This window comes from Manis javanica, chromosome 11 (assembly GCF_040802235.1).
Source record: "Manis javanica isolate MJ-LG chromosome 11, MJ_LKY, whole genome shotgun sequence".
NCBI classification, from domain to species: Eukaryota; Metazoa; Chordata; class Mammalia; order Pholidota; family Manidae; genus Manis; species Manis javanica.
Window position 1 is genome coordinate 114135479 of NC_133166.1, and position 136079 is coordinate 114271557.

At 57.1% G+C, this 136079-nt stretch overlaps 6 protein-coding genes and 3 long non-coding RNA genes across 26 annotated transcripts; 4 read left to right on the top strand and 5 right to left on the bottom strand.

Moving 5' to 3' along the window:
* Positions 1-10291: 10291 nt before the first annotated feature.
* B4GALNT4 (beta-1,4-N-acetyl-galactosaminyltransferase 4) lies at positions 10292-22590 on the top strand. Of its 4 annotated transcripts, none has more exons than XM_037002475.2 (20): positions 10292-10906; positions 13833-13933; positions 14196-14291; positions 14376-14471; positions 14559-14649; positions 14728-14828; positions 15004-15071; positions 15311-15389; positions 16516-16639; positions 16782-16916; positions 16996-17105; positions 17192-17292; positions 17377-17477; positions 17597-18482; positions 20303-20586; positions 20726-20879; positions 21002-21074; positions 21179-21332; positions 21636-21762; positions 22180-22590. In XM_037002475.2, exons 1-20 carry the CDS (start codon positions 10348-10350, stop codon positions 22301-22303), a joined length of 3564 nt encoding a protein of 1187 aa, XP_036858370.2. In that variant the 5' UTR covers positions 10292-10347; the 3' UTR covers positions 22304-22590. The 4 variants fall into 4 exon arrangements, with proteins under 4 accessions (XP_036858370.2, XP_036858371.2, XP_036858372.2 ...); XM_037002476.2 differs by having other exon boundaries at positions 10293-10906; positions 16573-16639; XM_037002477.2 differs by having other exon boundaries at positions 10710-10841.
* On the bottom strand, positions 18634-21261 carry LOC140844566 (uncharacterized). The gene is made up of 5 exons (XR_012123100.1): positions 21134-21261; positions 20291-20856; positions 19440-19566; positions 19134-19200; positions 18634-19030 (listed from the first exon to the last, which is right to left on the bottom strand). It is a non-coding gene; the product is annotated as an uncharacterized lncRNA (long non-coding RNA).
* A 9540-nt stretch (positions 22591-32130) lies between the features above and the next one.
* PKP3 (plakophilin 3) lies at positions 32131-41085 on the top strand. The gene is made up of 14 exons (XM_017668087.3): positions 32131-32412; positions 33788-33983; positions 35853-35929; positions 36059-36690; positions 36774-36897; positions 37685-37889; positions 38126-38300; positions 38729-38846; positions 38923-39093; positions 39168-39353; positions 39836-39989; positions 40176-40368; positions 40453-40540; positions 40702-41085. Exons 1-14 carry the CDS (start codon positions 32332-32334, stop codon positions 40735-40737), a joined length of 2436 nt encoding a protein of 811 aa, XP_017523576.3. The 5' UTR covers positions 32131-32331; the 3' UTR covers positions 40738-41085.
* A 708-nt stretch (positions 41086-41793) lies between these two features.
* Positions 41794-50248, bottom strand: SIGIRR (single Ig and TIR domain containing). 10 transcript variants are annotated; one of them, XR_012123099.1, is made up of 10 exons: positions 47841-48070; positions 45941-46105; positions 44884-45082; positions 44280-44413; positions 44035-44175; positions 43546-43689; positions 43028-43130; positions 42815-42965; positions 42384-42598; positions 41794-42092 (listed from the first exon to the last, which is right to left on the bottom strand). XR_012123099.1 is itself a non-coding variant. In XM_073217460.1 (10 exons), the coding sequence occupies exons 2-10, from the start codon at positions 45945-45947 to the stop codon at positions 41929-41931; spliced, it is 1233 nt and encodes a 410-aa protein (XP_073073561.1). In that variant the 5' UTR covers positions 45948-46105; positions 50128-50248; the 3' UTR covers positions 41794-41928. The 10 variants fall into 10 exon arrangements, 9 of the variants coding, with proteins under 9 accessions (XP_073073561.1, XP_073073563.1, XP_073073562.1 ...); XM_073217460.1 differs by lacking the exon at positions 47841-48070 and adding an exon at positions 50128-50248 and having other exon boundaries at positions 42384-42573; XM_073217462.1 differs by lacking the exon at positions 47841-48070 and adding an exon at positions 49663-49958 and having other exon boundaries at positions 42384-42573; positions 45941-46102.
* A 407-nt stretch (positions 50249-50655) lies between these two features.
* ANO9 (anoctamin 9) lies at positions 50656-69495 on the bottom strand. Of its 2 annotated transcripts, XM_073217456.1 has the most exons (24): positions 69416-69495; positions 63630-63704; positions 63400-63525; positions 63079-63224; positions 61831-61877; positions 61654-61712; positions 61504-61577; positions 61030-61164; positions 60714-60810; positions 60478-60538; positions 60266-60348; positions 60062-60166; positions 59809-59970; positions 59694-59730; positions 59350-59461; positions 53585-53642; positions 53388-53485; positions 53114-53253; positions 52863-53015; positions 52063-52210; positions 51558-51659; positions 51393-51486; positions 51150-51262; positions 50656-51058 (listed from the first exon to the last, which is right to left on the bottom strand). In XM_073217456.1, exons 1-24 carry the CDS (start codon positions 69419-69421, stop codon positions 51031-51033), a joined length of 2259 nt encoding a protein of 752 aa, XP_073073557.1. In that variant the 5' UTR covers positions 69422-69495; the 3' UTR covers positions 50656-51030. The 2 variants fall into 2 exon arrangements, with proteins under 2 accessions (XP_073073557.1, XP_073073558.1); XM_073217457.1 differs by lacking the exons at positions 63400-63525; positions 63630-63704; positions 69416-69495 and having other exon boundaries at positions 53388-53474; positions 53585-53659; positions 61030-61224; positions 61989-63218.
* A 12148-nt stretch (positions 69496-81643) lies between these two features.
* On the top strand, positions 81644-91170 carry LOC140844567 (anthrax toxin receptor-like). Its single transcript, XM_073217467.1, has 12 exons — positions 81644-81738; positions 81849-81882; positions 82876-82955; positions 83038-83106; positions 83474-83554; positions 83643-83703; positions 84269-84361; positions 85469-85538; positions 86102-86192; positions 87703-87927; positions 89374-89460; positions 90941-91170. Exons 1-12 carry the CDS (start codon positions 81718-81720, stop codon positions 91157-91159), a joined length of 1131 nt encoding a protein of 376 aa, XP_073073568.1. The 5' UTR covers positions 81644-81717; the 3' UTR covers positions 91160-91170.
* A 27-nt stretch (positions 91171-91197) lies between these two features.
* On the bottom strand, positions 91198-97088 carry LOC118971139 (uncharacterized). Of its 3 annotated transcripts, XR_012123104.1 has the most exons (5): positions 96981-97088; positions 94953-95198; positions 94587-94795; positions 93312-93493; positions 91198-92549 (listed from the first exon to the last, which is right to left on the bottom strand). It is a non-coding gene; the product is annotated as an uncharacterized lncRNA (long non-coding RNA). The 3 variants fall into 3 exon arrangements; XR_012123102.1 differs by having other exon boundaries at positions 91809-93493; XR_012123103.1 differs by having other exon boundaries at positions 92352-93597.
* A 10232-nt stretch (positions 97089-107320) lies between these two features.
* LOC140844568 (anthrax toxin receptor-like) lies at positions 107321-122518 on the top strand. The gene is made up of 15 exons (XM_073217468.1): positions 107321-108605; positions 110568-110636; positions 111348-111419; positions 112578-112659; positions 112770-112803; positions 113797-113876; positions 113959-114027; positions 114395-114475; positions 114564-114624; positions 115194-115286; positions 116394-116463; positions 117027-117117; positions 118628-118852; positions 120299-120385; positions 121866-122518. Exons 1-15 carry the CDS (start codon positions 108421-108423, stop codon positions 122082-122084), a joined length of 1518 nt encoding a protein of 505 aa, XP_073073569.1. The 5' UTR covers positions 107321-108420; the 3' UTR covers positions 122085-122518.
* A 192-nt stretch (positions 122519-122710) lies between these two features.
* On the bottom strand, positions 122711-128013 carry LOC140844569 (uncharacterized). Of its 3 annotated transcripts, XR_012123107.1 has the most exons (5): positions 127906-128013; positions 125878-126123; positions 125512-125720; positions 124237-124418; positions 122711-123474 (listed from the first exon to the last, which is right to left on the bottom strand). It is a non-coding gene; the product is annotated as an uncharacterized lncRNA (long non-coding RNA). The 3 variants fall into 3 exon arrangements; XR_012123105.1 differs by having other exon boundaries at positions 122766-124418; XR_012123106.1 differs by having other exon boundaries at positions 123277-124522.
* Between the last annotated feature and the right edge of the window lie 8066 nt (positions 128014-136079).

Below are 136079 nucleotides of genomic sequence, written 5' to 3' on the forward strand. Positions count from 1 at the left end.
TTAAACTATGAGTAATGGCAACGTAATAAAATATTTGTGAGCAAAGATGAAACAATTGCTTTTTCTCCCTATTGGATCCCTCTAGAATTCAAAAACATTCGAGTACTTTCTCTCATATAGTTATTTGCATAAGTTCAATAATTTTGCTGTGCATGCATATCCCTCCTCCATCCTCAGAGCTAGCTGAACACACAACTAATACTTACTGGCAAAATTTATAGAGACCCTCCAAATACCCTGGCTGCAGGCAAAGCCACCAGTCCTTCTAAATCTCAGATTTACCCCTTTGAAACTCGTAGATTTTCACCCTTTGAAATAGTCCCAGGATGTCCAGTGCACCTGGTCCTGCTTCTTTTGACCCACTGATAAAGGAAAATACATTTCAGTATCCTAAGGGCATACTTGCTGCTACCAAATGGCAGAGCAGTCTGTTCACAGGGCACCCCCAGGAGATGAAAGCCCATTGGAAAATGTCTTTTCCAAAAGATGAAACACCCCACCTTAAAACATGGAGAGGCTATCTCTGGGAAAGATATTTCCAAAAAGAGTTTCTTCAGCCTCGCTGGAAAGGTCCTTGCGAGGAGCTGCTAACCAGCCGCGGCGCCACCACACTCCAGGGAACAGGCTCTTGGGTTCACGCACCATCCCAAGAAAGCACCAAACAAAGCCTGGTGGTGTGAATTCTCTTTGCCGCTGCTCTCTGCTTTTGCTTGTTTCTCTTTTTCTTGGAAAGACAGTGGATCTTACCTGCATTTCCCAATCTATTGCAAAAAGGGAAAACCTTTCTGACTGTTGGATCTGTCACCAGAAATTCCAATCTGCTCACGATGTCAGAGACCGTTGGTCTTACCGGTACTTAATTTCTCTTTAGTTCCAGAGGCCACTGCTGATGACATAGTGGGTTAGGCTGTGACCAGGTGTGCCCTGGCTCCCAGCATAACTGTGCTAGCTCCGCTGATTCCCTCTGTCTTTGCCAACCGTGCTGTCTTTGTTCCCCACATTATTTTCCTTATTTGAGTTGAGCTGTCTGCCTGCGCCCAAGGGAAACACAAATGGGTTTGTACCTCTTTGTGAGGTTTCTAGAAAAGATCCGTCTAGGAAGCGGTAGGCTCTCTCAGAATGTCACCCCGGCTCCTCTGACCACGGCTTGAAAGGGCCAGTCTGGAAATTCCAGCTAGTGAGTCTCCGTAACCAGACCTTAGCTGGAGGCCTCCACACTCCACCTAGTTTCATTTCTGTTTGCAGAGGACAGCATTTCCCAGGGCTGCATGAAATGTTCAGATAGCTGGTGATTCAGACAATGCTTATTGGGACATTTAACTGTGCTGTTAACACCCATAACAAAACATGCCCGCCACTGGTCCACCCCAGTGAGCCTCCATTACTGCCTCCAGCGGGAACTTCCAGGGCGCACCCCTGACCCGGGGTTTGCCTCTGTGGGGAGTGTCTTCCTTCTGTGGGTCAGAATGAGAGCCGAGGAACACATGATCAGAAACCTCCCCTGATGTTAGGCAAGCGGGCAACCCCATAGCTGAAGTAACGTGGCCTCACAACCATCCTTTGACTTGCTGGCTAAAGTAATTTGGGACCATGAACAGCCCATGATGATCTTCTTTCTGAACAAGGAGGTGGTGGTGCTGCCTCCTGTTGGACGTGGATAAATGCCTTTAGATAAGTAGATACTTAATTACACAAGATCAGGGAACAAAAGCACAGGATCTAGCAAATTTCCCGGACACCCTGTGGTCTTTCGATCTGCTCAGCTGGCCGCCTTCAGGCCGGGGCTCCTGGTTTAGGACTATTATACGAACTGGGGTCATTACCCTGCTCCTCACCTACTTGGTGTATCATCACTTTTAAACTTTGTACCTGTTGCCCGTCAAACCTCTGCAGAGGCGAGGCACCACCAGGGTGATGCTGGCTCGGCGCTCGGAGGTGGCCTCCAGTGCTTATGACCTTGGTAAGAGTCCGGGCGGAAGGCCCCTATTGCTCAAAGGTGGCCTTGACGGTTTCCAATCTGTGCACTGTCCCTCCGATGTGGATATGACAGCCAGGAAAGGTCCTTCCTGCCACCAAGAGACAAAACCACTAAATGTAGACAACCTGACTCTTGATCAGCTTTCAGGAAATATCTTGATTGAAAGGGGGGAATGTAAAAGTGAATAAAGGAAACCTCACTTAAGACAGACACCTTGCTGGGCAGCTCTCGCACCCAGTGGGCAGCCTGCATAGCCAGCAGGGACCAGGGAGGTAAGAAGTACCCGTGAATTACCCGACAGGGGAGGACACTTTTCACATAGGAGTTTCCTCTCCTGCTTTTAAGAGAAGGAAGGGCCCTTCCTGCCCAGCAACTGCACACTGACCGCGGCTCCAGCCAGCGAGGAATCACCACCGCCTCCAACTCGTGTTCTCCAGGGAACTCGTGTGCAAAGCCGCCTTCCCCAGTTTCCTCCTAAAATCTGGGCAGAGCTGCCCTTCCTCGGTCTCTCAGGACCTGCGTGCGGGTTGCCACGGCTTGTGTCCGGAATTGCGATTCCTCTGCTGCTCCGGAATAAGCTCGTTCTCCAGTGACCTCGCTGGCCGATGATGTCTGCTGCACGGCACATGCCCCGGATTCAAACCCGCTCCTCACAGCCCTGCTCCTGCACAGCGCTGTCGCTTTAATTACGTTCATCGTGCTTTTATGTTTGGGCCCATCTGGTGTGTTCAGTTCAGAGCTGTTGGCCAACGGGTTGTTTTTCTTGTAGAGTCCGCATCCGCTCTGGCCTGGGGCCACAGCCCTATTTCCTGAGGGACTGGGAGTGATATCTGGGCACTTCAAGCTTGGAGGTGGCCCCCAAGGCTTACGACTAGGATAAGATGCAGACGTTTTTCCTCCAGTTGCGCAGAGGCAGCCACGCACAGTGGGGAGCCTTCCAGGCAACCGGCCTCGGGGGGACTAACAGCCATGCCAGCTTCCTCACCTGAACCCACAGGGGCACCCCCCCCTCTCTGTCCCCTTTCTCCCTCGGATGCCCCAGCCTCTGTGCTGGGGCAGCCCTGGGTGTTCCCTGGGAAGGCCTCTGAGAAGTGGAGAGATCCGTTTTCTAAATCGTGCTGATGTGAAAATCATACCGATCCTAGCAACCCTTGGGCCTGTTTAAAGGAGAGAGGCTCTGAGGGTGCTAATGGTGGCCTAGAGATGAAAGGCCCCGGGGGCGGACGACCCCAGCCCCTTCCGGCTCCAGGCCTCCGACAGAGCAAGTCAAAGACACAGAGAAAGATTTAAAAACAAGCCACCACCTTTTCTAACAATTGAAGCAAAACCTCAGACTGGGTTGTATGCAGGTTTATTTTGGGCGGATTTACAGCAGGAAGCAGCAGAGCACAAAGCCTGGCTCGGGTCTGTCTGGGCAAGTTCTCCGGGCTGGAATCCACGGCCGTCCCCACTGCCCGGAGTCGGCTTCCTGTGGCCAGAGCCGCACCCTGAGAGGCCGGGAAATCACGTGGGCTGGTAATCAGAAACAGCGATCTAGCCTGGCTTTGCATGACTAAATCCTGCTTTTCTCCCTGTCTAGGTTTGTTTTCCTAGAGCTTTTTTGGACCCAAATTGAAGAATTTCAGTCATTTCCTTGAGGCTTAGCTTATTGAGGAAAGTGTTGGGAAGGAAATAAGTTCAGAGATGCAGGGAATGTTAGGTAGAAAGACAGACATGAAGAAACAACAGGTACTGGTGAGGATGCCGAGAGAAGGGAACCTCCTACACTGCTGGTGGGAATGCCAGTTGGTGCAGCCGCTGTGGAAAACAGTGTGGAGGTTCCTCAGAAAGCTAAAATAGAAACGCCATTTGACCCAGTAATTCCACTCCTAGGAATTTACCTGAAGAAAACAGGATCCCTGATTTGAAAACATATGCACCCCTATGTTTATTGCAGCACTATTTGCAATAGCCAAGATATGGAAGCAACTTAAGGGCCCATCCATAGACGAATGGACAAAAAAGATGGACATATACACAATGGAATATTATTCAGCCATAAAAAGAAAAATCCTACAATTTGCAACAATATGGATGGAGCCGGAGAGTATTATGCTCAGTGAAATAAGCCAGGCAGAGAAAGATAAGTACCAAATGATTTCAGTCGTTTGTGGAGTGTAACAGCGAAGCAAAACTGAAGGAACGAAACAGCAGCAGATTCACAGACTCCAAGAAGGGACTAGCGGTTACCAAAGGGGAGGGGTGGGGAGGGTGGGTGAAGGGGGTTAATGGGCACTATAATTCAAAATCACAATGTACGGAAGTTCAACCACTGTGTTGTGTATTTGAAACCATCATAAAATTGTATATCAATGGTACTTTAATAAATAAAAAATAAAAGTTTATATGATAAAAAAAAAAGATAGACATGAGCAGCCAGAAAAGGGGAAGATAAGGTTCAAAGAAGCACCTGCCCCCAAAACTGTGCCCAGGCGGGGTCCCCTGTGGAGACAGAGGCTCCCCAGGCAGATCCCAGAGGGGTGCAGATCAGCCTGGGGAAAGGACGTGCACACTGAAGGGGGTGACTGTACAGACGGACCTGGAAATCGCAGGACCCACCTTGTCAGTCAGAGGCGCCTCCCAGCCAGAATGCAGCGTATGAACCTCCCTCCTATCGGATCCCGTCCTTTGCCTGCCTTGCCTCTGGCCTGCGCCTGCTAGGTGTGCATTCTAATAAAACTTTCCTCTGCTTCGCTATTGTGATTCTGCCTTTCAATTCTTTGTGCGGCCAGGACAGAAGAGAACGAACTCCACCTGTTAACGGTATTACTTTGTTCATGGACCATCTCCCAGGACACTGAGTATCGGGAAAGCGTTGGTGTTGAGATCTGGGCACTTGAATGCTGCTCTTTATGTCAGCCTCAGTGGCTGGATGACGTGGCTGAGGCTAGTTTCGGGGGAATCTGAGCTCAGAATACCACACAATTATCCTAATGAACACTTGCCCTGTGGGATGTGGGGAACTAACCCTCAGGCTGGCTTTTGTCCTGAAAGGGATGCTGGGGGTGGGTCGGGGAGGGGAGTGCTGACAGCAGCAGGTTTCACTGGTTAAGAGAAGTAAGGCTGGAGGGGGTGTCTGCTGGGGGGTTGCAGTAAACCTCTGGGGAGAAAGGGCCCCAAGTTTATCTCTGGAAAATATGGAAGGTTCTTCTGGGTCTCAGACTGCACCTGTTAGGCAGGAAACTAGATGTGAGCGTAGTGGAAAGACAATAAGGCCAGTAAAGTCCACTAGAGGGAACTCTTAAGAGTTAACCAGTTAAAACTAGAGAGCCAGAAAAGACTCAGTTAATGAGTTAATCAGTTGAAGCTCCAAAGGCCAGGAGTAATTTGGAATGTCCAAATATTTCCCAGATAAAGAAAAGTATCTGAGCACAGCCCATGTCTTCATTGTGTCAATTAGATCATGCCATTTTAAGACTTACTTTAGTCTGCTAAAGGCCAAGCCTGTCCTTTAACTTAACCTATATGCTGTTTTTCCTTCTCCAGCCCCTAATCAACTAATCTGCAGATGAGCAACTAACCTGGGCAGATGAGCATCATGATTAATTTAGCAAACAAGCCCAGCTATAAACAGCATAGTAAAAACAGGAGAGATTCCACCTTAAAGCTAAGATTGAATTTTAAAATCCAGGAAGTTAAGAAGTAAGATTCTTAACATACTCCTTAGCAAACAGAAAATAACTCAGCCCATCTGGGGGTGGGGGTGGGGGGCAAAGAAGGCGGCCTTGATTGATATGCTCCCAGACCAGGAAGCTGCTATCCTGGGAAGGAATCAGAGCAGTCAATTTCTTGTGTTAATTTAATTTTGTAGGATTATCTGGAGGACTGATAAGAAAAGAGACTTAATATCTCTCATCAAAGATGAACATTTTGGAACCACTTAACAAGTCTACATCCCTAGCCCCTTGTCACATTCCTGAAAAAATCCTTAAACGGGGGAACCCCCAACCTTTCAGGGTGCTCCTCTCTCTGAGGTCACCTGCACTTTCTCTCTTTAAGTGTGTAACAATAAAACGATAAAACGTTTTCTCTGCTTCACTACTGTGTCTCTGCCCTTCAATTCTTTGCTGCAGCAGGGACAAGGACGGAGAGAAATAAACAAAGCCCCCCTAACACACCCACCCTGTGAGCTGACAGGTGAAGTCAGGGACACAGGGCCGCTCACTTCTCACACTAAGAGTAGCCAGGTGTCACCCACAGAAGGTCTGGAAAGGGCCAGTGACCCCACACAGGCCAGGTTCCTTGGCCGCAGGCAGACATCAAGGTCATTTTGCTGGAGAATTCACAGACCTGCCCCTGCTCCAGAGGCGACACTGCCACTGTCTCCACCTTCTAAGGCTGTTCTCGAGGAAAGCGTCCCCAAAAGGATGATACGGAACCGGGGGCTGGGGAGGCAGTGTCTCCCAGCACCCCCAGCAGCTGGCTCTAGTCTCCAGTGTGGGTCCTGTGTGCCCCCACCCCCAATTCTCACTCCACAGGTCTAGGGGCAAGTTTGAGGGAGCTGTCTTCCAACAGGGGAGGCTGGGGAGCAGTCTCCCCAAGACTCAGACCGCAAGGGAATGTCCCAGCAAGGGTGACAGACTTCACCAGGGGCATCTCCCTGTCCTTGGCTCCCCTTCTTCCCCCTCAGCAGAGGGCAGCGCACCCACAAACCCAGTGCCCACGCCCCCAAACCCAGGCTCTCGGGCCAGGCGGCCAACAGCCGGGCCCAGCAGACCGAGCCTGAGCCCCTCCCACGTTCGGCCCCAGCCACGCCCCCGCCCCCCACCGGCGCCCGCCGGCCCTTCGCGGAAAGGGAGTGGGGAGGTCCGTCCCCCACACCTCCCCGAGCCCCCGCCCGTCCCTCAATCTCTTCGGGCCCCCAGCGTCGAGTCTCCGCCTGTTCCTGCGGCCCGGAGGGGTCCCGGGCCACCCAGCACGCGGGGCTGCCCCCGAACTTTACTGACACCCACTCCCCAGCACCGCGCGCCCAGCCCTCGGGACGAACCAGGAAACGCGCCTCTCCCGCCCTGCACACCACCGAGCCGCTAGCTCGGGCGGCGCAGACCCTCCCACACTCCAGGCAGGGCGCCCAGCTCCCCACCCGACTGTAGATGAGACCCGGCGCCCTGCGTGGGCCTCTGACGCCACCTGGTGGCCTCCGGTAAAAATGCGACCGCAACGTGAGGTGGGGAGACGGGCAGGGACTGGAGAGAGGAGGGGTCGACTCAAAAGGGTCTGTTGCCAGATCCCCCAGTTCCAGAGACAGTCAGGGAGGGGCATCAGACCCCACGGCACCCCACGCTCCTACTGAACCCTAATTCTGATCCTGATTCTCCCCACTGCATTTCTGATCAGACTGAAACCCAAATCAGGACGCTCTTAAAGTAGGGGGCAGTGAGTCTTCAGACCCAAACGTTAGGGTTCCTGTTTCAACTTGGCGCTTGGCTCAGCGCAGAGGGCGTGGGAGGAACGGGTGGGGTCAGGGCCAATGTCTGCTGGAGGGGTCTGCAGAGTTCCCCACCTCCCGGGCGTCCAGGGCTGCTGGGACTTCCCCCCGCCCCCGCCCCAAATTCTCTAATAGCCAAGGGAGAGCAGAGCCGGGTGCAGAGGGCCCGGGGCACGGGGCACAGAGGCACTTAGGGCCCTGGTTTGGCATTCCTCTCTAAGGCCACCCACCCCCAGGAAAGGGAGTAAATCTAAACCTCCCAAGAGCTGGGGACACCCTGGGAGGAAGGACCAGGGGCTGTCCTCATGAAGCTTAAAGTGCGGCTCGAAAAAGACAAACATATAAACGAGGAAAACGAGAGAATTTCAGAATTTGGTTAAGGGCTGGAAAGCATATGGAAGGGGTGTGATGTATAAGTAGGATGAGGGGCAGAAAGAGCCAAGGAATCTCCCAGGAAGAGAGGTCCGCAGGAGCCGAGGATGCAAGGCTAGAGGACAGAGCCGGGGCAAGCATCTGGCCAGGAGACAGCAGGAAGGTCCTGAGGCAGGAAGGGGCTTGTGTTCCTGGAGAGGAGGGTCTCAGAGGGAAGTGGCCAGAGGCCAGGTCTGGATGCAGGGTTGCTCGTGACTCAGGAGGTGGCACGCAGCAGAGGCATGGCCAGCATTTTGCTGGTCCAGTGCTGCCCCAGAGGAGTGTCTAACCTCTGACTTCCCGTGCAGGGGCTTAGCTGCCCGTGACTGTTCAGGCAGAAATGCAGCCTCAGAAGAGGCCTGGAGCACACGGCTCTGCAGGTGCAGGGGGGTGGGGGATGGCTAGCACCCCTCCAGATCACAGCAAAGGGCCTCACACGACAGCACCAGGCCCCTGCCCCCCAAGTCCAGTGACAAGATGGGCCCTATGCACAGTGGATCATATCAGCTGCGGCCACAGGGCCTTGGGGCAAACACACTCTCCAGTCACTCCCCCAGAGCAAGCATTTGGTGGTGGTCACCCCAGTCCCCTTAACTTGCCGAGTGGCATCTATGACAGCTACAGAAACCACTCTGCCTCAGACAGCTGGCCCTGCAGGCTGGCCCTTCGCAAAGATGTGCAGGACTCACGGCTGCCGACTGCCTCTAAGCAGTGCTACCCTCAGCTGCGCCAACTGTCGCAGAGGGGGCCACCCTGTACACGTCAGACAGACACGCTGACGGGCTGGGGTCACACCTCATTTGTCCCAAATGTGCTCGATTAGTCCATGTGCAGGATGAGGTGACCCACAGTGCTGACCTCTGCCGTGCGCCCAGGTCCCTGACTTAGGCTCTGAGTCCCAGAGGGAGTAAAGGTCACATCTCAGGTGACCCTTAGTTTCCTTTCTAAGGGCCTGACAGTGGCACTAACTCAAAACCAGATAGTGACATAAGAAAGGAAAACTACAGGCCCACATCTGTCACGAACAAATCCTCAACAGAATACTGGAAAATCCAATCCAACAATGAATTTACACACCACCAAGTGGGATTTATTCCAGGGGTGCAAGTGTGATTCAACATTTAAAAAATCAATCAGTGTGATCTATCACATATACGTGTAAGGAAAGAAAAATAATAAGCTCTTATGGTTGCAGAAAAAGCATTTGACAAAATCCAACACCCACTCATTAAAACTCAACAATCTGGGAATGGAAGAGGTCAGGATCACCTACCAAAAGCTGAATATTAAACATCACTCAAAATTGTGAAACCCCTCCTCTCATACCTGGGTGGCATATGACAGCATGTGGCAAAGTTGGTATGCGGCGCTTCACCAGGTACTTTGCTCTGCTTGCTGGAGCCCAAAGGCCATCCCCTAGAGTGGCCATATCCAGGTGCTCTGACTGACCATCATGGCTGAACCCAGCCATCCCCACTAAGGCACCCAGGGCCTGCGACAACAGGAGCAGAGAAAGCCTGTCCTGTTGGGCCCTGTCCGTATTCGTGACCCACAGAATCCGTGAACATAATCAGCAGTTGTTTTACACCCCACAACTGGGGATCTGTTACACAGCAATAGAAAAAGCGGAGCAGCTGACAGGAGGGTTAAAGGGGAAAGCTGGGCTGGCAGCTGGGCAGAGGAGGACTGGGGGAGAGAGGCAAGCATGGAACCAATTGGGAAAGTCCATGATGAACCCACACCCCCACACCCAGCTCAGCAACAGCACCACCATGGACCCACTCCGTGGTCTCCCTGCCTCCCACTCTGCCCTCAGTGGGAGCACCTGACCCTCAGAGGCCCCTGTCCACTAGGCAGCCACGTAAGACCTTCTAAGTTAAGGTCCTTTGGTGGCTCCTCACCCCCTTCCGGGTGAAGCCATGTGCTTTGGGACCCTCCTCAGCCTCACCTCCATGGAACCTGTTGATCCCCACACCCTGGCCCCCTGATAGTCTGTGAGTTCTGCCACCTCCATCCCTACACACCCTGGTCCCTGGCCCTCTGTCCACAGTCCTCTGCACCTCTCTCTCTCTCTTGATGTCCCCTCTTTCAAGACCAGACCTCTCCCCATCCATCCTCAGAGCAACCCGAGGTCCCTGTATCCCTATCCCTAAGTCTCTCAGCACCACCCCATCCTTGCGTCCTTCCACCCGTCCTCCTCAACTCCCCATATCCCCCGTCTGGTCCCCAGAACTCCGCATACCCACTAGACCCCTGTCCCCGGTCCTCTGTTCCCCTACACCTCCCTGTGTCCCGTGGACCGCCTAACCTCCATCTCAGCCTTCCCCATCCCCCGCATCTCCAGTCCCCAAGCCGCAGTCCTCTGTCCCCATACCTCCCCGTCCCCGCGCCCTCGCGCTGTAGCTCCCATTCCCCGCCAGCTGCGTCCGCGCATCCCTCGGTGCTTCTGTCTCCGCGTCCCCGCGCTGCGCGGGCCGGCGCGCCCAGGTGGATGCGCGCGCGTTGCGTGGAGACGAGTGGCGGGCACACCCGAACACGCCAGCCGCGCCCCGAGCCGTGGATTGGCTGCCCGGGAGCTGGCCGGGCCCCGATTGGCTGGCGCCTCGGCCCCGGCCCGTTCACGGTGGGTAGCGCCGCAGCGTGGCTCGGCTCGTCCGGCCGCGGCCCCGGGAGCACGGAGCCCGAGCGGCCGGGCGGGGCCGGCGCTGGGCGCCGCCGGGAGCCGCTCGCCGCCCATCCCGGGCCGGGGCCGGGCGCAGCCGGGGTTCGCGGCCGCGCCCGGTGGCCGCGAGCGGTGGACAAAGGCCATGCGGGGCTGGGGGCCGCGGCGCGGGGCGCGCGGGAACAGGGGGCCGTAGCGGCGCCGCTGGGCGCGGCCCGGGCGGGCGGGGCGGCCGCGATGCCGTGGTTCCCGGTGAAGAAGATCCGCAAGCAGATCAAGCTGCTGCTCCTGCTGGTACTCCTCACCTGCGCCGCGTGGCTCACGTACGTGCACCTGAGCCTGGTGCGCCAGGGCCGCGCGCTGCGCCAGCGCCTGGGCTACGGGCGAGGTACGGGAGGCGCGCGCCGGGGCCGGGGGCGGTGAGGGCTCTGAGCAGCGCCGGGCCCTGGCGTGGGCTCAGACTCGCCCAGGGACCCCGGCCGCCCTTCCCGGCTCGCAACTGGGGCAGGGGGCGCGGTTCGGCCGGGCCCGGACGCCCGGTGACGTCAGCGGTGACGCGCGCGACCCTCTCGTGGAGCGTCCCCGAACCTAGGCCGGCCCGGGGATGCGGTCGGGCTCTGGCAGTGACAGGGTAACCGTGGACTCCCGGAGACACCTGTGCCCCCAGGCCTTGCGTGCTGGGATTCCCAAGAGGCCACATCCGGGCTGCGCCTCCACCATCTCCTACCCAGCAGAGCCTCAGTTTCCCCATCTGCTGGGGAGGAGGGGAGGAAGAAGGTTGGGGAGAGCTGATCCACGCTCCGTGGACCGGATGCCTTAGGTAGCCCTGCGATCAAGGACTGAGATGCTTGTGTGTCAGGGGAGCAAGGCATGGTGATGGCGATCCAGCCCGGGGAGCCCTGGACTGTCTGGAGTGAGCCCTCCCAGGCTCCTCCAGTGAGGCCAGTGAACACACACAGCAAATCAGGTCCGGGTGAGCACTGCTGGGAAGGACCAGGGGGGAGCTCCTACCCCTTTGGCTGGGGGGATCCTGGCGGGCCTCTTGGAGGCAGTGACCTTTGACACATTTGAGGGAAAGACAGAAGGACTGATGGAAATCTGGTGAGAGGAGAAGGGTAGAAAGCCATAAGTGGGGGTATGAGAGGGAAACATCTCAGGGCAGGGAAGAGCCCAGCGAGGCTGCCCCTGACTCTTCTCAAGCAAGTGTGGTGCTGGGTGTCCTTGGGATGGGGCGGGGGGAGGATCTGCTTCCCAAAGGCTCAGAGCAATGACAACCACACATCCTGGGCCACTCCGCCAGGGCGACAGACCTCCCTGTTCAGTCCCACTCCTTTCTCCCACTTGCCAAAGTCCCTCTTACCTCTCCTTCCTGTACCTGGACACCTGGCCCCACAGACCACCAGGGCCGGGTCTGGAGCTTGACCCTGCCCTGCCGGAGTCCACACACCTCACAGCCACCACACCCTGGAGAGGCTTCAGCTCTGTTCCATCTCTGAAAGAGGCCCCCCGTCATCAGCAAACAAGGCAGGACCTAGAGTGTGACCCAGTGTCACGGGACAAAGCCAGGCCTCTCAGCTGTCTCTGTGGCTTTCTGAGTGACCACAGTCGTCCCCAACCTCACTTCCTGAGCAGCCAGGGAGTCTAGCTCAGCAACTAGGAGGGGGCAGAGGTGTGGGAACTCTAATTCTGAGGCTCCCTCTGCTCTCAGGCCAGTGAGGAGGCTGGGAGACTAGTCATCCTCCCCTGCCTACTCCTGGGTGAGCAGGAGCTGTTCAGGGTCCTGGGAGACAAAACCGCTTTCTGGCACCTTCCAGGAGCTGCCCTCGCCCAGGGGTCTTGGCTCTGGGCTGCAGCCCCACCTCCTGTTCAGCCACCTGAGCTCCCACATGAGGCCTTCTGAACGGTTGGGGAGCACAGTCATTACTTCTGCCAAGGGGGTGGCATTGGGGCGGGGCAAGAGGGCTACCTTCCCAGTGTCCAGCAGCCTGTATAGGCAGAGATCCCTGAGGGAACGTGAGCCAGAAGACAGGAGGCCTGTCAGCACCGAGCTGTTCTGGGGCTCAGCCCCCGCAGGGCCGTGGGGGCAGCCTGGGCTGGGACCTCACTGCAGGCTCCTGACACCCATGGATTTAGCTTGGTGGTCTGGAAATATCAGGGCCAGGCTGTGGGGATTTGGCTGGGACTCGCCTTCCAGCTGGACAGAGGACTGTGGGGGAAGAACACAAATGAGGAGCAGGACGGTGGCCCTGCAGGGGTCCCACAGGCAGGAGAACATGAGTAGCCCCCCATCCCAAGAAGAGACCCAGGCTTATTGTGTCCATACAGGAATCTCACTCCTGGAGCCTGAATTGAGGGATGGGCATGGATATTGAAGCCCAGGCTTGGCCCTGGAGCAGAGGGGGGACTCCTGGATGGGGTGTCCCTTGGTGGGAGCACCAGGAGGGGCAGAAGTGGGGTACAATGAAGCCTCCTCTTCAGATGCTCAGATCTTGGGATGTAGAACTCCCCAAGGACAGAGTGGGACATTCAGGTGCACAGCTTAGGGAGGTCTGGGAAGTTGAGGGCGTCTGGAGTATGGAGATGGTCTGCCCTGGGCCAGGGGTTTTGGGAGGCACCAAGCTCTGGAGATGTCCACAGACAGTCCTGGGAAGGGTTCCCCAGGGACAGTTCCCTCCAGGGCTGCCCGGCTCCAGGTCCTCCAGCAGCCGGACCACCTATCCCTCCTCTAGCCAGGCTGGTGCCAGGGCTGTTTTGGTCCTGAGCCCCAGCCTCAAGGGCAGAGATGGCTGGTGTGCCATAGGCCGGGGCTGGCTTAGTCACAGACAGTAGCACCAGTTTTCCCAGCAGCAAGCTCCAGCACCAAGCCTTAGCTCTCAGTTCTGATAAGAGAGGCAAGACACAAAAAACAGAGGTCACGGGAGTCCTGGGGGCCTTCCTGGAGGTGGAGCCACTGATGAGGATGGCCAGATAGATGCATGTAAGCACACATGTACTAGCATGTGTTCCCTCACACAAGCCAAGGGTCTGGGGAAAGCCAAGTGGAGGGCTTGGTGGGGGCTGCCCCTCCCCACCGAAGTGGGCTATGGGACAAGGGCCCAGCAGAAAGCACTTGTCAAGCTATAAGGAGGGGCATCCCTAGCGTGAGGCAGCAGAGGCCCCTGTGGGAGACACCACTGGCCTTCCCTCCCTGCTCCAGCCTGTGTGTGCACAATTACCATGTGGATAGGGGGTCCCTGCCCCCAGCTGACCCAGCAGCAGGGCCTGGGGCCTTGGAGACAGCTGAGCCGCAGCCAAGCCCCACGTGCCGCCCACAGACGGTGAGAAGCTGAGCGGTGTGACTGATGGCCGGGGTGTCCAGGCTGCACTGTCCACGCGGAGGGCGGAGGACTCTAGTGAGAGCCGTGAGGAGGAGCAGGTGATAAGCAGGAGGGGGAAGGAGCGCATGTGCAGCCCAGGACACCCCATGACCCAGGGTCTGCTGGGGCCGGTGTGCTGAGGGTCTTCTAGGTGTGTGGCTGGGCTGTGATGGGGCCGCGTGTCATGCTACAAGCCTCTGTGTGTTGTGTCCCGGTGCATATCATGGATCAAGTGCATGTGGCGAGTGTGTGTGTGGTGGTATGACCCCTCCCTGCCCTATATTTCTCAGCTTTGACCCTGGTCCCCTTTCTTTCCTGTAGCCTGAAGGTTGGGACCCAAGCATGCTGTTTCCTGGAGGGGCTGGGAGGCCACCCCCACTGAACCTCACCCATCAGGCACCCCCATGGCAGGAAGAGGTGAGTGCTGCCGGGCAGTGATGGGCTTGGGGAGCGGCCTGGGTTAGGGGTGTGCAGAAGTTAAGGCTCCCTCCCTTCCCACAGTACAAGGGGCAGGCGAACCTGCACGTGTTTGAGGACTGGTGTGGGGGCGCCGTGGGCCAGCTGAGGAGGAACCTGCACTTCCCACTGTTCCCTCATGTGAGTGCTGGGAGCGGGCAGGGCCGGCCCTGCAGGGCAGGCCTGGCGCACAGTGGGCCTTGACAGGAGAGGTCGCCTCCACTCTAGACTCGCACCACTGTGAAGAAGTTGGCTGTGTCCCCCAAGTGGAAGAACTATGGACTTCGGATTTTTGGCTTCATCCACCCAGCAAGAGATGGTGTGCATGTGAGGACGTGCCGGGGAGGGGGTGTGGGCAACAGCCCCACACCCTCTGAACCCCTGTCCTGTGGCCTAGGAGATGTCCAGTTCTCTGTGGCATCAGATGACAACTCTGAGTTCTGGCTGAGCCCAAATGAGAGCCCAGCGGGTGCCCAGCTGGTGGCCTTTGTGGGCAAGGTAACCCCCCAGCAGCCCTGACCCTGGCTCTGGCCCCCACCCCAATCTGTCTGCATGGGGCCTCCTGAGGCCTCTGTCACCTGCGCCCTTCAGCTTCTTAGGGATGGAGACTGGATGGGGCTGGTACCCTCAAGGAGAGGGTGAACCCCCACTACCCTTCTGTGTTGCCCCCCAGACTGGCTTGGAGTGGACGGCACCTGGAGAATTCACCAAGTTCAGCTCCCAGGTGTCCAAGCCCAGGCGGTAAGTGGGAGTGTGCATGAGTATTATCCATATGTGCACAAGTGTGTCCATGTGTGCACACAACTGTGTATCTTTGTATGTCTGAGGGGAACACAATCCATACACAGAACCACTGAACCTGTGCTGTCCTGGCCAAAGCGTCTCCTTTGAGGGGCCAGACCTGATCCCCTCTGGGCTCCACATCTGTTTGGGGTCCCTGGTGTGGGGAGGGCACATCCCCTGACTCCTTGTGTCCCCAGGCTCACAGCCTCCCGGAAGTACTACTTTGAGCTGCTGCACAAACAGGATGACCGAGGCTCTGACCACGTGGAAGTGGGCGTGAGTGTGGCTGGCTTGCCCAGGGCCTTCTGGAGACCCCGCCTCCCCTGCCGTGCCTCTTCCAACCACTCCCCTCAGGACAGTGGTGGGGACCCTGCCCCCAAGGAGCTTCCAGTCTAGTTGCCAAAGCAGGTGCTCAGGGACGGGGCTGCAGTCCACGCTGCTGGCTCGGGGAGGCTTCATGGAGGAGGTCGCCCTTGAGTGGTCTTGGGAGGTCAAAGATATTCACAGAGAGAGCCAGGGCAGAGGGAATTTAGGGTGGGGGTGCATCGGGTGACTTCATCTCAAGAACAGCAGAGGAATAGAACCACCCATTAGTTTTTTGGAACTCCGAGGGGCGTCTGGTGGCCCAGTCAGGTGGGCCCTGCAGTGTCACCCTGGGCAGCTCTGGCTTTGTCCTGGAATCACTGAGACAACTGGATCTGCCTTTCAGGAAAAACCTTCCGGCCACTGTGTGGAAAGATTGGGGTAGGAGGGTGTTGCACCACAGAACAGAGGGCCTGAGCCTGGCTGGGTGTCAGTGGGGACCAGGGCGGGCTGGGAGCTCCCAGCCCTAGCTCTGTGGAATATTGCACATATCTGGTGTGTGGTGGGCATCACCCCAACTCAGCTTGGAGGGTCCTGGCTGGGGACATGGGTTTTGGGGAATCTTATAGAAGCTGAGGGTCTGAGAGGGCCCAAATGAGCTGGGGAGAAAAGCAGGCCTGAGACAGCCCCCAGGAACCCCAACTTGAGTGGGGTAGGGGAGAGACAGAGTCTACAAAGGAGACTAAGAAGGGGCAGCCACAGGAGCGGGGGGTTTGGGGGGAGGTCCAGTGGGACAAGGTGGGGTGCTGGGTGTAGCCCTAGAAGGCTAGCTGTGACTTCCAGGGGAGCAGTGGCTGAGGACCCAGGGAGCCCTAACCAGCAGGCAAGGAACCTCAGGATGTGCAGGCCTGCAGGTAGCATGGGGGAGTCCTTACCTGCCACCAGAGATCCTCGCCTTCTAGGCCTCCCCCAGCTTGCCTGCTGCCCCTTACCCGGACCCCTCCACCACCACCCACCCTCCGATATTCCTGACCCTTGGAGGGGTTGCCCCCATTAGTCCTCCTCCTAGTCATGGAACGCCTACTCCTTGCTGTCTCAGCCGGGTTCCCACCGTGACCCGCCAGTCTTGGCCTTGACCACCATCTCCCTCCCCCAGTGGCGTGCCTTCCTGCCGGGCCTCAAGTTCGAGGTCATAGACTCAGCTCACATCTCCCTGTACACAGGTGCGAACCCCAGTATCTCTTTGGGGAGTGGGGCAGGCTCCTGATGGTGGTCTTTTTGGGATGGTCCCTGGATGTGGGTGGGGAGAATTGGGGAGGGGTCTCTGGGCATTCCTGGGGACTCCACACAGCCTTCTGCCCCCAGATGAGTCGGCCCTGAAGATGGACCATGTGGCCCATGTCCCCCAGTCTCCAGCCAGCCATGTGGTGGGGCGCTTGCCCCAGGAGGAGCCCAGAGCAGACATGCTCCGACCCGACCCCAGAGACACCTTCTTCCTCAGTGAGCAGGGGCCGGTGGGGGTGGGGGTGAGGGCGGGGCGGCGTTCCAGGCGGCCGCAGCGTGAGCACCTCTCCCACAGCTCCCCGCGTGGAGCCTTCGCGTCTGGAGGACGTGCTGGAGCCCTGTGCCTACGCCCCCACCTACGTGGTCAAGGACTTCCCCATCGCGAGATACCAGGGGCTGCAGTTTGTGAGTGCCCCTCCCAGACCTTGCCTGAGCCCCGCCTGCCCCAGGGTGCCCGGAGCCCCTCCGCCCCTGACCCCGCCTGCCCCCAGGTGTACCTGTCCTTCGTCTACCCCAATGACCACACGCGCCTCACCCACATGGAGACCGACAACAAGTGCTTCTACCGCGAGTCCCCGCTGTACCTGGAAAGGTGGGTGGGCAGGGCCACCACACAGGAGGGGGCGGGGCCTCTGCGAGGCGGGAGCTCTGATCCCCCGCCCCCGCCCCGTCCCAGGTTTGGGTTCTACAAATATATGAAGATGGACCGGCAGGAGGGTGAGGGAGGTGACGAGGAGGAGGTGCAGCGTCGAGCCTTCCTCTTCCTCAGTGCGGACGGTGAGTGCCCCCCGCACCGCAGCCTGCGCCCTCCTTGTGGATTCTAAGTGCCCCTATCCTCCAGCGCGCCCCAGCGCGCCCCCCGCTAGGCGTGGCAGGCTCAGCCGTACTCCCCGCAGACTTCCTGGACGACGAGGATGACGCAGAGCTGCTGGACAGTCTGGAGCCCACCGAGGCGCGCCCCCCACGAGGTGGCCTCCCCTTTCCTACCACCGAGGCTGGACCTGCGCGCACCTCTCCGACTCCTCCCAGCCCCCAGGGCCAGGCGACCCCCAGGCGCTCCCGGGCACTGAGCTGGGCCGCCCGGGCCGCGCACCCGCTGCCCCTCTTCTGGGGCCGTGCCCCGCCGCCCCGCGCCGCAGCTGAGCAGCAGTCCCCGAAGGTGTATGTGACGCGGGTACGTCCTGGCCTACGGGCGCTCCCGCGAGCTCTGGCACCGCTCAGGCCACGCGGCCCACCCTGGCCGCCCTTCCCCGGCATCTTCCTGCACCCCAGACCTCTGCGCAGGGTGCAGCTACGGGCACCCCCACGCCTGCCGCAGTCCCGAAGCCGGAAGACTGGCAGTCCCCAGGCCACAGAGCTGAGTTCCACAGGCCGGGCACAGGCCGCCCCCGGGAGCCGGGAGGGCCAAGCACGTGCACCTGGACTCGTGGCACCCACAGTGGACCCAAACTCGTCGTCCGAAGCGCGGCCTGTGACCTCCTTCCTGAGCCTGTCCCAGGTGTCCAGGCCACAGCTACCTGGGGAAGGTGAGGAGGAGGAGGAAGGGGATGACGAGGCCGCCCAGGACAGCGAGGAGGCTGCCGGCCCCGCCCTCGGCCGCTGGCGTGAGGATGCCATTGACTGGCAGCGCACATTCAGCGTGGGCGCCATAGACTTCGAGCTGCTGCGCTCGGACTGGAACGACCTGCGCTGCAACGTGTCCGGGAATCTGCAGCTGCCAGAGGCCGAGGCCGTGGACGTAGTGGCCCAGTATATGGAGCAGCTCCACGCGCGCCATGGCGGGTATAGGGGAGGGGCAAGCAGCGGTAAAGCAGTCCTGGCCTCCATGGGACCCTCAGACCTTCCCCAGGGCCTGAAAGACATTTATCTGGGAGCAGCATGCATGCCCCCTCCCTGGGGAACTGTCTCCTTTCTGGGGCTCCTTACTGCCCAGGGCCCCTGTTAGGAAGCTTACCAGCCCCCACAACCCACCCAGGGCTTAGCCCTTCTGTCCAGCACCTGCCCCGCCCTGTCACCTGGACCCAGGGATCAGCAGCCCAGGTCTGTCCTCCAGATAACACACCCGCAGTTCGAGCTTAGAGCTCCTGCACCCTTCCTCCTCCCCTGGCACAGCGCTGCTGGTCTTCCAAGAGGGCTCTCCTCCAGACTTCAGGGGAGGGCACAGGGTCCCTGCATCATTGCCCCTCTGGTCTCCCCGAGGCTCCAGGAATCCAGTCCCATCTCCACCCCATGCAGGTAGTGGGGTGGAGAGTGGCAGCCCCAGTCTGGCCTCAGGGAAGGCACTGGGGTGTTCTCAAGAGTCATGTTGTGCCTTGAAGGAGGTGCAGAATCTGTAGACAGCAATGACAGGCAAAGGCCAGGGGTCTGGTGAGCAGAGAATGGAGAAGGGACCATCGCAGGTCTTGAAAGCCAGGCTCAGGACTCACTACTCACTTTTCTTGCCTGTGATACAAGGTTTTGAGTAGGACAGGTTCGGGTTGCAGACCGGCATGTGACTGCCCTGGAGGGAAATGCATGGCGTCGGGCTTGGGTGGGACAGGTGGGAGGCCCTTTGTCCAGGGCAGTGAGGTTGGATTTGATTCTAGGTGGCCAGGAGGGCGAGCCTGCTCTTGGCTCTAAGTTTCCTTTGCCTATGAGCACAAGGGGGTCCGTCCAACAGAGTGGTCATGGCTGTGTCCCGTCTCTTCCCAAGCAGTGCAAGGGTGTGGGTAGCCCCAAGGAGCAAGACTGTAGACAGACCCAGAGCGTTTATGGCAGGAAGTCCCTGATGCTCCAGCAGAGCAGGCAGGGGTTGAAGGGAGGAGTCAAGCCCCCTGGAAGGTCACGCGGCGCCCAGGTTGAGGGGTACTGCCTGCAAAGGGAGGGCCTGGGGCGGAAGGAAGAGGCATCCTTAGTCAAGGGCAGGATCCTATTTTCCAAAGATGAGGCGAAGCCTCTGTTGAGGGCAGAGTGGAGGGGAGAAGAAGGTACTCGGCGGGGCCAGAGCAGGGCGGCCAGAGAGGCTCAGGGCAGGCCCTGCAGCTTCTCCCCTCAAGGTCAAGGCAGTCCCTGGGCTTGCCAGGGGAGGCAGAAGGGTGGCTTCCCAGAGGAGCCACCAGGGCCCCAGAGAGGAACCCGGGAGGACTGTGGAGAGTACGCCAGAGGGGAGACCCCAGGAAGAAGTCCGCTTGCCCAGCAGGGGGTGTCTTGAAGGACACAGGGCAGAGCCTGCTTAAGGTCCTAGAATGCCACTAAGACAGCCGAGCCTGTAATAGGCAGTGGGTGGTCTTAAGGGTTTCTGAGTATGTCAGAACCATCACTGCACGTGCCTGGCAGCAAGAAGACCCCAAAAGAGGAAAGGATGGGCCTGGGTGGGGGACAATGCCTTGTGTGGCTGTCCTAGGCAGGAGGTCTCACTGAATGTGGACCTGCCTTCTGGGCACTTCCTGGCAGGGCACGAGGTGTGGTGGGACACACCCGGGAGCCTGGGAGGAAGGGGAAGCACAGCGGCTTCCTCCCTACCCCACTGACCTCCAGTCGGCAGGGTGGCCGACTCGTGTCTGGGTTTGGGGCAGGAGGTGCAGGCTCGAGGCCCAGGAGGGCTGACTTGCCTCACCTCCCAGGCGCTACTCGCTTCTGCGTATCGTGAATGTGGAGAAGCGCAGGGACTCAACCCGCGGGAGCCGCTTTCTCCTCGAGCTGGAGCTGCAGGAGCGCGGAGGCAGCCGCCTGCGCCTGTCCGAGTACGTCTTCCTGCGACTGCCAGGACCCCGAGCCGGGGACGGCGACGGAGAGAGCCCTGAGCCTGCTCCCGCCACCCCCGAGCGCCCCGACGGACATCCAGAGCTCTGCCGGCCACTGCGCCTGGCCTGGCGCCAAGATGTGATGGTTCACTTCATCGTGCCAGGTGCGCGGGAGCTCCGGGGACCTGGGACGGGGTGGAGGGCTCTGGGAGTCCTCATGGGAAAGGGCGGGAGCGCCACTGGCCCCAGACCGGGTACCACAAAGTCAGGTCGGGTGGGCTCAATGGCCCCATCCTCCTCCAGTGAAGAACCAGGCGCGCTGGGTGGCCCAGTTCCTGGCGGACATGGCCGAGCTGCACGCCAGCACAGGAGACTCGCACTTCAGCGTCATCCTGGTGGACTTTGAGAGCGAGGATATGGACGTGGAGCGGGCCCTGCGGGCGGCACGGTTGCCCCGGTAAGGGCGCCCTCCACCCCGCCCCGACCAGGAAGCGCATCTTCCCTCGCAGGAGGTGGGTTTTCCTGTCCCCGAGCCCAGCGATCGGTGCCTGTGACTGCCACCCTCTATTACCCTCACAGGTACCAATACCTGAGGCGAACAGGAAACTTTGAGCGCTCCGCTGGCTTGCAAGCTGGAGTGGACGCGGTGGAGGTGCGTGGGCGAGATGCGCGCGTGGAGAGCGACTGTTCTAGGGCAAGGGAGGAACTCACCTTCGCCAGGAGAGGATGGGATTCAGACCTCCCTCTGGCCTCCAGGACGCCAGCAGCATCGTTTTCCTCTGTGACCTGCACATCCACTTCCCCGCCAATATCCTGGACGGCATCCGCAAGCACTGCGTGGAGGGCAGGCTGGCCTTCGCGCCTGTGGTCATGCGCCTGGGCTGCGGGAGCTCGCCGGGGGACCCGCACGGTAACACCCTACACACCCCCCAGTAATGCCAGGAGGCCCACCAGCGCCAGGGTAAAATCTAGGCCCCCTACAGGCCGCTCTCAACCCCCAAGGTAGACCTGGGACCCGATCAATGCCCCCTGTGATGTGCAGTGCCCCCAGGGTCATGGCCAAACTAGCCACAGTCTCCAGTGCCCACTCAGGCTGACTCAGTGGCCCCTCTGAGAGGCCCCTGGTGATGGGGCTCTGTCAGACCCCCTCCTGAGGTTGAGGAGGAAGGCTGGCAGGACCTGGTGTTTGAAGGGCACCCCTTCCCCACCCCAGGTTACTGGGAGGTGAATGGCTTCGGCCTCTTTGGGATCTACAAGTCTGACTTTGACCGCATTGGAGGCATGAACACTGAGGAGTTCCGGGACCAGTGGGGGGGCGAGGACTGGGAGCTCCTGGACAGGTGATGCCTCCCCACCCTGCAGAGCCCGGGACCCTTCCGGATCCTCCTCTGAGTGGGGAGGGGGGACCCACAGCTGTCACATGCTGAGGGGAGGCTGTCGTCTGTCTCCCAGGATTAGAGCCCACCTCTCTCCCTGAAACCCCTTCCCACCCCCAGGGTCCTGCAGACTCAGGCACCGCCTTTAAACCAATTCTGCCCCACATCCTGGCAGTCTGATGGTGGCCCTGAGTCCCCATCCTCCCACTGGGGTACTACAGCAGTAGAGGCCCTGTCCTGACACCCTGAGCCCCTGGACCAGGGTCCTGACCACTTCCATCCCACCCCACCTGGTTCCCAGGACCTGTAGGCTCAGGACAGCCCCGTTCCACTCACTAAGGCCCTACAGGCCCAGGTTCCTGACACCCCCTCTGCCCCCAGGGTCCTGCAGGCAGGGCTGGAGGTGGAGCGGCTCCGACTGCGTCACTTCTACCATTTCTACCACTCCAAGCGGGGCATGTGGGGCACACGCAGTCAGAAGGGCCCCCGTAAGGAGCGACCCTGAGGACCAGGCGACCCGGCCCTGGCACAGTCCTGTGGTGGTGGCTGGAGGCCAGGGTGCCCGGGGACTCGTGATGGGGCACAGCCACCTCCTGTGCCTGCCCCTCTCTGGCCCTCTGTGCCCCTGCCCAGAGAGGCAGCCTTCACAGTCGGGGCCCAGCTTGGTCCCACACTCTGTGCGATGATTTCTGTGAAATTTTGCAGTAGCGATGACATTGTTTTCAGGATTTCCAAGAGTCTGTCTGTCCCGTTTTTTATTCAGAGTGAAATGAAGTATTTTTTTAGTTCTGACTCACCCTCCGCGTGGTTCTGTTGGGAGGGCAGAGACCAGCCTCGGTGGCCAAAGCATCCGCACTGTGGGTGGCCCTGGCTCTGTCCCTGCGCTTGATGTCCTTTTCCTGCCCTGCAGCTGCAGCCACCATGCTGAGCCCACCCTTCACACCCCACAGCCACATGCCCCTTCTTGCCTGTGCCTTTGAGCCTGTGTTGAGGCCTGGAGGGAAGGCTGCAGACCTGCCTCACCACCCTGTGCCTGTGGCACCCGTAATGGTCAGCGCAGGGCCCCCAACCTGCAAGCAGGCCCCTTCATTTAGAAACTGAACTTGACGTCCATCCCACCTCCTCCTCCTCAAGGGAGAAGGAGCACCCGGCATCCTGGTTGGCAGCATCCTGCACCAGACCGGGAGGCCAGGGGTGTCAGGACTCAGTTGCCAGAGACAGAAAACCCAGCTCGCACTGGGGTAAGCCATGTGGTGAGGGGAGGGTGTCCTTGCTGGACCTGCGCTCGTGTGGCTGCAGGTCAGGGTTAGGAGCCCCCCGGGAGAGCTCTGGCCGGAGGCTGGGTCAGCTCCTCCTTGGGGGTTCCACAGGGGAAGGCTGGTGCCTGCCCGTGTGACCTCTCTGTAGCTGCTGTGACGGATTCCCACAGACATGATGGGATTTGCACGTCTGGAGGACAGAGGTCCTAAAATTAGGGCTTCCACAGGAGGGAGGCTTTTGGACCGGGTCTGCTTCCTTCCTTTTCGAGCTTCTAGAGGCTGCCTGGCTTTCCAGGCTCATGTGTCCTCCTCGGTCTGCAGAGTCAGCTGCTTACCATCTGCATACCCATCTCACCATCTCCCCTCACCCCCCTCTGCCCACCTCTGCTTCCATCGTCACATTTCATCCGTGGCTCTGACTCTCCCACCTGCCTCCTACAAGGAGCCCTGTGATTGCACTGGGCCCCTCCAGACAACCCAGGATAATCTCCCACCTCAGTCAACATCCTTTGCTTGATCACGTTGGCAAAGTCCCTTTTACGTCCCTTTTACATGTAATATGACAGTTGCAGGTTCCAGGGATTAGGGCATGGACATCTCTGGGGCCCTAATTAAGTAATACTCCCTCACTGACATTCACTAGGGAAGCAGTACCTGTGTTCAGCAGCCCAAACTGTCCTCATGAAACTTACCCAAATTGTATCCTCATGTCATACCTCACTATGAACACAGGGCAGCAGGAAGGATTTCAGTTGCAGGATCCAGATGGACAACCTGCCCAAGAAGATTCTAGAAATCTCCCTGCCAGAAGGGATACACAGGGGCATTCGGCTCATGGCTGTTCACCAGATATTCATAGACACTAAGTCACCTGTGACATGTGCACTTCACCATAATTCCTGCTGATCCATAGGGGACAAGGGCCCACAGGGCAGAGGACACAGCTAACCTGCCACATACTACTCAAAAGCCACCAGATGCCCCCAGCTCATACTGCCACTATCTAGCTCATACTTCTCCCTAAGTACCTAGTTCAGATGGAATTGTCTCCATTCACAGGTGTTTCATAATAGGAAAAAAACTAGCGCTGGACTTAAGAACACATTCACATGAAAAAGGCAGGTGAAGCATACACATCAGAAGAATTATTACCTCAGAAAGCAGAAGAAAATTTCAGATAAAATCCCACATAACCTGAACTACATTTATGCCATAACAATATAATTAATCTATTTTAGCAACTATTTATTGAACACCCACTATGTGCCAGGCACAGAGGAAAAAGGCAAACAAAACAAGATCCCTGCCTTTGCAGAACTTATGTTGTAGTGAAGGTTTAGGAGCAGACAACAAGCACAATAAGGAAAATGTTTGGTATGTTAGCTTAGCTGATGGCAGCTGTTGTAAAGAAAGATAAAGCCAGGAAAGAAAGTGAATTTGAGAGAGGCTACACTTACAAAACAGTGGTCAGAAAAAGCAAGTCTGAGAAAACGACGTCCAGGGAAGACCTGAAAGTTTTGGTAAAGGCCACCAAGGATGCAGATGGGGAGGGGGAAGGGAGGAGAAGAGGTAACATTTGAGGAAGTTAAAAAAAATGATGCCTTTTTGTTCTGCTGATGGTGTCCCCCCTTTCAGCTTCATACTGGAAGTCCTAGCTAAATACAATTAAGACAAAAAAAGGAAATAAAAAGCATACAGATTGGCTCCCTGACTTCAAGCACTACTACAAAGCCACAGTAATTAAGACAATTTAGTACTGGCACAAGAACAGACCCATAGACCAATGGAACAGACTACAGAGCCCAGATATAAACCCAACCATATATGGTCAATTAATATATGATAAAGGAGCCATTTTCATACAATGGGGAAATGACAGCCTCTTCATCAGCTGGTGTTGGCAAAACTGGACAGCCACATGGAAAGAGAATGAAGCTGGATTATTGTCTAAGCCCATACACAAAAGTAAACTCAAAATGGATCAAAGACCTGAATGTAAGTCATAAAGCCATAAAACTCTTAGAAGAAAACGTAGGCAAAAATCTCTTGAATATAAACATGAGCAACTTTTTCCAGAATGCATCTCCTCGGGCAAGGGAAACAAAAAATGAACAAATGGGACTACATCATTCTAAAGCTTCTGTACAGCAAAGGACACCATCAGCAGGACAGAAAGGCATCCTAGAGTATGGGAGAGTATATTTGTAAATGATATCTGACAAGGGGTTAACATCCAAAATACATGAAGAACTCACACATCTCAACACCCAAAAAGCAAATAATCCTATTAAAAAATGGGTGGAGGATATGAACAGACACTTCTCCAAAGAAGAAATTCAGATGGCCAACAGGCATATGAAAAGATGCTCCATATTGCTAATGATCAGGGCAATGCAAATTAAAACCACAATGAGATATCACCTCACACCAGTTAGGATGGCCACCATAGAAAACACTAGGAGCAACAAATGCTGGCGAGGATGCAGAGAAAGGGGAACCCTCCTACACTGCTGGTGGGAATGTAAGCTCCTTCAACCATTGTGGAAAGCAGTATGGAGGTTCCTCAAAAAACTAAAGATAGAAATACCATTTGACCCAGGAATTCCACTCCTAGGAATTTACCCTAAGAATGCAGCAGCCCAGTTTCAAAAAGACATATGCACCCCTATGATTATCACAACACTATTTACAATAGCCAAGAAATGCAAGCAACCTAAGTGTCCATCAGTAGATGAATGGATAAAGAAGATGTGGTACATATACACAATGGAATATTATTCAGCCATAAGAAGAAAACAAATCCTACCATTTGCAACAACATGGATGGAGCTAAAGGGTATTATACTCAGTGAAATAAGCCAGGCGGAGAAAGACAAGTATCAAATGATTTCACTCATCTGTGGAGTATAAGAACAAAGCAAAAACTGAGGGAACAAAACAGCAGCAGAATCACAGAACCCAAGAGTGGATTAACAGTTGCCAAAAGGAAAGTGACTTGGAGGGTGGGTGGGAAGGGAGAGAGAAGGGGAATAAGGGGCATTATGATTAGCACACATAATGTGTGTGGGGCCACAGGGAAGGCAGCATAGCACAGAGAAGACAAGTAGTGACTCTATAGCATCTTATTATACTGATGGACAGTGACTGTAATGGGGTATGTGGTGGGGACTTTATAATGGGGGGACTCCAGTAACCACAATGTTGCTCATGTGATTGTATATTAATGATACAAAAAAAAGAATTATCTTTAAAAAAAAAGCATACAGATTGGAGACAAAGAAATAAAACTGTTTGCAGATGACATTATCATCTACGCAGAAAACCCAAAAGAAAGAGAAAAAATAGCCACCACCTCCTGGAACTAGTAAGTATAATAGCAAGATTGCATGATACAAAATTAATATACAAAAGTCAATGGCTTTACAATATTCAATGGGCAACTGGAATTTGAAATTTAAACACAATACCATTTACATTAGCTTAAAAAAATACTAAGGTGTGAATCTAGCAATATACGTACAGGTCTATATGAGGAAAACTACAGAACTCTGATGAACAACATCAACTAACTACATGGAGAGATATCCCATGTATGTGGACAGGAAGATTCAATATTGTCATGGTGTCAGTTCTTCCCAACTTGGTCTATGGATTCAATGCAATCAATCTCAGTCAAAATCACAAGTTCTTTAGGTGATATCAACAAATTGATTCTAAAATTTATATGGAGAGCCAGAAGACCCAGAATAGTCAATGTAATATTGAAGAACAAACTTGGAGGATACTACCCAACTGCAAGGCTGACTATAAACCTACAGTCATCAAGACTATATGGTATTGGTTAAAGAATGGACAAATAGACCAATGGAACAAAGTAGAGAGCCTGGGAAAAGACCCACATAAACATGGTCAACTAATCTCTGACAGGAGCAAAAGCAATATAATGGAGCAAAAATTGTCTTTTCAACAAATGGTGCTGGCACAATGGGACTTCCATGTGCAGAAAAATGGCTCTAGACACAGACCTTACACCCTTTCACAAAAATTAACTCAAAAGGGATCACAGTCCTAATTATAAAATACAAAACTGTAAAACTAGAAGATAATGTAGGAGAAAATCTAAATAACCTTGGATATGGCAGTAACTTTTTGATACAATGCCAAAGCCATGGCCCATAAGGAATTGATAAACAGGACTTCTTAAAAGTAAAACATCAATCTCTTGCAGGTAACAATGAGCAACTTCATGAACATATCCCCCCGGGTAAGAGAAGCAAAAGCAAAGATGAACAAGTGGGACTCTATCAAGCTGAGAAGCTTCTGTACAGCAAAGGACACCACCAATAGAACAAAAAGGTATCCTACAGTATGGGAGAATATATTCATAAATGATGTATCTGATAAAGGATTGAGCCAAAATATATAAAGAGCTCACGCACCTCAACAAAAAGCAAATAATCCAATCAAAAAATGGTCAGAGGAACTGAACAAGCAGTTCTCCAAAGAAGAAATTCAGATGGCCAACAGACACATGAAAAGATGCTCCACATCACTAGTCATCAGAGAAATGCAAATTAAAACCACAATGAGATATCACCTCACACCAGTAAGGATGGCCACCATCCAAAAGACAAACAACAACAAATGTTGGCGAGGTTGTGGAGAAAGGGGAACCCTCCTACACTGCTGGTGGGAATGTAAATTAGTTCAACCATTGTGGAAAGAGGTATGGAGATTCCTCAAAAAATTAAAAATAGAAATACCATTTGACCTAGGAATTCCACTCCTAGGAATTTACTCTAAGAATGCAGTATCTCAGTTTCAAAAAGACAGATGCACCCCTATGTTTATTGCAGCACTATTTACAATAGCCAAGAAATGGAAGCAACCTAAATGTCCATCAGTAGATGAATGGATAAAGAAGGTGTGGTACGTATACACAATGGAATATTATTCAGCCATAAGAAGAAAACAAATCCTACCATTTGCAACAACATGGATGGAGCTAGAGGGCATTGTGCTCAGTGAAATAAGCTAGGTGGAAAAAGACAAGTATCAAATGATTTCACTCATCTGTGGAGTATAAGAACAAAGAAAAAACCTGAAGGAACAAAACAGCAGCAGAATCACAGAACCCAAGAATGGACTAACAGTTACCAAAGGGAAAGGGACTGGGGAGGAGGGGTGGGAAGGGGAGGACATGGGGGGAAAAGAGGCATTACGATTAGCAGACATAATGTGGGGGGGGCACAGGGAGGGCTGTACAACACAGAAGTGATTCTACAACATCTTGCTATGCTGATGGACAGTGACTGTAATGGGGTATGTGGGAGGGACTTGGTGATGATGGAGGGAGTCTAGTAACCATAACGTTGCTCATGTAATTGTAGATTAATGATACCAAAATAAAAAAATAAAATAAAAAAAGAAAGACAAAAAAATAAATAAATAAAATAAAACGTCAGCTCTGTGAAAGACAATGTCAAGAAAATGAGAAGACAAGCCTCAGAGTGGGAGAAAAAATATATGCAAAAGACAAACCTGATAAAGGACTGTTATCCAAAGTATAGAAAAAAATTCTTAAAACTCAACAATAAGAAAACAACCCAATTAAAAAATGGGCCAAAGATATTAACAGACACCCCACTAAAGAAACTCAGATGGCAAAAAAGCACATGAAAAGATTCCCAACATCATGTGTTGTCATGCAAATTAAAACACTCGTGAGATCCCACTACACACCTGAGAGTGGCCAAAATCCAGAACACGGACACCACTGAACGCTGGTGAGGGACCCTCACTCATTGTGGTGGGAATGCAGCACAGTGCAGCTGCTTTGGGAGACGTTTTGGTGTTTCTTACCACGTGATCCATCAATCGTGCTCCCTGGCATTTACCCAAATGAAAGTTTACATACACACAAAAACATGCACACAAGTGTTTACAGCAATGTTATTCATAATTACCCAAACTTGAAACCAACCAAAATGCCCTTCAATAGGTGAGTAGATAAACTGTGGTACATGCAGACAATGAATATTCAGCACTATAGAGAAATGAAAAGATATAGAGTAAACTTAAATCCATATTAGTAAGTGAAAGAAGTCAATCTGAAGAGGCTCCATGCTGTATGATTCCATCTCTAAGACATTCCTGACAAGACAAAACTATGGGGACAGCAAAAAGATGATTGCCATGGGTTATGGAGTGCGGGAGATATGAATAGGCAGATTCTTAAGACAACGAATCTACTCTATATAATGATGGATACAGTCAAAGTCACAAGATAAACAATATGCAACACCAAGACTGAGGCCACAGCGGGGTCTGGGTGATTATGACGTCAATGCAGGCTTATCAGTTGTAGCAATATACCGATCTGCTGTGGGATATGACAATGGGGGAAGCTATGGCTGGGTGGGGGACAAGGAAATCCATGCATTTTCCTCTTCGTTTTGCTGTGAACCTCAAACTGCTCTAAAAAAATGAGTGTTTTTTTTAAATCAATGATAAAAGCAAAAGAAATTAAAATTATCTGACAACACTTGAGGAAAAAAATGGAAGAGGACAATAAAACCTTTACAGAAATAAAAGCCACTTGGAATTTCAAAAAATAGGGGTAGCCATTGTTGAAAACACAGTCAGAAACAGAAGGTTGGAGAAAAGCACACAAAATGAAATGGAAAAGAACAGAACTAAGAGTGATTCATGAGAAACAACAGACTACGAAGTATGGGCGTGCAAGAACACGAGACAGGAAATGGGAGAGAAAAGATGTGACAGAGCACAAGAAATCTCTTCTGAAATAAATACCGGCCAGAATCTAAAGTCAGGAACATTGGTTCCCAAAAATTAGCCAGTACGTGTGCGCATGAAGTCACTGGGCTTCAGAGGTAAAGCCCCCTCTGGGCACCTGGCGTGAGTGATCTCCTCCCTGGGCTAGGCTAGCTCTGGCTCTCCACGGTGCAGAAGCCAGCGAGACACCTGCCAAGTCCGTAGGGAAAGACAGTAAGAGCCCAAGGTCGCACCCAGCCCTCGTGTGGGTCAAGCAAAAGGGCGACTGGAAGTCTCAGAGCAGTCAAAAACTCACAGCCCCTCGCCCTAAGCTGGCTAAGGCGGGTAAGAGCGAGGCCTCCAAGGTGGCAGTGGTCGGCGGAAAGGACTCGCAGCAGCAGGACTCTTTAAATGAACACAGTAAGTGACCCAGACGTAGCTTGAGGACCACTGCAGGCTCAGCCAAGACCACCATCGCACTGCCTGCACTGACCCAAGGCTACTCCTGTCCCGCTGTCGCTCAGGGTGAGACATTTCTCTGCCCTGGCTTGCACTGTAACTTCAGGAAGTTTATTTTGCTTTTGGAGCCTCAGTTTCCCCATTTGTAGAATGGAGGCAGTCCTGTTTGGCCCTCACAGGCTGTGAACAATTTAGACCCCGCCTGAACCCAGGCATCCTTCCAGAATGGTGCCTGGGGTTGGATGTTTTCCCCAGGACCCCTGGCAGGCATCCCGATGGAGGCGACAGAAGCCCTTGCTCCTCCAGGAACAGGGAACTCACTGCCGCTTCTCTCCGCCCCCAACCTGGTCCAGGTGGGGAAGGGGGGACACCAGCCACTGGCTCCCATTTATTCATTCGTACAGACGCTAGCGCCCTTTTGAAACACAAGTCTGATGTCATTCCCCTGAAAATCACTCTTAGGATTCCCCATCCGCGGCCCCACCGATCTCCTAGCGCCCCATCCATCCGCTGGTTCCCGCCAGCTGACGCCTTTTGGGGCCCAGACCTCCGCCCCGAGGTTTGCGAGGGCGGGCGGGTATGCGGCCGGAAGAGCCCGGAGCGCGCAGGGCAGGAGCGGGGCCTCCGGCTGGCGGGCGAGCTGCGTCCCCACACCTGGCGCCCCACACCTGGTCGGCCAAGTCTCGGAGTGCGGCGGCACCCCCACCCCGCGCGGCTGCTGGCTCCGCGCCAGCGCCCTCCCGGTTTGGGGTTGAACGTTGTTTTGCGTTATCATCTCCAAGCTCCTCGCCCAACCGCCTCCTCTGGCTCGAACCGCAGGGCGGGGTTTGCCCTCTGTGCCCCGCCCCATCATTAAGGGGTCTTCCCTCCACCCCTCCCCATCCCCCGCCTCCTGTCTGTCACCCCCAATTCCTCCCTTTGAGACTTTAATAGCGGCAGCCTGGGGGGTCGCAGCTTCCACAGACACCCAGCCCGCCCTCTAGGCGCTGTTGGATGCAGGGGTGCAAATGCTGACCCGCCTGCTCAGGCCCCCATGGCCTTCTGACTCCCCGGCGGAGTGAAGACCCTCCCCCACAGCAGCCGCTTCTCTAGCAAGAGTGACTCTGATCCTTCCAGGCCCTCGGGGTCCAGGTTCTCAAGCCTGAATGTGCACCAACGGTCCCCTGGAGGGGTTAAACACAGATTGCCAGGCCCTGCCACACAGCCAGCCCTGTCACCTCTTCTCTGACATCCTGGGTGAATCCTCCATCTGCCACAGACTCACCTCCTCCAGGAAGCCCATCTTCAAAAGCCCGCCCTGAATCCTCCCTCCTTACGCACTGGCTCCAGGTACAGGGAGACTCAGGCGAGACAGAGCAGGTGGTCCCAGGGTTCAGAGGAGGCCCGTCGGGGTGAAAGCAGATGGGACAGGCTGTGGCCTGTACCTCTGGCCCTGAGGGGTTGGAGAAAGTGTGCCCAGGATCCCAGGCTTTCCAGGGACACTGATCCACCGAAGCAGGAAGTCCTGGTGGGGAGGGGTCCACACGTCTTCAGGGAGACTCCCCACAGCTCTGGGGCACCTCCCTGCCAGGGGGAGGAGGCAGCCCCACAGACCTGGCCCTGAAGGCCCTACCGGCTGTTGAAAACCAGCCATGGGGGTGTCTCCCTCACTCCACCCCCCGCTGGTACCTCCTCTCCCTCTAATGGCCCACCCCCTGTAGCTCCCCGCCACCCCTCGGACCCCTGCCTGCAGCCTGCCCCCCCCACCCGGCTGGATTCCCCTAGCCATGCTGCTGGGCCAGGCCTCTGGGGGGTTCTAAGCCGGCCCCAGGCGGACCCCAGTGGAGGGCGGGCCCCAGGCCTGTGCCAGACGTGCGCCTCCAGGCGCGCTCAGCGCCGCACAAACTTGTCTCCCAGGATTTTTCCACACAAAACACGTCTCCCAGGGAAGCAACCGGTCTGATGAGCTGGGCATGCAGGCGTTCCCACCCCGCCCTCCTGGTGCCCCCACAGTTCTGTCCTGCAGTGAGAGGCTGCCCCAGACAGATGCACCTGGCTGAGGATGGAGCCCAGGACCCCTCAGCTGGCAGCAATGGACTCCGGGATGCGCCACAGGGCCTGCAGTATCCTGACCGCAAGCAGGGTAGGTCTCCTTCCCCGGCACCCCATGCCCCACCCCAGATTTCAGCCTACCTTTCTGGGGGTCTTTCCTTTCCCCCTCACTGCCACACTGGGTCCCCCACAGGGCTGCCTCCTCCTCAGCTCCAGGCCACTGCCCCCCAGCCACCATCCCCAGGACTGATTGCAGATTAAGGCAAATGTGTTCAGGGGCCAGGGCCCGGGTGAGGGCCTCTCACGGACAGAGGAAACTGTTAGGGTGGGCCCCACGGTGACTTGGCCAGGGAGGCCCAGGAAGTACATGAGGCCACTAGCTCCCATCTGTCCAGCCCTCCTGGGCTCACCCCGCACCCCCAGTCCACAAGGGGCCTGTCCTCTAGGTCTGGGCCTTTACTCCCCGGCCCTGGCACCAATCCTCCTGGCCCCTGATCCCCTGGGCTTCTGGGTTCTTCCTGCACACCCCAGCTCCTGTCCCTCCAGCCCTGCAGAAAGGCCCCTCTGAATCAACCCTGCCCTACAGAGCCCTGAATCACTGTTGGGAAGGTCTTCCACCCCTACAGCCCAGGGGCAGGAGCCCAGGAAGCGTGCCAGGGAGAGCCAAGCCAGCCCTGTGGAGGCCTCTGCAGAGGGGGGGGCCTGGAACTAACTCTCAGGGTATACAGGATAGAGGTCTGGAGAGTCCGGACCCAAAGGTGGCCTCTCTATCCACATGCTTCTGGTGTCTCCCGGGACCAAAGGCTAGGGCAGGGGCTCCATAAGGAACCCCTCCACCCTAAAGCTCCACCCAAGCCCTTTATCTTCAACCCTGCCCCTGACCCTGGGCTCTCAGAGTGACTCGATGCCAGCCCTCGCTTGTGCCTCACCCAGTCTCATGGTTGGGCTGCCTGGTCCCTGGGGCTCCCTAGAGCCCCCAGCCCGGCAGAAATCCCTCCCCTTCAGACTGCAGAGGCGGCCGCCGTGGCCCTTTCCTAACACTCGGGACAGCAGAGCCTGGCTAGCCCACCCCCACACCAAGCCCTGTGGCCTTTACAGGCTGGGAACAAAGCCAGGACCCGATACCCCTGCCTAGTTCTGGCTAGCGTGGAAGGCAGGCCAGCCCAGGACCTGGGCCACACAGTGCCTGTTCTTCCGCCCGAACTCCACCTTAAGCAGGCAGTGGCCCCTCCCTCCCACCTAGCCCAGGTGTCCCCGCCCAGAGCTGAGCTCGGCTGGGCGGGCGTCGGATCCTAGGCTGGTTCTGGGCGAGGCCAGCGGGGAGGGGACTTTAGGACAGGGCCGCCCAGGACAAGACAGTGAAGACAGCGCAGGCTGGAGGTGGCTGCCTCGGCGCGGCCTGGGGAACCCAGCTCCGCGCGCCTGCCGCCATGCAGGACGGTAACTTCCTGCTGTCGGCCCTGCAGCCTGAGACCGGTGTGTGCTCCCTGGCACTGCCCTCTGACCTGCAGCTGGACCGCAGGGGCGCAGAAGGGCCTGCAGCTGAGCGGTGGCGCGCAGCCCGTGTCCAGGAGCAGGTCCGCGCCCGCCTCCTGCAGCTGGGCCAGCAGCCACGGCACAATGGAGCGGGGGAGACCAGCAGGGCCGCGGAGGCAGCCAGAGGTAGGGGACAGCAGGGGGTGGGCGCCGGGTGAGCAGGGGTAGCCTGGGGAGGGTGTGGTGGTGGGAGGGCCAGAGGCCACTGTGAAGCTGGCTCTGGGGTTCAACTGCCTGACTCACTGAGGCCTTGCACTGAGTCACCTGCCCCGCCCCACCGGGCCTGGGAGAAGCCATGGGTGGGGCCTCCCACCACCCAGCAGGGACCCCAAGGTTCCTCTCACGGAGCCTGGCTAGGCCCCACCTGGCCCACTGGCCAAGCCCCACCATGGGGTCAACGGGCAAATCAGCACACGGCGGTCCCACATCTGTCAGTAAACCCAGAACATGCACACGTCATGCGCCATGTAACACTGGCACACACATGGTCTCAGATGCATCCAGACACGTCAGTCCCACAGATACATAGACGCCCAGACTCCAGCGTCCCTGCCCCGCCCCCAGGGAGGAAGCAGACCAGTGTGAGGAACGGGTCTGGGGAGGCTGGTCAAGACCCACCGGCCTGTCTGGACCAGGGTCTCTCTGCGGAATTGTGGGGAGCCCACCAGAGCAACCCCCCCGGTGCCAGGCAGATTCCCCAGCCTAGCAGAAAGCCTGGCCCCCATGTGTGAGTGTGAATGTGAGTGCATGTTAGTGCGTTTATGTGCACACATGAGAGTTAAAGACCCCACACTTGGCAAGTTCAGGACATTTGTTCTAGAAACATCTCTCCTTTGCCTGCTACAGCAACAGAGACCAAGGGAGACAAAAAGAAGGATCCCCACCCGGGTGCTGAGACCAGTCACAGTGGTTCACATGATGACTAGAGGGCCCTTCCCTGCAACTGGCCTCTGGGGCAGCCTGGATGCCAGGGTCCTCCCTCCCTGGGCCTCAGAGCTGGGTGCCCAGGGATCATGGGGTGCAGGAGGGACAGAGAGGGGTTAATTGCCACCCTGGTTACCCTGCCAATTAGGGGAGGAGGATAATTTGGGGGTGGGGTGAGGTCCCCAGGCTGAGCCTCACTGGCATCAAAGGGTTAATAGCCCTGCCCAGCAGCCCCATTAACCAGGGCAGGTCTAGGGAATGTACTGGCAGGGGGAACCCCCAGACCACCCAGCTCCACAGAGGCTGGGGGTGGGGGGAACCGAGGCCACCTTCCCTTGACCTCCATGAGAGCCCTCAGCAGCTCTCTGCCCTGGGCCCCAGGGAGGGACAACTCTTCTCCCCAAGGCAAGGCCCACCTGGGCCCCTGACAAAAGCTGAGCCCCAAGGCACCCCATCTGGGCATCTCCCAGGCACCCACCCGCCGCAGACCATTCCCACTGCTGTGCCTCAGTTTGGCCATCACCCAGCCCTTCTCGGTGTTTTCCAGTTCTTGTTAGGCAGCCATCATCTGTCCTTCTGTCCATCCCTCCATCCTCTGGCTTAGCTCTCTCTACCCACCGGGCTGCCTGTCCCTCCAACCCCCATCCTTCAAACAATCTGAGCAGCCGCACACACCCACCTCTCTGTCCACTTACCAGTCTGGCTGGCACCAGTGCCCTCACTTTCTGTGTGGCTGGATGGGGTGCGTGTGGCTTTGCAGGTGGGACGCTGTCCTCGGCAAGTGCAGTCACTCCTGTGTGACCACAGTGCAGGATGGGCGCACAGGAGGTCAGTGTGGCTCCCTGGAGCAGGGGGCTGAGTGTTGGGCCCTGGAAGGGACTGAAGAGCACGTTGCCCAGGCAGCCAGGAGGCCAGCTGGGTGAGTCAAGGGGCAGGGGCCACGGGCTGAAGCCTAACCCTAGCCCAAGTCCACCGGCCACCCAGTCCTGGGTCCCAGGATCACAGAGAAGAGACAGGAGGCCAGTGCTGCACCACCTGGCATGGCCAGACTGCCACTGTCCCTGTCTACAGGCTCATCCCAGGGTCAGTACCACACCCTGCAGGCTGGCTTCAGCTCCCGCTCCCAGGGCCTGAGTGGGGACGCGTCGGTGAGTGACACCCTCTGCATCCCCTGGAGAGTCTGGGCTCCACAGTCATATGGGGAGGCTCTGGGGGAGGCTGGGGACGCCAGGCGAGCCCCTGCAGGCCCTCAGCGCCCTCCCCTCCCCACCCTACAGACCTTCCGGCCCATCGCCAAGCCTGCCTATAGCCCCACCTCCTGGTCCTCCCGCTCTGCTGTGGACCTGAGCTCCCGTCGGAGGCTGAGCACTGCCCACAACGGGGACGGTGCCTTTGGGGCTGGGGGATTCGGGGGAGCCCAGCCTGCTGCCCCCATGCCTGCCCGGCCCTTGTCCTTCCATGAGCGTGGTGGGATGGGGAGCCGGGGCGACTATGACACCTTGTCCCTGCGCTCGCTGAGGCTGGGTGCCGGGGGCCTGGACGACCGCTACAGCGTGGTGTCTGAGCAGCTGGAGCCCCCTGCCACCTCCGCCTACAGGGCTTTTGCCTATGAGCGGCAGGCCAGCTCCAGTTCCAGCCGTGCTGGGGCCCTGGAGTGGCCGGAGACCACCGAGGGGCCACCCAGCCGGACCATCCGGGCCCCAGCCATGCGCACCCTGCAGCGATTCCAGAGCAGCCACCGCAGCCGGGGCGGGTCTGGCGGGGGGCCAGTGGGGATCCTGGAGCCCGTGACCCGAGCACCCTCTGTGCGCAGCCTCAGCCTGAGCATGGCCGACGCCAGCCACCTGCCTGACGTGCGTGGCCTGGACGGCTATGACAGCCGCCGCACTCTGCAGAGGCTCAGCAGTGGGTGAGCTGGGCCTGGCTCAGGGAGAAGCCTCTGCCCCTGGCCTGTCCCTGAGGTCAGCCTGACCCCTGACCCCATCTCTGCAGCTTCGATGACATTGATCTGCCCTCAGCAGTTAAGTACCTCATGGCCTCGGACCCCAACCTGCAGGTGCTGGGAGCAGCCTACATCCAGCACAAGTGCTATAGTGATGTGACGGCCAAGAAGCAGGTAGCCTGCTGCCCTGTGGACACCCCTACTGCCCACCTCCCTGGTGATCCCCAAGCTGACTTGGCACACCCCATCTTGCCCAGAGCCTTCTCAGCAGAGAATGGGTGGGAGGGGAGGATGTGCACACACCTGCACACTTCTGCCCACACCTGTGTACACCTGCCCACCTCTGCACACACCTGCATATACCTGCACACTTCTGCATACACCTGCACACATATATATCATCTGTGCACACCTTCACACATGTGCATACATCTGTACACACTTGCATCATCTGCATAGACCAGCACCATGTACAGATATCTACATATGTTTGCACATACCTGTTATATATTTGCATTCATTTGCATGTATCTGCTTACATATGTGTGCATCTGCCTGGATCTGCAACACATCACCTTTACAGGTTTTCATATACTTGAATACATCTACCTACCCCTGTATCATCTGCACACACCTGCACACACCTGCAGGTACACACACAAGCACTAACACCCACATAAACATATAGGTTTGGTCCCAGCCTTTTTATTAATTTTCAATAGAATTACACATACAAGTATCCACCCCCCAGTGAAAATGCCCTTCAAGTTATTACAGGACCAAAAGGAGCTGGTGTCAAGCATGCCAATAAGGCAGCAAATAACACCTTGCTAAGCCACACCCCCACGGGAAACAGCAGTGATAAAAATTAAGCCATAAACGAAAGTTTGACTTAGCCATATTGTACCGGGTTGGTAAATTTCGTGCCAGCCACCGTGGTCATACGATTAATGACCCACAGGCCCGCAGTCTTCATGCTGTGCCCAGGCTGGTGAAGCTCTTCAACCATGCCAACCAGGAGGTTCAGCGCCATGCCACGGGTGCCATGCGCAACCTCATCTATGACAACGCCGACAACAAGCTGGCCCTGGTGGAGGAGAACGGCATCTTTGAGCTGCTGCGGACGCTGCGTGAGCAGGACGATGAACTTCGCAAAAATGTCACAGGTGGCCCAGCCCCACCAACCTGTTCCGTCTTTCCTTGGTCCCCATGGCTGTTCTTATGTCTCTGGAGCCAGCCCCCGGCCCACAGGCCCATGTCCCCAGGGGTCCTCTGCTCTGCTGCAGCCCGTGATCCTGCAGGTCACACTCAGTCTGTCCCTGGTGGGGCTCCTGGGTGAGGTGCACATGCTAGGTAGGACCTGGGAGCTGTTGCTGACCACGGCCTCCACCCCACCTGCCAGGGACCCTGTGGAACCTATCCTCCAGCGACCACCTGAAGGACCGCCTGGCCCGAGACACACTGGAGCAGCTCACAGACCTGGTGCTGAGCCCCCTCTCTGGGGCAGGAGGGCCACCCCTCATCCAACAGAATGCCTCTGAGGCAGAGATCTTCTACAATGCCACGGGCTTCCTCAGGTACACGGGACAATGGTAGTGGGCTGGGAGAGGCTGAGGTGGTGGCCATGGGGAGGCTGGAGAAGGGGCATTAAATCCAAGGTCTGGATAACAAGGTGGAACCAGCCACGGGGCAGGTGACATGGCCAAACCAAGCAACACTAGAGGCTGGAGGGAAGCAGGCCACCAGGTGCAGCCACCCAGTGGAAGTCAGCACTCCAGTGGCTGCAAGCTCAGGTTTCACTAAACCAGAGACTCAGTCTGACATTCATAACCCACCCTGGGCACTTCGAGGAGTCAAGGGCAGGTGGGCGTGCAGAGGGACCGGGGCTAGGGGCAGGACTTGCTGGGGGCAGGGCCCAGTCACAGGGAGGAGGGGACCAGCACTCAGGATCTCAGCCCTTGCGTTTGGGTTCCTGTGGGGGTCTCTGATCTACCTCCACCCCCAGGAACCTCAGCTCAGCCTCCCAGGCCACCCGCCAGAAGATGCGTGAGTGCCACGGGCTGGTGGACGCCCTGGTCACCTACATCAACCATGCCCTGGATGTGGGCAAGTGCGAAGACAAGGTGAGGAGAGGGGGTAAGACAGTTACCAAAGGGGCCTGGGGCTTCCTGGCCTGCTCTGAGCACGTCCGCCCTCCAGAGCGTGGAGAATGCTGTGTGTGTACTGAGAAACCTGTCCTACCGCCTGTACGATGAGATGCCACCGTCAGCCCTGCAGCGGCTGGAGGGCCGGGGCCGAAGAGATGTGGACGGGGCACCACCCGGCGAGGTGGTCGGCTGCTTTACTCCCCAGAGCCGGCGGCTCCGAGAGGTGGGTGACAGCCTGGGTGGGTGGGAGCAGGGGTCGCAGCCTGACCCGGGCTGACCTCAGCACTCTCCCGCCAGCTGCCTCTCGCCACTGACGCACTCACCTTCGCCGAGGTGTCTAAGGACCCCAAGGGCCTAGAGTGGCTGTGGAGCCCCCAGATCGTGGGGCTGTATCACCGGCTGCTGCAGCGCTGTGAGCTCAATCGGCACACAACCGAGGCAGCCGCTGGGGCGCTGCAGAACATCACCGCAGGCGACCGTAGGGTGAGGGCGGCCCTGGGCACCACGGAGCAAGTGCCCCACCTGACAGGACCCACACCTGACCATGTGCTGGGAACAGAGGGTGCCCAGGGGATGGGAGCCTGATCTCCAGCTCACAGCCAGCTGGGGAGGGTCAGGGAACTCATGCAGACACGCGGTGGAGCCAGGAGAGAGGCAGAGAAGGCAGGGCGTGCAACTGAGGTGGTGGCTATGAGCAGGGCCGGAGGAACAAGAAGGCGGGCGTCCGAGGGCTGACCAAGAGAGTGAAGTCAGCTTCCTGGACAGGACAGACCTCCGGGACCCCTGAGGACAGGTTTAAGGGCAGGTGCCTGGGAGGTCTGTGGTGTGCAGGCAGAAGCAGGGATGCCCAGCAGGTAAGAGGCAGAGGCCAGCCCTGCCTCAGAACGCTGTAAGGACCGAGGGAGGAGGCCCAGCCTGGAATGCTGTGGGCGTCACGCTCTCCCCGGCCCCTCTCCGACCTGCAGTGGGCGGGCGTGCTGAGCCGCCTGGCTCTGGAGCAGGAGCGCATCCTGAACCCACTGCTGGACCGCATCCGGACTGCAGACCACCACCAGCTGCGCTCGCTGACCGGCCTCATCCGAAACCTGTCTCGGAACGCCAGGAACAAGGACGAGATGTGTGAGTCAGGTCCTCCACAGCCCGGGGCCCGCCTGCACACCGCCCAGCTGAGCTCATACCTGGATCCTGCCTGGGCTGGCCTCAGTGAGCCAGAGCCTGGGGGAGAGCAGCCCAGCCCCCTGGGGCAGCAGGGGACTGACAGTGCTGGGGGATGGAGGGTGGAGACTGACCCCAACCTCCCGGCAGCCACCAAGGTAGTGAGCCACCTGATCGAGAAGCTGCCAGGCAGCATAGGTGAGAAGTCTCTTCCAGCCGACGTGCTGGTCAACATCATAGCCGTGCTCAACAACCTGGTGATGGCCAGTCCCATTGCTGCCCGGGACCTACTCTACTTCGATGGGCTCCGAAAGCTGGTCTTCATCAAGAAGAAGCGAGACAGGTGAGCCCCACCCCTGATCCTGGCCCAGCGCCCCCTCCCTGCCTTCTGGCCACGCCTGTTACCCAGCTGACCCCTCTCCCCCAGCCCTGACAGTGAGAAGTCGTCACGGGCAGCCTCCAGCCTCTTGGCCAATCTGTGGCAGTACAACAAGCTGCACCGAGACTTCCGGGCGGTATGTTCCAGCAACCCAGGGCCACGGGCACAGATGTCCGGGAGGACAATCTGGTGGAGAGGGAGACACAGGAAAGGGGACCAGGAACTTGGGAGGAGCAGGGCTGGGCAGGCAAGCCTGCCCCCTGACTCTGGGCCTTCTCTCCCCAACCCCCGCTGCAGAAGGGCTATCGAAAGGAGGACTTCTTAGGCCCATAGGTGAGGCCTTCCTGGAGGAGGAGATGGACGTGGCCCAGCCTCCGAAGGACAGGCTCAGTTCTGTGCTGCCCACCGGCCAGCCTGGAGGAAAAGGCAGATGGCCCAGGGCCCCTCACGGAACCTTGTGCTACTTCGAAGGACCAGGGCCACCAGGGAGGGGGAGGGGGCTTGTGGCTGGGGACTTGGCTTCTGCAGGGCAATGGGTGGGGCAAGGCTTCAGGCTGCTCTGGTGCTCGGGGGTGACGGGTGACCAGGTCACGTGGGCAAACGTGGAGCTGGCCACAACCAGCAGTGCCTTGGGACAGCCAGCACTGGCACACTGGCAATAAAGTGAACACAGCAGCTTCAGCGCTGAGGGCTTCCTTGGCTGGGTGACCTGGGAGTCGGACCCAGGGTTCTCAGCGGCATCCCTAAGTCACACCTGTCCCCGAGGACACTCACTCCCTGGGCTCTTGGGCTCTCCAGCTCAGGCAACCAAGTACAGGGAGGGAGTACCCAATGGGGGAGAGCTGGCCAAGAGTGGAGGAGATGGGGCAGTCAGGAGAGGCAGCTTCGGTGCCCAGTGAGGCAGAGACTCATCCTGGGGACCCACATGCAGAGCAGTGATCCTCCTGGGGCACCTGCGGCAAGTGCACCTAGCACCACCTCTCTCTGCCCTGCCCCTCAGGCCTGAGGGTGCCCTGACTAAGGACTCTCATGCATCTGTCTGAAGCTTGGGGTCCAGTAGGCTCTAGGACCCCTCCCCCATCTCGCCAAGGAGGCCACTTGGTGGCGAAGTCCCCATTGATGGTTTTACAACAAAAGGCTTCTGCAAAGCTCAGAGTCAGAATCCCTAAGGGACCCGGATGTGTCTGGGTCAGAGTGGGACTGAGGATAGTCACGCCCCTACATGGGGAACCTGAGGAGCTGGCTGGGATGGGGGAGGATGGAGACAGCAGGATTGAGTGGATGGCCAGATTTGCTGACCAGGTGGCCATGGGGATGAAAAAGGTTGGGGTGAGGGGGCCCATCCAGGATGCATCCCCACTCCTGCCCCAGGAGAGACCAAGGCCCAGACAGGATCCAAAATGACTTTATTTTCTGGCACAGGGAGGGGCGCTACTGCACTCACTTTCCCCAGTGTCTCAGGGCCTCCCCTGCAACCCTACCCCACATCCCTGGTGACCCTGCTGCTTGGGCAGGTGATGGGGGCTACACATCATCCTCAGACACCAGGCAGTAGAAGTCCGTGCGGGCACCATAGTTGCGGGACCCAAGGTCCGAGATGTCCACCTCGCTGCCCCGGCCCCCTCCAAGTGAGACCCCACTTGCATGCGGTGGTGCTGATGGCTCCCCAAAGATGGGCCCTCGGACACCTGGGGAGGGGTCCACCATGCCTAAGCCTGGGCTGCCCTCAGCCTGACGGTCATCCCCTGCTCGCCCCTCTGTAGGGTGGCACATGAGATCCTGGGGGGTTCCCAGCCAGGCCTTAGGCCCAAGTGCCTCCAGGAAAGAGAGAGTAGGGAGTGCTGGGGGGTGGAGCCCATCCAGGGGCTGCAGGAGGGAGTCCCCGCCTGGACCCCTTTGTGGGCTCCTCCACCCTGTACAGCACCCCTCCACCCCAGGTGGAGCTTCTCAAGGTCAGGCGTGAGGCCAGGTGTGCATACCCAGGTCCCCCTCGGGGTCAGGATCCAGCTCCGGGTCCAGGGCCCGACCCTCTGGGGCATGGCCCCGCACAATCAGCATGGGGTCCTTGTCATCCTGCAGCCGCGTCTGGGGGTCGCCCTCCATCGCCCTGTACTGCATCTTCCGTGGCAGCGCCAGCTGGAGCTCCTTCCAAAAGTCGGAGGAAGGCGTCTGGGGGCAGGGTGTGGCAGTCAGCCTGTGTGCACGCAAGGTGGGATGCAAACACCGAAGCCCTTGGCCACCTGGGCCCCAGGAAGCACACCCACCGCGCGCGGTCCCAAGGCTCCGGGGACCTCTAAGGAGGCCCTCATCAGACAGCAGACCACGGAGCCCACCCTCGGGTCCTGTTCCCAAGCCCCCAGTGCCGCAGAGCTCTGTGGAAGCCCCTCTGGGGGGCCCACCCCCTCCGCACCACAGAGCCGGGCCTCCAAAGCAGCAGCGTCACCAGGTGGCGGTGCTGGCGCAGCAGGCGGAGCGCTGGGTGCGCGGAGTCGCGCCTCTGGCCCTCGAAGGTGATGAAAATGGGTCTGCGTGTGAGTTCCAGCAGCCGGCACAGGCCCTCCCTGCGGGGCGGCACCGTCAGCGGGGGAGCGGCTGGGTCCCCCCAACCCGGTGCGGGACCCACCGGAAGCTGTGGCTGCACCAGGCCCGGCCCAGGAAAGCGTCGGACAGCACCACGATGAGGCGCCGGCAGCGACTCAGGTTCACCAGCAGGTCCGCTGAAGGCTCTGCGGAAGGCGGGCGTGGGCGGCTGGCGGGGGGTGGGGGCGGGGCCTGCGGGGAGGGGCTGCTCCAGGGGCGGGGACAGCGAGGGACAGCGCTCCAGCCCACGGCGGCTGCGGGCCCGGGCGGGGCCTGCGGGGAGGGGCTGCTCCAGGGGCGGGGACAGCGGAGGACAGAGCTCCAGCCCACGGCGGCTGCGGGCCCGGGCGGGGCCTGCGGGGAGGGGCTGCTCCAGGGGCGGGGACAGCGGGGGACAGAGCTCCAGCCCACGGCGGCTGCGGGCCCGGGCGGGGCCTGCGGGGAGGGGCTGCTCCAGGGGCGGGGACAGCGGGGGACAGAGCTCCAGCCCACGGCGGCTGCGGGCCCGGGCGGGCGGCGCGGGGCGGGGCCCGCGGCGGGCAGGGGCGGGGCGCGCGGTACCCGCGCGGGGCAGGAGGTCGCGGTCATCCAGGAGGAGCTTGTAGCCCCGACGCCGCTCCAGCTGCGGCTTCAGAATGAAGTTCACGAACTTCCGGTCCTCGGGGCTGTCGCTGTAGGAGACGAAGGCGTCGTAGAGCTTCCCGTCTGCGGACAGCGGCGGGTCAGAGCGGCCGTTCTCTGCCCAGGGCCCCTGACCCTCTGCCCACGCGCGCTTGGGGCTCAAGCCCCTCCCCCGGGCCGTGCCTCGACCTCTCCCCAGCACACGACTGCACCAGCCCTTAAACTAGCTGCCCACCCTGCTTCCGCTGCCCCTATGCCCTCCAAGGCCTGGAGACACCCCCTTTCCTAACTGCTTACCAGAGCCTCTCCAGGGACTAAGGCCTCGACTCCACCTCCAGAACGCCCCCAATTACTGGGACAAGCAGTCCCAGAACTGAGCTACAGAGGCCCCGTACTTGACACCCCCGACCTCCCTCCTGGCCTACGCACCGTTCATCTCCACGTCCCCGTACACGTCTTGGTACCAGAGCAGCACATTGAGTCGACACTTAACGTAGAGCAGCGCCGCGAGAAGCAGGGCCAGCAGGACTAGGAGTGAAGCCAGCACTGCGGCCACGTGGCCCGCCGGGCCTGGGGACAGAGCTGCAGCCTGAACCACCACACCCTTCAGCACCCTCCAAGCCTCAAGGTCCCCAGGCCCCCCTCCTGCCCCCTACCTCAGTGTACCCCCTCACCAGCTCTCCAAAGAGTGAAGGAGAAAGAGCTGACGTTCTGGACGGAGCAAGTGAAAGCCCCGAAGTTCTCAGCACTGGTCAGGTTGACCTCCATGATGCTGGACACAAACACCTCTGACAAATTGGCCTTGACCCTGCAGAGACCAGGCCCCCTCCTCTCACCTGAGGCCCAAGAACATCAGTGAACACCCCAGAGCCCCCACTATGTGGGGCTCACCCAGAGAGGCTGCAGATGTGGGCTTCCTGGTAAGTCCTTGGGTCATAAACTGAAACAAGTGGCTGGAGCCTGGAGAGGGCGTGGGTCTGCTTTGGCCAGTCACCTGCATCCTGGGTCTGGGCCCTGGGGGTCCTCTGATCCTAGCCTCGGCCCAATAGTCAAGGCCTAATTCAGGCTGTCAGACTCTGCTGGCCCCCATGGCCTCGGGTGGTCTAGATGAATGTCTACAGGGCCCATCTGTCTCTGTGTTCACCAACCCTCAGACTGTCTCCAGAGTGTCATGCTGCCCATGTCCAGGCGGTTACAGACCAGGGTGTACGTCAGAGAGGCCACTGGCCATGGGTATACCCAGGGTGGTCCCTGACCCTGGACACCCCAGGCTCTTACCAGGAGTCCTCATGGTGGTTGTAGTGGCTTCCATTGGCCAGCAGCTGCCCATCTTTCAGCCACTGCACAGAGGGCAGGGGACAGTGGGGCCCAGAGACCACCCAGGCTGTGCAGTTCAGAGCAACTACACTGCCGAGGGCAGGCCCCAGGACCTGGTTTCCGGACGGGGAGAGGAAGGTGGGGGCCCTGTCACAGACACCTGCAGAGAGAGGTCTGGGTAGATCCTTGCAATGCACAGGATTCCGGGCTCCCACTGCCCACAAATAGTCTGTGGGCCAGGAAGAACAAAATAGCCAGTGGCGCATGTTGCTTAATGGCCACACCATGTCCATCAATGAATCCCACGGGGGACAGAACCTGGCACTCGGCTCAACCTCCCCCAGCATTAGCTCGTCCTCAGAGAAGGTATTGGCATGGGGGGCAGTGGCTAGAGTCATGACTGAGCTGACTCCCCTCAGCCGCCGGGCCCACATGGCTGCTTGTTCACTCAGGACGTGAGCCCGGCCCCCACACTTCCTGCACCTGTTGCTCACAGCTGTGCTGTCCACCCCAGGTGAGGGGCCCAGCTCTCCACCCCTCACCCAGGGGCCTCTACTGGGGTTGCTGCAGCGAGTATGAAGACTGGTGGTTTGGGGACTCAGGTGCTGGATGTGCTAGCACCTCCCACCTGGGACACGAGTGGTTGCAGGACACTCTAGACCTCACCATGGGCAAGCCTCCCACCATCCTGACACCTGAACTTCCTCAACTTTAAATCAGGGTGCTGAACCCTAGCAAGAGGACCACCACCCTCATGGTAGTGCAGCCTCCAGGCCACCTCTCCCTGCAGCTCCCCACCATCATTCCTTCCCGGTATCCCTGGGCTTTACTGACCCCCCTGAGCCCTAGAGGTCTTGGGCAGGAGAGGGCTCAGGGGCCATCCTAACAGTGGGGTCAGGACCTCAGGTCATGGGGGAGGGGGGGATGGAAGCCTTTGAGCCCAGGCTACATCCAGCACGGAGCCAGCCCAAGGGCAGATAAAAGTGGGGCCCATGCTGTCCTTCTCTGACCCATCTACCTGCCATGGTCTGGCTGGGGCCTTCTCTGGGCACGCTGGGCACTGGTCCACCCCTGGCTCCACGGGGCTCCTTGGCCGAGCAGACTGGACCCCCAAGGGCTGAGCAGGACTCACTCTCTGTCCTTGTGGCTGGTCAGTCAGGGCACCAGGACAGGGCAGAGGCTGCTGCCATCCCCAGGGAGCAAGTTAAACAAGAACAGGATGAGTTAACATGTAACTTTGGCCACAGACCACACTGTGGCCAGCACAGACCCTGCACCAGCTGCTTCATAGATGCTGGTGGGGGAACAGGACGCCAGCACAGCAGCTCTAAGCACCTCATACAGCTGGAATGGGCACTGCCCTGCACAGCCCAGGGGGCTGGGAGGGGCCTTTGGACTGACCTTCACCTGCCCCAGGGCCACCATGACAGCCCAGGGTGAGCCTGTGGGCAGGTAAACCCTGGCACCCCTCAGGAGGCCTGGAGTTGGCCTCATTCCTCTTGTTCCCTGGGAAAAGGCTGCCTCATGTAAGGGGCTGCAGCAGTACAGGTTGCACTCAGGCAGGCTGGGCCTGGGGGGCATGAGCAACATGGTGAGTACCACGTGGCCTGACTCAGCCATGCTCCCAGCCATGGTTTGGTTCTGGACCCATGTGCCTGAGGCTGAGCCAGGCCTAGGCTGGAGGCAGGAGGGCCCCATGGGGGCCAAGCTGGACCGAGTCCTCTCCAACGGGCTCACAGGGCACCCCTCTTTCTAGGTCCCATGCCCTCATTCCCCCACTCATCTGTCATTTCCCAGCCAAGACACTTTTGTTCACCTATCCAGTTCCCCATGGGAGGCCCCATCCCACCCATAGGTGACTCTCCTACATAAGGTCTGGGACCCTCCCAGTATAGATAGGCATGAGCCACATGTCTTCTGACACAAAAAGCTCCACAGTGACCGGGGCTGAAAGGAGGGGGCCCTGTTGAGGGAAAGGGGGAGCCTTTGTTGAGGGTCTCCTGACAGAAGAGCCTGGGGCCCCTCCTCCCGGCGCCCAGGTCCATCCAGTTGACCGAGCAAGTATCTATTGAGCAGATACTCTGCTGCCCCCAGGGGTTGTACTCCCTGCCCCAGGGCCCCAGAGGCTTTGCAGGGACAAGTCTCAGCCTCCCCACCCTTCTGCTGCAAGGACCCAGCCTGGCCTAGCCTCTGCACAGCCAGAAGCCCCAGGTTCAGCTGGGTGTAATTTCCTCAGGAACTGGTGAAGCATCAGGCAGGGGGCTGGTGAGGAGGGTCCTTCCAGGAGCCCTTTGGAGTGGAGGACAGTCCTGGGAAGTTCCGTGAACTAGTCCGCTGGGGTGCTGTGGAAGGTGAGGCAGCTCACACCCCTCCCCAGCGAGCCCAAAGGATGTGCCCCAGCCCAGTGGCTCCCAGGCACCTACAGGGGCCCCTGCACCTTCCCAAAATCAGAAGACCAGCTTTCCCTGGAAACGCAGTCTCTCACCCTCCTGGAGGTTAAGGCTAAACTGCACAGTCAGGGCAGGGGTCCTCTCTCTGCAGTCTCTGCGTTGCACACCTACCCCTGCACGGCCCCCCAGGCCTCTCCCTATGCACACCTGCACTAAGCTCCCGTCTCAGTCCGTGTGCCCACAGGCACACTCCCCACTCTTGTGGCCACACACCCAGCACAGAGCACACTTGTGACAGCTCTGGCAGGCTGTGTGGCCACGAGCATCTGCACACACCCCGTACCATGTACCTTGCTCTGCACACCCACCTTGCCTGCCAATAGCACACTCACGGCCCCCATCACCCGCCCCTGCACACACATGAGCACATACATGCCTCAGGCCCTGCAGGCCTCCCTCAGCCAGGCCTGACTCCGAGGACAGGACTCAGGTCAGGAAAGGCGTCCAAGGATGTGGACACAGGCTTACCCAGGGCAGCAGGGCCGCTGTGGGAAGGCACGAAGTCACCTGGCTCCGGCTCTTCCCTCCTGGGTGGGTGTCAGTCATTGAGGTCATTGACGTGTGCTTGGGAGGACCCCTTACCCCGTCTACAGTGGTAGAAGCGCTGCCCCAGACACATCGCCAAGCAGTGAGGACCTGGCCTTTGTTTGTGTGTACTTAATCAGAAACTCCCTGTAGCTTCCTGGCCTTGAAGTCACATCCTCTCCTAAACCTAAACCCCACCCAGGCACCCACCCTCCTCCTGCTGCTGGTGGCTGGTGGTTCTCACCCCGCCTGCCTGCCCAGCTTCTTCCTGTAACTGTGAGTCAAGCGGCTCCTTCCTCTGGGGCCCGCCCCGGCCCACCCAGGCACCAAACTTCCCGCGCAGGCCAGGCCTGGAGGATAGGGGAGGTTGTAGGGGGCCCAGGGCCTAGGGCCCAGGGTGGTGTGTGGGGGTCTTGCACACACAAGCAGAGGGCCAGCTGTACTGTGTGGTCTGCTGCCTGGACACCTCCAATGAGACCAACTCGTGGTGGGGCGGGGAGGGGTGGGGGTTCTCCATGTTGCTCCCCTGACCCCAAGTGAGCAACCCTGATGTGTCTCTGACCTCTGATCTGCTGGGGTGGGGGTGGGGGGTCCTGTGGAAATTGCTGACAATATTGGGGCCATCTCCCAGGAATAGCCCCCAAATGAGGCCCTCTGCCACGGGGCTGGGGTATCATGTGAACCATAGCTACAGGCTGGGATGGGAGGGCAGTGCCCCCTTTTCCAGATAAGGAAGCAAACAGGAGGCTGCCTGACTCAGTCCAGGTGGGGGGCAGCCATCGTCTCCTTTTGTCACCACTGACACCCTCCACCCAGACTGGCCTGGGACTCAAGGCCCAGCAAAGGTGGCTGGTATTGCTGCCCATAGAAGTTGGGCAAGGGTCCCCTTCATCCTCTGTCTCTGCCCTCGGGGGGGCAGGGGCCCCCAAGTGGAGCATCCGCAACACAGCGCTGGCTTTCCTACATCCTTAATCTGACCCCATCCACTCTGGTTCAAACCCCGCTGTGGCCCTGGGGAGCCTTGAGTGATGGTGCAGTATGGGCTCAGGGTCCCGCAGAACTGGAGGAAGGCCCGATTGCACCCTTCCCCTGAGCCTCCTGGAATCTCACTGGGACTGTTACTAGCTCTTCCCCGAAGGTGCCCCAGCCGCTGGCCAAGGAGGGGACAGTGAGAGCGCCTGATGCACAGGGTAAAGCCACTAGCATCTAAAGTGGCCAGCGTGGGAGCAGCAGGCGGGAAGTCCCACCAGCCCTGGTCCTCTCAAAGCCACTGCCGGACTGTCTGGCTCCCGTGCCCATCTGTGCCTCCACCGAGCAGCCCCGCGTGGACGCTCCTCCCTCGGCCCCAGGCACACTCCCCAAAGTGAGCATGAAGACGCACAAGGCCTCAGGCACTCCCGCGAACAGCCCTTTCGAGGCCAAGCCCGCCCCCGGCGCCGCCCCGCGCTCTACTCCCGGAGCCTGCCGGCGCCTACAGGCCCCAGCGCTCCTGCCCTCGGGCGGTCTAGAGCTCTGGCTCCCTGGAAGCGCAGTGGGGCTGCTGTCCCCGAGCCTCGGGGTCCCCTACCCCTGACCAGCGCTGCTTCCTGTTACCCCGCCCCGCCAGTCTGTTCTGCTGCCCGTGCCCCATTTTCTGAGCGTTCACCCGCACCTCCCACGCTCCGCCTTTCTGGGGGTGGCCCGGACTTAGACCCCTCCAGGTGCGGTGAGCAGGCCAGTTGGAGGCGCGCTCGCGGGGCCGCGGATGGCGAGGCGGGGCGCGCACCGTGAGCGGGGCGCGGGCGCTGGGACAGGCGCGCGGCTGCGAGCAGGCCTGGCACGGCTGGGCGGGGACGCGCGGATGGCGGCATCTCCGCCTGGCGATCCGCGCCGCGGCCCCAGCCCGTCCGTCGGTGCGGCCTCGGCGCCCTGGGAGGAGCCAGGCCTGGGACCCGGGCTCGGGGCGCTGTGGGTGCCCGCGCGCCCCCGGCTCCTCCTCCTCAGCTGGGCGAAGGTCACAAGGAAGCCACGCCCACGTCGGGCCGAGCGGGAGGAGCGGCCCTTGCCCCCCAAGCCCCACGAGGCCGGGATCCGAGCAAGCTGCGGGCGACGCGGGCAGCAGGCCCGTCTCCGAGCCTCTTCCTGCAGGACCGCGATCGCCACGGTCGACGCTCCTCGGGGCAAGGAGCTCCCCGCTCCCCCAAGCCCCAGGCCTGGTCCCGGCTCCCAGGAGCCGGCGACCTCCACTCACCCCCGTGGGTTTGAGCCGCGGCCGCCTTTCACCTGCTGCCGAGACCTGGGGCCCGCTCGACCGCGGGGGCGGGGCGGCTCACCTGGGCCAGGTGCGCAGCGGCGACAGCCCCGCGGCGGCTGCGGCAGGTGCAGCCCCGCCCAGCGGCCAGGGCCCAGGGCGGACCCAAGTGTCCCACTTTGCGCCCAAGGCTGTCCAACGCTCAGCCCCGGGAGCTGCGGCCGCCGGAGCCTGGGGGCAGAGGCCAAACTGGCCCAACCAGCCGGGAGAGGCTCGCTGACGGGTTTGCGTCGTCTCAGGGGGTACCTCTTGTGGTTCTGTCACCTGCCCCAGCTCCTTTCTCTCCCTACAGTTAGCCTTCCTTGACTCCTGCCCCTAAACCTCAGCGCAGGTGCAGGGAGTTAGGACTTTAATAAGGTGCCCCTCACTTGAAAGCCCATGGAAAGTCAGAAGAAAGCCAGGAGGCAACCACGTTCCAGGCCTGTTTCCATCTAGCCCTGAGGGTAGACACAGCCACAGGTCCAGAAATTAACACAGAAAGGTTTAGTTTTATTTTAGAAAGTTCTGCTGGCTGAGGAAAGCCAGAAAGGTGGGGTCAGGTGGGATGGGGGTAGGGCCCAGGCCTGCTTTGCGACTGCATGAGAAGCCCCCTCCCCAGTGCTGTGGGTGGTAGGGATCACTCAGTTCAGGTTAGGCTGTGCCAAGCCTGAGCTCTAACAGACATAGGTGCCACTCAGGACATCCCAAACCAGGGGCCTGCTGGGGCCCATATGCACGGGGCCTTCTTACAGCCCACCCCCACTGCCACACACATGTGCAGCCATGGCTGGGGTGGGAGCTGGTGGCAGTGGCTCTGCGTCTCTGCTCCTGGGCTCCAGCCCCTCTTGACCAGCTCTGGGTCCTCTACACGTCTGTGCTCTTGGGGCGGGAGCTGGAGGCAGGAGTGGGATGGGTGGGGATCAGCGGCCAGGCCCACCCCAGGCCTGGTGCCAGCACCACCCCGCCCAGCTCCACCCCCGTACCACAGCTTCTCCCTGAGCCTCTGGTATTTCTCCTCCAGAACCTTGTTCTTCACTGCCTGAGGGACGTCAGGCACAAACCAGGCAGCGATGAGCTTGATGCACAAGGCTACGTGCTGTGGGCAGAGGCGGGGGGCAGGGGCTGAGTGTGGAGGCCGAAGCAGGCTGATGGGGGCTCGGGGGCCAAGGAGGAGGACTGGAGGGAGCTGCCCCCACCCCGAAACCCCTCCCCCAGTTCTGGCCCACCTCAAAGAGGATAAGGAAGGCCAGGCGGACAGCCAGGAGGACCCAGAACTGCCCCGAGAGGTTGTAGTCCTGAGCGCTGCGGTAGTCCCGGTACCTGGGGCAGGGAAGTACCGAGGTCAGGGGACAGGAGTCCAGAGGGCTCCCAGAGGCCATGGGGGTCCAAACCTGCACTCAGTCACATTCTCCGAGCCCTCTATGCGGACAGGGTCCTGGAAGTCCTTGGTGTAGAACACAGACAGACTGTGGTTGACGTAGCCCGTGAGGCAGCTGAGGGAGGGGAGAGGTGCAGGCTGCAGGGTGGCCCCTGACTCCTGGAACTGACCCACATCTGGTGGGGGCACATCACAGACCCCTTCCCTCACTTCCCTGCAGAGCTGGGTAAGGACACAACTCTGCCCTCTTGGGCAGAGCAGGCCCTGAAGGGTCTGCCGTGAATTTGGCATTCCTGTAGTGCCTGCTCAGAAAACAGCTGGTTCTGGGACCTTAATCCTCACTGGGGGTCTCAGCACTCCTGGGTGCCAGCCCTAGGTTCTGCAGGTAAGCACTGGAGGGCAGGGCCACCTAGGCCCAGACTCATGACAGGCACCAGCAATGTGATGGTGCTGCGCTGTGGATGGGTCTCTGGACAGCTTGAGGGACACCCAGGGGCTGACTGGCATCACCCCCTTACTCGACTGCAGGGTGGGCCCCCTGTCGGCATGGGCCATAGTGGTACTTGTACACCACTCGGGGGATGAACTCAGATGTGAAGGCGATGACCATCCCATTGGCAATGACCGCCAGCACGCCGATGGTCTCCAGCACCTGCAGCCAGGTCCCTGGGCCACAGCAGGGGGGAGGCCATCTGGTCCCTTAGGCTCTGATCCACTGGTACCGCCCGCCCCACCTCCACCCGCCGGTCATCCAAGGCAGGTCAGGCCGCAGGGCCCAGCTTACTGGTGAGGAAGGCTGGGGACAGGGCTGGCGGATAGCAGCCTCTGCTCTCCTGTACCCCCTCCTTTGTGAGGTAGACAGGGAGGGGCCAGGTCTCCTCCGCCCCCCACCTTCCTGAACCCCTAAGCTGACCCCAAGCCTGCTCCCCCTTGTGGGCCCACAGCCCAGGGAAGAGTCCCTTAACTGGGTCCCGGTTGGACCCTCCCTCACGCTTCACCTCCTCTGCCCTCATCCACCACCCGGCCCTGTCCTTCCGACCCCTGTCCCTCTCAGGCCAGTCTGGGTGACAGGCCATCTGCTGGACTCCTCCTTCTCGTGGCTCTTTGCTCTCAGAGTCCAGCTGTCCTACCTGGGCCTCCCTGGCCTGCAAAGTGCACGGCAACCCCTTCTGGGGCCTGAGCCCCTAGGGCCAACTCCCGTGCTAGGCGGGACCGAGGGCGGGCCGGGGGCTCCGAGTGCTTGCTTCTCAGACGGGGATCGGCCTGGGGGTCCCCAGGGCCCCCTGCCCCCAGGCACCCCGCCCTGTCGGGCCCTGACCGATGTCCTTTGCCTTGCGGGGCACCAAGCGCTGCCTCAGCCGGACCATCTTGATGGCGTCCAGCCGGATCTCCACGAGGTTGCTGAAGAGCGCGAGGAGCGGGGCCAGCGGGAAGGCAGCCACGAAGACCGTGGTGAAGCTGTACTGAATCACTGGGGGGCGGGCCGTCAATTCCTCCTGCCCCCTGGCCCCCCACCTGCCCCCCACCCCATGACACATCGTGCCCCGTGCCCCAGGCCCTTCCACGTACTCATCTCCATGAACTCATCGAACAGGCTGAAGGTGTTGACTGGGTTCAGGCAGTAGTTGCGCTCCCAGTCCCTCAGCTCTGGGTCCCGGGACCTGCAGCCCCGCTTGACCCTCATCAAGCGACACTTGTGGGCCAGCCACCTGGGGCGACAGGGAGGGGTGCTGGGGGCTGAGGGCCCCTCAGAACTGCTGGCTCTGGGAAACGGGGAGCATGGGAGGGAACTGGGGGCTCAGGTGGGGCTGCAGGAAACTCCTGGGAAGGGGGTGGTCCTCACGGGCCCAGGTACTCCATGCAGTTGCTGAGCGTTTGTTTCAGACCCATGATAATGGCCATCTGCAGGAACAGGTCCATCATGCAGCCACTGAGATGGCACTGTGGGGGTCAGAGATGCACATCAGGCATGGGGAGGGGGAGGGCAGCCCTGGCGGCAGGGAGGGCAGCTCAGCGACACTGCATGCAGGACAGACTGACCTCCTCCAGCTTCCACTGCCCTGCCAGGAGCACCAAATTCCCAGGGTGACCGTTGATCCTAGAAGGAAAGGGAGGCTGGGGTGGGCAGGACAGAAGGGGAGTGGATGGCAAGGGGCAGTGGAAGGAAGGAGAGAGACTCGACCTCAGGTGAGCACAGGCTCTGCTGGATGCACACCTGTGCTTAGACACAGCCCCTCCGCACACCCGCTTGCACGCCCAGCCTCAGACACACATTCCAGACAAGGCCCTTTAGGAATAGCCTCAGTTTCTCCCAATGGAAACTGCACATGGCATTACCTTGTGTTTAAAAATCACCTGCTTTGCATTGTCTGACAGGAAATACAAATTTTATTAAACCAGGCTCCAGCTCAGACTCTGGTGAAATCCCAGAAGCACACCTATTATAGTCATGACCACTACTACTGGTCTGGAATAGTATAAATTTGCAAAGGGAAAAATGACTGTTTTTGGAAATATAATGATATATCTGGAAAACCTAAATAAACTAACCCTTTGGAGTGGATATCAAGCTCAACTGGAGCTCCTGTGTGCCACTAAGCATCAGTCAGAGACTGGTGACAATTACAAAATAACAGGTAACGGTCTAAGAAATTTGAGGACCCCTAGAAAGAAAACTACAAGACTACTGAAGAACATTTAAGAAAGGACACGGACAGAGAAAACTTATTCTTCCATAGAAAAACTCAGGATTGTATTTTTGTGGCAGACAGAACGAAGGCCCCCAGGGGTGTCCACATCGCAGTCCCTGGAGCCTGTGAATGTGTCTTACAAGGCAGAGGGTGTTAGGGTTGCTAATCAGCTGTCCTTGAAACGTAGAGTCTCGTGGATTTTCCAGGCGCGCCCAGTGTGATCACAGATGCCCCTCAGTGGGGAAGGGGCTAACAGAAAGGAGACAGAGTAGGACTCAGCCAGACACTGCTGGCATTAAAGATGGAAGACAGGGCCAGGAGCCAGGGAATTAGGGTGCCTACAGCAGCTGAAAAGAGTGAGAACAGATTCCCCACCCCACTCCAGCCCCCAGATGGAACACAGCCTGCAGACACCATTGAGACCCCTTTGGACTTGTGACCCACAGAACTGTAAGGTAATGAATTTGTGTTGTTTATAGCCACTAAGTTGGTTACAGTGGCAATAGAAAATTAATACAGAATCCAGTTCGATTCTCCCTAAAATAATGTGTAAGTTTACTGCAGTCTTAAGCTAAATCCCACAGAACTTTGATGTAGTTGGACAGAGAGATTCTGAAGTTCACCTAGAAGAATAAACATATAAATAACCGTAAAAAAGGAAAAGCAAAAAGGGTCACGAACGGTGGCCCCAAGTGTAGTGTAATGTGGGGACCAACAGAGAGGTACTGGACACACAGGAAGACCAGAACGTAAAGAGGGTGGCGGAGTTTGCAATAGGAAAGGACGGTGGTGGTGACATCAGCAAACAGCTTGGGACAACTGGTGGTTATTTGGAAAACAGTACAACAGGGTTCCCTCCTCTGTACCTTGCTGCAAAACAAATGCCTTAAGACTGTTTAATATGCTGCAACCATAAACATCTAGATGAAACCACAGCTGAACACGCTTTTAATCTTGAGGACAGGGAGGCCTTTTAGAGCCTTGCATGAAAAATTAACCAAAGAGGAAGATATGACAAACCTCACGAACTAAAGACACCTTGCCTCCAGAGGAACATGAGCATCTGGATAAAGTTTGCTCTCCCTTTTCCCAGAGATGTCCCGCACCAGGGGACCACGCACACGAGGAGCGAGAATCTGGAACCAGACTCTGGCTTCTGTCTGCTCCAGCCCCTGCTGACGGTGTGACCCTGAGATTGTTTCCCCAGCCGTCTCATCTGTAAACAAGGATAAGACCATCCCTCTGCCACAGGGCTGCGTGTGGGTCACAGCTGGTGTGTGCCACAGACGTGAGTCTTCACTGTGAAGACCTGGCCTGTCCGCCAAGGAAACCAGCTTGACAAGGAAACCATCGTCAAGACAAATGGGTGGCGCAAATACCTGCCACGGGGAGGAGGAGCTGAACAAAGGGAAGGACTATGACAAGGAGTCAGAAAAACGGACCCTCTAGGAAACAAGAGGTAATTGGGGAACAGATGGGAACTTCAGGGGAAAATAGCAACAGCATCTCGAGGAGGGCATGAGAAAGACACTACCCGGAGCCAGAGAACCAGGGAGAACTCTGGGACATGAAGGCTCCGTGAGACCTAAAAAAAAAACCAATAGTCAAAAAGGGAAAATGAGGGAGATCTCCCCAGATGTCGATATAAAGACAGAGATGGCATATGTGAGATAAGAGGGTAAAAATGCAGGGGACAAGCCCAGGACCAGACGCTCCATAAAGAGCAGAGAGAAAAAATTTTTTAACCTAAAAAAAAAATTAAAAAGAAAATGTAGGGAGTCTATGCAGGACACGGGTTTTTCAACCGGAAGGATCCAACCATTGCCCAGGGTGGGCATGAAGACCCACCCCTATATTGTCCACACTGCAAAGAGAAAAGTCCTAAAACCTCTGGAGGGGAAAAACCAGGTCAGTGGGGAAGCAACAGAAGTCAGATTTTCCACCCACTTCTCAGCCTCTTCGCGTGGGCAAGGACAGCACAGCAGGTGCCGTTCAAGTTCTGGGGTAGTGGTTTTGCAGGTAGGTTCGGTACCACCGTGTCAAGCATATGATACAGAAATAACAGTAGTAGGTATACACGAATCCAGAAAGCTTACGTCTCAGGTGTACTTCCTGGGTAAACGAAAACAGACTAAAAAAGAGAAGGCAGCTTAGGATTCAGGAAATGGGGGCACCAGCCCAGGAGAGCAGCCCGTGCAAGTCGCAGGGCAATGGCTGCACAGGATCTGAGAGAGCAGCCCGCCCAGCATGGGCAGGAGAGTGGAGGGCTCCCAGGGAAGGTCTGTGGGCAGAAAGGGGCTCCATGCATTAGACAGGGCAGCGAGAGGCTAGGGAAAGTCATGTGAGGGAAAAAAGGCAATCAGAAACCATAGGAAAAATACAGAGCTGTACAATAAAGAAATAGCCAAATGTGAAGCAAAGTAAAATATGATGTGGTTTTAACAAACTGGTGGTCAAATAAGAGAATTCATTTGACCTTGATGCTGCAATAAATAACACAGATGCTCAGATGACATGAATAATTTGTAGGAAAAGAAACACAAGGACTGATATATACCTGGGAACACGCTGGACTCTCACTACTCATTTTTTTAAAAGGCACCTTTCAAAATGGGAAGCTCTTGCCTACCAGCCCAAGATGGGATGCGTGGTCGTGCACTGTGGGCAGCACGCACAGTTCCGGGGGAGGCTTAAGCAGTCCTCGCCAAGTATAAATGTGCTCCCCTAACTTCCAGTTAGACCATCCACCAGGCACCTCCTTGCCGGGAGCTGGGGAGGCCCGCAGCCCGCCGGTGACATCAAGTGGGCCCTGAACCTGCAGAGTGCACATGGGCGTGTGGCCCAGCCCTGCCTGGGAGCCCTGGGACACCCCAGGACTTGGGTGCCTCTGTCAGACTGGGGGCACCTGCTGGGCACTCCTGGGCCCCCGACCCAACCCGTACCTGCCCTAGGAATACAGAGGCTCATGTCTAGGGTGTTGAACAACCAAAGACTCAGATTGCAGCGTTGGGCCAGTGGACACGAGGAGCCCATGCTGACAAGCATCCTTCTGCCTCCAGGAATTTTCCTCCAGGGACCAACTGAGAACAAGGACAAGAGAGACGTGGCCCAGAGCAAAGCCAGTCTCTGCAAAGTCATATGTCTTTCTCAGGAGCAGGTGGCCATGAACTAAGGACACCTAAGCAAAATCTCTAACATCAAAATCAGAGGCCAAGCAAAGAAAGACGGTAACAGAAACTTGGAAGGAACAGAGGCACCTCCTCAGACAAGAAAAACCATGGTGTCCAGGTGGTATGGAGAGGAGGCTGCAAAGAACCTGCAAACAGCAGAAAGGGGCCCTGAAATTAAGAATGTGAGCAGGTAAAACACACAATTGAAGGTTTGGAAAACAGATTTGAAAAAAACTCTCAGAAGCCGGGACAAAAATAGGAGAAAAAAAGCAAAGAAAATTAGATGGCCCATTCAGAGGTCCAACTGCCAAACAGTAGCAGATGGAACCGGGCAGGAGTGTGTTCAACACAAGATGTAGGAAGACCACTCAGGACTGAAGGACCTAAGGCCCACACACAGTGGGCGCCTGGCAACTTCTCCCTGTTTGACCGACACTGGCTGCACATGGCAGACCTGCTGCAGCTGCTGAGAACGCGCTCAGGACAAGCCCCCACACCCATCTCCCTTCTCTTGAGAGGGACTCTGTGAGTGAACGAGGGCCCCGAGTGTCCTGGCCAGCAAGGCCTGGGAGCAAAATGGCAGCAGGCACAGGGGGCCTGGGGGGAAGAGGGGTCTCGGGGCCAGGGTTCTGGGCTGACCACCTGGAGGTTGGGACGCCACGTGGCAGGGGACACAGTAAGGTCAGGCCGCTTGCAGCATCGAGCGGAAATGAGGAGGCCCCTGGATCTGCGAGTCTGGGCTCCAGGAAGGGGTGTGGGCTGCACTCAGGAGCTAGCCGCACTGGCCTGTCTACACAGTGCTCCGGATGCGCCTGAAATCACCAGAACAGATACTGAAGCATTCTGACATTCAGAGTTCAGGAGAGAGGAGAAAGCAGCCCCCAGAGTGGGTAGGCGGTACTGGGCAGAGTGGGGAGGGGGAGGGCCGAAGCTGGACATGGCAAGAGGATTCTAGTAGGGGCTGTGCAGGCCCACTGTGTCAGGGTGGGGGCCGTCCGCACCAGCCGAGCAGGAACCAGAGAGGCACAGGAGGACACCCTGCAGAGACAGTCTGGTAGGACAGAGCATGTGCCGTCAGGGCCACAGAGGTGAGGGGATCCTCCCGAAGCCAGGTGGCTTACTAGCATCTCCCCCCAGCGCCCAACAGGGCCCCGATAAAGAGGAACCAGGCACATTGGATTCCCCGTGGAAGCCCCTGGAAACCCGGAGCCCCACTTGGCAGGGTTGAGGGCTCTCTGACGAAAGGGCTGCGCACAGCCCCCAGGGGAGGGGACTGGCGTGGAGGCATCACCAAGGCCGGACCAGGTGGAGGGCCTATCTGATGTCTTGGGAGGAGCTGGTTTTTTCAGTTCTGCTATGGAGTTTGGAGTTAATTGGCAAAATATACGTACCTTGCAAAATGTAAGCAAACATAGAACAAATGGGGCAACTATTTTCTTCAGAAAAGACCAAAAAAATGTGTATCGATTGAAACAAAAGGTTCATTTCACTATACAGGCAAGGGGGACGTGTGCGTGTGTGTGCACTCGTGTGTGCTTTACTTGTAAATAAATGCTCCTGGCGGCTTTATTTACAAAGCTCAAACCTGGAAACAACCCAAACGTCCACCAGCTGAGGTGGTTAAATCAATTCAGCACATCCCACAAAAGAATGTTCATAGCATGGCTTGAAGGCGAGGCCTCACCACCCACGCAGACTCGAAGACGCCCGCAGCGTGTTTTCAGTGTGAAAAGCAGATAATTATATACAGGACAAACCTTTGGTGTCCACAGGGGTATGTGTGTGTACTTAATCGTGTAAAAAGTCTGGGAGGACCCGCCAAGCGGTCACAGCTGTCACCCATGGGGTTTCACCTGTTCTGAGCATGAAGTTTTTTAAAAATTAGAGCAGGTATTTTCCTTTCTTTCTTGGGGGTGTTGAGAGGAGGTGGGTGGCAGGGCCTCACCTGCCCAGGATGAAGGCGATGTAGATGAGGGAGGAGAAGTGGGCGAAGAACTGCAGTGTGAAGAACTTGATGGTGAACTTGCTCTCTCGCTCCGAGAAGGTCCTGGGCTTCTCTAGAATAAGAAGAGGGCCCTTCCTTGCCCAACCCAAGGACAGTTCCACGCTCAGCCTGTCCCCATCCTGGCAACTCAGGAACACATGCCACCCTCACCTGTCTCCAGGGAGAGGCAGCAGAGACAGCTGGAAGGGCCCCGTCCCTCCCCTCCCAGGGCTTCAAGACCCCGACCCCGAATCCTTCCAAGGGTCCCCTGGAAGGCAGAGAGGGGCTGGGGACCCTCCTCTCACCAAAGTCACAAAGCCTCAGGGCCACACACTTGTTGATCTGCAGGAGGGGAGACCAGCAGATTCATTTTGGGCCTCAGTGGAGAGCCCCCGCCTTTCCCCACCCCCACCTGCCCACCTTGGTCATGATGACGACAGTCACATAGTGGACCAGCGCCCCAGTCACGGCCACAGCCGTGGTCACCTGCCTCCCCAGAAAGGGCACGGCTGCGTTGAGGAGGGCAGCAGCCAGGACGCGGTAGACCACCAGGACGTGGGCCATGCCGACCATGAGGCAGACCTGGGGGAGGGGGCAGCCGAGGCAGGCAGTGCCTCAGGGGGGCCGTCCGCGGCCCAGGCCTTCAGCCTCACCATGCGTCCCCCAGGAGTACCATGAACAGAGACAGGATGAGGATGATGGTGCTTCTCAGGTAGGAGTGCTGGTGTGGCCGCAGCTGGTAGTTGGGGCAGTTAATGAGCTCAAGTGCCATCTCCTCCTGTGGACACGGGCACCAGGCCTCAGGCACAGCAGACCCAGGTGTGGGGCCAATCGGCCACCGGGAACACAGCCCCGCCTGGATCACCACCCACCTCACCTGGTCCTCATCCCACCCATACAGGTCCCAGTGCAGGACCACACAAGCTCGCTGCCGCTTCCAGATCTCCAGGAACACCGTGGCTGCAGCCGAGAGGAAGAGACATGTAATGGTGCGTCCCTGGGTGGGCTGGGGGCAGCAGCAAAGGGCACTGGGGGCAGGACTGGCCCTGGAGCTCAGGCTGGCCCCACCAGGGGCCTGCAGTGACTCACCCCACAGAGCCATGAATATGGCAAACAGCACAGTGCCCTCGTTGTCAAAGAGGTGGGTGAGCTGGGGAGAGGGGCATGCAGGGCTGGGCAGCCTTCTGCCCACTTCGTGCTCGGGGGGAAGGGTGAGCCCAGCTCTGCAGGGGCTGAGTTCAGCTCCCCCTTCTCCAGAAGGACAGGCAAGCCAGCCCTCCCACAGGGTGTGCAGGGCCTGGAGTGGACCCCCAGAGGCAGCAAACCTTGGCAAAAGTGCAGGTGTCCGAGAGCCGCTGGTACCTGCGGCTGTTGTCACCACGAGGGCACAGAAGGATGTGGTGGGCCTCACAGATCTCCTTGCTGAGGGTGCGGGGACCGGGCGGGTGCTGGGACAGCCACAGCCCCTCCCTGGCCCCCACGCCATCCTCGCCATCCTTCACCCCGCCCCCAGCCCCCCAACTACCATCCCCCGCTCTGACCCCCCATGTCATCTGGTCCTCCACCCCTCCCCACCCCTCCACGCCATCCCTCACCCCATCCCAGCCCTTCCACACCCAGGCTACCAGCCCCGGCCCCCACCTGATCTGGCTTGCCTCGAACAGGGCGAAGCCACTCAGGAAGACAATGAGGCCCATGGCGGCAGCAGGCACCAGCATGTAGGTGTACCAGCCCAGCCAGGCGAAGTACAGGGCCGCCTTCTCACCAAAGTAGTCCCTGCCGGCACAGCTTCCCATCAGGGCCGCCCCCAGTAGGGCGACCGTCACAGGCCAGTGCCTAGATGGGACATGCCACGTGGGGGCAAGGAGTGTCTATGGACAGCATCAGTGGGTCTAAATGGGTGTCTGTGGGGGGGGCCACAGGAGGGAACAGTGGTGTCTACAGGGCACTGGGGTGTCTGCGGGGTACTGGACTGTATATGAGGTGCAGGGGTATTTACTGGGGGCACAGGGCTCTATACATGTACACTGGGGTGTCTGGGGGGCATGGGGTGTCTGGAGGGCACTGGGCTGTACATGGAGGCACAGGAGTTTCTGGGGGGTGTTGGGGCAGTACCTGATAGCATCAATCGGCTGCTTGTGGACCATGCTTCTCCACTGGGCCCACGTCTTCACCAGTGCCTCGGGCCCCTGGCCACAGGTGCAGACAGTGCGCTTGCTGCCCCGGGCCCCACCCTCAGGCGCCTCCCAGCCAGCCCAGCCTCACCTTGTGCAGAGCGAATCTGGTCTCAAAGACCCCCTCCCTGACCAAGTCCTCTAGTGTGTCTGCAGTCACAGGGATTCCGGGGTCACAGGGAGTGAGGGGTGGGAGGACCCAACTGCTCCCCAACGCCAGCAGCCCCCTGGTGGGCTGAGAAAGGACACCTGCCCCTCTGGCCCTTACCACCATTTGCCATCTTGCTGTTCAGTACAAAGTTGACGATTCGGATTCTGGAACACAAGAGCTGGTTCAGGATGGCCCCACCCTCAGTGGATATCGCCTGTCTGGCCAAGTCCCAGGACCCTCCCCTCCTGCCCTGCCAGGCGGAGCCCCAGGCCTACCTGCCCTGACTGGAGAATCCAGGACTCATCAGGAGCCCATCCCCCCACCTCCTTCGGTCCTCCCGTGGTCCAGCTGTCCTGTGGCTCCACGACGGGCTTCTCAGGGGTGGCCCCACTCCTCCCAGGACCCTGACCCTCAGTCCTGCACACCATTCCCTGCCAGACACTGGCCCAACCCCGCACCTGCAGCCACACCTCCAACCTGGAGCCCCCATATGTCCAGAGCATACCCTACACCTTTGTACTCAGGGACCCTCTATTATACCCCTGGCAGCCATTTGCCTATGTGGAGACTGAGGCTCAGAGAGACGGAGTGACTTGCCCAGTGCTACCAGGACGTGACACAGCAGCGCATCTGACTGCGGAGCCACACCCTTCTGCATCACCCCCTATGAGACAGGGCCTCCCAAATGTCCCAGAGGTGAGGACCCCCCCGCCTGCTCCCCGCGGCCCCACCAAGGTGTCTCGACCCATCCCTCTTCCCCATGTGCCTCTGGAGATGAGCCAGGCCTCCTGCATCCCAGGAGGGCCCTCCATCGCCTCCTATCCAGATGCCAGGAGCTTCTTTGCTGGTCTCCCACTAACCAGGCACCAGCTGGGCTGGAGGGACAAGTGAGTGAGGAGGGACTCGGGGAGGACAGGGGCCAGCGTGGAGGATGGGGGGCCAGCATGGAGGATGGGGGGCCAGCGTAGAGAGCTGCTGATCAGTGGGTGGAGAGACAGGAGGTGAGTGCCTGGGAGGGACAGGTGTCCAGGAGGGGCATTAGGTCTAGAGGAGAGCTTGGGACCCACACTCCAGGTGTGTGGGAGACGACCTCAGAGCCCAGAGAGATGGCAGGGAGAGTCCTCCTGGCCTCTCCAGACCATGCCCACCCTTTAAGGCCAGGAACACAGTCACGTGTGATCCCCAGAACACTCTAAGGGGGGAGGACTCTTGAACCCCCATCACAGACATGGACACTGAGGAACAAAGCCCTCCCCCTGGACCTCTGCCCTGAAACCACACCTTGGAGCCTCCCTCACTGCTCACCTGGGCCAGGCACGGGGGTGGGCGTGGCCCCCTGGCCCTGACTCTCAGCCAGCCTCTCACCTGGTGGTGGCCAGGATGGGGATGGGCCTGGCTGGCTCCACCCTGGGGACAGGACCCTCAGGCTCCGTAAGGAGTGTGTGATACAGGGCGAAGACCCTGCTGTCAGCTTGGATCCCAAAGAAGACCTTCTCCTGGTCCTCTATCACCTGGGAGCAGGGGACAGCTTGGGACCCTCACCCCTCTGTCTACAGGGATGGCCTGTCCCTTCCACCTCAGGCAAGGCCACAGGCCACCTCTCCAGACCCCTCCCAGGACCCACCGGCCCCGTGACCCCTGCCCCCACTGCTGACCGGTGCCCATGCCGGGTCCTCACCAGCCCACCTTGTAATGGAAGCCCTTTCCCTCGAGCTCCTCCAGGAATTGCTGCTGCCGGCGGGCCCATCTGGGGTCTCTCTGGGCACGAGAACCGGCCACAAGGACATAGTCCCATTGCTCAGAGGCCTCAGTCTGGAGGAAAAAGGGTGTGGGGCTGGGACCGGGCTGGGAGGGACAGGCGCAGGGCATGGGGCAGTGGGGAGACCAAGCACGGCAGCGTCCAAATGGAGACGCACCTCACGAGCGTTCATCTCCATCATCGGGAAGCTGTCCCCTTCGGGCCCCTCCCAGATCTGGAGGCTCTCTTCGTCCTGGGGTTGGGGAGGCAGACAGAGGGGGCTTGTTCCTGCAGAAGAGCACCTCCTGGGCCAGAAGCTCCAGCATCAGGGGGGTCAAAACATAAAGCTGTGGAAGGGGCACGACAGCCTCCGAGTCTCCCCTTTAGTGACAGTGGCAGCATTAATGAATGTCACACATTCTAGCCTCCTCCCTCCAAGACGTGGGCTTCATCCTCCCTAGTTGAGTGTGTGCGGGACTTAGCGACTGAGGAAGAATGTGTGGAAAGGGAAAAGGAGTCATTTTACAGAGAACCTATTAGATGCACGGGCCAGGTAATGAAGGTAAAGTCACAGCAGTGTCATTTAGAAGTCAGGACCCCCGGCAGGATGTGACATGATAGTATGTGGCCCCCTCCCTGAAACCTATAGTCCCGTCTCAGCATGAGAAAAAACATACTTTCTCCAGAGCCTGGGCAGACTCAAGGGGTCAGATGGCCAAAGACAAGGGGAACACAGGGACCTCACATGGCAGCGGGAGCCCCACACGGACCCAGGAACAGGGGAGGACACAGGTGGGCAAGCTGGTGAGGCCTTGCCAGGCAACAGGTGCTGGTGTTGGGGGAGTACATGCCCCTCTGCAGGAATACTCATATATGTGCTAAAGCTGCACAGGCAGGGGGCAGAACTGGCTGGGTCGGGGGAGGCTTGGGCCTCATTTCCTCTCTGTGAGCAAAGGTACAGCAGGTGCTGAGACTCCCATAAAGTGACCCAGGGCCTCTTCCACAGAGGGTCCAGGCCCTTGGTGGGTGGGGGACAAGAGCAGACAGAGCAGGTCGGGGAGAGCCCAGGGGCCAAGATGCAGAGAGGGCCCCCGGCTTTGGCACCCAACACAGCAAGACTACCGCCTCTTACAGCCTCCAGCAATCCCAGCGTCTGCCCACGGGGCTTTGGGTGATGCCTCAGCGTGGCTGAGCACACAGTGTGCACAGGTGACAAGGACCCCAACCCACAGCTGGCAGCTCCCTGGGGAGGTGCAGGGGTTCCATAGTGTCCCAGGGGTATGGGTATGGTGTCAGAGGGGGAGTCTGGGGGTTCTGTCCATGGGAGCCCCCATCTCACACTGACCAGGCTGGCAAGCCCTGCCACCTCCCACCACACCACACCCCCCACCCCCTACACTGGCCCTGGACCCTTGCCATGGCCTTGCCCCCGCCCCCCACCCAGCTGGCCCAATGTGGCCCAGGGTTGTCTTTCACTGCATCACACCCTACTTCCGTGACCTGTCCTCTCTGTCCTGCCCACCACCTGGCCTTTGACCCTGCTGATCCCCCACCTGCTATCTCATCCCTTCTCCAACCACATTCCTGCTGAGCTCAAGACCTGCCTCCTCCAGGAAGCCTCACCAGACTGCCCTGGAGGGCTGCCAGGTAAGATACACGCTGCCCAGTCACCTTTGAATTTCAGATAAACAGACAGTGTTTAGTGTAAGTATATCCCAATTACTGCATGGGACATACTTATACTTAAAATTACTTTTAAGAAGGGACTAGTGGTTACCAAAAGGAAGGGGGAGGGAGGGCAGGTGGGGAGGGAGGGCAGGTGGGGAAGGAGGGAGAAGGGGATTGAAGGGTATTATGACTGGCACACATGGTGTGTGGGGGATCATGGGGAAGACAGTGTAGCACAGAGAAGGCAAATAGTGACTCTGTGGCATCTTACTACACTGATGGACAGTGACTGCATTGGGGTATGTGGGGGAGACTTGATAATAAGGGTGAATGTAGCAACCACATTGTTTTTCATGTGAAACCTTCATAAGAGTGTATATCAATGATACCTTAATAAAAAATAAAATAAAGAACAATAGGAAAAAAAATCAATGAAACTAATAATTGGTTCTTTAAAAAGATTGATAAAATTGATAAACCCCTAGCCGGAGTGACTAAAAAAATTCTACATAAAAAAAAGTATATATATATATATATATATGTGTGTGTGTGTGTATATATATATACACATATACATAAAATGTGAAATTCAATTTAACTGGGTGTCTGGTTTTTCTTTTGTTTCACTAAACCTGCAAACCTACTGTGCGCCCACCTCCCCCTTCCACCCCCCGACCCCACCCTTGGCCCAGGCACCAGGACCTACTGGCTCCAGGACGGGCCTGGCTCGGCGTCTTTATCCCTCTGTTCTACCACGGAAGGCAGGAAATGCACCGAACCCAACGTGAGGAAGACAGGCCCTCAGACCCGAGATGCCACACTCGCACGGAGAGGGGGCTCACGTGGACAACCCCTCAACGCCCCGAAGCCTGCAGGATCGTGGGCCCTCCCACAATAGCCCACAGATACCTGTGCTCATGTGTGCCTTGTAGCACCTGGAACTTCTCCCTTGCCTTGGGCCAGAGGAGAAACCTGTGGTTCACAGACAGGTTTGGAGGCCCAGCCTGGGCTGAGGCGCCTCTGTCCCAGGGAAGCGAGTAAAGTCTCAGCTGGACCAGACAGGATGGCGGGACTTGTGTCCCTGACCCTCCGTTTGGCAGGACCATTTACATGCCTGACTTCAGACCCCGGGGGAGGGCCCTCTCCATCTCGCCATCTCCCCCCAGGCTGGGACTGAGCACCTCCAGCAGAGGCTGGGAGGCGAGAACCCCTCACATCAGGTGGGCCTGAGAATGAAGGGTGGGCAGGACCAGCAGGGGGGGCGGGACCCCAGGAGGGACAGTGGAGAGAGAAGCTGGACTGGCCGGGCATCGGGACAAGCAGAAGGAGGGAGTGAGAGGGCGGTCCAAGGGGGACCACAAATGTCGGCACGGGGAGTCTGGCCCCCTGCCCCCGAAAGGAGGCTGCGCAACCTGGCATAGACAAGCGCTCACCCCACCGGAGGCATCACCCAGCTCGGCGCAGTCCCCACGGCCTCGGGGGAAAAAGCTGACTGGCCTTCCCTGGGGGCTGGTTTGTGTGGTCTGGACCGATGGGGGAATGATGCCCCCAGGTGTCCGAAGGGCACCAAGCCTCACCGCCGATTCAGGCCACTGGAGAGGGAGACTGCCCCAGGGCAAAGCTACACACGCACCTGAGGCTGCCCTGGTCACCACCTGGTTACCCCTCAGTGAGCAGCCAGGTCAGAGTCCCCCACGCAGCCCTGGTCTAGCCACCCCTCACCCCACAGCCAGACAGGGACTAGGCTCCTGGAATTGCTTCCTATACACTCTGGGTTCACCATCCCCATACTTGGGGCCACCTGCTGCATTCCAGGCCCTTCTCTGGGCTGTGGCCCCAGCCCTAGCCTCCATGATCAGGCTGGCAATCTGCCCACCGATCCTCCACTGTGAGAGGCCTTCAGGAGTGGAGGCTCGGCTCACCTGAAATCATTCCCACCTCCAGCTAGGCAGACTGCTTGGTGCACCTGAAGCAAGATGCTTGGCACCCTCTGCGTCCCACCCATCAGGCCCCACCTCCAGGAGGCATGTGCCCATCAGGCTCCCAGGCCCCCAGGGCAGGGACAGGGGCTGTCTCGACACACCCAGCCTTGGCGATCTCAGCAAGTGCAGACCCCCTAGCAGGTCCCTGCACGGGAATGGGGGTGGCAAGGTAGGAACAAAGAAACTTCTGGAGGTGTTGCAGCTCCTGGGAGATGCAACCTCCCCCCAGGAACTTGAAGAAGCAGAGCTGGGAGTTCCGTGGACGCTGTCTATCCCTTCCCACCCCACTCTCCAGCATCAGGGAGGCGGCTGGGCCGAAGTGACCGCCACCCAGCTCCTGAGCAGGCTTCACCCAGTGGGCGACGCGGGGCACCACCAGCTGCACGTGGAACAAGTGTGGGCTTCCCCTCACTATCCATGGCCCACCTTGCCCTGAGGGCCATGGCACAACCCCCAGGCCTTTGTGGTGGGGCCCCATGAACACAGTGCAGTGAGGGGATCCCCCCATCACCACAGAAGTGCACAAATACAGAGAAGCCGACCCTTGTCATCCAGCCTGGATGCCCATGACCACTCTCCCTGTGCCAATCCCCCACCTAGCTGTGCTTCCTCAGCTTCTAAGCCAGCCAGCCACCCCTCTCTCCTCCCACTGCCCTCTTTTCTCCATCCCTTCAGCTGCTCATCTGGCCTCGGTCAGTGCATGCTTTTGTGTCCATCCATCCATCCATCCCAACACTCACTGATGTGCCACCTGTTCTGTGTGCAGCCCTCGCAGCCACTGCATGGTGTGAGTGGACACCAGGGCCCGGAGGGGCGGATGCCGGGGCCCTGAGGTGGGGACACCGGGGCCTGGAGGGGCCCAGAGAAGCAGACGCAGGGGCCCGGAGCAGGGAACACTGGCACCCGGAGGGACAGACACCAGAGCCCAGAGGGCTGGACACCAGGGCCTGGAAGGGCCTGGAGGGGTAGATACCGGAACAGATAGGCAGACACTAGGGCCTCGAGCGGAGGACACGGGGACCTGGATGAGCAGACACGGGCCTGGAGGGGCCCAGAGGGGTGGATGCCGGGGCCGAGAGGCCTGGAGGGGCAGATGCTATGGCCCAGAGGGGTGGACGTCTATGGAGCATGGCCTTGTAGGGCAGAGGCTGGCAGGAGGTGAAAAGTGTGGGCAGTATTCCTGGAAGAGGGAAACGTATGGACAGGCCCTGAGGGTCAGCAAGCAATTCTCACAACTCAGCACCTCCAAGGACTTAGTATCTTCCAGGGTCTCAGTCCTCAGCACCTCAGCTGTGCAGAAGTACAAAGGGCACGGCTGGGACATTGGCAGAGGCTAGATGGTGGTGGGCTGCTCAGAGCTTGAACCTCAGCTGGGGACAACGGACAGGTGTCTGAGCAGGGGCAGTGCGTGCTCAATCTAGCTGGGGGCTGGGGCCGCCAACTCCTCCTGGTGGCCTGTGTCTGTTCTTTTCAAAGCGCTGACTCTTGGCTCAGCCACCCCAAGTGCTGCCTCCCCACCCACCCCTAGCCAGCCCCAAGTCTCTCCTGCACCCCAGCCTGGGCCAGCATGGTATAAGGAGCCAGTGCAGTGGCACCTGGCCTGAGCAGCTGGGGTGCCAGAGCTGGCTCCAGAAGGGCCAGGGAGGCCTGGGCTGAGGCAAAGACAGAGGCCCCCTGCTTGGCCCACACCTGGGAGGCCATGAGGAGGCGGAGCGGAAGGCAGGTTTTGCTCTACACCCAGGCCAGCCAGGCACTGCCCTGGGCAAGTGACCCTTTCCCTGGTGGAGGAGAGAAAGGGTGTCTTCTCAGGGGTTTTCCTGCCCCCCTCCCAGGACCCTCACAGCCTCCTGCTCTGCCCCCGTACCCAAGAATCAGCATCAAGCAACCCCCGGGTGGCTTGTGCCTCTGTCTGGGGCAGAACCCCCAGGAGGCAGAGGACACAATGGGCCACCCTGGGCGTCCCTACCTGGTAAGCCACATTCCCCTCCCCGTTTGCAGGGCAGAGCAAGGTCTGGGGACCTGCCTAGACTCAGGGCGCGCGCGAGGGTGGACACGCCCTCCCCACCTGGGTCCCACACGCTCACTAACAGCCCGGCCTGGAACCACAGTCTCTGGCTGGGCAGGAGGACAGCTGCCCTCCCCTGTCCTGCCTTGACACCAGTGACCTGGGTTCTGTCTGGCTGTGGCCACCCTCTCCTCAGCCTTGTGCGATGCAGGGGCCCCCACCGGCGCCTTGCAGGTGCGCGGCGTGGCCGGGGCGGGAGGCGGCGGGGGCCGGGGTCGGTGCGCAGCCGGGGCAGCGCGGGCGACTCACCTGCATGGCCGCGGCCCCGCGGAGTCGGCAGCGGCTGGCGGCCCGGTGTGCGCCCGCCCTGACTTCCGCGTGGGGCTCGCCGCTCCCTCCCCACCCCTGCCACCTGCTCCCGCCACGCCCCTGCCCTTCCCTGGCGCCTTCCGGGGACCCCTCCCGCCTCCGGAGGCCGTCGCCCCCACCGGCGGGGACGCTTCCCGTTCATTGGGGGGGGGGGGGCTGCCTCAGTCCTCCTTGCTGACCCCAGGACCCCACCCTCATCAGCCCCCGAGGCCGATCCCCTTAGAGGAGAAACCGCGGCGGGAGGGCCGAGGGTGGGGTAGATGCCCAAGAACCCAGCCTTCTCCCGGCCTGAGCCTAGGCTTTGTGGGCCCGGTGGGGAGGGCAGCCTCGGGGTCCTTAGGGCGGGGGGCTGGCCCTGGGCTGCAGGACCGAGGGGCGGCTTCACCGCTTCCTGTGGGTCAGCCGCAGACGGCTCCAGGCCCCCATGGCGGGCCTGTCCTTTGGGAGACAGTAACTGCCCCCGGAGGAGGTTGGGGTGAAGCTGGGACTCGGGGCAGGAGCTCAGCTGGGCAAGGCACACGGAGACGCTGAGCTGCGTGTGGGGGCGTGGCCGGCAGGGAGGCGCCCCGACGTCACGGGGGTTAGGAGCTCCCCTAGTGTCGGGGGGCAGCACTACGCAGCCCATGCACGCCTGGGTTGATCCGGAGTTGAAACGGGCCACCCCAGGCTCTCCAGGGATAGCATGGCCCCACCCACACTTCTGCTTGGGGGCCCCACGGCAGGCTGGGACAGGACCAGGGCCGACCTGTGAGGTGGCAGAGGCGGGAGGGGGGGGGCGTCTGGCAGCACAGACCCTGTGCAACTCTGATGGAGCAAATGTGGACAAACACCGCCAAGGTGGAGGGACAGAAAACCGCCACAAACTGTAGTGGCTTCATTAAGTCTGTCTGTTTCTCGGGAGGCCGCCGGTCCAGGAGGAGCGGCACTTTTTGCTCTGCCGTCTTGAGCACATAGGCTCACCACACGGCTCAGAATGGCTACTCAAGCACCAGGCATCCCAGCCGCCTTCGAGGCAGGAAGAGGAGAGGGAGGGAGGCGCGCCCCGCCCTTCACAGGGATGGCCGCCGGCCACACCTCGCTGCAGGGAGCCCGGGAAGTCCGGCTGCCCTCCTGAGGACGAAGGTCGGCAGGTCCCGGGGGCACTCAGCAGCCTGCTCCGGCCGGAGGGCCTCGGCGCTGTTAGTGCTCAGGAACCGGACTCCGCAAGGGCTTCTGGGCTTCAGCGACTGGAACTCAAGGTCCACATGCCCACTGAGCTGCTGGACTCTCCGTCACGCCCCCGTCTCAGGATGCTCTGCGCTCACATCTTCACGGTGTTGGGCCGCTAGCCGTCGGGGATTGATGGGTCATCTCCCGTGTCTACCCAGCCGCTCTCTTTTTCAGTGTCTTTACTCACAGTCCCTAGGTTATTCCCACAGAAACACTGCTTCTCGCTCCCACCTTCCCCGGGTGCTAGGGAACCTGAGTTACATGGGGCCCTTGCTGCTCAAGAGCTGCACCTGTGGCCCCCGGAGCAAAGGCAGCGCCTCTAACGCGGGCGGTTGTGGCGGGGGGTGGGGGCACTGGAGTCATTTCCCGACCCTCGGTGGGCGATGGGCAGTGAGGGCAGATTCTGCCTGGTCCCACCTGAAGAGAAGCCCCGTACAGCCCTTTCAGAACAAAGGTGAGCAATGAGAACCAAAAGCCTGCAAACTGGTCATACTTTGGTCCATTAATTTACTCTTTGGAAACTATCCTAAGAAAAAAAATCCAAAAGAATGCAAATATGTTTAAATGTGGTTTTTGAGGCAAAAACTGTAAACCACCTAGATGTTCAGCACTGGGGACAGCATGGGCAGCCACGGAATACTCATGCTGATTGGGCTGCTCTTAAAAACGACCCTTTCGAAGAGTTTATGACAACGCAGGAAGATGCTCGTGTTACAATTGAAGTGAAAACAAGGATTGCAAATATGCACTTTTACAAATCTCAACTAATTTAAAATGCATTAAAATACTGGAAGAGCACATTAAATATTTGATATTTATATTCGCTTAGTGATTTGAGCTGTGCATAGTGGAGTTCTTGTTTTCTTCCTATATTTGCTTTCTTTGAACTTTCTACAACACACATTACTGCTACAAAGTTTATTATTAGATTTACATTATCATCATGCTAAAGTCTTTCATTATGAATTTCATTTTCCCCAGACTCAGCCTTGCTCTCTGCATGAGTCATGAGCGCATCTTGTGAAGAATATGCAGGCAGGGGGGCCGCCCCGCTGCCGCACAGCCGACCCTGCCCTGTCTCGGGCAGAGAACTTCAGCTGAGGCCCGTGTGGGCCTCCTGCTCTTCCCCTGTGGACCCTGGACCCTGCTCCCCTTTCCTTCTTCCTCAAGCCCCAGAGAACCCTGTCCCCTGTCCTCTTCCCTCTGAGGGCCAAGGTGCCGCAGGTGGCAGGCCCCTCACTTCCCACTGTCCCCAGGGTGCCTCAGGCCTCTTTGAACTGTGGGCTGGGGGCCACCTCGTGGAGCAGGTCAGGAGGACAAAGCCACTAGGCGTGCCCCAGGCGAATCGCACAGGCACGAGTGAGCACGGCTCGTCCCCACCCGGGATCTGACTTCCCAACCCCAGTGGCCTGGATGTGGCCCAAAGACGCTCTGATGTCTTGCTGAGGATGCTTCTCAGAGGAAGCACAGCCAGGTCACTGGGGCTTGGGGCCTGCTGAGTTCTCTCTGGGCTGGTCCTGGGCACCCCCAGTCACCCTGGCTGACAGCACCTGTTTGGGGAGGCAGACCTCCCTGGCCTCAGGCCCCTGCAGGGTTGACCACTGTCCTACAATGGGCCTCTGCTCCTCGAGCCTGCCAGAAGCCGGTCCTTGCTTGTCACACCAGGGTAGCATTGCGTGGGGACCCAGGCCCCTCACCCCAGGGACACTTTTATCTCCCTGCTGCACCCCCAACACCTTCTGTGGCCTTAAATTTCCACCAGTTCCTGTTTTCTGTCTTAAGGAGCTTAGAGCTGTTCGTGGCTGAGTTGGCAGCCCTGCTGTTTCCAATTCTTTCATCAACCCTGAGAAAACTCCAGGTAGCAGGTGTGCATGTGCAAGGGTGTTTTTTGTGATCTACTCACCTTTACAGATTTGCCACACCAGTGGGAAGAGCAGTCATTGTTCTTTACAAATTCACAACTTCCTGTCCCTTCCCTGCAAGGATATTTTTAGAAAGCATTTTTGCCAATATTTCCCCTACTTACCACCATGAATTCCCACAGGCCTAAGGAGACCTTGGGGTGTAGGCCAAGCCTCACCCACGTGAGCTTTGACCCAGGTCTGTGCAGTCTGCTCTGGAGGGACAGCAGCTTCCGTGTGTGGACAAAATGAACGTTCCTGTGGCCAGGATCCTCACCTAGCCCTGGCTGGCTTGCTCACTACACACGTGTGAGCAATACGTTGCTACTGACTCTACATAAAGAGCACTGCCTAGGGCTCTGGGCGATACGGTGGCACGGCTGCAAGGCTGCAGGAGAGCAGATCAGAGAACTGGCGTGGTGGCAGCGCTGAGGACAGAGGCCCAGAGGACGGCTGTGCGGGATGACTGCGGGCAGAGAGGCCCAGAGGCAGAGACCGGCTTGCTTCCTGCAGACTCACGCTGAGTGATGGATATTAGCGATTGACCTGCCACCGTGGAAATAAAGTTGGGTATAACCCTTTCACCCCAAGAACACTCTACTGTCATTTCTTTGGTCACATTGAACCATAGTGAACTTGCCCGGGGCTGAAACCCATTGGCAAGATAATTGGTGACAGTCGGCAGGGTTCATTGGTGACAAAGGATAAAACAATAGATTGCCCAGCCAGGGAGGATTTCCAAGCCAGGCTCTCTCCCCCTAGACACAAAGGCTTTGCTTCTTGATGGAAAACTCTTCTACCCACTAGACCCTGACCAGGTATAGCCCCCACTACCTCGGCTTATACTTTGAGACACACATTTCTCACTACTTCCACCTTCTTAGATGGTCATTTGGACATGGAATTGTTCATCATATGGCATCTACCATTTTTTAAGCCCTTCCTATCTGCCAGGAACCTGCTAGGTCTTTTAATGTCTTAATTTTATGTCTTAATTTAATGTCTAAATAAACAAAGACACCATGAGGGAGATACTAGGCCAACCCCCATTTTGCAGATAATGGAACTAAGGCACAGAGAGGTAAAGTGCTTTGTCCAGGGTCACACAGCGAGTGCATGAGAGAGCTCAGGCCTGCAGGCCCTTCGTATAACCTTGCAGAAAACGGAACTCTCCTCTCTGAAGGATGCTTGCAGTGTGTGGGTGGGATGCAATGCAAGGAGATGTAACCCAGGCCTCCGAGGGCCGAAAGGATGCTGAAAACTGAGCATGTGGTTTGTGTGAATGGTTCCAATGAGCCCTTTGCGCCCTTGACCACCTGGCTGGCGTGCAGTTATCTCTCAGCCCTGGCCTTCCTTAGATCCTCAGACTCGCTCAGGCTGTGCACAGGCTGCTCCCTCTGCCTGCAAAGCCACCCTCCCTTCACGTGGTCTCTCCCTTGTCCCCTGGTTTGGGCACATGCCCCCCAGTCGTAGTTAGGCGCCCTCTGCTCCCTCTAAGCAGCCTGCTGGGCGTTTCTCTCCACCATTGTACTGGCTGTGGGTCTCCCCCAAGGTGCAATTTGCCAGGAGGCAGGGGCTGGTTCCCAGGACCCAGGAAACCCCGTAGCAGGTACTCCACAGATGACTGCTGACGATTCAGCCCCTGACATTTTCTCCAATTTCTTGCCGCCCATAGTCTCTCCAGGGGCTGCCGACCCCTGCCACCCTCATATGGCCTCCACTGAACATATCCCGCCAGATTCCGGTGCCTAGAACACTCCAAGTTCACAGCTGCTCCCTGCCGAGGAGCACAGCGCCCCCCCGGGGCTAAGCCCGGTTTAAACCGTGAGCAATGCCTGGAATGTTGCCCTGTCCCCTCATCTCCCCGGTGAAGCCTCCCGATGCCCCGTCAGGACCCCCGGCACTGGAGACTGTCTGCTGACCCTTTCTGAGTTAGATGTGCCTCAGAGCAGGGCCCGCAGGGTGGCAGCGCGGGGCGGAGGCGGGAGGCGGCGCGGGCGGGCACGGGCGGCGGGCGTCTTGGGAAGAGGGGGCGGCGGCCCCAGGACTGGGGGTGGCAGCCGCGGGCCGTGTCGGTGGGCGGCGGGAGCGGCTGTTGGGAGCGCAGCGTCGTAGGAGGGCGGTGGCGGCCGCTACCGACGACTCCGTGCCCCCAGCGGGTGCCATCAGCGCCAGGCTCCGCGGATCCCCAGTTCGCCCGCCTGCCCCCGCCGCTGGGGCGGCACCTCCGCGGGCTGACACCGCCGGGGCCCTGCGCCGCCGGCCGCCCCCGCCTCCGGCCTCAGACTCCGCGCACCACCCGCAGGGGGCCGCCCTCCCCGGGGACCCCGCTGCCTGCTCCCACGCAGACCTCGCCGCCTCCCAACAGCAGCAGCTTGAAGTACGGAGCCGCCCCAACACTGGCGTTTTCTCCGGAAGTTTTGGGCCGGTGCAGGGCTCATTAGACTTTGGGAGTGTATTCATCTCATTCATTTAACAATATGTGAAATGTGTGTGTGTGTGTGTGTGTGTGTGTGTGTGTGTCTCTCTCTCTCTCTCTGACACACACACACACACACAGATACACTTACTGTTCAGCCACACTGTGCCTGGTGGTATGGGAGATGGGAGGAGATGGGTGTGTGTGTGTATGTGAGATGGGAGGAGATGGGTGTGTGTCTGTGTGTGTGTGTCTCTCTCACACACACACACACACACACAGATACACTTACTGTCCACCACACTGTGCCTGGTGGTATGCGAGATGGGAGGAGATGGGAGGAATTTGGGACGCAGGCCCAGCAATAAACAACATAGGAAAAGGCAGGAAGTGAGGAAGATTCTTAATGTCCTCTTCAGCAGACAAGCACTCAGCCCACCTGGGGGGCTGGGCAGGTGGTCTTGTTTGATAGGCTCACTGCCACACTCCCTGCGTGTCTCAGACATGCGAGTAGAGGCTGTGGCCAAACTTCCCCACGAGGCTCAGGCCAGCCAGGTCCCCTCTAGGGTTTCAGGCTCAGCAGTCACAGCCCCACGCGTTGAAAACAAGAGCCCAGGGCATTCCAGAGGAGCTGCGTGACAGCTGTTCAGCCGGGTCTAGAGCAGAGGTGGCATCCTCTGTGGCCCTGGATTGGGCACGGACAGCAGATCCTGACCCTCTGACTGCCAGGTGTTGGGGGAAGCCACGTACCCTATTGAAACCCCACATTCTCTTTCCTCAAGCACCGGTCTGGATTCTCTGGCTTCCATTCTGCCGTAGGCCCCCAGAAAGACGGGGGTGGGGGGAGGAATAGACAATTGACTCCAGGCGACAGAAAGTCCCCAGGCCCCCAGGTGTGCGTGTGCAGCTCAGACATGACCCAGGGTGACTCACCAGGAGGTCTCGGCTCCTCTCTCAGTTATGTCGGGGTTGCCTGGTCCCTGCCTGCACTCATTAGCGGGCACCTTGGGATTTCAGAGCAGAAACCCCTGGCTGGGTTTGCACCTATGGAGGGAAGTAGGCCGGGGGCTGGTTCAGATGCAGGCACATCCCCACAAGTTCCTGGGAGTTCTGTTTTGGGGGCCGCCTGCCATAGTTGTGATCTGAGGAAAACACTTCAGCCCTTCCTCGCACAGACATATGGATGTTACTGTTGCAGTTAACGAGAAATCGAAGGTTATCGGAAAAGGCTTCCAAGATGTAGACAACAGGGAGGAAGTTATTTGTCAATTCAGATTTGGTAACGAGAAATTCCCGGTAAGTAGGCCCTCCTTTCCTCCAGTGACAACCGTCCCGCATCGGGCTGCCTCCCCACAGTGAGCCCAGCTTGGACACCTGCCAGTGACACCCAGGAACTAATCCGTCCCCAGCACCACCGGGCACCAGGGAGTAGCCTTCACTGCAGCCCACGCTGGGATTGGGGCAGGGTGGCCCTCAGAGCTGCGTCCCCCTCTGTGCGCCCCTGCCTGCACCCAGTAGGGGGCACCTGGGCATTTCAGATCAGAAACCCGTGGCTGGTTTTGCCCCGAAGGAGGGAAGCAGGGCGGGTGCCTGATGTTCCCTGGTGGGAGTGGTCCAGACAGCAGATTCAAATCCCTCCAAATGTATCTACATATGTAACTTTGTTTTGCTAAAATACTAAGAGAGGTTTAGGAGAGTGGAGAATGTATGATATGATTCCAGAATTTACATGAAAGAGCAAGTGGGTTTTCCATGGAGGAAAGTCAACCCGTGCCCGCTCAGACATCTCTGAATTTCTAATCCACAGAACCTGTGCGCATATGAAATTTTTCTGCTTTATGTCCCTAGGTCTGCGATGGTTCAATACACAGAGCAGATAACTGGAATGTCCCGCATTCACAAAGGACACTGGCCTGCTTTCACAGCCTTCTTCTAGATCCTTCTATCCCTTGGGTGACTTCAGTGTCCCCACAAATAAACTTAGAGCATTCTTCTCTCCACCTCCCCACACTCAGTGATGTCTGTGTGGAGGCCCCCTCAGCTGCCCTCTGTCAGTTTACCAAAGGGCCGGGTTTCCTTGAAATTGTAGACTCCCTGGGAGGGTTTGGGATAAGGGACAAATGGAGGCCTCATCTTACTGCCCCTTCAAACTCCTGCCTGGGGATGCCCACAGGGAGAGCACCGGGCAGAGCTGCAGTTCACAAGGTCACCAGGGCAACCTATTGTCCATCATAATGGACCTACGTCAGCAGGGCGGGGTGAAGGTGCATAAGTAGCGGGGCCATCACCCCACAGCCCACCACTTGCTACTTGGACCCACAGGGCAGGTATCAGGTGGCTGCTGGCAGGTGCAAGGTATACTGATCAGAGCGTGAGTAGAGCTGAGGTCGGGAGTGCCGAGGACCCTGAGCGCGCGAGGAAGCAGAGGAGGTGTTAGCCTGAGGTGGCCTACAGTTTACGGGGCCCGCCTGGGCCCCCAGGGACTGGGCCGAGGCAAGAACAGCGGCCCCAGGATGCGGGGCCCCATGCTGGTGGTGTTCCTGCTGCTGCTGCCGCCATCTCCGCTCCCGACCACCAGGAGCACCCTCCGCTACCCCACCCAGGACCAAGGTCACGACCCCAGCTCCAGGCTCCAGGAGAGCCCAGCAGATGGGGAATCCTGCTGGAGCACTTACGACGTGTACTTCGTCCTAGACTCGTGAGTGGCCCACCTGCTCTAGTCGCTGCCATAGAACAGTGCTGTCCCTGGGGTCAGTAGGGGGCCCCAGGCTCTGAGAGAGGGAAGCAGGGACTGTCCGATCACATCTGCGGACTCCCTGGGGCAGAAAGAATGCCCCAGGCATTTGTTCCCTGGGACTTTCCTCTTGAAAAGGATTGAAGGCCACCATGTGGTTTCTAGAGGACTCAGTCCCTCCAACCACATGGCCCAGATCTGTGGCCTGCATGCCCCTTAATCAGCAGGCGGGGAAATTGCTGTGCTGGGATTGGGGTTCCTGGGGTTCCTGCGTCTCTGTGTCTCCTGCTGCTTTGGGGTTCCATGTGTGCGTGATCTTTCCGTCCCTCTCTGTATAAAAGGTGGTGGTCACTTCAGTCTCCACTCTTCTTCAGGGTGAAAGACTCTGCGTGTAAGTGTAGATCTGGTGGAGAAGGTGACTTCAGGCTCTCTCTACTCCACCATTTACCCAGAATCCTGTTTCACTGGCTCTTGTTACCATTTTTGGCTTAAAGCCTATTTTATCTGATTTAACTATGGCTGATTTCTTCTGATTTCCGCTTGCATAGAATTTCTTCTATCACTTCACTTTTAACCGACATATATCTTTAGAACTGAATGAGTCTTTTGTAAGCAGCAAATATTTGGGTTTTATTATGTGCTCAGCCACCCGGTGCCACACACATTTAGAGTGATGCTTGGTGTGTAAGGCCTGGCTGTATCATCTTATTGTTTGCTTTCTGCTCCTCTTATATTTTCTTGTTTCTTTTTCCCTCGGTTTCTGCCTACCTTTGTAGATTGTTTTCCATGGAAGTATAGTGTTTCCAGTTTAAGCCTCTGTTTGGTCAGTGTTTCTTTGTGGAAACTAAGGCTTAGAGCTTCCAAGTCTGTCTTTTTCACACATCATGCCACTAGTTTGTCTGTAATTTCATTTTTAAATTTATCAAGGAAATGCTTGAACATAAATTTAAGATAGAACACATTAGAAATGCGCGCACACACACACACACGCACGCACACACACGCACATGCACACACACACACACGCACGCACACACACGCACGCACACACACGCACACACACACACACACACACACACCTTGAGGCTCTTGCCCACACCACCCCCTTCTGATCCTCCTCTTCAGAGACAGCCATTTGCAAGTATTCCAGATTTTATTTTTTTGACATTGTGACCATGTATCTAATAACGTGTTTATACACTACAGCATGTTTATACTTTATGCTGTTTCTTGCTGCTTGAGGTTACATATTCTCTGTGATCTCCTTACTGGGGAAGAAGAGAATTTAGCTTTGTTACATCTCAGCTCCCTTATATGATTCTGCTCTGTACTTCCACTCTCCCAGAAGAGTTATATCACCAGGATGTTTTGGCCTCGAGGTTTAATTGTGGAGCTGCCTATTGATGCCCGTGTCTCCATTCTCATTTAGGAGGGGGGCACTGAATCGTGGCTGGAGCCCTGAGTGCCAGAAGCCCACGCGTCTGCCCTGTTCCCTACTGCCTCCTTGCTGGGGAACGTAGGGCCCTGTGGCTGCCTGTGAGCTCTCACATTCTTGTGTTATAGAATCTGGAGGCTTTACCGACCAATGCATCCCTCCTCATTTCCTAACATTCCCAGGTAGCAGGATCAACCACCCGTGTTTGCCACCAAAGCCCCTCATCCGAGAAGTCCCCTGTCCCCTCCCACGAAGGGCAGATTGGTCAGTGGCTGCCACTCACATTGAATGAAGTCACCACGAGGGTAACCCAGTGATTTCTCTCCCGGTGCTGTGGTGGCTTCAGCTATTTCAGGAGCTGGGGGCCCTCACGGAGGAGCCTGCTAAGGGCCTGTGGAAGGCAGGGAAGGCAGCAACTCTGCTCACATGATACATGCACCTCCGTCTCTGACTCACGTCTTCTTCTTTTTCAGATCACGCAGTGTAGTCAACTGGATGTACATACAGAGCATTCTGAAGGATTTGGTGAACAGATTTAAAAAGTACGGCTTTTCAGCTCTGTGTTGCAGGGCGTTTTCCTCTCTGAGTGCCTTGCTGTTTAGATGCAGTGGACCCGGGCCTGCCTCAGGTCGCAAAGCTCAGGGCAGTGTTCTGAACAGGAGAGAAGGACAGATCACACTTGTTTCCTAAGATCTCTGCAGCCCTGCGTGGCTCCTTCCTGGGGGTCTGTCCTTGTTTTCAGGGGCACATCTTCCCTGGAGGCCCTCACAGATTAGGAAATATGAATGGCTGAGGAGGGAGCATAATTTCTTTGAGGCGAGGGGGAGGGAGGTGGGGAAGATCGTCCAGGGAGGAGGAGAAGGGAAAGGACCAAGAATCTGTCAGGAGGGGAGAGGGGCGGCCAGCGAGGGAGGCCCTCGTGAAGAGCAGGTAGCTGCCTGTCTCCTGTGCACGCAGCAGCCCTGTGCGCGTGTGTGTGAGTGAGAGAGAGAGAGAGGCAGAGAGGGAAACAGACTTCCGGGCTTTGGGTCCGCAGGGCGCTCTGCCGCACTCTGACAGGAGGGCTGCGCGCCTGCCGGGCCTCATGATCCTTCACTAAAGTGATGAGAACTTGTGGAGTCCAGGAAATGGGCTCCACACTAAGAGACAGAACGGAGAGCAGGGAACTTGGGGGGCGCCCCCTGCCTGTTGCACATCAGCATCACTTTCACCCTGTGTGTATAGTTGCTCACAAGTCCATGTTTCCTCCCAAGCCCTGAACAGCGCATGTCATTCATTACATACTCGACGCAAGGCCACGTCAATATGCAGCTGACCTCGGACAGGTAAGTGTTTCATTGATCCCCTAGAGCAGACCCAGCGATCAGGCCACAGGGAGGGCCAGGGAGCAGAGGGGGCCCCTGAGCCACACCGAGGAGCGCACGGGTGTGAAGGCACGGTGTCCTGGGCCCTCCCCTCTCTGCCCACCCTGACCTTCAGCCCTGGCCACGGGGGCCCCGCTGCCCCCTGTGCACTGGCCCTGGCCGGACCCTGTGCTGGTAGGCAGACTCTTCCCCTCCGAGCCCAGCCCTCCGTGCTCTACCCTTTCCCTAGAGCAGGCCGACTGCGAAGATTCCCAGATCAGGTGGAGCAGATGTGGGGGCCTCTAGGGACACAGCCTGGCACCTGCGGTTGTGTGTCACTTTCTGCCCCGGGCCACTGGGGAAGAGGGGACAGTCAGAACCAGGGACGAAGGGATGGTATCACCCAAGTGTGGGTGCTGCAGTGGAGGGGAGCGTGTTCCCCCCGAGTCTGGTGAGGGGAGCCCAGGAGTGGGTCCTGAACACCAGGCTGGGGCAGGGTGCTGGAGGAAGGCCCCGTGGGCCTGCATCCCAGGAGGGTCTAGGCGGGAGGCGGGAGGGGATGGAGCTTCTGAGTAGCAGGGAGGTTCAGATTCTCATGGAGGAAAATGGCTGGGAGTGGGAGGAGCAGCAGACGGCCCGAGGACCCTGCACTGGAGGGGCCCAGGGCCCGTGGACAGGAGGGGCCACGGTGACCTTCCCAAGCTCTGCCTTAAGGGTGGGAGAACAGTGTGCCCTCACCAGGGCCCCCGGGGGGCGGTCGTGCTGCCAGTCACACTGTGATGGAATCACACTTGGCATCTCCCCATACTCACCGGGGGCAGTCAGGGTGTATCCCGGGGTGAGGTCCCCAGTTCTGCACGGCTTAGACAGAGCTGAGCGCAGAGAGCCCAGGCCACACCTATGGGGCTAGACAGACGCGTGCCCTCCCCACCCCACTCACCGGATACGGGACTGGGACGGTGGGAACCAGGCCAGCCAATGCCAAAGGCACGGGGCAGAGGGCCGGGCCAGGGCTGCTTGACGTGGCCCTCACCCGTCCCGGCAGGGCTGCTCGTGCAGACGGACAAGGGCAGCCTGGGGCCGCTTGTAAGAGGCAACCCCTCATTCCATCTCCCACCTGCTCTGATTTTTTTTTTTCAGAAGTAAAATAAACACTGGTCTTGTCGATCTGTTGAATGTCATACCTTCAGGAGCCATAAATATGCAGCACGGATTGAAAAGGGTACGGAATCTAGATTTCTGGGATGTGCCTCTGCTTTATGAGGTTGGCAGAGGGTCATCACTGGGTCGTCTCACTGTCCCCCCCCAACATCTTCCTTCCTTTTGCTGCAGGCGAATGAGCAGATGGAAAGAACACGTGCTGCAGGTAAGGGAGCTGCTTCCTCCTTCCTGGCGGTGGAGTCCCGGGAAAGAGCCAGGCCTGGGCCTTCCTGAGGCCGGGGCGGCCCTGCCCAGGCCGCGTCCTGGCGCTGACGCCGGGACCAGCTGCTTGCCCTCTCTGAGCGGCAGCCTCCCGCTCTGAGGGGTGGGGCTGAAAGCCACCCCGTGATGTTCCGCAGCACAGCCAGGGGTCACGCGGACGACGCCATGGTTCCTAGGAAGTGGGGGGCGCTGGCCCTGGAGCCGGGCTGCATGAAGGAGAGAGGGGGAGACCCAGAGGGTCCTGGAGCGGCGGGGCCTCAGGGTGAGGAGGGAGCCCGCGCTTCCCCCTGCTGAGCAGGCGCTCCGCCCTGACTCCTTCTCCCTCCAGCTCCCGCCCTTGGGCTGAGGCTCCTGCTCTGGGTCTCCCGCAGTGTGAGCGACTGTGCCTGTCCCAGAAGCATCCTCACCTTGGCTGTAGGGTCTAGGGAAGCTGTGTGGCCCCGGGAGAGGCACTGAGCCTGGGAGGGGGTCTACTGCTCACCTGCCTCTTACTCGAGCCCTGAGCCTGGGTGTGCAGGTGCCCGCGGGAGAGCTGTGGGTGAGGCCCAGAGCTGGAACGGGCCTGCGTGGCCGGGCGGGAGTCGCGCACAGTAGGGGTGCCCCCTCCTGTTTTTGCTCTCCTGGAAGGCTGGTGCTTGTCCTGTGAAATTGCTGGCGTTGCCTTTCAGGGCTAAGGTTGTGCCATCTGGGAGAAGTGACAGTTCTGTAGGAGGAACCCTAAGCTGGGCTCAGTCTCCTCATCTGCAAAGTGGGTCCTGGGCTGGAGGCCCTCCTTGTTGCATGATAAGCTGCAAAGCCTTCCAGGCATGTGGGTGGCAGGTGCTCAGGTCGGGGTGGCCTCTCCCCAGGAGGGTGAGGTGTGGGGAGCAGTGCACGGGTCCTGGAAGCCGGTGGCCGTTGCTCTCATTGACCCAGTCACGCCCTGCCTCTCCCGCAGGAGAGAGGGTCCCCAGCCTCATCATCGCGCTGACAGGTGGACCACTCCTACCAGAATCCTTTGCGGAGACAAAAGTTGAAGTGAGTTAAGCCCATTGTTACCAGACTTTGTGTCCACATATTTGGACCAAATTTATTATACCCAACACTTCCTCTTTCTCAGGCTGAAAAATCCAGGCAGTTGGGGGCAACTCTGTATTTCGTGGGTGTGCAAGATTCCCAGAAATACCAGGTAATTCTGAGGAGGGACTGAGGGGTCCCTTGGGAGCCTCGCTGGGGAAAGGTTCAAAGACGGTGCTCTCAGGGTCGCCCAGACGATGGGCCTCCACCCACCAGGAGGTCCCTGGGGAGTACGGGGGGGCCTGTCCGCTTAGGCTGGGCCCAGGGAGTTGAAAGATGTGCAAGGTGGCCGTTCAGAATGAGTAGCAAGTGTTGTGTAAGACCTACACAGCAGAGGTGAGGGTGGAAGTGTTTTCCCTCCCCTGAGCGTGGGCTGCTGGAGGTGCCAGGGTGTAGCCCTCCGTGTCTGTGTCCTGGGATGGGGACCTCTGGGTCATCACCCCTGGCTGTGGGCCCAGGCTGTCTCCTCTCCCTTTTAGCTCCTGGAAATTGCTGGCAAAGCGGATCATGTGTTTGCAACGGACACTGGATACAGCGGACTGGAAGACATCATTGACCCCGTGAGTGAGGGGGCATGGAGGGGGCTGCACGCCGCGCCCCCGCCGTCCACGCCCGTGACCCTGCCACTCCTCTCTCTCTCTATTGCAGCTCATAGCCAGGTCTTGTGTAGAGATTACGTCTGTGGACTTCTCCTCTCTGTGCACTAGAGGTAATAACTGGGGTCGCTGTTGTAAACGCAGGAGTGTGTGTGTGTGTGTTTTGTGAATGTGCCATGTGTGTGGTGGGAGTGTTGTATGTGGTTCCAGTCTGTGTGGTGTGTATGAGCGCACCGTGTGTGTGTGTGTGTGTGTGTGTGTGTGTGTGTGTGTGTGTGTGTGTGGCACGTGTGGTGTGAATGTGTATAATGTCACCGTTGCCTGGTCCCTACCTGCGCCCATTAGGGGGCACGTTGGGATTTCAGAGCAGAAACCCCTGGCTGGGTTTGCACCTATGGAGGGAACTAGGCTGGGGGTCTTTAATGGATGGACTTCATGGGTCATGGGAAGTGGGGAGAGGCACCTAAGGCTGCACCCAGCCCAGTCTCCCGGAAGTACGCCATCAATGACCGAAAGGAGAAGATTTGGCCAGGGGATTGCCCAGATGTGGGTTCAGCTACAGCTGCACGCTCCAAAGGTTCATGGGAAATGTGTTGTGGGGGCGGCCTGCCATAGCTGTGATCTGAGGGAAATACCGCCGCCCTTCCCCACACAGACATCTGGATATTACTCTTGCAGGGAAAAAGACCGTCAAGGTTATTGGAAAAGGTTTGCAGGGCGTTCGCAACGATGACGTTGTCTGTCAGTTTCGCACTGGGAAGGAAATCATCCGTAAGCAGCTCCTCCTGTCCCCTGGTGACAGCTGTCCCCCAGCAAACCAGGGCCCATGCTGTTCATTCACTGTGCACACCCCAAAAACAAGCAGCACAGACGGTGGAAGGGGTCACTGACTGGGCGCCTGGACTCCTGCCGCTCGTGCCCAGGACTGAATCGATCCCCAGCACCATCATACCCCCGGGAGCAGCCTGTCCTGTAGCCCTGCTGGGGTTTTGGGTGGGGTGCGCCCTAAGAGATGCACCCCCGCCCTTTCCTGGGCTCTCCCTTCCCTTGGGAGGCAAGGACTCGAGTCCATGAGTCTGAGGGAGGGAAGTCGACGCAGCCCCAGGGCTCTGAGTCTCTGCCAGGTCTGCCAGGATGGTGTGTTCACTTGAGATTGAAAGATGATGCCATAAAAAACCCTAAAGGCTCCACTCCAAAACTACTGGAACTAATATCTGAATTCAGCCAAGTCTCAGGATACAGAATTAGTACACAGAAATCTGTTGCATTCCTATACCCTAATGATGAACTAGCAGAAAGAGAAATCAGGAAAACAATTCCATTCACAAATGCATCAAAAAGAATAAAATACCTAGAAATGAACCTAACCAAGGAAGTGAAAGACACTCTTAAGAGAAATTAGAGAGGACACTAATAAATGGGAATTCATCCCGTGCATGTAATACTGGTTTGAAAACTCCTTTCCAGTCGCTCGTGCCTGTCCAGGCCCCTCTGCGTGCTGGGCTGCCGTCCCATCCTCCTCCTCTCCGGACTGTGCACATCCAATGGGAAAGTCAGTTTGCACCGCTTTGGGTATTTTTGCCCATTTACTCCTAGCCTTTCCCCACCCAGACACCAATCCTTTCCCCTGACCATACTTAGCATTGAGTTTTCATTCTGAGCTCCAACGAAGGGGTAAGAATGTTCAGAAGGTCGCAGCTGATCTGACAGTCGGGTCAGCAGCACGGCACTAGGTGTGAGGCAGGTGCTCCCAGGCAGGCAGAGAACGGGAGCCGACATCTGCCAAGGGGCGAGCTCTGCTCGCCAAGGGCCACAGGAGGGGCGTCGGGGATGTGGGGACACGTCCATTGACATTATCTGCGTGTCACTTTCTTCCAGGAATGAAGGCTGTATCGGTGGAAGACACCTCCGTTACCTGCCCAGGACTGGAGATGAATAATCAGGGCCGGTAAGCGTAAAGCTCAGGGAATGTGGTCAGTTATGGGCACTATGGCGGGACCAGCGTGCGTGATGCGTCCTCTGGAGGAGCTGCTCACACCAGTTCTGGGAGGGCTCAGGGCTTCCTCTGCACCCACCTGTGCGGGTGGTTCCCTGAGGGGCTGTGATCCCCTGTCACCCAGGCTCTGTCAAGGAGGGCAGGATGCAGGAGGTGCCGGGCCCCAGGGACGGTACCTGTGGCCCAGGCACCTTTCAGGGCCAAGCCAGCATGCTCTGTCATGGAAAAGAGTTTGGGAGGTGACACCAAACATCCCGCCTGGCCACTTGGCCCGTGGCCACGAGGGCATCTGGGCCCTGCAGGGCTCCTCACAGCCTGCTCAGCCTTCATTGCACAGGGGGCCTCATCTCCCCTGGGGTGGGCCCTCCTGCCCCGTGCTGCCCACTACTCGGGGTCCTGAAGGCCCGCTGATCAGAGCCATTACAACAAGAACCACGGTCAGGTGCAGGTTGAGCCAAGCGCACGCACGGTGCCGTCTGGGCTGCGGGTCACCGTCTGCCCTTTCTGTGCTCTAGGGCCGTCTTCATCGATATCAGCCTGGATAATGGCCTCACCTTCATCGAGACGGATTTAGAGATCAGCTGGAGGACCTGCGTGACGTCCAGGGTGAGACTGCTGCCGCCCCCTGGGACTGTACTCTGTCCATCCCCGGACAGGGAGACACACTGGGAAGCCAAAGGCAGGAACAGTGTCCGGGGCAGGCCCAGCAAGTCACCTGGGCAGCACGTCACAGCCACGGCAGCCCCTGAGCCCTTCCCTGGGGAGTGGTGCCCCCACTCAGGCTTCAGAAGTGCCCTGGGGGTATCCCTGTGAAATTGTCTGCGGCCGTGCAGCTCCTCTGCCCTGTTGCAAGCCCAGGGTCCCTGAAGGCACATGGCACCCCGCACTTGGAGCTCCAAGCAGACTCTGGGACAGTGCTGAGAGCGGCCCTCTGACTCCCACCTTGCCGCCTTCCTGGCCTGGGTCTCCTGGTGGGGAGTTCAGAGCTCCCTCTGGGTCTGGCTTAGGTGGGGGGTGGAGGCTGGAGGCTGTGTGCAGGGAGCTAGAGTCCAGGCCCTCAAAACTGGGGTCCCAGACCCAGGAGCCCTGGAGGCTGGGACCCCCTGTGGCCCTGCGTAGTGGAGGTGAATTTCCACTGCACTGGTGCTCCGGCCCTGCTGTGGGTACAGCCCCTGCCCCCAAGCCTGGCTTCCGACAGCACTGACACTCCTGGGCATGTCTGTTTATACTTATCCCTGGATGTCTGCTCCGGGCAGCAGACGGAACTGACCCACTTGCCCATTGGGGTCCCACCCGGTGACAAGCGCCCTTCAACAGGCACATTGGGAGAAGAACTCAGGAGCCAACCGGTGTCTACTCCCAGCACAGTGGCTTCCCCCCAGCCCTGGCCTGGCCTCCCTTCTCCTCGGCCCCGCCTCCTTGGCACGGATTCCACCTCGCCCTGTCCCTCTCCCCCTTCCCTGAAGCATCGCACTTTGGTGACCGGTTCAGGCCTTGCAGCCCCTGACTGCACAGATGCAGTGGGCTTCTCCGTGACTATGAGTAAGAACAGGACAGAAGCCCCCATTCCCTACGGGCCTGCCCTGTACCAGGATGGGCTATGAACCCTAAACCTCACAGGTGTCCCCTCACTCGCTCCTCCGGATGTGGAAGTGCAGCTCAGAGGGGCTGAGCAGCTCTGGGAAGGGGCCAGGGAGGGCCAGGCTATGGGGAGATAGACCCAGGGTGCTGCCCTGATGCTGTAGTCCCCCTTCATCCCGGCCCCAGGAGCCCCCCTGTACCCCCTGTGTGCCTTCACTGGGGGGCACCTCCCCAGGCCCCTGTGCTGTCAGCCCGGGCATGCAGTGGGCGCTGCCTGTGGCCCAGCACGGAGGACGCCGGACACCCTGGCAGGGTTCTGGGTCAGAGCCTCTGAGCAGGGTCTGTGGCGCAGGGTGCTTCAGGGGCCCTCAGGGCCCAGCCCCTGGCTCCTAGTCCCGCTGTGGCCTCTCAGAGTGGGGCAATCTGAGTGTAAGGGGGAAAGGTGGATTTGGAGGTGTGGGGTGGGATGCCAAGTGACGGGCACCACAGGAAGCTGCCCAGGTGCACGAGGACTTAGCACGTGTGCTTTCCTCAGGAGGGGACCCCACCTGCCCTACTGGGTGCCACACCACCGCCTGCCCAACGAAGAGCCCTTCCAGATGGTGGGCCGGAAGACGCAGAGGATACTCAGCCAGATGGAGGGCCTCCCAGAGGGGTGTTCCTCAGTTTACACTCTCTCTACTGGGCTGTGCCCCTCCTGACGCTGCCCTTTTTCCTGGTGCTGTGCTGCTGCTGTATCTGGCGATGGCGCAGTAAAAGTGTGAGTGACCCCTGACTACACAGCCCTGTGGCCCAGGCACTCCCCAGCCAGCCCCCCAAAGTATGGGGACTCCTGGCTGCCCCGGGATTCCGCCTGTGGGAAGGTTCCCGTCAGTTCTGAGGTCATCACCTGCGCACATGGAGCCTCAGAGCTGCCCTCCCATTCCTGGGCACACAGCCTGGCCTCTGAGGGGCTTTGTGCCTCAGGCTTGGCCCAGAGAGGGGACCTGTGAGCAGCCCTACCCCTGAGGAGAAGTGACCCCAGGCCCTGACTCAGGCTTCTGAAGGACCCACAGGGACAAAGGCCAGGGAGGGGCCTCTGCTGTGGATTGGAGGAAAGCACAGACCCTGCCTGGGCAGCGATGGCCCCAAAGGGAGGGCCAGGTGCCCCCCGATTGCTCTCCTCTGGGGCAGCTGTGCCTTTAAAAACACACATGGCCTCTGCCCATCTCTGGAGCCCTGTCCTTCCTTCCCAGTCACTACTCAGGACCCGGTCGTGCTGGGCGCCAGTCTGGGCAGGGAACAGAAGTGAAGTGGCCCCATTCCTGCCATGGCAGCTCCAGGACTGGTGTCTCGATGGGCCTTGGTCCCTGGGGTACTGGGGAAAAATGTCACCTTCATGGCATGTGGCCATTCTGCTGCCTAACCAGGGCAACAGCAGAGGGCAGAGGCGGGCCCCGGGTAGGGCGGGTGCAGAGGCCCGGCTAGCTGGGCTCCCAAGGGCAGGCGCGGGAGCACTGTGGGAGGAAGGACCCCGGGGGTGTGAGGGGGCAGCCCCAGCAAGATGCCGGAAGGCCTGAGGTCTGCACACTGGGGGCCTGAGGACAGGAAGCCAGGGTGCCGGGTGGACTTCCCTGAGGGCCGGGCACAGGGGCGGTTCAGGGTGTGCGGAGGAAGCGGGGAGGAGCAGGAAGGGAAGGGGAGGATCTCTTGTCTTCATAAGACATACAGGGTGCTGATGAAAACCCCCTGTTAGACGCCTGCAGCAGCACCAGGCATCCTAGGCTGAATGTCTGCCCGGGGACCCACGGGGAAGGGTGGGCTCAGTGCAGGCAGGTGGAGCCAGCCGGCCACAGACCCACATGCAGCGAGCCCTCAGGTGGACACCCAAGGCCCTGCTCTGTCCCTCTGCTGCAGAGCAGGCCCCCTCCTGTGTGCACGGCTGAGCCAGAGCCAGGCTTCTCTAAGGAGGGCTGCCCCGGGAACGAAGGCGAGGTGATAGAATTTCTTGCCCTTTTGGGGAGCAGCCTCATTTGCAAACTAAGAGTTGCCGGGTTTGCACTAGGGCGGCTCTCTCCTAAGGGACACGGTGCTGCCCCTCGGTCCTTGAGTTCTCCCAGCAAACACTGGCGGAGTGGCCAGGAAGTGACAGGTGTAGGGCAACAGCCACAGTGTCCCTACCCCAGGAGCTGCCCGCCAAGAAGCAGACACTGTTTTCTCCTTCTAGAGCCCAGCCGCACTGGCCCAGAAGTGCCCCTCGGTCATTGGATCGTGCTGTAGGAATCCTGATAAAGAGAAGATGAAGGAACCAGAGGTGAGAAGGGCCCTAGACAGGTGCTGATGCCCCAGGCTGGGCCGAGGGCGGCCAGGGGCAGGCGGCTCCTGCCCCACAGACACGGGCCCAGAAGGCCTGGCTTCTGTGGTGGTGAGGTTATGGGTGCTGGGCTTTGATCACCCGGCACCACAGTAAGGACACCATCCGGGCCCTAGAGGCCTGGGACAGAGAAAAGGCGTGAGGGCCCATATTCCCCACCCCCAGCTGGTCCCCGCCCCCGGGTCTCCCCTTATCACGGGCCCAGGCTTCTGGATGTGGGTGGCTGCCGACAGGTGCCCGTCCGCGGTGCTGGCAGAGCTTGTCGTCCGCTCCAGCCAAGCTCAGGCTTCCTCGGCCCTTGGGTGGATTGGTGAGAACACACGGGACGGCACAGCTCGCCCAGGTCAGGAAAAGCCAGGGAAGTTCTGTGCCGAGTTCCTCCTGCCATGAACACTCCCCAAAAAGAGAGTGTCACCTGCTGCTCCTGCAGACGTCCCCTCAGCAGAGTGAGGGAGAGGACTGCAGGGTCCCGGGAACCCACTGAGGAAGGGAGACGGGCACCTGGAGGAGGGGCCTGAAGTACCCCCCACCCCAGAACCTGGGCCCCATGCAGTGAGGAGAACCCCGTCCCGCAAGGCCCGGAGATGACAGGGGTGGATGGGCTCCCGGTTGCAGGTGTTGAGAAAGAAAGAGCCCTGCGGTGTCTGTCAGGCTCTGCCCCCGTCTCCCTGATTCTACATTAGTTTTGACAGATCCATTAAGTCCTCCTAAGCATCAAGGGGTAGCTGAGAGCCATCCTGCTCTCCCTGCAGGAAGTGTGGGGCCCCGGGGAGCCCAAAACACACCTGCCAGAGATAGAAGCCCCTTGCTGGGGGTCTTTCTGCCACAGTGCCTGCCCCATGCAGGGCAGGGTCACAGGCTTTGCGTGCACGCAGGCCAGGCTGCTGACAAGGGCGGGGCGTGGTGGTGAGGAGTCTAGCAAGCCAGCTGGGCCCCAGGGCTGGAGGCCCGGGCAGAGGGGAAGCACAGCTGAAGGTGGCAGCTGCCAGGAGCTGCTTCTCGGGGAGGGTGATTGTGTGAGGCCTGGAGTAGGATAAGGCAGAGCCAGGTTCCCAGGGGAGACGAGACGCTTGAGGAGGCCTGAGCAGGGAGGCCAAGGGCCCAGCCAGGCAGTAGGCACACAGGAAGGGGAGAGTGGACTTCCGGCCAGAGACAGAGGCGCCCAGGACAGGATATGGGCAGACTGCGCTCTGAGGCTCGATGCGGGACAGACAGTTTCTCGGAAGCCCGATGTTAGCACGCTACACGGTGCCGCTAGGCAGACCTAGGGGTGTATCCATGGAACTCGGGCCAGCAGGACAAGGGTGGGCTTGAGAAGACAAGGAACCTGGCAACCCCAGGAGTGAGGGAAACCACAGCCTTCAGCCCCCAATTCCAGTGGCCTCTCAGTAACTTTCTCTCTCTCTCCTCTTCTCCCCAGAGGTGTGATTCTGCCGACCCCCTAATGATGCCCTATTGTGAGTCGTTGTCCTGCGGCACGTGGATCTACCATCGACCCAGCTGCCATTGCTCCCACTTCAGCAGAATCTGCTCATGTTGCCAGGGTGAGCAACCCATTCGCTGCCAGCGGAATGATGCCATTCATACCTGCTGCAACCTGGATGCTCTGGAAAGCAGCTCTGAAAGTCTCAACCCATGACGCGATCTCTACGGCACCCAAATCCCCATATTGTTTTTTTAATATTTTGGTATGATTAATATACACTTACATGAGCAACACTGTGGTTACTAGATTGTCCCCATTATCGAGTCCCTCCCACATACCCCATTACAGTCACTGACCATCAGCATAGTAAGATGCTCTGGAACCACTGCTTGTCTTCTCTGTGATGTGCTGCCCTCCCCGTGCCCCCCCACATTAGTGTGCTAATCATAATGCCCATTTCTCCCCTTATCCCTCCCTTCCCACCCATCCCCCACAGACCCTTTCCCTTTGGTAACTGTTAGTCTGTCCATTCTTGGGTTCGGTGAATCTGCTGCTGTTAGGCTCCTTCAGTTTTTGCTTTGTTCTTAGACTCCAAAGATGAGTGAAATCATTTGGTACTTGTCTTTCTCCGCCTGGCTTATTTCACTGAGCATAATACCCTCCAGCTCCATCCATGTTGCTGCAAATGGTAGGATTTGTTACCTGCCACTTGAGGAGTATCAGACCCTTAGTTATCATCCCAGGTTGCTCTGGGGCTTGATGTAAGTCCCTTTTATTTATTTTATTTTTTATTTTTATTAAGGTATTATTGATAGACACTCTCATGAAGGTTTCACATGAAAAACTGTGGTTACTACATTCACCCATATTATTGAGAGCATATTTGGGTCTTCCTTTTATTTTTGTATTTTGTATTTTGTAAGTTCAAAAATAAAAGTTAACCCACAGAATGAGTGAAAATATTCCCAATACATATAGGCAACAAAAGACCAATAAGGAAATAATGAAGAATTTCTACTAATCAACAGAAGACAGAAAACACAATAAAAAATGAGCAAAAAACTTGCAGAGACACTTCATGAAGGATGACATTCAAGTGGCCAATACATCGATGAAAAAGTACTCAGTTTCATTAGTCATCAGAGAGATGTTTACTAAAACCACAATGCAATACCACCACATGTCCCCAGAATGACTGATATGAAAAACATCACCAGCAGCAAGAGTTGGCCAGGACGTGGAGCAACTGGAACTCTTTTACACCGTTGGTGGGAATGCAAATTGGTGAATCACTTTGGAAGATTGTCTGGCAATGTCCAAACTGAGCATACATGAATCCCATGGCCAAGCAATTCCATTCTGAGGTATATATATCCCACAGAAATACATATATAATGTCGAGCAAAAACATTCACTAAAATGTTTATAGCTGCACCAGTAGAAGCACCGCAGTGGCTCCAGACCGGAAACCGTACGGACGCCATTAACAGGAGAACAGGTGAATCGTGGCGTATTCTCACTACGGGGTATCACGGAATGAAACCGGGTGGACCACGACTCTGCAACCGCACACACACCATGGGTGAGTCTCACTGACATGACACTGAATGGAGGAAGTCAGACACGAAGGATGACACACTGTGTGGCTCTTATTTGTATAAAATACAAAATAGTGGATGTTAATCTATGATGTCAGAGTCAGGAGGGTCTCACCCTTGGGGACAGTGATTGGATGGGGGTCCATGGGGCTGTCTGATAAGAATATACTGTAACTGTCCCCTGATCTGAGTGGTAGTTGCAAAGTTGTGCTCACACTGTGAAAAAAAGTCAAGCAGTATATTTATGATATGTGCACTTTGGGTATGTATGTTCTACGTCAATCAAAAATGTTAAGGAAGAAGCAAAAACAAAAAAATCCCATTATTTTTTGAGACTTTCACAAAAAACAACAGGTCGCTGATCCCTAGTTTCACCTCCATTCCTGTTTAGAGGTCCCGGTCTTTATTTTACTTGAGCTGTTTGTTTTGTTACTAATTTCATAGTTTTATTTATTGTTATCAAAGTTATTCATGCACACGGTGTAAAGGTCCAAACAGTTCTCTGGGGCTTGTTGTAGAAACCCCCTCCCCCAACCTCATCGGCTCTTGTCTCATCCCATCCGTCCAATACAGCTGTTACGACTGCACAGGCGTGACTCGCTGCATAACCTCTCCGTTCCCCTTGATCTAATAAATGTCCTTTTGTGTACTGTTTGCATGTGCTTACCGTTCATTACTCTATAACCCCCAAATATTCCCCAGTTTGCGCAGACACACTCAGTAGCCTGTCACGTACTCTGAATGACATCCCTTCTCTCAGTCCTCACCTGCTCCAGTGGGACCGGCTCCCCTCCAGCCCTGCTGAACAGCTGTGGGCTTCGGCACGCCCCTCACGGCCTTCCTGGGAGACCGCTCCCTCCTCTCCTGTGTTGGATCTCCTGTTTCATACGTACCAAGTCATCTTTATTTCCTTGTCCTGGTGGAGCAGGAAACCGCTTCTAAAAGTTTCCTGAGAAAAGGGGCATGGGAAGCAAAGCTTCGAGGTCTTGCATGTCTGAAAATGTATGTATGCCGTTCTCACACGTAAGTCATTGCTTAGTTGCTTACAGAGTCCTATATTGGAAAAATATTCCCTCAGAAATTTGAAGTCATTGCTTCACTGTGTTCTTTCCTCCAGTGGATGACATTCTAGCTCTTGATCTTGGCATAAAACCTGTTTTTCCTCTTAGTTCGGGTTCCCCAAGAGACCCTGAGTCATGTGTGCACATGGAGTCACTCAGTGGAGACACGCAGAGGGGAGCAGGGAAGGGATCAGGGGAGAGAAGGCGGTCACCATGCTGACTGTGACTGAGGGACTGAGCATGTCTAAGGCTTAGCTCTGCATAGAGATTTTGGGGAAATGGTGGCAAACATACATGTCAGAGTTCATGTGTGCAAGGACAAGGAAACTGTGTGTGTGTGCACGTGACATCCTCACAGTCAGCGGCTGACAGCTGCTCCCAGGGAGGAGGGTAGTAATTCCCCAGCACTTCTGGCCTGCTATGAACCCCACAGAGCAGCCTTCCCTGGCTTTGGAGAGACTATCAGGCAAAAGAGAGCCAGATACTGGCAGTTAGACGTCAGCAGCAGTTCACTGAAGCGGGGCTGCCCAGGCCGTTAGCGGGGGGCGGGCAGTGATGTCTGCTGTGGCGACCTGGCTGGGCTGTTACTTGGGAACTCCCATCTGTATTCTTTTGTTTTTTCCTTTTGTCCATATTTTTCTGGACATCTCTTGTCTGGAGGGTTCCAGCCTGGCTGCCTGAGTTCTGAGCTCTCTGGTTCAAGGATTACCAGAAGATTAACCAGGGTTCCAGGGGAGGACCGGCTGGGAGTCTTGACATTCAGTGGGAGACTAAACTTTCACTTAATCTTCCTATTTCAGGATGACACCCTTGACTTCTGGGGTCCCCCTGACCAGAGACTCTATAATTGGTGCTTTTCATGGTATAAATTCTCAGACCTGTGCTGGTCGAGGCAGGGAAGTCACACACTTGCTCTCAGAGGAGAGGTATCGGGTTAAGTGGACTTTCAACCAAACATTCTGTTTTTAGCCCCATACTCACCTCCATAGGTGACTAGTGTCACTGATTCCTTTTGCAGCTTCTGTGATGTAAATCTGATTGCTTCTCTGCTTTCCCCAATCGGCTAAACTAGTCACAATTTACTTCTCAGATTTCGGAGTCCCAAACATGTTGCTGCTGCCGCCGCCGCCTCTAGTGTCTCCGCTCCGCCCCGTGTGGTGTCAGTGCGTGCCCTCATGAGGCGCCCTTACCTATACGTAGGGAATGGATGGTGAGGTCAGCAGGCCCAGGGGGCAGGGTTTGGACTCCACCTCTTTCGTGTTTTAGCTGTGGAGCTTTGGATGAGGTATCCAACCTCTTTTGGTCTGTGCTCCTTCATCATTAAAAAATGAGAATGCTGCTACCTACCTCAGAGGATTGCTCTGAGGAAAAAATGAGGACACATACAGGAAAGTACAAAACATATTGTTGAGCGTAGGGTTGCGACTCAAAAATATCTTGGCTTCATTTTCCTGCATTTGGAGGTTGGGGAACCAGGGTGATGACTCAAGGAAGACAGCGAGGTAGACAGCAGGCTGGGCGGCTCAGGGGCAGTTTGGTTGGGCCACACCTCCACTGTCCTCTCTTTCATCCCTATTGCCATTGCCTTGGATCCTGCAGATACAAGATTTTAAAAACATGAACTTACTATCCTATATTCTGGTAACCCCTGTCCCTATGCCAATCACAAAAAAAGGGGGTTCTGGGTTTATTATCTCTAGAAATGAATGACCGTAGAACACCAATTATAAATGAGTCAAAATTTTTTCTTTGGGATGTTAAAATCCAAAGACTCGAGGCATGATAAAAAAAACAGCTTTGGAAGAATAATTCAAGAGTTGATTTTTTTCAACACTGTCACATATATACATAAACACTGATACATGTGTGCACAGACAAACAGACACACACACTGACTCACATCTGCATGTACACATTCAAAGAACTAGATAAAAATTCACTAGACTTTGGAGTAGGTAAGTCGGGTGGAAGCTGGGAGCTGGAACAGGTAATGTATGGAGAAACTACTGATGTCCTTTGATCTCTGCCCTCAGAAACGAAGTGACTTCCCCCTTTTTTGGTTGTGGCATCAAGCTGCTTGTGAGGAGGTTAGGATTGTTTCAGCAGGAATATAAAGAGAAGAAAAGAGCTAATTATGCATTTATTATGCATCTACTGAAATTCAGAAGGATTTTCTAGCAATGCAATAGGCTTGAAATCTGGACTCTAAGGGAAGAATCATATTCGCTTAGCTCCCGTTTAACATAATCAAGATCCAGATCTAGAGTCAACATTCTACTAAAGAAGGAGGTAATTCGATTTCTTGTCTAACATCCTCATCTGACTATAATGGTGATAATCACACCTACCTCAAAGGAATGCTTCTGAAAGGAACTCCGATGTTCTAATGTGGCAACTAGTGTCATGAGGTCAAGGATAGGATGTAAGAGGAACGAGAATCCTGCCCCTTCTTGGCGTGGGGATCGAAGAAGAGGAAAGCCGGGAGGAGTCAGGAGAGCAAAGCTGGAATCATAGAGGCTTAACGTGGAATTGGGGAAACGGCTTCAAAAACATCTAGAAAATGGAAGAACTTTCCTAAATTGGCACAAACTTGTGTCTAATTTAGATGAGTGGGCAAATTAGGGTGACCTGGCAAGGAGGTAAGGCCTCCCCCTCTAGTCCTTCCCCAGGTAGGTACTGAGCTGAGCCATGGGCCTGGCATGGGGCACAGTGTGACAAGAAGATAACGAATGGACAGCATGTGGTTGGGACAGCTTGGGTCAGGGACTAGATGAAGGACGTGGTGGACATTTAGGGGGTCCACTGGGCTTTCCAGAACCACAGGGAGGTTGCTTCTGCTCGTAAGTAGCGATGAGATCAGACCCAGCCAAGGGAGACCCAAGAAATACTCCAGCTATTGAGATGAACCAAAGGCCAGCAGGGTGACTGTAACCAAATACACATTGACCCATAAGCACCCCTCCGGTGGCAGAACCCCCAGGAGGCAGAGGACCCAATGCAATGGGCCACCCTGGGCGTCCCTACCTAGTAAGCCACATTCCCCTCCCCGTTTGCAGGGCAAAGCTGCAAGGTCTGGGGACCTGCCTAGACTCAGGGCGCGCGCGAGGGTGGACACGCCCTCCCCACCTGGGTCCCACACGCTCACTAACAGCCCGGCCTGGAACCACAGTCTCTGGCTGGGCAGGAGGACAGCTGCCCTTCCCTGTCCTGCCTTGACACCAGTGACCTGGGTTCTGTCTGGCTGTGGCCACCCTCTCCTCAGCCTTGTGCGATGCAGGGGCCCCCACCGACGCCTTGCAGGTGCGCGGCGTGGCCGGGGCGGGCGGCGGCGGGGGCAGGGGTCGGTGCGCAGCCGGTGCAGCGCGGCCGACTCACCTGCATGGCCGCGGCCCCGCGGAGTCGGCAGCGGCTGGCGGCCCGGTGTGCGCCCGCCCTGACTTCCGCGTGGGGCTCGCCGCTCCCTCCCCGCCCCTGCCACCTGCTCCCGCCACGCCCCTGCCCTTCCCTGGCGCCTTCCGGGGACCCCTCCCGCCTCCGGAGGCCGTCGCCCCCACCTGCGGGGACGCTTCCCGTTCATTGGGGGGGGCTGCCTCAGTCCTCCTTGCTGACCCCAGGACCCCAACCTCATCAGCCTCCGAGGCCGATCCCCTAAGAGGAGAAACCGCGGCGGGAGGGCCGAGGGTGGGGCAGATGCCCAAGAACCCAGCCTTCTCCCGGCCTGAGCCTAGGCTTTGTGGGCCCGGTGGGGAGGGCAGCCTCGGGGTCCTTAGGACGGGGGGCTGGCCCTGGGCTGCAGGACCGAGGGGCGGCTTCACCGCTTCCTGTGGGTCAGCCGCAGACGGCTCCAGGCCCCCAGGGCGGGCCTGTCCTTTGGGAGACAGTAACTGCCCCCGGAGGAGGTTGGGGTGAAGCTGGGACTCGGGGCAGGAGCTCAGCTGGGCAAGGCACACGGAGACGCTGAGCTGCGTGTGGGGGCGTGGCCGGCAGGGAGGCGCCCCGACGTCACGGGAGTTAGGAGCTCCCCTAGTGTCGGGGGGCAGCACTACGCAGCCCATGCAAGCCTGGGTTGATCCGGACTTGAAACGGGCCACCCCAGGCTCTCCCGGGATAGCATGGCCCCACCCACACTTCTGCTTGGGGGCCCCACGGCAGGCTGGGACAGGACCAGGGCCGACCTGTGAGGTGGCAGAGGCGGGAGGGGGGGGGCGTCTGGCAGCACAGACCCTGTGCAACTCTGATGGAGCAAATGTGGACAAACACCGCCAAGGTGGAGGGACAGAAAACCGCCACAAACTGTAGTGGCTTCATTAAATCTGTCTGTTTCTCGGGAGGCCACCGGTCCAGGAGGAGCGGCACTTTTTGCTCTGCCGTCTTGAGCACATGGGCTCACCACACGGCTCAGAATGGCTACTCAAGCACCAGGCATCCCAGCCGCCTTCGAGGCAGGAAGAGGAGAGGGAGGGAGGCGCGCCCCGCCCTTCACAGGGATGGCCGCCGGCCACACCTCGCTGCAGGGAGCCCGGAAAGTCCGGCTGCCCTCCTGAGGACGAAGGTCGGCAGGTCCCGGGGGCACTCAGCAGCCTGCTCCGGCCGGAGGGCCTCGGCGCTGTTAGTGCTCAGGAACCGGACTCCGCAAGGGCTTCTGGGCTTCAGCGACTGGAACTCAAGGTCCACATGCCCACTGAGCTGCTGGACTCTCCGTCACGCCCCCGTCTCAGGATGCTCTGAGCTCACATCTTCACGGTGTTGGGCCGCTAGCCGTCGGGGTTTGATGGGTCATCTCACGTGTCTACCCAGCCGCTCTCTTTTTCAGTGTCTTTACTCACAGTCCCTAGGTTATTCCCACAGAAACACTGCTTCTCGCTCCCACCTTCCCCAGGTGCTAGGGAACCTGAGTTACATGGGGCCCTTGCTGCTCAACAGCTGCACCTGTGGCCCCCGGAGCAAAGGCAGCGCCTCTAACGCGGGCGGTTGTGGCGGGGGGTGGGGGCACTGGAGTCACTTCCTGACCCTCCGGGGGCGATGGGCAGTGAGGGCAGATTCTGCCTGGTCCCACCTGAAGAGAAGCCCCGTATAGCCCTTTCAGAACAAAGGTGAGCAATGAGAACCAAAAGCCTGCAAACTGGTCATACTTTGGTCCATTAATTTACTCTTTGGAAACTATCCTAAGAAAAAAAATCCAAAAGAATGCAAATATGTATAAATGTGGTCTTTGAGGCAAAAACTGTAAACCACCTAGATGTTCAGCACTGGGGACAGCATGGGCAGCCACGGAATACTCATGCTGATTGGGCTGCTCTTAAAAACGACCCTTTCGAAGAGTTTATGACAACGCAGGAAGATGCTCGTGTTACAATTGAAGTGAAAACACAGATTGCAAATATGCACTTTTACAAATCTCAACGAATTTAAAATGCATTAAAATACTGGAAGAGCACATTAAATATTTGATATTTATATTCGCTTAGTGATTTGAGCTGTGCATAGTGGAGTTCTTGTTTTCTTTTATTTGCTTTCTTTGAACTTTCTACAACAAACACACATTACTGCTATAAACTTTATTATTAGATTTACATTATCATCATGCTAAAGTCTTTCATTATGAATTTCATTTTCCCCAGACTCAGCCTTGCTCTCTGCGTGAGTCATGAGCGCATCTTGTGAAGAATATGCAGGCAGGGGGGCCGCCCTGCTGCCGCACAGCCGACCCTGCCCTGTCTCGGGCAGAGAACTGCAGCTGAGGCCCGTGTGGGCCTCCTGCTCTTCCCCTGTGGACCCTGGACCCTGCTCCCCTTTCCTTCTTCCTCAAGCCCCAGAGAACCCTGTCCCCTGTCCTCTTCCCTCTGAGGGCCAAGGTGCCGCAGGTGGCAGGCCCCTCACTTCCCACTGTCTCCAGGGTGCCTCAGGCCTCTTTGAACTGTGGGCTGGGGGCCACCTCGTGGAGCAGGTCAGGAGGACAAAGCCACTAGGCGTGCCCCAGGCGAATCGCACAGGCACGAGTGAGCACGGCTCGTCCCCACCCGGGATCTGACTTCCCAACCCCAGTGGCCTGGATGTGGCCCAAAGACGCTCTGATGTCTTGCTGAGGATGCTTCTCAGAGGAAGCACAGCCAGGTCACTGGGGCTTGGGGCCTGCTGAGTTCTCTCTGGACTGGTCCTGGGCACCCCCAGTCACCCTGGCTGACAGCACCTGTTTGGGGAGGCAGACCTCCCTGGCCTCAGGCCCCTGCAGGGTTGACCACTGTCCTACAATGGGCCTCTGCTCCTCGAGCCTGCCAGAAGCCGGTCCTTGCTTGTCACACCAGGGTAGCATTGTGTGGGGACCCAGGCCCCTCACCCCAGGGACACGTTTATCTCCCTGCTGCACCCCCAACACCTTCTGTGGCCTTACATTTTCACCAGTTCCTGTTTTCTGTCTTAAGGAGCTTAGAGCTGTTCGTGGCTGAGTTGGCAGTCCTGCTGTTTCCAATTCTTTCATCAACCCTAAGAAAACTCCAGGTAGCAGGTGTGCATGTGCAAGGGTGTTTTTTGTGATCTACTCACCTTTACAGATTTGCCACACCAGTGGGAAGAGCAGTCATTGTTCTTTACAAATTCACAACTTCCTGTCCCTTCCCTGCAAGGATATTTTTAGAAAGCATTTTTGCCAATATTTCCCCTACTTACCACCATGAATTCCCACAGGCCTAAGGAGACCTTGGGGTGTAGGCCAAGCCTCACCCACGTGAGCTTTGACCCAGGTCTGTGCAGTCTGGTCTGGAGGGACAGCAGCTTCCGTGTGTGGATAAAATGAACGTTCCTGTGGCCAGGATCCTCAACTGGCCCTGGCTGGCTTGCTCACTACACACGTGTGAGCAATACGTTGCTACTGACTCTACATAAAGAGCACTGCCTAGGGCTCTGGGTGATACGGTGGCACGGCTGCAAGGTGCAGGAGAGCAGATCAGAGAACTGGCGTGGTGGCAGCGCTGAGGACAGAGGCCCAGAGGACGGCTGTGCGGGATGACTGCGGGCAGAGAGGCCCAGAGGCAGAGACCGGCTTGCTTCCTGCAGACTCACGCTGAGTGATGGATATTAGCGATTGACCTGCCACCGTGGAAATAAAGTTGGGTATAACCCTTTCACCCCAAGAACACTCTACTGTCATTTCTTTGGTCACATTGAACCATAGTGAACTTGCCCGGGGCTGAAACCCATTGGCAAGATAATTGGTGACAGTCGGCAGGGTTCATTGGTGACAAAGGATAAAACAATAGATTGCCCTGCCCAGCCAGGGAGGATTTCCAAGCCAGGCTCTCTCCCCCTAGACACAAAGGCTTTGCTTCTTGATGGAAAACTCTTCTACCCACTACACCCTGACCAGGTATAGCCCCCACTACCTCGGCTTATACTTTGAGACACACATTTCTCACTACTTCCACCTTCTTAGATGGTCATTTGGACATGGAATTGTTCATCATATGGCATCTTCCATTTTTTAAGCCCTTCCTATCTGCCAGGAAACTGCTAGGTCCTTTAATGTCTTAATTTTCACAAAGACACCGTGAGGGAGATACTAGGCCAACCCCCATTTTACAGATAATGGAACCAAGGCACAGAGAGGTAAAGTGCCTTGTCCAGGGTCACACAGCGAGTGCATGGGAGAGCTCAGGCCTGCAGTCCCTTCGTATAACCTTGCAGAAAACGGAACTCTCCTCTCTGAAGGATGCTTGCAGTGTGTGCGTGGGATGCAATGCAAGGAGATGTAACCCAGGCCTCCGAGGGCCGAAAGGATGCTGAAAACTGAGCATGTGGTTTGTGTGAATGGTTCCAATGAGCCCTTTGCGCCCTTGACCACCTGGCTGGCGTGCAGTTGTCTCTCAGCCCTGGCCTTCCTTAGATCCTCAGACTCGCTCAGGCTGTGCACAGGCTGCTCCCTCTGCCTGCAAAGCCGCCCTCCCTTCACGTGGTCTCTCCCTTGTCCCCTGGTTTGGGCACATGCCCCCCAGTCGTAGTTAGGCGCCCTCTGCTCCCTCTAAGCAGCCTGCTGGGCGTTTCTCTCCACCATTGTACTGGCTGTGGGTCTCCCCCAAGGTGCAATTTGCCAGGAGGCAGGGGCTGGTTCCCAGGACCCAGGAAACCCCGTAGCAGGTACTCCACAGATGACTGCTGACGATTCAGCCCCTGACATTTTCTCCAATTTCTTGCCGCCCATAGTCTCTCCAGGGGCTGCCGACCCCTGTCACCCTCATATGGCCTCCACTCAACATATCCCGCCAGATTCCGGTGCCTAGAGCACTCCAAGTTCACAGCTGCTCCCTGCCGAGGAGCACAGCGCCCCCCCGGGGCTAAGCCCGGTTTAAACTGTGAGCAATGCCTGGAATGTTGCCCTGTCCCCTCATCTCCCCCGTGAAGCCTCCCGATGCCCCGTCAGGACCCCCGGCACTGGAGACTGTCTGCTGACCCTTTCTGAGTTAGATGTGCCTCAGAGCAGGGCCCGCAGGGTGGCAGCGCGGGGCGGAGGCGGGAGGCGGCGCGGGCGGGCACGGGCGGCGGGCGGCTTGGGAAGAGGGGGCGGCGGCCCCAGGACTGGGGGTGGCAGCCGCGGGCCGTGTCGGTGGGCGGCGGGAGCGGCTGTTGGGAGCGCAGCGTCGTAGGAGGGCGGTGGCGGCCGCTACCGACGACTCCGTGCCCCCAGCGGATGCCATCAGCGCCGGGCTCCGCGGACCCCCAGTTCGCACGCCTGCCCCCGCCGCTGGGGCGGCACCTCCGCGGGCTGACACCGCCGGGGCCCTGCGCCGCCGGCCGCCCCCGCCTCCGGCCTCAGACTCCGCGCACCACCCGCAGAGGGCCGCCCTTCCCGGGGACCCCGCTGCCTGCTCCCACGCAGACCTCGCCGCCTCCCAGCAGCAGCAGCTTGAAGTACGGAGCGACCCGAACACTGGCGTTTTCTCCGGAAGTTTTGGGCCGGTCCAGGGCTCATTAGACTTTGGGAATGTATTCATCTCATTCATTGAACAATATGTGAAATGTGTGTGTGTGTGTGTGTGTGTCTCTCTCACACACACACACACACACACACACACACACACACACACACACACACACACACAGATACACTTACCGTCCAGCCACACTGTGCCTGGTGGTATGCGAGATGGGAGGAGATGGGAGGAATTTGGGACGCAGGCCCAGCAATAAACAACACAGTAAAAGGCAGGAAGTGAGGAAGATTCCTAACGTCCTCTTCAGCAGACAAGCACTCAGCCCACCTGGGGGGCTGGGCAGGTGGTCTTGTTTGATAGGCTCTCAGACCCAGAGGCCAGTTATCTCAGGAGAAATCAGAGCAGTAAACTTCCTGTATTAAGTTAATTTTAAATATTCAGGGACCGCTTAACAGGTCTGCACCCTCAGCCCATGATCACATTCCTGAAAAATCCTTAAAAGGGGGAACCCCCAACCTTTCAGGGCACTCCTCTCTCTGAGGTCGCCCACACTTTCTAAGTGTGTAACCTTTTAATCTTAAACTTTCTCCAACCTTTCAAGGCGCCTCTCCTCGCTGAGGTTGCCTGCTGCACTTTTTCTCTCTTTAAGGAACTTTAAATAAAACCTGTGCTCTGCTCCACTACTGTGTCTCTGCCCTTCATGTCTTTGTCGCGCCAGGGACAAGAACCGAGGAAAATACACAACGTCCCCCCAACATTAGTGCGCCAGACAGGTTGTTTGGTTTTCCTTAATGAAAAAATAGTGTATGCTCTTGTAACTTGCATGGCATGTTAATTTGCTAAGGATTTCCACATTTGAAACTGGGGACCCCTAAAGGAGCCTGTTCAGGAAGCCCCTGGGTCTGCCGGCCTCTCCGGGAAGGGTGTTTCCTGTGCAGAGTAAAGGTGCACAGTTTCCTGCGTTAATATGGGCACGAGCCGCATCGTACGTACTTGAGGGTTGGCTACAGCTGCGCAGTGGCCAGGAGGTATTTGCATGACAGTGTAGACATAACCAATCTAAGAAATTCATTTTATTTTCCAAAAGAATTGGTGGCTTTGACCTAATTTTGTACCTGGCAGGGAAAAGGGGATAAATAAAGAGATGAGAGAACTTTCTCCAGGTCACTTGATTCATGCAGAGGCAGACGCAGAAAGAGGAGCCGGGGCTACTGACTGAAGACCGCCTCGCACTCACTTTTGGGTGTTCAACTCTGTAAGAGAACTTGTAGAGTTAAAATTGTCTATAATGTCGTAGGGTTTAGGGCCCTTACAGATGAGATTTTGTAGTTTCTGTTTGTGGTAAGGTGAATGCCTTTAACTGGGGAGTGCCGACCCCCCTTGGGCTGGACAGCGGGTGATCACTGCCAGAATGCACCCGTGTTTCTCTAGGCAGGGCCCATGGAAGCTGCTTCAGTGGTGGTAGAGTGAGTCCAGGTTGGCACAGTCTGTTTTCTTGTTCAGCTGCCATCGGATTTAGTCTTTTTTCATCTGCTATTTTCTGGGTGTCTCGGGAAGTACCAGAGGCCCAAGAGAGCTAGCATTCTCCTTAGGGAAATTGTTTACTGGCCTTAATTTGCTAATCTTTGGATCTGTTATTTGCCAGCTGCCTTTGAAGCGGGTGACCAGGGAATCTGTAAGCCTCAGTAAACATCTTTTATTATGTAAAATCGTCATTTGGGGGTTGTCAGCTCTGCACTGAGGAACAGGCATTTGTCGCTTCTTACTGCCTTCAGGATGTAGGAAGTTGAGGCGGGAAGAGATCTACTGGCACACGTTTGCGTCTGTCTGGCAGATGAAAAACACTTAAGAGCGATGAGGGCCAAGACTTTATCTTGTTTTTACCTCTTAGGGAAATGATGCTGTCTTAGGCTGTCACCCTGAAACACTGCACAGTTTGTTTAAAAAATTGCTGGTGTAATTGCAGAGGTTCCTTGGCGCATGCATCCGGAGAAACTCCTCATCTGAATTTTGTAGTGAGTTAACTTTTGAACATGTAAAAAGATTTGTGGCGACAAATGACTTGGGACAGGAATCCTTCCAAGATTAATTATGTGCTTTCATGTCCTTTTAAAACCCGTGTAAGGCGTTTAATCTCCTTTAAATGGCTTGATATCACCTCCAGGCACATCCTAGTTAGTTGTGAAAACCCGAGCGCTGCCCTCAACAGCCGTTGAAGCAGTTGAAGCGTGGAGGCTGCCGGCTGCAGTGTGTTGTTTGAGCTTCTGTGTCTGTGTAGTTTTCCTGACTCTTTCCTTCCTGCCCACTACTTACTTTCAGAGCTTCCTTGAGTTTCCCTGTGTAGGACCCCAACCTCCCTGAGAAATAAGTTAGCCTAAGAGTAGCCATCTTGAAGCCCAAAAAGCCATTCTGATATATGACTCAGAGGGAACAACTGAAACCAGGTAACTCCTCTGGAAAAACAAGTTAATCAATCATGACTACTGGCAGCGCTAACCTTTCGGTTAGTTAAGCATAAAAGCTGACCCTACCTTGCTACACCCCCAGGACGTGGCACCAACTCAGAAATCGTAGGTTTGAAAAATTACTGCCTTTGTAGTATTGTTATCTTGCTATGTAGTATTGTTATCTTGTTACTACAACATAATCTGTAACCATGGTAAATCTCTAGGGCTAAATGCCTCAGAAAATCCTATATAACCACTTAGTTGTAAGTACTCAGGGTCCTCGTTGAGACCTGCTGCGACAGGCTGACTTGGACCCCAACTAGTTGGCTTCCGAATAAATTCCTCTTGCTTGTTGCATCAAGAAACGTCTTTGGTGAGTGATTTGGGGCGGCGCCTTCCTCAGGGGAATCCAACACCTGGTCTGCTCCCAATTATTTCTAATTCGACTTTTCTCCTCCATTTGTTGCTGGTTTGTAAGTCCTGTAATTTGCAGCCATCTGCACAGCAGTCCGGTACGTTGAAGGACCAAATTAATGTCATTAGTCTCCACTAGTAAGATCGTTCTGAAGGAGACGCTGCTACAAGCCGCCCTGGGGGGCTTTCCCAAGCGCACCTCTCTGCGGGCGTGGGGCAGGGTTTCTCCCGGGATCAGTCCCAGCAGTAGAATTGCTGCAGGCAGGGGACACACAGGTGAACAGTGGGTGCACAGTGTGGGAATTCTCTCCACAAACCTGCGCTGGGCAGCACGTGGTGCCCTAGCCCCCACCTGGCCGCCCCAGGGCAGGCACCTCCCTCTGTGCCCCTGCCAGTCCTGGTGGTCAGCCACCCTTCCTCACCGCCCAGCTCCACCTGGCCTTCCCGGGGAGCCGCCCGCCTTCAGTCCCCTGTCCTTGGAGCCCAGGCAGCCTGGTATGTAACTGTTCTCCCAGAAAGAGTGCCCTCCCTTCCAGAAAGGATCTGTCTCTGTCCTGGGGCGGCAGGTCCCTCTGCGCTCTCAGAGCCGGTGGGCAGCGGGAGTGCAGCGGGGGAAGTACAGCTGCCTGCAAGCCGGCTGTGCTCACTCTTGGGGTCACTTTCTCCTTGGGGTTCTTACTGGTGGAGGCACAGGGTGAGGGCAGATAGCATGTAAAGGGAGCAGCTGTCTGGGCAGAGCACAGTCCTTTACCTCAACATCTCTTCTGCTCAAAACCCGGAAACCATCCTCCTGCCCCCACTTACCTACAATTCCCAGGGTGAACCAGACCCCTGGGAGCTGTAGTTCCTACAAGAGGACAAGCGGTCAAGAGCAGGGCCTGCAGGGCAGCAGGGACGCAAGGCAGGGGACGATGCACGGAGCAGAGGGGCGCTGTGCACCGTTCCCAGGAGTGCCGGCACCTGCCGCGCTCTGGGCTCTCAGCCCTGCCCTCAGCTGCCACACTCCCTGCGTGTCTCAGACATGCGAGTAGAGGCTGTGGCCAAACTTCCCCACGAGGCTCAGGCCAGCCAGGTCCCCTCTAGGGTTTCAGGCTCAGCAGTCACAGCCCCACGCGTTGAAAACAAGAGCCCAGGGCATTCCAGAGGAGCTGCGTGACAGCTGTTCAGCCGGGTCTAGAGCAGAGGTGGCATCCTCTGTGGCCCTGGATTGGGCACGGACAGCAGATCCTGACCCTCTGACTGCCAGGTGTTGGGGGAAGCCACGTACCCTATTGAAACCCCACATTCTCTTTCCTCAAGCACCGGTCTGGATTCTCTGGCTTCCATTCTGCCGTAGGCCCCCAGAAAGACGGGGGTGGGGGGAGGAATAGACAATTGACTCCAGGCGACAGAAAGTCCCCAGGCCCCCAGGTGTGCGTGTGCAGCTCAGACATGACCCAGGGTGACTCACCAGGAGGTCTCAGCTCCTCTCTCAGTTATGTCGGGGTTGCCTGGTCCCTGCCTGCACTCATTAGGGGGCACCTTGGGATTTCAGAGCAGAAACCCCTGGCTGGGTTTGCACCTATGGAGGGAAGTAGGCCGGGGGCTGGTTCAGATGCAGGCACATCCTCACAAGTTCCTGGGAGTTCTGTTTTGGGGGCCGCCTGCCATAGTTGTGATCTGAGGAAAACACTTCAGCCCTTCCTCGCACAGACATATGGATGTTACTGTTGCAGTTAACGAGAAATCGAAGGTTATCGGAAAAGGCTTCCAAGATGTAGACAACAGGGAGGAAGTTATTTGTCAATTCAGATTTGGTAACAAGAAATTCCCAGTAAGTAGGCCCTCCTTTCCTCCAGTGACAACCGTCCCGCATCGGGCTGCCTCCCCACAGTGAGCCCAGCTTGGACACCTGCCAGTGACACCCAGGAACTAATCCGTCCCCAGCACCGCCGGGCACCAGGGAGTAGCCTTCACTGCAGCCCACGCTGGGATTGGGGCAGGGTGGCCCTCAGAGCTGCGTCCCCCTCTGTGCGCCCCTGCCTGCACCCAGTAGGGGGCACCTGGGCATTTCAGATCAGAAACCCGTGGCTGGTTTTGCCCCGAAGGAGGGAAGCAGGGCGGGTGCCTGATGTTCCCTGGTGGGAGTGGTCCAGACAGCAGATTCAAATCCCTCCAAATGTATCTACATATGTAACTTTGTTTTGCTAAAATACTAAGAGAGGTTTAGGAGAGTGGAGAATGTATGATATGATTCCAGAATTTACATGAAAGAGCAAGTGGGTTTTCCATGGAGGAAAGTCAACCCGTGCCCGCTCAGACATCTCTGAATTTCTAATCCACAGAACCTGTGCGCATATGAAATTTTTCTGCTTTATGTCCCTAGGTCTGCGATGGTTCAATACACAGAGCAGATAACTGGAATGTCCCGCATTCACAAAGGACACTGGCCTGCTTTCACAGCCTTCTTCTAGATCCTTCTATCCCTTGGGTGACTTCAGTGTCCCCACAAATAAACTTAGAGCATTCTTCTCTCCACCTCCCCACACTCAGTGATGTCTGTGTGGAGGCGCCCTCAGCTGCCCTCTGTCAGTTTACCAAAGGGCCGGGTTTCCTTGAAATTGTAGACTCCCTGGGAGGGTTTGGGATAAGGGACAAATGGAGACCTCATCTTACTGCCCCTTCAAACTCCTGCCTGGGGATGCCCACAGGGAGAGCACCGGGCAGAGCTGCAGTTCACAAGGTCACCAGGGCAACCTGTTGTCCATCATAATGGACCTACGTCAGCAGGGCGGGGTGAAGGTGCATAAGTAGCGGGGCCATCACCCCACAGCCCACCACTTGCTACTTGGACCCACAGGGCAGGTATCAGGTGGCTGCTGGCAGGTGCAAGGTATACTGATCAGAGCGTGAGTAGCGCTGAGGTCGGGAGTGCCGAGGACCCTGAGCACGCGAGGAAGCAGAGGAGGTGTTGGCCTGAGGTGGCCTGCAGTTTACGGGGCCCGCCTGGGCCCCCAGGGACTGGGCCGAGGCAAGAACAGCGGCCCCAGGATGCGGGGCCCCATGCTGGTGGTCTTCCTGCTGCTGCTGCCGCCATCTCCGCTCCCGACCACCAGGAGCACCCTCCGCTACCCCACCCAGGACCAAGGTCACGACCCCAGCTCCAGGCTCCAGGAGAGCCCAGCAGTTGGGGAATCCTGCTGGAGCACTTACGACGTGTACTTCGTCCTAGACTCGTGAGTGGCCCACCTGCTCTAGTCGCTGCCATAGAACAGTGCTGTCCCTGGGGTCAGTAGGGGGCCCCAGGCTCTGAGAGAGGGAAGCAGGGACTGTCCGGTCACATTCAAGGAACAGACTCTCTGCGGACTCCCTGGGGCAGAAAGAATGCCCCAGGCATTTGTTCCCTGGGACTTTCCTCTTGAAAAGGATTGAAGGCCACCATGTGGTTTCTAGAGGACTCAGTCCCTCCAACCACATGGCCCAGATCTGTGGCCTGCATGCCCCTTAATCAGCAGGCGGGGAAATTGCTGTGCTGGGATTGGGGTTCCTGGGGTTCCTGCGTCTCTGTGTCTCCTGCTGCTTTGGGGTTCCATGTGTGCGTGATCTTTCTGTCCCTCTCTGTATAAAAGGTGGTGGTCACTTCAGTCTCCACTCTTCTTCAGGGTGAAAGACTCTGTGTGTAAGTGTAGATCTGGTGGAGAAGGTGACTTCAGGCTCTCTCTACTCCACCATTTACCCAGAATCCTGTTTCACTGGCTCTTGTTACCATTTTTGGCTTAAAGCCTATTTTATCTGATTTAACTATGGCTGATTTCTTCTGATTTCCGCTTGCATAGAATTTCTTCTATCACTTCACTTTTAACCGACATATATCTTTAGAACTGAATGAGTCTTTTGTAAGCAGCAAATATTTGGGTTTTATTATGTGCTCAGCCACCCGGTGCCACACACATTTAGAGTGATGCTTGGTGTGTAAGGCCTGGCTGTATCATCTTATTGTTTGCTTTCTGCTCCTCTTATATTTTCTTGTTTCTTTTTCCCTCGGTTTCTGCCTACCTTTGTAGATTGTTTTCCATGGAAGTATAGTGTTTCCAGTTTAAGCCTCTGTTTGGTCAGTGTTTCTTTGTGGAAACTAAGGCTTAGAGCTTCCAAGTCTGTCTTTTTCACACATCATGCCACTAGTTTGTCTGTAATTTCATTTTTAAATTTATCAAGGAAATGCTTGAACATAAATTTAAGATAGAACACATTAGAAATGCGCGCACACACACACACACGCACGCACACACACGCACATGCACACACACACACACGCACGCACACACACGCACGCACACACACGCACACACACACACACACACACACACACCTTGAGGCTCTTGCCCACACCACCCCCTTCTGATCCTCCTCTTCAGAGACAGCCATTTGCAAGTATTCCAGATTTTATTTTTTTGACATTGTGACCATGTATCTAATAACGTGTTTATACACTACAGCATGTTTATACTTTATGCTGTTTCTTGCTGCTTGAGGTTACATATTCTCTGTGATCTCCTTACTGGGGAAGAAGAGAATTTAGCTTTGTTACATCTCAGCTCCCTTATATGATTCTGCTCTGTACTTCCACTCTCCCAGAAGAGTTATATCACCAGGATGTTTTGGCCTCGAGGTTTAATTGTGGAGCTGCCTATTGATGCCCGTGTCTCCATTCTCATTTAGGAGGGGGGCGCTGAATCGTGGCTGGAGCCCTGAGTGCCAGAAGCCCACGCGTCTGCCCTGTTCCCTACTGCCTCCTTGCTGGGGAACGTAGGGCCCTGTGGCTGCCTGTGAGCTCTCACATTCTTGTGTTATAGAATCTGGAGGCTTTACCGACCAATGCATCCCTCCTCATTTCCTAACATTCCCAGGTAGCAGGATCAACCACCCGTGTTTGCCACCAAAGCCCCTCATCCGAGAAGTCCCCTGTCCCCTCCCACGAAGGGCAGATTGGTCAGTGGCTGCCACTCACATTGAATGAAGTCACCACGAGGGTAACCCAGTGATTTCTCTCCCGGTGCTGTGGTGGCTTCAGCTATTTCAGGAGCTGGGGGCCCTCACGGAGGAGCCTGCTAAGGGCCTGTGGAAGGCAGGGAAGGCAGCAACTCTGCTCACATGATACATGCACCTCCGTCTCTGACTCACGTCTTCTTCTTTTTCAGATCACGCAGTGTAGTCAACTGGATGTACATACAGAGCATTCTGAAGGATTTGGTGAACAGATTTAAAAAGTACGGCTTTTCAGCTCTGTGTTGCAGGGCGTTTTCCTCTCTGAGTGCCTTGCTGTTTAGATGCAGTGGACCCGGGCCTGCCTCAGGTCGCAAAGCTCAGGGCAGTGTTCTGAACAGGAGAGAAGGACAGATCACACTTGTTTCCTAAGATCTCTGCAGCCCTGCGTGGCTCCTTCCTGGGGGTCTGTCCTTGTTTTCAGGGGCACATCTTCCCTGGAGGCCCTCACAGATTAGGAAATATGAATGGCTGAGGAGGGAGCATAATTTCTTTGAGGCGAGGGGGAGGGAGGTGGGGAAGATCGTCCAGGGAGGAGGAGAAGGGAAAGGACCAAGAATCTGTCAGGAGGGGAGAGGGGCGGCCAGCGAGGGAGGCCCTCGTGAAGAGCAGGTAGCTGCCTGTCTCCTGTGCACGCAGCAGCCCTGTGCGCGTGTGTGTGAGTGAGAGAGAGAGAGAGGCAGAGAGGGAAACAGACTTCCGGGCTTTGGGTCCGCAGGGCGCTCTGCCGCACTCTGACAGGAGGGCTGCGCGCCTGCCGGGCCTCATGATCCTTCACTAAAGTGATGAGAACTTGTGGAGTCCAGGAAATGGGCTCCACACTAAGAGACAGAACGGAGAGCAGGGAACTTGGGGGGCGCCCCCTGCCTGTTGCACATCAGCATCACTTTCACCCTGTGTGTATAGTTGCTCACAAGTCCATGTTTCCTCCCAAGCCCTGAACAGCGCATGTCATTCATTACATACTCGACGCAAGGCCACGTCAATATGCAGCTGACCTCGGACAGGTAAGTGTTTCATTGATCCCCTAGAGCAGACCCAGCGATCAGGCCACAGGGAGGGCCAGGGAGCAGAGGGGGCCCCTGAGCCACACCGAGGAGCGCACGGGTGTGAAGGCACGGTGTCCTGGGCCCTCCCCTCTCTGCCCACCCTGACCTTCAGCCCTGGCCACGGGGGCCCCGCTGCCCCCTGTGCACTGGCCCTGGCCGGACCCTGTGCTGGTAGGCAGACTCTTCCCCTCCGAGCCCAGCCCTCCGTGCTCTACCCTTTCCCTAGAGCAGGCCGACTGCGAAGATTCCCAGATCAGGTGGAGCAGATGTGGGGGCCTCTAGGGACACAGCCTGGCACCTGCGGTTGTGTGTCACTTTCTGCCCCGGGCCACTGGGGAAGAGGGGACAGTCAGAACCAGGGACGAAGGGATGGTATCACCCAAGTGTGGGTGCTGCAGTGGAGGGGAGCGTGTTCCCCCCGAGTCTGGTGAGGGGAGCCCAGGAGTGGGTCCTGAACACCAGGCTGGGGCAGGGTGCTGGAGGAAGGCCCCGTGGGCCTGCATCCCAGGAGGGTCTAGGCGGGAGGCGGGAGGGGATGGAGCTTCTGAGTAGCAGGGAGGTTCAGATTCTCATGGAGGAAAATGGCTGGGAGTGGGAGGAGCAGCAGACGGCCCGAGGACCCTGCACTGGAGGGGCCCAGGGCCCGTGGACAGGAGGGGCCACGGTGACCTTCCCAAGCTCTGCCTTAAGGGTGGGAGAACAGTGTGCCCTCACCAGGGCCCCCGGGGGGCGGTCGTGCTGCCAGTCACACTGTGATGGAATCACACTTGGCATCTCCCCATACTCACCGGGGGCAGTCAGGGTGTATCCCGGGGTGAGGTCCCCAGTTCTGCACGGCTTAGACAGAGCTGAGCGCAGAGAGCCCAGGCCACACCTATGGGGCTAGACAGACGCGTGCCCTCCCCACCCCACTCACCGGATACGGGACTGGGACGGTGGGAACCAGGCCAGCCAATGCCAAAGGCACGGGGCAGAGGGCCGGGCCAGGGCTGCTTGACGTGGCCCTCACCCGTCCCGGCAGGGCTGCTCGTGCAGACGGACAAGGGCAGCCTGGGGCCGCTTGTAAGAGGCAACCCCTCATTCCATCTCCCACCTGCTCTGATTTTTTTTTTTCAGAAGTAAAATAAACACTGGTCTTGTCGATCTGTTGAATGTCATACCTTCAGGAGCCATAAATATGCAGCACGGATTGAAAAGGGTACGGAATCTAGATTTCTGGGATGTGCCTCTGCTTTATGAGGTTGGCAGAGGGTCATCACTGGGTCGTCTCACTGTCCCCCCCCAACATCTTCCTTCCTTTTGCTGCAGGCGAATGAGCAGATGGAAAGAACACGTGCTGCAGGTAAGGGAGCTGCTTCCTCCTTCCTGGCGGTGGAGTCCCGGGAAAGAGCCAGGCCTGGGCCTTCCTGAGGCCGGGGCGGCCCTGCCCAGGCCGCGTCCTGGCGCTGACGCCGGGACCAGCTGCTTGCCCTCTCTGAGCGGCAGCCTCCCGCTCTGAGGGGTGGGGCTGAAAGCCACCCCGTGATGTTCCGCAGCACAGCCAGGGGTCACGCGGACGACGCCATGGTTCCTAGGAAGTGGGGGGCGCTGGCCCTGGAGCCGGGCTGCATGAAGGAGAGAGGGGGAGACCCAGAGGGTCCTGGAGCGGCGGGGCCTCAGGGTGAGGAGGGAGCCCGCGCTTCCCCCTGCTGAGCAGGCGCTCCGCCCTGACTCCTTCTCCCTCCAGCTCCCGCCCTTGGGCTGAGGCTCCTGCTCTGGGTCTCCCGCAGTGTGAGCGACTGTGCCTGTCCCAGAAGCATCCTCACCTTGGCTGTAGGGTCTAGGGAAGCTGTGTGGCCCCGGGAGAGGCACTGAGCCTGGGAGGGGGTCTACTGCTCACCTGCCTCTTACTCGAGCCCTGAGCCTGGGTGTGCAGGTGCCCGCGGGAGAGCTGTGGGTGAGGCCCAGAGCTGGAACGGGCCTGCGTGGCCGGGCGGGAGTCGCGCACAGTAGGGGTGCCCCCTCCTGTTTTTGCTCTCCTGGAAGGCTGGTGCTTGTCCTGTGAAATTGCTGGCGTTGCCTTTCAGGGCTAAGGTTGTGCCATCTGGGAGAAGTGACAGTTCTGTAGGAGGAACCCTAAGCTGGGCTCAGTCTCCTCATCTGCAAAGTGGGTCCTGGGCTGGAGGCCCTCCTTGTTGCATGATAAGCTGCAAAGCCTTCCAGGCATGTGGGTGGCAGGTGCTCAGGTCGGGGTGGCCTCTCCCCAGGAGGGTGAGGTGTGGGGAGCAGTGCACGGGTCCTGGAAGCCGGTGGCCGTTGCTCTCATTGACCCAGTCACGCCCTGCCTCTCCCGCAGGAGAGAGGGTCCCCAGCCTCATCATCGCGCTGACAGGTGGACCACTCCTACCAGAATCCTTTGCGGAGACAAAAGTTGAAGTGAGTTAAGCCCATTGTTACCAGACTTTGTGTCCACATATTTGGACCAAATTTATTATACCCAACACTTCCTCTTTCTCAGGCTGAAAAATCCAGGCAGTTGGGGGCAACTCTGTATTTCGTGGGTGTGCAAGATTCCCAGAAATACCAGGTAATTCTGAGGAGGGACTGAGGGGTCCCTTGGGAGCCTCGCTGGGGAAAGGTTCAAAGACGGTGCTCTCAGGGTCGCCCAGACGATGGGCCTCCACCCACCAGGAGGTCCCTGGGGAGTACGGGGGGGCCTGTCCGCTTAGGCTGGGCCCAGGGAGTTGAAAGATGTGCAAGGTGGCCGTTCAGAATGAGTAGCAAGTGTTGTGTAAGACCTACACAGCAGAGGTGAGGGTGGAAGTGTTTTCCCTCCCCTGAGCGTGGGCTGCTGGAGGTGCCAGGGTGTAGCCCTCCGTGTCTGTGTCCTGGGATGGGGACCTCTGGGTCATCACCCCTGGCTGTGGGCCCAGGCTGTCTCCTCTCCCTTTTAGCTCCTGGAAATTGCTGGCAAAGCGGATCATGTGTTTGCAACGGACACTGGATACAGCGGACTGGAAGACATCATTGACCCCGTGAGTGAGGGGGCATGGAGGGGGCTGCACGCCGCGCCCCCGCCGTCCACGCCCGTGACCCTGCCACTCCTCTCTCTCTCTATTGCAGCTCATAGCCAGGTCTTGTGTAGAGATTACGTCTGTGGACTTCTCCTCTCTGTGCACTAGAGGTAATAACTGGGGTCGCTGTTGTAAACGCAGGAGTGTGTGTGTGTGTGTTTTGTGAATGTGCCATGTGTGTGGTGGGAGTGTTGTATGTGGTTCCAGTCTGTGTGGTGTGTATGAGCGCACCGTGTGTGTGTGTGTGTGTGTGTGTGTGTGTGTGTGTGTGTGTGTGTGTGTGTGGCACGTGTGGTGTGAATGTGTATAATGTCACCGTTGCCTGGTCCCTACCTGCGCCCATTAGGGGGCACGTTGGGATTTCAGAGCAGAAACCCCTGGCTGGGTTTGCACCTATGGAGGGAACTAGGCTGGGGGTCTTTAATGGATGGACTTCATGGGTCATGGGAAGTGGGGAGAGGCACCTAAGGCTGCACCCAGCCCAGTCTCCCGGAAGTACGCCATCAATGACCGAAAGGAGAAGATTTGGCCAGGGGATTGCCCAGATGTGGGTTCAGCTACAGCTGCACGCTCCAAAGGTTCATGGGAAATGTGTTGTGGGGGCGGCCTGCCATAGCTGTGATCTGAGGGAAATACCGCCGCCCTTCCCCACACAGACATCTGGATATTACTCTTGCAGGGAAAAAGACCGTCAAGGTTATTGGAAAAGGTTTGCAGGGCGTTCGCAACGATGACGTTGTCTGTCAGTTTCGCACTGGGAAGGAAATCATCCGTAAGCAGCTCCTCCTGTCCCCTGGTGACAGCTGTCCCCCAGCAAACCAGGGCCCATGCTGTTCATTCACTGTGCACACCCCAAAAACAAGCAGCACAGACGGTGGAAGGGGTCACTGACTGGGCGCCTGGACTCCTGCCGCTCGTGCCCAGGACTGAATCGATCCCCAGCACCATCATACCCCCGGGAGCAGCCTGTCCTGTAGCCCTGCTGGGGTTTTGGGTGGGGTGCGCCCTAAGAGATGCACCCCCGCCCTTTCCTGGGCTCTCCCTTCCCTTGGGAGGCAAGGACTCGAGTCCATGAGTCTGAGGGAGGGAAGTCGACGCAGCCCCAGGGCTCTGAGTCTCTGCCAGGTCTGCCAGGATGGTGTGTTCACTTGAGATTGAAAGATGATGCCATAAAAAACCCTAAAGGCTCCACTCCAAAACTACTGGAACTAATATCTGAATTCAGCCAAGTCTCAGGATACAGAATTAGTACACAGAAATCTGTTGCATTCCTATACCCTAATGATGAACTAGCAGAAAGAGAAATCAGGAAAACAATTCCATTCACAAATGCATCAAAAAGAATAAAATACCTAGAAATGAACCTAACCAAGGAAGTGAAAGACACTCTTAAGAGAAATTAGAGAGGACACTAATAAATGGGAATTCATCCCGTGCATGTAATACTGGTTTGAAAACTCCTTTCCAGTCGCTCGTGCCTGTCCAGGCCCCTCTGCGTGCTGGGCTGCCGTCCCATCCTCCTCCTCTCCGGACTGTGCACATCCAACGGGAAAGTCAGTTTGCACCGCTTTGGGTATTTTTGCCCATTTACTCCTAGCCTTTCCCCACCCAGACACCAATCCTTTCCCCTGACCATACTTAGCATTGAGTTTTCATTCTGAGCTCCAACGAAGGGGTAAGAATGTTCAGAAGGTCGCAGCTGATCTGACAGTCGGGTCAGCAGCACGGCACTAGGTGTGAGGCAGGTGCTCCCAGGCAGGCAGAGAACGGGAGCCGACATCTGCCAAGGGGCGAGCTCTGCTCGCCAAGGGCCACAGGAGGGGCGTCGGGGATGTGGGGACACGTCCATTGACATTATCTGCGTGTCACTTTCTTCCAGGAATGAAGGCTGTATCGGTGGAAGACACCTCCGTTACCTGCCCAGGACTGGAGATGAATAATCAGGGCCGGTAAGCGTAAAGCTCAGGGAATGTGGTCAGTTATGGGCACTATGGCGGGACCAGCGTGCGTGATGCGTCCTCTGGAGGAGCTGCTCACACCAGTTCTGGGAGGGCTCAGGGCTTCCTCTGCACCCACCTGTGCGGGTGGTTCCCTGAGGGGCTGTGATCCCCTGTCACCCAGGCTCTGTCAAGGAGGGCAGGATGCAGGAGGTGCCGGGCCCCAGGGACGGTACCTGTGGCCCAGGCACCTTTCAGGGCCAAGCCAGCATGCTCTGTCATGGAAAAGAGTTTGGGAGGTGACACCAAACATCCCGCCTGGCCACTTGGCCCGTGGCCACGAGGGCATCTGGGCCCTGCAGGGCTCCTCACAGCCTGCTCAGCCTTCATTGCACAGGGGGCCTCATCTCCCCTGGGGTGGGCCCTCCTGCCCCGTGCTGCCCCCTACTCGGGGTCCTGAAGGCCCGCTGATCAGAGCCATTACAACAAGAACCACGGTCAGGTGCAGGTTGAGCCAAGCGCACGCACGGTGCCGTCTGGGCTGCGGGTCACCGTCTGCCCTTTCTGTGCTCTAGGGCCGTCTTCATCGATATCAGCCTGGATAATGGCCTCACCTTCATCGAGACGGATTTAGAGATCAGCTGGAGGACCTGCGTGACGTCCAGGGTGAGACTGCTGCCGCCCCCTGGGACTGTACTCTGTCCATCCCCGGACAGGGAGACACACTGGGAAGCCAAAGGCAGGAACAGTGTCCGGGGCAGGCCCAGCAAGTCACCTGGGCAGCACGTCACAGCCACGGCAGCCCCTGAGCCCTTCCCTGGGGAGTGGTGCCCCCACTCAGGCTTCAGAAGTGCCCTGGGGGTATCCCTGTGAAATTGTCTGCGGCCGTGCAGCTCCTCTGCCCTGTTGCAAGCCCAGGGTCCCTGAAGGCACATGGCACCCCGCACTTGGAGCTCCAAGCAGACTCTGGGACAGTGCTGAGAGCGGCCCTCTGACTCCCACCTTGCCGCCTTCCTGGCCTGGGTCTCCTGGTGGGGAGTTCAGAGCTCCCTCTGGGTCTGGCTTAGGTGGGGGGTGGAGGCTGGAGGCTGTGTGCAGGGAGCTAGAGTCCAGGCCCTCAAAACTGGGGTCCCAGACCCAGGAGCCCTGGAGGCTGGGACCCCCTGTGGCCCTGCGTAGTGGAGGTGAATTTCCACTGCACTGGTGCTCCGGCCCTGCTGTGGGTACAGCCCCTGCCCCCAAGCCTGGCTTCCGACAGCACTGACACTCCTGGGCATGTCTGTTTATACTTATCCCTGGATGTCTGCTCCGGGCAGCAGACGGAACTGACCCACTTGCCCATTGGGGTCCCACCCGGTGACAAGGGCCCTTCAACAGGCACATTGGGAGAAGAACTCAGGAGCCAACCGGTGTCTACTCCCAGCACAGTGGCTTCCCCCCAGCCCTGGCCTGGCCTCCCTTCTCCTCGGCCCCGCCTCCTTGGCACGGATTCCACCTCGCCCTGTCCCTCTCCCCCTTCCCTGAAGCATCGCACTTTGGTGACCGGTTCAGGCCTTGCAGCCCCTGACTGCACAGATGCAGTGGGCTTCTCCGTGACTATGAGTAAGAACAGGACAGAAGCCCCCATTCCCTACGGGCCTGCCCTGTACCAGGATGGGCTATGAACCCTAAACCTCACAGGTGTCCCCTCACTCGCTCCTCCGGATGTGGAAGTGCAGCTCAGAGGGGCTGAGCAGCTCTGGGAAGGGGCCAGGGAGGGCCAGGCTATGGGGAGATAGACCCAGGGTGCTGCCCTGATGCTGTAGTCCCCCTTCATCCCGGCCCCAGGAGCCCCCCTGTACCCCCTGTGTGCCTTCACTGGGGGGCACCTCCCCAGGCCCCTGTGCTGTCAGCCCGGGCATGCAGTGGGCGCTGCCTGTGGCCCAGCACGGAGGACGCCGGACACCCTGGCAGGGTTCTGGGTCAGAGCCTCTGAGCAGGGTCTGTGGCGCAGGGTGCTTCAGGGGCCCTCAGGGCCCAGCCCCTGGCTCCTAGTCCCGCTGTGGCCTCTCAGAGTGGGGCAATCTGAGTGTAAGGGGGAAAGGTGGATTTGGAGGTGTGGGGTGGGATGCCAAGTGACGGGCACCACAGGAAGCTGCCCAGGTGCACGAGGACTTAGCACGTGTGCTTTCCTCAGGAGGGGACCCCACCTGCCCTACTGGGTGCCACACCACCGCCTGCCCAACGAAGAGCCCTTCCAGATGGTGGGCCGGAAGACGCAGAGGATACTCAGCCAGATGGAGGGCCTCCCAGAGGGGTGTTCCTCAGTTTACACTCTCTCTACTGGGCTGTGCCCCTCCTGACGCTGCCCTTTTTCCTGGTGCTGTGCTGCTGCTGTATCTGGCGATGGCGCAGTAAAAGTGTGAGTGACCCCTGACTACACAGCCCTGTGGCCCAGGCACTCCCCAGCCAGCCCCCCAAAGTATGGGGACTCCTGGCTGCCCCGGGATTCCGCCTGTGGGAAGGTTCCCGTCAATTCTGAGGTCATCACCTGCGCACATGGAGCCTCAGAGCTGCCCTCCCATTCCTGGGCACACAGCCTGGCCTCTGAGGGGCTTTGTGCCTCAGGCTTGGCCCAGAGAGGGGACCTGTGAGCAGCCCTACCCCTGAGGAGAAGTGACCCCAGGCCCTGACTCAGGCTTCTGAAGGACCCACAGGGACAAAGGCCAGGGAGGGGCCTCTGCTGTGGATTGGAGGAAAGCACAGACCCTGCCTGGGCAGCGATGGCCCCAAAGGGAGGGCCAGGTGCCCCCCGATTGCTCTCCTCTGGGGCAGCTGTGCCTTTAAAAACACACATGGCCTCTGCCCATCTCTGGAGCCCTGTCCTTCCTTCCCAGTCACTACTCAGGACCCGGTCGTGCTGGGCGCCAGTCTGGGCAGGGAACAGAAGTGAAGTGGCCCCATTCCTGCCATGGCAGCTCCAGGACTGGTGTCTCGATGGGCCTTGGTCCCTGGGGTACTGGGGAAAAATGTCACCTTCATGGCATGTGGCCATTCTGCTGCCTAACCAGGGCAACAGCAGAGGGCAGAGGCGGGCCCCGGGTAGGGCGGGTGCAGAGGCCCGGCTAGCTGGGCTCCCAAGGGCAGGCGCGGGAGCACTGTGGGAGGAAGGACCCCGGGGGTGTGAGGGGGCAGCCCCAGCAAGATGCCGGAAGGCCTGAGGTCTGCACACTGGGGGCCTGAGGACAGGAAGCCAGGGTGCCGGGTGGACTTCCCTGAGGGCCGGGCACAGGGGCGGTTCAGGGTGTGCGGAGGAAGCGGGGAGGAGCAGGAAGGGAAGGGGAGGATCTCTTGTCTTCATAAGACATACAGGGTGCTGATGAAAACCCCCTGTTAGACGCCTGCAGCAGCACCAGGCATCCTAGGCTGAATGTCTGCCCGGGGACCCACGGGGAAGGGTGGGCTCAGTGCAGGCAGGTGGAGCCAGCCGGCCACAGACCCACATGCAGCGAGCCCTCAGGTGGACACCCAAGGCCCTGCTCTGTCCCTCTGCTGCAGAGCAGGCCCCCTCCTGTGTGCACGGCTGAGCCAGAGCCAGGCTTCTCTAAGGAGGGCTGCCCCGGGAACGAAGGCGAGGTGATAGAATTTCTTGCCCTTTTGGGGAGCAGCCTCATTTGCAAACTAAGAGTTGCCGGGTTTGCACTAGGGCGGCTCTCTCCTAAGGGACACGGTGCTGCCCCTCGGTCCTTGAGTTCTCCCAGCAAACACTGGCGGAGTGGCCAGGAAGTGACAGGTGTAGGGCAACAGCCACAGTGTCCCTACCCCAGGAGCTGCCCGCCAAGAAGCAGACACTGTTTTCTCCTTCTAGAGCCCAGCCGCACTGGCCCAGAAGTGCCCCTCGGTCATTGGATCGTGCTGTAGGAATCCTGATAAAGAGAAGATGAAGGAACCAGAGGTGAGAAGGGCCCTAGACAGGTGCTGATGCCCCAGGCTGGGCCGAGGGCGGCCAGGGGCAGGCGGCTCCTGCCCCACAGACACGGGCCCAGAAGGCCTGGCTTCTGTGGTGGTGAGGTTATGGGTGCTGGGCTTTGATCACCCGGCACCACAGTAAGGACACCATCCGGGCCCTAGAGGCCTGGGACAGAGAAAAGGCGTGAGGGCCCATATTCCCCACCCCCAGCTGGTCCCCGCCCCCGGGTCTCCCCTTATCACGGGCCCAGGCTTCTGGATGTGGGTGGCTGCCGACAGGTGCCCGTCCGCGGTGCTGGCAGAGCTTGTCGTCCGCTCCAGCCAAGCTCAGGCTTCCTCGGCCCTTGGGTGGATTGGTGAGAACACACGGGACGGCACAGCTCGCCCAGGTCAGGAAAAGCCAGGGAAGTTCTGTGCCGAGTTCCTCCTGCCATGAACACTCCCCAAAAAGAGAGTGTCACCTGCTGCTCCTGCAGACGTCCCCTCAGCAGAGTGAGGGAGAGGACTGCAGGGTCCCGGGAACCCACTGAGGAAGGGAGACGGGCACCTGGAGGAGGGGCCTGAAGTACCCCCCACCCCAGAACCTGGGCCCCATGCAGTGAGGAGAACCCCGTCCCGCAAGGCCCGGAGATGACAGGGGTGGATGGGCTCCCGGTTGCAGGTGTTGAGAAAGAAAGAGCCCTGCGGTGTCTGTCAGGCTCTGCCCCCGTCTCCCTGATTCTACATTAGTTTTGACAGATCCATTAAGTCCTCCTAAGCATCAAGGGGTAGCTGAGAGCCATCCTGCTCTCCCTGCAGGAAGTGTGGGGCCCCGGGGAGCCCAAAACACACCTGCCAGAGATAGAAGCCCCTTGCTGGGGGTCTTTCTGCCACAGTGCCTGCCCCATGCAGGGCAGGGTCACAGGCTTTGCGTGCACGCAGGCCAGGCTGCTGACAAGGGCGGGGCGTGGTGGTGAGGAGTCTAGCAAGCCAGCTGGGCCCCAGGGCTGGAGGCCCGGGCAGAGGGGAAGCACAGCTGAAGGTGGCAGCTGCCAGGAGCTGCTTCTCGGGGAGGGTGATTGTGTGAGGCCTGGAGTAGGATAAGGCAGAGCCAGGTTCCCAGGGGAGACGAGACGCTTGAGGAGGCCTGAGCAGGGAGGCCAAGGGCCCAGCCAGGCAGTAGGCACACAGGAAGGGGAGAGTGGACTTCCGGCCAGAGACAGAGGCGCCCAGGACAGGATATGGGCAGACTGCGCTCTGAGGCTCGATGCGGGACAGACAGTTTCTCGGAAGCCCGATGTTAGCACGCTACACGGTGCCGCTAGGCAGACCTAGGGGTGTATCCATGGAACTCGGGCCAGCAGGACAAGGGTGGGCTTGAGAAGACAAGGAACCTGGCAACCCCAGGAGTGAGGGAAACCACAGCCTTCAGCCCCCAATTCCAGTGGCCTCTCAGTAACTTTCTCTCTCTCTCCTCTTCTCCCCAGAGGTGTGATTCTGCCGACCCCCTAATGATGCCCTATTGTGAGTCGTTGTCCTGCGGCACGTGGATCTACCATCGACCCAGCTGCCATTGCTCCCACTTCAGCAGAATCTGCTCATGTTGCCAGGGTGAGCAACCCATTCGCTGCCAGCGGAATGATGCCATTCATACCTGCTGCAACCTGGATGCTCTGGAAAGCAGCTCTGAAAGTCTCAACCCATGACGCGATCTCTACGGCACCCAAATCCCCATATTGTTTTTTTAATATTTTGGTATGATTAATATACACTTACATGAGCAACACTGTGGTTACTAGATTGTCCCCATTATCGAGTCCCTCCCACATACCCCATTACAGTCACTGACCATCAGCATAGTAAGATGCTCTGGAACCACTGCTTGTCTTCTCTGTGATGTGCTGCCCTCCCCGTGCCCCCCCACATTAGTGTGCTAATCATAATGCCCATTTCTCCCCTTATCCCTCCCTTCCCACCCATCCCCCACAGACCCTTTCCCTTTGGTAACTGTTAGTCTGTCCATTCTTGGGTTCGGTGAATCTGCTGCTGTTAGGCTCCTTCAGTTTTTGCTTTGTTCTTAGACTCCAAAGATGAGTGAAATCATTTGGTACTTGTCTTTCTCCGCCTGGCTTATTTCACTGAGCATAATACCCTCCAGCTCCATCCATGTTGCTGCAAATGGTAGGATTTGTTACCTGCCACTTGAGGAGTATCAGACCCTTAGTTATCATCCCAGGTTGCTCTGGGGCTTGATGTAAGTCCCTTTTATGTATTTTATTTTTTATTTTTATTAAGGTATTATTGATAGACACTCTCATGAAGGTTTCACATGAAAAACTGTGGTTACTACATTCACCCATATTATTGAGAGCATATTTGGGTCTTCCTTTTATTTTTGTATTTTGTATTTTGTAAGTTCAAAAATAAAAGTTAACCCACAGAATGAGTGAAAATATTCCCAATACATATAGGCAACAAAAGACCAATAAGGAAATAATGAAGAATTTCTACTAATCAACAGAAGACAGAAAACACAATAAAAAATGAGCAAAAAACTTGCAGAGACACTTCATGAAGGATGACATTCAAGTGGCCAATACATCGATGAAAAAGTACTCAGTTTCATTAGTCATCAGAGAGATGTTTACTAAAACCACAATGCAATACCACCACATGTCCCCAGAATGACTGATATGAAAAACATCACCAGCAGCAAGAGTTGGCCAGGACGTGGAGCAACTGGAACTCTTTTACACCGTTGGTGGGAATGCAAATTGGTGAATCACTTTGGAAGATTGTCTGGCAATGTCCAAACTGAGCATACATGAATCCCATGGCCAAGCAATTCCATTCTGAGGTATATATATCCCACAGAAATACATATATAATGTCGAGCAAAAACATTCACTAAAATGTTTATAGCTGCACCAGTAGAAGCACCGCAGTGGCTCCAGACCGGAAACCGTACGGACGCCATTAACAGGAGAACAGGTGAATCGTGGCGTATTCTCACTACGGGGTATCACGGAATGAAACCGGGTGGACCACGACTCTGCAACCGCACACACACCATGGGTGAGTCTCACTGACATGACACTGAATGGAGGAAGTCAGACACGAAGGATGACACACTGTGTGGCTCTTATTTGTATAAAATACAAAATAGTGGATGTTAATCTATGATGTCAGAGTCAGGAGGGTCTCACCCTTGGGGACAGTGATTGGATGGGGGTCCATGGGGCTGTCTGATAAGAATATACTGTAACTGTCCCCTGATCTGAGTGGTAGTTGCAAAGTTGTGCTCACACTGTGAAAAAAAGTCAAGCAGTATATTTATGATATGTGCACTTTGGGTATGTATGTTCTACGTCAATCAAAAATGTTAAGGAAGAAGCAAAAACAAAAAAATCCCATTATTTTTTGAGACTTTCACAAAAAACAACAGGTCGCTGATCCCTAGTTTCACCTCCATTCCTGTTTAGAGGTCCCGGTCTTTATTTTACTTGAGCTGTTTGTTTTGTTACTAATTTCATAGTTTTATTTATTGTTATCAAAGTTATTCATGCACACGGTGTAAAGGTCCAAACAGTTCTCTGGGGCTTGTTGTAGAAACCCCCTCCCCCAACCTCATCGGCTCTTGTCTCATCCCATCCGTCCAATACAGCTGTTACGACTGCACAGGCGTGACTCGCTGCATAACCTCTCCGTTCCCCTTGATCTAATAAATGTCCTTTTGTGTACTGTTTGCATGTGCTTACCGTTCATTACTCTATAACCCCCAAATATTCCCCAGTTTGCGCAGACACACTCAGTAGCCTGTCACGTACTCTGAATGACATCCCTTCTCTCAGTCCTCACCTGCTCCAGTGGGACCGGCTCCCCTCCAGCCCTGCTGAACAGCTGTGGGCTTCGGCACGCCCCTCACGGCCTTCCTGGGAGACCGCTCCCTCCTCTCCTGTGTTGGATCTCCTGTTTCATACGTACCAAGTCATCTTTATTTCCTTGTCCTGGTGGAGCAGGAAACCGCTTCTAAAAGTTTCCTGAGAAAAGGGGCATGGGAAGCAAAGCTTCGAGGTCTTGCATGTCTGAAAATGTATGTATGCCGTTCTCACACGTAAGTCATTGCTTAGTTGCTTACAGAGTCCTATATTGGAAAAATATTCCCTCAGAAATTTGAAGTCATTGCTTCACTGTGTTCTTTCCTCCAGTGGATGACATTCTAGCTCTTGATCTTGGCATAAAACCTGTTTTTCCTCTTAGTTCGGGTTCCCCAAGAGACCCTGAGTCATGTGTGCACATGGAGTCACTCAGTGGAGACACGCAGAGGGGAGCAGGGAAGGGATCAGGGGAGAGAAGGCGGTCACCATGCTGACTGTGACTGAGGGACTGAGCATGTCTAAGGCTTAGCTCTGCATAGAGATTTTGGGGAAATGGTGGCAAACATACATGTCAGAGTTCATGTGTGCAAGGACAAGGAAACTGTGTGTGTGTGCACGTGACATCCTCACAGTCAGCGGCTGACAGCTGCTCCCAGGGAGGAGGGTAGTAATTCCCCAGCACTTCTGGCCTGCTATGAACCCCACAGAGCAGCCTTCCCTGGCTTTGGAGAGACTATCAGGCAAAAGAGAGCCAGATACTGGCAGTTAGACGTCAGCAGCAGTTCACTGAAGCGGGGCTGCCCAGGCCGTTAGCGGGGGGCGGGCAGTGATGTCTGCTGTGGCGACCTGGCTGGGCTGTTACTTGGGAACTCCCATCTGTATTCTTTTGTTTTTTCCTTTTGTCCATATTTTTCTGGACATCTCTTGTCTGGAGGGTTCCAGCCTGGCTGCCTGAGTTCTGAGCTCTCTGGTTCAAGGATTACCAGAAGATTAACCAGGGTTCCAGGGGAGGACCGGCTGGGAGTCTTGACATTCAGTGGGAGACTAAACTTTCACTTAATCTTCCTATTTCAGGATGACACCCTTGACTTCTGGGGTCCCCCTGACCAGAGACTCTATAATTGGTGCTTTTCATGGTATAAATTCTCAGACCTGTGCTGGTCGAGGCAGGGAAGTCACACACTTGCTCTCAGAGGAGAGGTATCGGGTTAAGTGGACTTTCAACCAAACATTCTGTTTTTAGCCCCATACTCACCTCCATAGGTGACTAGTGTCACTGATTCCTTTTGCAGCTTCTGTGATGTAAATCTGATTGCTTCTCTGCTTTCCCCAATCGGCTAAACTAGTCACAATTTACTTCTCAGATTTCGGAGTCCCAAACATGTTGCTGCTGCCGCCGCCGCCTCTAGTGTCTCCGCTCCGCCCCGTGTGGTGTCAGTGCGTGCCCTCATGAGGCGCCCTTACCTATACGTAGGGAATGGATGGTGAGGTCAGCAGGCCCAGGGGGCAGGGTTTGGACTCCACCTCTTTCGTGTTTTAGCTGTGGAGCTTTGGATGAGGTATCCAACCTCTTTTGGTCTGTGCTCCTTCATCATTAAAAAATGAGAATGCTGCTACCTACCTCAGAGGATTGCTCTGAGGAAAAAATGAGGACACATACAGGAAAGTACAAAACATATTGTTGAGCGTAGGGTTGCGACTCAAAAATATCTTGGCTTCATTTTCCTGCATTTGGAGGTTGGGGAACCAGGGTGATGACTCAAGGAAGACAGCGAGGTAGACAGCAGGCTGGGCGGCTCAGGGGCAGTTTGGTTGGGCCACACCTCCACTGTCCTCTCTTTCATCCCTATTGCCATTGCCTTGGATCCTGCAGATACAAGATTTTAAAAACATGAACTTACTATCCTATATTCTGGTAACCCCTGTCCCTATGCCAATCACAAAAAAAGGGGGTTCTGGGTTTATTATCTCTAGAAATGAATGACCGTAGAACACCAATTATAAATGAGTCAAAATTTTTTCTTTGGGATGTTAAAATCCAAAGACTCGAGGCATGATAAAAAAAACAGCTTTGGAAGAATAATTCAAGAGTTGATTTTTTTCAACACTGTCACATATATACATAAACACTGATACATGTGTGCACAGACAAACAGACACACACACTGACTCACATCTGCATGTACACATTCAAAGAACTAGATAAAAATTCACTAGACTTTGGAGTAGGTAAGTCGGGTGGAAGCTGGGAGCTGGAACAGGTAATGTATGGAGAAACTACTGATGTCCTTTGATCTCTGCCCTCAGAAACGAAGTGACTTCCCCCTTTTTTGGTTGTGGCATCAAGCTGCTTGTGAGGAGGTTAGGATTGTTTCAGCAGGAATATAAAGAGAAGAAAAGAGCTAATTATGCATTTATTATGCATCTACTGAAATTCAGAAGGATTTTCTAGCAATGCAATAGGCTTGAAATCTGGACTCTAAGGGAAGAATCATATTCGCTTAGCTCCCGTTTAACATAATCAAGATCCAGATCTAGAGTCAACCTTCTACTAAAGAAGGAGGTAATTCGATTTCTTGTCTAACATCCTCATCTGACTATAATGGTGATAATCACACCTACCTCAAAGGAATGCTTCTGAAAGGAACTCCGATGTTCTAATGTGGCAACTAGTGTCATGAGGTCAAGGATAGGATGTAAGAGGAACGAGAATCCTGCCCCTTCTTGGCGTGGGGATCGAAGAAGAGGAAAGCCGGGAGGAGTCAGGAGAGCAAAGCTGGAATCATAGAGGCTTAACGTGGAATTGGGGAAACGGCTTCAAAAACATCTAGAAAATGGAAGAACTTTCCTAAATTGGCACAAACTTGTGTCTAATTTAGATGAGTGGGCAAATTAGGGTGACCTGGCAAGGAGGTAAGGCCTCCCCCTCTAGTCCTTCCCCAGGTAGGTACTGAGCTGAGCCATGGGCCTGGCATGGGGCACAGTATGACAAGAAGATAACGAATGGACAGCATGTGGTTGGGACAGCTTGGGTCAGGGACTAGATGAAGGACGTGGTGGACATTTAGGGGGTCCACTGGGCTTTCCAGAACCACAGGGAGGTTGCTTCTGCTCGTAAGTAGCGATGAGATCAGACCCAGCCAAGGGAGACCCAAGAAATACTCCAGCTATTGAGATGAACCAAAGGCCAGCAGGGTGACTGTAACCAAATACACATTGACCCATAAGCACCCCTCCGGTGGCAGAACCCCCAGGAGGCAGAGGACCCAATGCAATGGGCCACCCTGGGCGTCCCTACCTAGTAAGCCACATTCCCCTCCCCGTTTGCAGGGCAAAGCTGCAAGGTCTGGGGACCTGCCTAGACTCAGGGCGCGCGCGAGGGTGGACACGCCCTCCCCACCTGGGTCCCACACGCTCACTAACAGCCCGGCCTGGAACCACAGTCTCTGGCTGGGCAGGAGGACAGCTGCCCTTCCCTGTCCTGCCTTGACACCAGTGACCTGGGTTCTGTCTGGCTGTGGCCACCCTCTCCTCAGCCTTGTGCGATGCAGGGGCCCCCACCGACGCCTTGCAGGTGCGCGGCGTGGCCGGGGCGGGCGGCGGCGGGGGCAGGGGTCGGTGCGCAGCCGGTGCAGCGCGGCCGACTCACCTGCATGGCCGCGGCCCCGCGGAGTCGGCAGCGGCTGGCGGCCCGGTGTGCGCCCGCCCTGACTTCCGCGTGGGGCTCGCCGCTCCCTCCCCGCCCCTGCCACCTGCTCCCGCCACGCCCCTGCCCTTCCCTGGCGCCTTCCGGGGACCCCTCCCGCCTCCGGAGGCCGTCGCCCCCACCTGCGGGGACGCTTCCCGTTCATTGGGGGGGGCTGCCTCAGTCCTCCTTGCTGACCCCAGGACCCCAACCTCATCAGCCTCCGAGGCCGATCCCCTAAGAGGAGAAACCGCGGCGGGAGGGCCGAGGGTGGGGCAGATGCCCAAGAACCCAGCCTTCTCCCGGCCTGAGCCTAGGCTTTGTGGGCCCGGTGGGGAGGGCAGCCTCGGGGTCCTTAGGACGGGGGGCTGGCCCTGGGCTGCAGGACCGAGGGGCGGCTTCACCGCTTCCTGTGGGTCAGCCGCAGACGGCTCCAGGCCCCCAGGGCGGGCCTGTCCTTTGGGAGACAGTAACTGCCCCCGGAGGAGGTTGGGGTGAAGCTGGGACTCGGGGCAGGAGCTCAGCTGGGCAAGGCACACGGAGACGCTGAGCTGCGTGTGGGGGCGTGGCCGGCAGGGAGGCGCCCCGACGTCACGGGAGTTAGGAGCTCCCCTAGTGTCGGGGGGCAGCACTACGCAGCCCATGCAAGCCTGGGTTGATCCGGACTTGAAACGGGCCACCCCAGGCTCTCCCGGGATAGCATGGCCCCACCCACACTTCTGCTTGGGGGCCCCACGGCAGGCTGGGACAGGACCAGGGCCGACCTGTGAGGTGGCAGAGGCGGGAGGGGGGGGGCGTCTGGCAGCACAGACCCTGTGCAACTCTGATGGAGCAAATGTGGACAAACACCGCCAAGGTGGAGGGACAGAAAACCGCCACAAACTGTAGTGGCTTCATTAAATCTGTCTGTTTCTCGGGAGGCCACCGGTCCAGGAGGAGCGGCACTTTTTGCTCTGCCGTCTTGAGCACATGGGCTCACCACACGGCTCAGAATGGCTACTCAAGCACCAGGCATCCCAGCCGCCTTCGAGGCAGGAAGAGGAGAGGGAGGGAGGCGCGCCCCGCCCTTCACAGGGATGGCCGCCGGCCACACCTCGCTGCAGGGAGCCCGGAAAGTCCGGCTGCCCTCCTGAGGACGAAGGTCGGCAGGTCCCGGGGGCACTCAGCAGCCTGCTCCGGCCGGAGGGCCTCGGCGCTGTTAGTGCTCAGGAACCGGACTCCGCAAGGGCTTCTGGGCTTCAGCGACTGGAACTCAAGGTCCACATGCCCACTGAGCTGCTGGACTCTCCGTCACGCCCCCGTCTCAGGATGCTCTGAGCTCACATCTTCACGGTGTTGGGCCGCTAGCCGTCGGGGTTTGATGGGTCATCTCACGTGTCTACCCAGCCGCTCTCTTTTTCAGTGTCTTTACTCACAGTCCCTAGGTTATTCCCACAGAAACACTGCTTCTCGCTCCCACCTTCCCCAGGTGCTAGGGAACCTGAGTTACATGGGGCCCTTGCTGCTCAACAGCTGCACCTGTGGCCCCCGGAGCAAAGGCAGCGCCTCTAACGCGGGCGGTTGTGGCGGGGGGTGGGGGCACTGGAGTCACTTCCTGACCCTCCGGGGGCGATGGGCAGTGAGGGCAGATTCTGCCTGGTCCCACCTGAAGAGAAGCCCCGTATAGCCCTTTCAGAACAAAGGTGAGCAATGAGAACCAAAAGCCTGCAAACTGGTCATACTTTGGTCCATTAATTTACTCTTTGGAAACTATCCTAAGAAAAAAAATCCAAAAGAATGCAAATATGTATAAATGTGGTCTTTGAGGCAAAAACTGTAAACCACCTAGATGTTCAGCACTGGGGACAGCATGGGCAGCCACGGAATACTCATGCTGATTGGGCTGCTCTTAAAAACGACCCTTTCGAAGAGTTTATGACAACGCAGGAAGATGCTCGTGTTACAATTGAAGTGAAAACACAGATTGCAAATATGCACTTTTACAAATCTCAACGAATTTAAAATGCATTAAAATACTGGAAGAGCACATTAAATATTTGATATTTATATTCGCTTAGTGATTTGAGCTGTGCATAGTGGAGTTCTTGTTTTCTTTTATTTGCTTTCTTTGAACTTTCTACAACAAACACACATTACTGCTATAAACTTTATTATTAGATTTACATTATCATCATGCTAAAGTCTTTCATTATGAATTTCATTTTCCCCAGACTCAGCCTTGCTCTCTGCGTGAGTCATGAGCGCATCTTGTGAAGAATATGCAGGCAGGGGGGCCGCCCTGCTGCCGCACAGCCGACCCTGCCCTGTCTCGGGCAGAGAACTGCAGCTGAGGCCCGTGTGGGCCTCCTGCTCTTCCCCTGTGGACCCTGGACCCTGCTCCCCTTTCCTTCTTCCTCAAGCCCCAGAGAACCCTGTCCCCTGTCCTCTTCCCTCTGAGGGCCAAGGTGCCGCAGGTGGCAGGCCCCTCACTTCCCACTGTCTCCAGGGTGCCTCAGGCCTCTTTGAACTGTGGGCTGGGGGCCACCTCGTGGAGCAGGTCAGGAGGACAAAGCCACTAGGCGTGCCCCAGGCGAATCGCACAGGCACGAGTGAGCACGGCTCGTCCCCACCCGGGATCTGACTTCCCAACCCCAGTGGCCTGGATGTGGCCCAAAGACGCTCTGATGTCTTGCTGAGGATGCTTCTCAGAGGAAGCACAGCCAGGTCACTGGGGCTTGGGGCCTGCTGAGTTCTCTCTGGACTGGTCCTGGGCACCCCCAGTCACCCTGGCTGACAGCACCTGTTTGGGGAGGCAGACCTCCCTGGCCTCAGGCCCCTGCAGGGTTGACCACTGTCCTACAATGGGCCTCTGCTCCTCGAGCCTGCCAGAAGCCGGTCCTTGCTTGTCACACCAGGGTAGCATTGTGTGGGGACCCAGGCCCCTCACCCCAGGGACACGTTTATCTCCCTGCTGCACCCCCAACACCTTCTGTGGCCTTACATTTTCACCAGTTCCTGTTTTCTGTCTTAAGGAGCTTAGAGCTGTTCGTGGCTGAGTTGGCAGTCCTGCTGTTTCCAATTCTTTCATCAACCCTAAGAAAACTCCAGGTAGCAGGTGTGCATGTGCAAGGGTGTTTTTTGTGATCTACTCACCTTTACAGATTTGCCACACCAGTGGGAAGAGCAGTCATTGTTCTTTACAAATTCACAACTTCCTGTCCCTTCCCTGCAAGGATATTTTTAGAAAGCATTTTTGCCAATATTTCCCCTACTTACCACCATGAATTCCCACAGGCCTAAGGAGACCTTGGGGTGTAGGCCAAGCCTCACCCACGTGAGCTTTGACCCAGGTCTGTGCAGTCTGGTCTGGAGGGACAGCAGCTTCCGTGTGTGGATAAAATGAACGTTCCTGTGGCCAGGATCCTCAACTGGCCCTGGCTGGCTTGCTCACTACACACGTGTGAGCAATACGTTGCTACTGACTCTACATAAAGAGCACTGCCTAGGGCTCTGGGTGATACGGTGGCACGGCTGCAAGGTGCAGGAGAGCAGATCAGAGAACTGGCGTGGTGGCAGCGCTGAGGACAGAGGCCCAGAGGACGGCTGTGCGGGATGACTGCGGGCAGAGAGGCCCAGAGGCAGAGACCGGCTTGCTTCCTGCAGACTCACGCTGAGTGATGGATATTAGCGATTGACCTGCCACCGTGGAAATAAAGTTGGGTATAACCCTTTCACCCCAAGAACACTCTACTGTCATTTCTTTGGTCACATTGAACCATAGTGAACTTGCCCGGGGCTGAAACCCATTGGCAAGATAATTGGTGACAGTCGGCAGGGTTCATTGGTGACAAAGGATAAAACAATAGATTGCCCTGCCCAGCCAGGGAGGATTTCCAAGCCAGGCTCTCTCCCCCTAGACACAAAGGCTTTGCTTCTTGATGGAAAACTCTTCTACCCACTACACCCTGACCAGGTATAGCCCCCACTACCTCGGCTTATACTTTGAGACACACATTTCTCACTACTTCCACCTTCTTAGATGGTCATTTGGACATGGAATTGTTCATCATATGGCATCTTCCATTTTTTAAGCCCTTCCTATCTGCCAGGAAACTGCTAGGTCCTTTAATGTCTTAATTTTCACAAAGACACCGTGAGGGAGATACTAGGCCAACCCCCATTTTACAGATAATGGAACCAAGGCACAGAGAGGTAAAGTGCCTTGTCCAGGGTCACACAGCGAGTGCATGGGAGAGCTCAGGCCTGCAGTCCCTTCGTATAACCTTGCAGAAAACGGAACTCTCCTCTCTGAAGGATGCTTGCAGTGTGTGCGTGGGATGCAATGCAAGGAGATGTAACCCAGGCCTCCGAGGGCCGAAAGGATGCTGAAAACTGAGCATGTGGTTTGTGTGAATGGTTCCAATGAGCCCTTTGCGCCCTTGACCACCTGGCTGGCGTGCAGTTGTCTCTCAGCCCTGGCCTTCCTTAGATCCTCAGACTCGCTCAGGCTGTGCACAGGCTGCTCCCTCTGCCTGCAAAGCCGCCCTCCCTTCACGTGGTCTCTCCCTTGTCCCCTGGTTTGGGCACATGCCCCCCAGTCGTAGTTAGGCGCCCTCTGCTCCCTCTAAGCAGCCTGCTGGGCGTTTCTCTCCACCATTGTACTGGCTGTGGGTCTCCCCCAAGGTGCAATTTGCCAGGAGGCAGGGGCTGGTTCCCAGGACCCAGGAAACCCCGTAGCAGGTACTCCACAGATGACTGCTGACGATTCAGCCCCTGACATTTTCTCCAATTTCTTGCCGCCCATAGTCTCTCCAGGGGCTGCCGACCCCTGTCACCCTCATATGGCCTCCACTCAACATATCCCGCCAGATTCCGGTGCCTAGAGCACTCCAAGTTCACAGCTGCTCCCTGCCGAGGAGCACAGCGCCCCCCCGGGGCTAAGCCCGGTTTAAACTGTGAGCAATGCCTGGAATGTTGCCCTGTCCCCTCATCTCCCCCGTGAAGCCTCCCGATGCCCCGTCAGGACCCCCGGCACTGGAGACTGTCTGCTGACCCTTTCTGAGTTAGATGTGCCTCAGAGCAGGGCCCGCAGGGTGGCAGCGCGGGGCGGAGGCGGGAGGCGGCGCGGGCGGGCACGGGCGGCGGGCGGCTTGGGAAGAGGGGGCGGCGGCCCCAGGACTGGGGGTGGCAGCCGCGGGCCGTGTCGGTGGGCGGCGGGAGCGGCTGTTGGGAGCGCAGCGTCGTAGGAGGGCGGTGGCGGCCGCTACCGACGACTCCGTGCCCCCAGCGGATGCCATCAGCGCCGGGCTCCGCGGACCCCCAGTTCGCACGCCTGCCCCCGCCGCTGGGGCGGCACCTCCGCGGGCTGACACCGCCGGGGCCCTGCGCCGCCGGCCGCCCCCGCCTCCGGCCTCAGACTCCGCGCACCACCCGCAGAGGGCCGCCCTTCCCGGGGACCCCGCTGCCTGCTCCCACGCAGACCTCGCCGCCTCCCAGCAGCAGCAGCTTGAAGTACGGAGCGACCCGAACACTGGCGTTTTCTCCGGAAGTTTTGGGCCGGTCCAGGGCTCATTAGACTTTGGGAATGTATTCATCTCATTCATTGAACAATATGTGAAATGTGTGTGTGTGTGTGTGTGTGTCTCTCTCACACACACACACACACACACACACACACACACACACACACACACACACACAGATACACTTACCGTCCAGCCACACTGTGCCTGGTGGTATGCGAGATGGGAGGAGATGGGAGGAATTTGGGACGCAGGCCCAGCAATAAACAACACAGTAAAAGGCAGGAAGTGAGGAAGATTCCTAACGTCCTCTTCAGCAGACAAGCACTCAGCCCACCTGGGGGGCTGGGCAGGTGGTCTTGTTTGATAGGCTCTCAGACCCAGAGGCCAGTTATCTCAGGAGAAATCAGAGCAGTAAACTTCCTGTATTAAGTTAATTTTAAATATTCAGGGACCGCTTAACAGGTCTGCACCCTCAGCCCATGATCACATTCCTGAAAAATCCTTAAAAGGGGGAACCCCCAACCTTTCAGGGCACTCCTCTCTCTGAGGTCGCCCACACTTTCTAAGTGTGTAACCTTTTAATCTTAAACTTTCTCCAACCTTTCAAGGCGCCTCTCCTCGCTGAGGTTGCCTGCTGCACTTTTTCTCTCTTTAAGGAACTTTAAATAAAACCTGTGCTCTGCTCCACTACTGTGTCTCTGCCCTTCATGTCTTTGTCGCGCCAGGGACAAGAACCGAGGAAAATACACAACGTCCCCCCAACATTAGTGCGCCAGACAGGTTGTTTGGTTTTCCTTAATGAAAAAATAGTGTATGCTCTTGTAACTTGCATGGCATGTTAATTTGCTAAGGATTTCCACATTTGAAACTGGGGACCCCTAAAGGAGCCTGTTCAGGAAGCCCCTGGGTCTGCCGGCCTCTCCGGGAAGGGTGTTTCCTGTGCAGAGTAAAGGTGCACAGTTTCCTGCGTTAATATGGGCACGAGCCGCATCGTACGTACTTGAGGGTTGGCTACAGCTGCGCAGTGGCCAGGAGGTATTTGCATGACAGTGTAGACATAACCAATCTAAGAAATTCATTTTATTTTCCAAAAGAATTGGTGGCTTTGACCTAATTTTGTACCTGGCAGGGAAAAGGGGATAAATAAAGAGATGAGAGAACTTTCTCCAGGTCACTTGATTCATGCAGAGGCAGACGCAGAAAGAGGAGCCGGGGCTACTGACTGAAGACCGCCTCGCACTCACTTTTGGGTGTTCAACTCTGTAAGAGAACTTGTAGAGTTAAAATTGTCTATAATGTCGTAGGGTTTAGGGCCCTTACAGATGAGATTTTGTAGTTTCTGTTTGTGGTAAGGTGAATGCCTTTAACTGGGGAGTGCCGACCCCCCTTGGGCTGGACAGCGGGTGATCACTGCCAGAATGCACCCGTGTTTCTCTAGGCAGGGCCCATGGAAGCTGCTTCAGTGGTGGTAGAGTGAGTCCAGGTTGGCACAGTCTGTTTTCTTGTTCAGCTGCCATCGGATTTAGTCTTTTTTCATCTGCTATTTTCTGGGTGTCTCGGGAAGTACCAGAGGCCCAAGAGAGCTAGCATTCTCCTTAGGGAAATTGTTTACTGGCCTTAATTTGCTAATCTTTGGATCTGTTATTTGCCAGCTGCCTTTGAAGCGGGTGACCAGGGAATCTGTAAGCCTCAGTAAACATCTTTTATTATGTAAAATCGTCATTTGGGGGTTGTCAGCTCTGCACTGAGGAACAGGCATTTGTCGCTTCTTACTGCCTTCAGGATGTAGGAAGTTGAGGCGGGAAGAGATCTACTGGCACACGTTTGCGTCTGTCTGGCAGATGAAAAACACTTAAGAGCGATGAGGGCCAAGACTTTATCTTGTTTTTACCTCTTAGGGAAATGATGCTGTCTTAGGCTGTCACCCTGAAACACTGCACAGTTTGTTTAAAAAATTGCTGGTGTAATTGCAGAGGTTCCTTGGCGCATGCATCCGGAGAAACTCCTCATCTGAATTTTGTAGTGAGTTAACTTTTGAACATGTAAAAAGATTTGTGGCGACAAATGACTTGGGACAGGAATCCTTCCAAGATTAATTATGTGCTTTCATGTCCTTTTAAAACCCGTGTAAGGCGTTTAATCTCCTTTAAATGGCTTGATATCACCTCCAGGCACATCCTAGTTAGTTGTGAAAACCCGAGCGCTGCCCTCAACAGCCGTTGAAGCAGTTGAAGCGTGGAGGCTGCCGGCTGCAGTGTGTTGTTTGAGCTTCTGTGTCTGTGTAGTTTTCCTGACTCTTTCCTTCCTGCCCACTACTTACTTTCAGAGCTTCCTTGAGTTTCCCTGTGTAGGACCCCAACCTCCCTGAGAAATAAGTTAGCCTAAGAGTAGCCATCTTGAAGCCCAAAAAGCCATTCTGATATATGACTCAGAGGGAACAACTGAAACCAGGTAACTCCTCTGGAAAAACAAGTTAATCAATCATGACTACTGGCAGCGCTAACCTTTCGGTTAGTTAAGCATAAAAGCTGACCCTACCTTGCTACACCCCCAGGACGTGGCACCAACTCAGAAATCGTAGGTTTGAAAAATTACTGCCTTTGTAGTATTGTTATCTTGCTATGTAGTATTGTT

Excerpts from the sequence above, each read along its gene's own strand:
- B4GALNT4 (XM_037002475.2), top strand. The coding sequence starts at position 10,348 with ATGCGCGCGCGTTGCGTGGAGACGAGTGGCGGGCACACCCGAACACGC. Across the intron at positions 14,292-14,375 it reads CACCCCCATGGCAGGAAGAG|TACAAGGGGCAGGCGAACCT; the intron begins GTGAGTGCTGCC and ends CCCTTCCCACAG. Across the intron at positions 21,075-21,178 it reads CTGGAGTGGACGCGGTGGAG|GACGCCAGCAGCATCGTTTT; the intron begins GTGCGTGGGCGA and ends TCTGGCCTCCAG.
- LOC140844568 (XM_073217468.1), top strand. The coding sequence starts at position 108,421 with ATGCGGGGCCCCATGCTGGTGGTCTTCCTGCTGCTGCTGCCGCCATCT. Across the intron at positions 113,877-113,958 it reads TTGCGGAGACAAAAGTTGAA|GCTGAAAAATCCAGGCAGTT; the intron begins GTGAGTTAAGCC and ends CCTCTTTCTCAG. Across the intron at positions 114,476-114,563 it reads TGGAAGACATCATTGACCCC|CTCATAGCCAGGTCTTGTGT; the intron begins GTGAGTGAGGGG and ends TCTCTATTGCAG.
- ANO9 (XM_073217456.1), bottom strand. Across the intron at positions 61,713-61,830 it reads CAGCAAGATGGCAAATGGTG|ACACACTAGAGGACTTGGTC; the intron begins GTAAGGGCCAGA and ends CTGTGACTGCAG. Across the intron at positions 60,167-60,265 it reads ATGGGTGGGATGAGGACCAG|GAGGAGATGGCACTTGAGCT; the intron begins GTGAGGTGGGTG and ends CCGTGTCCACAG.
- LOC140844567 (XM_073217467.1), top strand. The coding sequence starts at position 81,718 with ATGCAGCACGGATTGAAAAGG. Across the intron at positions 83,107-83,473 it reads AAGATTCCCAGAAATACCAG|CTCCTGGAAATTGCTGGCAA; the intron begins GTAATTCTGAGG and ends TCTCCCTTTTAG. Across the intron at positions 86,193-87,702 it reads GGACCTGCGTGACGTCCAGG|GAGGGGACCCCACCTGCCCT; the intron begins GTGAGACTGCTG and ends TGCTTTCCTCAG.
- PKP3 (XM_017668087.3), top strand. The coding sequence starts at position 32,332 with ATGGAGCCCAGGACCCCTCAGCTGGCAGCAATGGACTCCGGGATGCGC. Across the intron at positions 38,847-38,922 it reads TGGGCAAGTGCGAAGACAAG|AGCGTGGAGAATGCTGTGTG; the intron begins GTGAGGAGAGGG and ends TCCGCCCTCCAG. Across the intron at positions 39,354-39,835 it reads TCACCGCAGGCGACCGTAGG|TGGGCGGGCGTGCTGAGCCG; the intron begins GTGAGGGCGGCC and ends TCCGACCTGCAG.
- SIGIRR (XM_073217460.1), bottom strand. Across the intron at positions 44,414-44,883 it reads AACCACCATGAGGACTCCTG|GGTCAAGGCCAATTTGTCAG; the intron begins GTAAGAGCCTGG and ends TGGTCTCTGCAG. Across the intron at positions 42,574-42,814 it reads TTTGGAGGCCCGGCTCTGTG|ACGCCTTCCTCCGACTTTTG; the intron begins GTGCGGAGGGGG and ends CCCTGCCCCCAG.